The 144,179-nt window shown below is 39.3% G+C and overlaps 2 protein-coding genes across 3 annotated transcripts; one reads left to right on the forward strand and one right to left on the reverse strand.

The window, feature by feature from the left end:
- The first annotated feature begins 419 nt into the window (after window positions 1-419).
- LMO3 (LIM domain only 3) lies at window positions 420-55,808 on the forward strand. The gene is made up of 4 exons (XM_068401931.1): window positions 420-444; window positions 6,945-7,158; window positions 46,559-46,684; window positions 55,703-55,808. Exons 1-4 carry the CDS (start codon window positions 420-422, stop codon window positions 55,806-55,808), a joined length of 471 nt encoding a protein of 156 aa, XP_068258032.1.
- Window positions 55,809-124,754: 68,946 nt separating this feature from the next.
- Window positions 124,755-133,004, reverse strand: MGST1 (microsomal glutathione S-transferase 1). 2 transcript variants are annotated; one of them, XM_068401485.1, is made up of 4 exons: window positions 132,888-132,970; window positions 130,200-130,350; window positions 128,000-128,094; window positions 124,755-125,625 (listed from the first exon to the last, which is right to left on the reverse strand). In XM_068401485.1, the coding sequence occupies exons 2-4, from the start codon at window positions 130,326-130,328 to the stop codon at window positions 125,379-125,381; spliced, it is 471 nt and encodes a 156-aa protein (XP_068257586.1). In that variant the 5' UTR covers window positions 130,329-130,350; window positions 132,888-132,970; the 3' UTR covers window positions 124,755-125,378. The 2 variants fall into 2 exon arrangements, with proteins under 2 accessions (XP_068257586.1, XP_068257585.1); XM_068401484.1 differs by having other exon boundaries at window positions 124,757-125,625; window positions 132,922-133,004.
- Between the last annotated feature and the right edge of the window lie 11,175 nt (window positions 133,005-144,179).

Here is a 144,179-nt window from a genome sequence, read left to right on the forward strand (position 1 = left end):
TGAAATAGTACTCCTGTCTACGATCCTTTCTTTTTTTCCCCCCTCTTTTTTTCACCCCCCGCCGCCCCCTTCTCCCTCCATACCGAGCACGATACGGTATGCTAACGCCGCATGTGACAGTTTAATCAAACCCATTTGTTACAACAAAGCTAAGAGCCCGCTGGGATTACAGGCTGACGGGCAGAGTTAGGGGAGCATGTGGCTTTGTCGCTCGCCATCGCCGTGCGGGGCCGGCGGCTCGGGGTGTGCCGCCCCCCCCCCGCCTCGCCCCGCCGCCCCCCGCCTCCGCGCCCGCCGGGCTGCGGCGCGCCCGCCGCGCTCCCGCTCACTTGACCCGAGCCGGGGGAAGCACTTGCTACTTTTGCCGGGATTCGGTGCTTCAATGAGAAGGAGCTCTCCAGGCGCCCGTAAATCAACTCATGCAGAAAAAGGAGAAAAGTTTTGGTAAGGCGGCGGTCTCCCGTCTCCGTGCGCACCGAGCAGGAGCGGTGCGCTTTAAGGTAGTGATGGGGGGAGCGAGGGGGGGAGACGACGGGAGTGTTTCTCTCGCCTCTCCGATCCTGAACGCGTTGCTGTAGCGAGCGTCTGTGTTTGCGTGTGCTCTGAAGGGACCCAAAATACTGCTTTCCTAGGACAGCTTTGTAGGACCGCTGTTTGAACCAGCTAAGCTTGCTAGGTGCAACAAATATCGTTACATGCTTTCCCGACGCCTCCCTCTCCCCCCTGCTCCCCATCGCCCCATCCCTGTGATGCTTGAAAAGGAATTAGCACAAAAAGGCTTGAGCGTCCAACTCCAAAAGGGATTCTTTGTTGTAGAGTGTATGTTTCTTATTTATTTTTTTATTTTGCATGTGAGCTGCATCAAAATTGAACTCAGTCTTGCAAATCTCTTGTTGGCCTTTGCCAAGCACTAGCACTTTGCTGCCATGGTAACTGTAATTAAACTGATAAGAGTGGAAAAATGTCAGTATCTCTGAGCCTTGCAGCTGCATTGGAGAAAAAGGGAATCAAATTGGTTCCCAGCACCACTGCTCTAAAAAAGGAGGGGGGGGGGCTGGGGGGAGAGAGGTGGGGGGGGACACGACAGGGGTAGGAACATAGCTGAGCAGCTCCCGTCCCTGAGATCTGGGTACATCTATTTGCTGTGCTGTCCCTTAGGGGGCTGCAGCCTGCAGGGATGCTCTGGGCCAGTGAACAGAGAGAAACAAGCTTTTAGGCCCAATCTAGCTTTCAAAAAGAGAAGGGGAAAGAAGAAGAGAAATCTTTTGTTTGGTGTCTCTTGGCAATCGACTAACCATGGTGGCCAAATTCTTTTAATCTGTATCACTGCTCCCAGCTGTGGGACTACATTCCCATTTTTAGTTTTTACCTAACCTCCTCTTTTCTTTTTCTTTTTTTTTTTCCGATTCCCAACCCACCTCCTTTATTAAAAATTATCAAAAATAATAAAGAAAAAATCAGATTCCTCTGTAGAAGAAAGGACAGAAGGTGAAGTTTAGTTATATACCATGGAAAAATAACTCAAAAGTATACAGAAGAGACTATATTGAGAGTACTGAAGTCCTTACTTTTATTTTTTAAAAAACCCCTGAGTGTTATGGAGTTGCGGTTACTTTGTTGTGTTAACTACAGAAGCTGAGACTGTGCGGATGAATGGCACAGAACAAGAGAGCATAATGGAGGCAATCAACCGTTAGGCTGGTTCACAATGCAATCCAGGCAATTAAAAGCTCACCAGAGTTTAAATGAAATGGTTCTACTTATTTCTGTGCACCACACTGCACAGGCTATTATTTATGTCTCTTTTTTTAATTATGATTTCCCTTAAACTGTCAAATAACTCAGAATAGCAGAGTCTCAGAGGCAATAAGAATTTTCCACAGAACAATTTACATGCCAATCTAAAACTAGTTACGACTCCTGATGTGCTACATGCGAGTTCTAAAATGTTTCTTAGCTTCTGAAACCTTAACTTTTTTTTTAAAGTCTGTGTGTGTATTGTCCTGAATAATTGGAGCTCTGAATGCTTTTAGGATGAAGCTACAAAGTGGGAAAGCATCGGAAAAGTATGCTTTTTATCTTCTACTAGATCTCTAACTCTCTTGTTGATTGCATATTGTCTGTCAGTTTGCTGTCTTTTAAAGACCGGTGCACTGATACTTAATTTGCTCCAAACTGATTTTTGTTTAAGTAGAGGCAAGTTTTCCCTTTCTTGCTGTACATACTGCTGGCCTTGGTAGAACTGTGTGCGTGCCTCCACGAAGGAGGGGGGGCGAGAGTGGTCTTTAAAAGTTTTTAAGTGATCCAGTGAATAATAATATCCAACTCTTCCTCTCTTAACATGCCCTTCAAAGACTGTCTGTACCACAAATCAGAAACTGAGTTCTGTGGGTCTTGTGCCACACTCAGAACCATCAGGGACCAATCCTGCTTACAGATGCTACTACCTCGCTAACAAAATACAGTTCATTATGTCAAATCTTCATTCCCTTTGATTTTTGAGAAGGGTGATGATTGGAGTGAAATGGATTTTTATTTCTTTGCCTTCCTCCAGGAGCCTAATTTTGCTTTCTCCAGCAATCTTTCCTCTTTATCCTGAAATCATAGTTACAAATCAGTTAACAGTGTTTCATCACACAGTAATAACAATAACCAGGGATGGGAGTCAGTTGCATCGAACCTGTTCTGAGAGACCAAGGAAATTTCAAAAACCTGCAAATCAGGCTATTAAGTTCTCCCTTCAAAATCCTAAAGGTGGTAGATAGTGATGAAGAAGTCTTATTCCTGACACAGCTCAGCAGTTTATGTGCAGTATCTTGGGGACTGGGAGTGGAGGGAGGGAATGGAGGGAAGGATAGAGGAAGCCCTTGAAAGCATATTGGGATGAAATAAAAAGGGTTCGTTTGACAGTGACAGACTAGGCGCTGAAATTTCTCGGTTCTGAGAACAGATCTGCTCTGTGATGCAGAGCATGGGTAGGACTCTGCAGAACTGAAGGGAAAGCTGGGTTTGAATTTTTTTTTTTTTTTTTTTTTTTTTTTTTACAGCCTGGGTATAGCACTTATGGCATGGTATGGTTTTTTGGAAGTGGTCCATAAGCTCTGCTTTCCTGAGAGAGGTGGAGAGGAGGGCAGCCAGGCAGCAGTGCTGTGTGCTACTACCTGATATTTCAGCGGCAAGCAGTTTGGATGGTTTTGTGGGTGCTGTCAGCCGCTGTAAGGGTCCTTCCTCTGTCCTAAGAAATAAATGGGTACTTAAACCGCAGCCTGTGAAAAGCTGGCTGACAGTAAGGTGCAGGTATTCTTACTGCCAAATTAAGAGAGCTCTAAAATACACGCGTGCGTATCTGAAAAGTGTAACTGCACTGGAGATCTTGTGGGAACATTAAAGGGAAGAGAGATGGTCTGTGAAGTGATCTGCATTAAGGTGGCTCATATGATACAGAAAAAAGTAATAAAATGTTCTGTTTTCAGAATTAAGTGATTTAATCCAGGGCATGTGAAGAAAAGTGCATGTGCAAAGAATTTGGTGATATGTAAAACACTTCTTGGAGCGCTGTTTTGTGCTTTGTTTCGTTTCGAACCTTTCAACACTATAAAAAAAAGTTACTCTTTTTTTGAAGAAGCAGTAGTTTGGGATTTTTTTTAACTTTCATTAAACAGAAGCAGCTTCATTGCAAGTAAAGTGTGAAAAGATCAGATCTATCGGAGAAAAAAAGCATTCCTTCCCTCCAAAAGCTGCTGCAGATGAATCCCTAATCTGAAGATGCTGCTGGTGGGATGTCAGCACCACCTTCTCTCTCTGCCTCAGGAAAATAGACGTGCAGGGTTGCTAATGCTACTTCCATGGGGTGTCTGGCCTTTTTCACTCGTCTCTACAAGGAGGGTTTGGGCTAACCAATATGAATGACAGTGCTCTGTCTACTTTCCTCATGTAGCAAACGTCTCAAAAACTGTGCGGGGGTATGTGCAAGATCGTGCAAGCTGCGTGTTTATTTGTGATACAATAACCTCGTGTTTGCAGCATATACCTCAGGAATTATCAGGCTTGATTCTTGCAATTTGCTCAGATATTCACTTGTTCAGCCTTGTTTCTGTGGCACCTTGTTCCCTTCAGACTGCGCAGGACAGTAGATCAGCCTGGATCAGAGGCTGTCAGCCTCTGCTCTCTAACCCGCTTCCTTATCAGGCGACAGAATTTTTACATTAAGATTTTTTTTCTGTAAAGCCTTTAACTGCGTTAGCTCCTAGTTTATCCTGGTTTCCCTCGAGCTAAAGATTGAAGTCCTAGAACAGCCCTTCATGCTTCTGAACTTTTTTACTGAGTTACAAGAAGTTGGTACAAATTGTGACCGATTTTATGCATTTGTCCTCTGCGTGGCCGAAGAGAGGGGCTGGGGATAAGCCTGCTTTTGGCACTTAGCAGATATTTATACTCTACTGTGATACGCAACTTTACAGATTACGATGACGTGAAGGTATTAGAGTTCCAGCAGGACTTCCATTTACAGTCTAGTATAGGTTCTTTACTAAAAATCTCTGATATTTTCACTGCTTTTAGCCATTTATTTGTAGCCATATTATTTTGCTTCTTCATGTATATACCCTGGATTCAGGGGAGTCAGTTGGCAATTTAAAATACTGTAAAGGCTCAGCCTTTGTCTCATGGTGCTTGCTCAAGACGAGATGTGCGTGTTCGTTCCCAGATCTGCCACAGACTTACTGTGCAGCCCTGTGCAGGTCGCTGGATCACATCCTCCCTGTTGTGAATGAGAAACAGATCTTACGAATCTAAGTAGTGCGGGAGCTATGAGAGTAGCATTGATTGGGGAGTAATGGGAAGGCAGCAATGCCATTTTTTTATACTTATTGATAGAAAAATACAGACCTTACACTTTTGTTATGAGCTTTAGATGTTACGCAGCAGTACTGCGGTACTTTGGGGTGCCCACTAGGAGAACTCTCGGCATATAACTGAATGGCTAATTTAACAGATAAATATATTGCTCCGAAATGTGTAATAGAGTATATTGCAAAGAGGGGATCAAAGCTGTTGTGCTCATATGTCACATAAGAATTACTATTTCTAATTCAGTGATCAGCTTCACGGGTGAAACTTGGGAGTTCAGCTTGGTAACCCTGAAAAGTCACTTAACTGGCTCTACAGTCGCTGCGGTCCACATAAATTCAATGTGTTCCACGTACATACGTGCGTAGAGATCCCTGGGACGCCTCAGCCGGCGTAGCATTTAGCCTCTTGTCTTTGTAGCGCTAATATCCATAAAGGCACACTGTACCATTGCTTCAAATGTTACACTGATTTTCGTGTTTTCCTTATGAGAGCTTTAAAAAAAAAAAAGAAAAAACACAAACCAAACAAAAACCCAAACCCTGACTTGTTCATGTTGTAGCTCCCTGAGCCTGCCTGTCTGTAGTGGTGTGTTACAGCACCAACTGAGATCTGCTGATAGAAGCTGGAACTGTAAAGATTTCTTAACAGTAGGTAGTAGAGCATTCTTGATGAGGAGCTCTTGAATTAGCTTTTCTTTGTTACAAGACTCTATTTGACCTTTCCCGGTCTCTGCATAATAACAGGGTGCCAAACCATGAATTTTGGGGTAGGATTTGCTTGTTGGCAACAGCATTCATTTCCCAGTCTTGACAAATTCTCATTGTAATATTCAGATGCACTCCAATGGGTAGCATTTTTTTAAGTTACGTCTCTGATTGTCTTTACAGTGAGATAACCTAACAATTGAACTGCGTGTCAGTTCTCTCTTTTTCTCTGGTGGCTGTTTGATGTCCAACAAAGCATCCACAGGGCTGCGATTTTGCTTATTCTAAGAAATGTCTTTCAGAGAATTAGTCTGAGTGTAATGGGATGGCAGTTCGTGTGATTAACCAGGAGAGACCAGTCTGTAAGCGCTTTGGGGCAGTGACCTTCTCTCCCCATTTACTGTAAAACTGAGGGCAATTGATTTTTGTATGGATCTCTGGAAGCTGGCTGCAGTGCTCTGTGTACCATCGCTCAACTGTGTTCCACTTTCACCAGTTCCCTCCCTTAAACAGTGGTTCAGGCATTTGAATTGTTATTTAAATGCTCTCTCCTGTTACATCAAAAGGTATATATACTTAATGGATACTTCTGTATTCCTTGTCCTGAACTAGCTGTTGGCTAAAATTGGGATTGGAAAGTGGGGCAGAGGTGTTTTTATGCATTATTTTTTTTTCCTTGACAAACTAGCGACTCTCCAACCTTGTGCAGATTATTTAAAATCAGATTTTTCAGAATGTCCTTCCACTTCAGGCTGTAACTAGAGATGCTGGTACTGCAGTCTCTGAAAATCTGATTGCTTCATTCATGTATCTAAGGAGAATTGAAATCTTAAAAAACAAAACAACACCACCCTCCCCCCAGCACCAAAATGTCTATGTCAAACCTTCCTGAAACTCTGGCCCTGTGCCTCTAATAGCTTCAGTCTTTTTTTCTTTAGAATCGGGAGTGCTTTTATATTTTATAAAGATGCAAATGGGTCCGAATATGTAGATTTAGCTGTGTTTGCTGTCATAGATACGCTGTTTATTTAAATTTTTGGTTGCTAAATATTGAATACTTTGGGCGAAAGTGGATGACTTTTCAACGGAACAGTTTTAGTTTTTCATTTTAATTTTTTAATCCTATTTCTTTTCAGCAAAGAGACCAGGCAAATGAGGTGTTAAAGAGAAGCTGTGGAACTTAGAGAAGTGGAAGTTTCCGCTCTCAAATTTATCTTAACATTGTTTTCAGCTTGCTATGGACTGTCTAGGTTATTTCATCCTATCTACACAATTGCCTTTTTAATGAACTGGGTGTGGGGGGAGTGGCGAGGTGGAGGAAGAAAAGGGCAAGACTTGCACTCAAGAGAATATCTGTTTTCACTCTTCTCTTGTCTTGTTGTGTTTCAGGTATACAAATGCTCTCAGTCCAGCCAGACACCAAGCCGAAAGGTTGTGCTGGCTGCAACCGTAAGATTAAAGACCGATACCTTCTAAAGGCCCTGGACAAATATTGGCATGAAGACTGCCTGAAATGTGCCTGCTGTGACTGTCGCCTGGGGGAGGTGGGCTCTACCTTGTACACCAAAGCCAACCTTATCCTTTGTCGCAGAGACTATCTGAGGTAAGCCATGTCCGTCTTATGTTCACTGACAAACTTGCTAAATCTGTTCAGCCCTTCCTGTGTAATCACTAGGGCACAAGCGGTACTTGAGGGCTGCAAGGCCAAGTGTATGTTGAGGATGAGAAAACAAATACCACAGCATGGAAATAAAACTAAAATCTGAATCAATAACCACACGTAACCAGGCCATGCGGGCGGTTGCCAATTTTCTGATGCTAATACTAGGCTCCAGTGCCCAGAGGAGGAAGAGAACAGAGTAAACCCTCCACGTTCCCCACAGCACCACGCTCCCCGGGAGCTGGCGGTCTCCTCCTGCTCCTCCTTGCAGCACAGTGGTGGCCAGGCGTAGTGGCCTGAATCTGCGCGTCTGGTTTTCACCAGCTCCAGTGCAGGGTTTGAGCTCTGTAAGTGAGGAGTGCTTCACTCGTCTTCGCTTACCCACTTCAGTACTCCTCATTTGCCAGAGGGATTTAATTTGTGACACTGGAAGTTATTATGAATGTTGGCATTTAGCTGTTAGAAGCTGGACCAAAGAGGCTGACTGTCTTCCCCATGCTAAATAACCATGTAGCTGGTAGGCTCAAATCCACTCTGGTCCTGATTTAATTCAGTGTCCTGAGTGGGATGCTGGGTAATCTATTGCCACTTCTCAGATAGCAAATCATCACCTTATTTTCTACTTCTTGTTTGCTTGTGAACCTATGTTCTCAAAAGTATTTGACATATAACACATAGCAAAGTACTGATGAGCAGCACCAGGCTAGTTTATCTGCAGATTGTATGTGAATAAATAGGGCTGCTTTGCAGGAGCTAAGTTTAATCAGGACGTTTAGTCTCCCCAGGCTCTCAATAGTAAATAGAGAGAAAAGGCTCCTCTGGGGTGATTCAGAGCACCTATTTGCTGTAGGAGCACCTTTCCTTCATTCCCTGTAGAGGGGGCCTAATGAGACTAGCTGCTCCAGGCTAATGTGAACTTCTGGGAATATTTCCCCTGCCCCTGTAGTGAAGCCTTTTCCTTTTAAAGGGACATTCAAGTCAGTAATACATTGGGGAAAAATTAAAATTATCTTTGAACACGTTAACTTACAAGTTCAGTTTAAGCACAGGTACCAAATAGGAGGTTCCCACACACTGATCGGTTCCCAAATTCTACAGCGTGGGTAGGTTGGAACAGAAATCAAGACTAAAGTGTTATTAATAACTGTTGGTACTCTGGCTCTCCATGTTGCAACCTGTTTTTCCTAGAGTGGAACAAAAACCTTCGCAAACACGTTGTGCGTTTGTTGAACTGGGGCTGCAAGGCAGATCAGGGTTCTCAGGTGTGTGCTTGGACTACTGAGTGGTAAAAGTGCTCTGCTACCCATCAAAACTCTGAACTGAACGCAAGATAGTGCTGGGAATTTAGCATAGAGTCTGCATTTTAAAGCCATTGTATTAAAGCTGCTAAAGAAGTAGGTAACAAAACCTTACTTTTAAAAACTGGCAGGAAACTGTTTGAATAGAAGGGAATTATTGTATGTGAACCTAGGTCACTTGTGATCTTGGACCGTGTGTCTATAGAGAGGGGTTGGAACAGCTTCTGGGGGAAAGGTAACACTTATCCTAATTTTTAAAACCCATTTTAAGAATCTTTCTACAACAAGTGCCTGCAAGAGTGAGAAAACTGCGCTATGGCTCTTTGATCTGAGTTCCAAATTTACTGGAGACTTTGAACTTGCTGAATCTCTCAAGTGCTAGTGCAGCAGACCCAGTGTTTTAAAATCAGATGTTTAAAATCAAAACCAAAAGTGATCTACTAGTAGAGATATCAGCAAAGCATTTCCCCAGCACATATGCACACACAGACACTGGTCTTTGAAGGTCTAACAGGAATAAATATTTTGCTAATAGATTGTTAAAATTCATACAAAGTGATTGAGAGAAAGGAGACTGTGTTTTTTTTATCTGTCATGACCACATTCAAAACTGGTATTTCAGTTATTTGTTCATACACAATATTTTGCATGAGTGAAACCAGCATACATGAGAAATCCTGTAATCAGTTTTAAGATGTTTCTGATTTTTGTCTCTGGATTTATCAACTCTTAATGAAGCTATCTTGTCATGAGCCTTTTTTTAGTGATTCTTGTGAGTGCATAGATTTAAACTTGGTATTTACACTAAACTTCAAACTGATGCACTTAAGGTAATTGCAGATAGTCATTTGCCTCATCGTGTCTTATCTACTTAGTTACGCAGTGAACCTATAAAAGTGATCTTTTTAATGCTAATGTAGAAACTAGTTAAATGTTCTCTAGCTTTGTAGTCAAATAAGATTTCATATTTAGCAACCCACTTGATATGCATTTAAAGAACGAATTACTTTGTATTAATGATCAGATTAGGGTTCGATTACAGTTTCAAACTAACCTCTCAATTTTTTTTCTTTTTTAACCATAAAGGGAGTCTTTGCTACATATAAAAGTGCTCCAGCTTCCTATTAATTTATGTGGTGCCCTCTAGAGGATATGTGGCTTGCACAATACTATAAAGAGTAAAATTGCTTATTAACTCGTCTCTCTGTGTTCATTATGTCTTTCAATAAGACAGCCATTCTACAGATGCTATAAGCAATAATGTAGCCAGTTTGGGTGCTTTAACTTTCATGGTTAAATTCGCAAACTGTGTGATTGTGTCTTTGGCTGTTTCAAAGATACTTCCAGTATCTGTCATTCAGAGATGCCTGCCAAAAAAACTAAACGCTCCCTCAACCCCGATGCACGCTCACATTCTGCATTTGAGCCCTCAGGTACCCGCTTTGGTGAGCTTTCTATAAATACTTTGTATCTTCAAACTTCAAAACTTGCTTTGATTTATCTCTCTCCTTTGGTAAAATTAGTTAATTTCCTTATATTAAAACTTTTTTTCTCCAGATTTGGGAGGGGTTGAGGGGATGGAAGAAATCTTTAGTGATGTAATGAGCTTGGAAGATGCTTTGGGTACAAGAGGCTTTACCCTGGAATCTGATTCACGTAAGTCGCTCAGGTGGTTTCAGAGGTGGCTTACAACACTGAGGATATTAGGGTGTCCGCAGCAGGAATGAGCTCTGTTTTGTTAACGAGGATGAGAACTGACTTGAGTAAAGAAAGGACTCAATGTTAGAAATAACACACTCAGTGAAAATGATATGCAGAGTATAATTCCCCTGCAGGCTTCTGTCTCCTGCTTATACACTCTTGGGTTAGAAAGTGAAGACTTAATTTAAGGAACTTAGGTTTACGCCAATATTTCAAGTCCATTTACAGGAAGTGAAATATGCAAGAAGTGGGGTTTTTTTCCCCCCTTCTTTTTTCCCTCCAGAGCTGTACGGTGACATCTTAATGTATCCACCTACCCTCCTCTGTCCTCTCTTCTAACTGGCAGCGTGTCCATTTACAAGCATAATATTCCTTTTGAAACCTGTCATTACTGCCATTAATGACCAGTCGTTATGTTAACAGCCCTTGGGCTGTTAATATGTCAAACTGGTTGTTAACTGGAATGTTATTACTTATTTAAACCGCAGGTATGAGTTGTGTGAAATGTGCTTTGGTTGCGCGTTCTGGGCTGCTTCTGCTCAAAACAATAGGGAAACAGCAGAGTGTTTGCCTTTGGGGTGCCAAGGGATTTGCTTTCTGTTCCATCTGCTCATTTGATTTCTGCATATTTGTGAGGTCCTCCTACCCCTGGGCAGCCTCCTAATTTCAGGTGCAACTATATGCAATCCCATTTCTCTCAGCCTTGTGTGCAAATGGGCAGCCACAGATATTTCCAGATGCACAGTAATGCCTGCCGCACATTTGAGATTAATATCTGGCCCCTAAAAGTGTAAAATGAAAGACTGACAATTACATGTAACTCAGTTGTATTAAATAATGAACTTCCTCGGATGCAGCGAAAATATGAAAGTACAGCTGTGCTAAGCTAGTAGCAATGTAGGTCAATCACCCTTTTCACTTAGGTTTTTAACTACGCAAACCCTGCTGAGCAACCAATGACTACAAAGTGCTGTTTCATTCCTATTTAATTTTGGCAGCATTTTACTGAAGAGCAGGCATTCATGCAGCTAAATTATCTTCACCGTTTCTGGTTTTAACTCCAGCTCCACGACACTAAATGTTGGAGTGTGTATCTCTTAGTAAACACAAAGAATATGGTTTCTGATTTTTTTTTTTCCAAATCCATCTCTTAACATGGAAATTGAATTAGAACTTTTATTACTTTTTGCATAATTTCCCTAGCCAGGCAAACAGATCATAGGAAAAGGATTAACAAAACTAATACATTTGGGTGGAATTTTTGCCCTTAAGCACATCTAGAATCTTATCAGGGATGGGGAGGATGGTGACACTAAAGTCTACCCCCTGCCACCGCCCAACCTTGGTATTGATTTTAAAAGTGTCGCTGAATAGCTATGAAGATAAGTAGATAACTATTCCTGAAGAAAGGAGCAGATCGTGTTATTTTTTTTTCTTCCCCACTTGCTGGTTCAAAGACCTGAGACAAGCCAAGCTTTTAAAACACATATATTGGATGAGATCTTGTAAATATGAGACATGACTACAGAAAGTATTCAACTATAAGCACCATAAAGATGAGCTTAGGAAGCAACCTTTTCCTGTACAACTGCTAGCACTCTAAAGGCAATTATTATTTTAAAAAATCATTACGTAGGAGTACTTAGAGCGACTTAAAACGTCTTGTGGCCTGGTACTGATTAGCAGATCCTATTTCTCTCTCTCGTGTTGTGGAAAGTGCACATTAAGTATTGCAAACACCTAACTCTCTTAAATGCATGTATAAATGCATGTATAAATACTCTATATGGATATTATATATAGTTATATATGGATATATATATAACTATATGGATATTATATATAGTTATATTATATGGATATTATATATATAATGCATGTATAAATACTCTGTATGAATATTTTCACAGGTAGTGGGTTATAAGGTGTTTTCAAAATGACACCTCAGTATGCTTCTTGCCCAGCTTGATTAAATAAGGGTAGATCTTTAAAGACTTAAGCACCCTGAGTTTTCAGGAATATTGAGGTATTTATAAAGTGAGGCTTAAGAGATGTCTGCTTTCTTTGCTAAAGCTTTGTAGAACTGAACCCTTATTTATACACTAATATCCCTGTTGCAATGCATTGAAGTATTCAAGGGAGTACTAGTTTGCAGAAATAAGCCCTTAAAATATTTTAAAAAATATATAAAAATGGTAGGTGTAACGGTCTACTTGTTCTAATTTTGCTGTGTATGTGAGATGAATGTTCTCCTAAATTTGCATTAATTGTATCCTTTAGCATGTCTTAAAAAAAAAGGCAAGAATACTCTGGTACTAATTACCAAAGGTTTTGAATCCCTCCAAACACCTTAAGAGTTGTTGAAGGGATAAGGGTGTACAAGGAGAGTAATGCACGTACACACAGTTAATCCACCAAACTTGCAAAGAATAAGCTTTTGATTTAGTTACACTCTGGCTAGTTTAGCTTGTTCTTATTTTAGTTTATCTATCTGTGATAGCTTTTAATAAGAAACATTCAATTAAGCTGTTAAAATTGGTGTTTAAGTCATGTTGAAATGCCGTAAAATGTGTGTACTCAAGTTTGACGCTCTTCAGTAGTTCCATGTGTTTCCTCATATCTGCTGGTATTTTTCTTCAGAGCTGCCAAATTTTTAATAATTGTGTTATTTTTAGTGGCTTAAAATACACAGTTTAATTTCCAAGAATGTGAATGTTCCCTCTTACAAGGCTTCTTGAAAACCAGATGCTTTTCGTGTGTTGTCAAAATACCTCATTAATCCCCTGGAAACGTTCAAAGAATTTCAGGAGACTTTTCAGATGAAAGTACAGTGCCTCTTAAAGCCTGTCCTACAGCTCTTCATTACCTTTCTACAGTACGGTGTATTTTGATGGAAAATTATTTTGCTACAAAGATTTTGTCAATTTATAGCTGCTCAATAAAGCTTAATAAAAGTGGCGATTTTGAGGCAGCCTAGGTAAGTCTGCAGTGCCAGAGGATGTGATAACGTTCTTGGTGAAAGAACATTCTATAGGTCTGCTTAGTATTTTTCTATAACCTCTTTTAAAAGAAATGCAACTTTCTTGATTTCTTCCTTGCTGAATTTTTCCTCAGAAGTGGCTTTGTGACTAGTGTTTTTATGAAATATGTTTAAAATAATACCCATATTAAAGGGATTTACTTCAGGAATAAATATTATCAACTTATGAAATGTGATTTGATGACCAAGGTTTAATTGGAAACTTTCTGCGTTTTAGACAGAAGCATATATGAAACAATGCATCGATGTATAATGCAGTAGAGGAATATTTAGCTCTTATTGCCTAGCACAGAGATGCCTTTAAGAAGTTCTATTTCTGCTACGTATCTGTTCCTTAAAAAAAAAAAAATTTAATTTGTTTGAAACTGTAACTATTTTTTGTGGATATTTTACCCAAAAGTGAAAACCAAGTCTCTACTATGTAACAAAAAAAAAAAGTTTCTTGCTGAATTTTGTTATGTTGTAATTGCTACATTATTCAAATGTTCCAGATAATATATAGCATTCCTTCTTGATGTGAACGTTTGAATAATATCTAACAAGCATAGCTATTTTTCCTAAAAGTATAGTCATAAGCAAAGTGAAAACTTCAAATACAGCTCACTTGGAAAAAGAAATTTCATGTAACATTTCCTAATAGATAATTGAGACTTGGCCATCAAAATGCACAGCACTGTTACACGGTTTCAACCCTCACGACTTTAGGAATTGCTTTCTCTTTTAACTTCTCACAGAAGCTAAATATGTTCATGATGGATTTGGAAACCCAAATATACAGTATGCAATACTCAAATGATTTCTAAATGAAATTGGTCTTAACTGTCACTGTCCTTAAGAATCCATATTTTAGGTATACGTTACTAAATGCATTGGTTTTTTTGATGGCTAACTTCCCAATGGATTTCTTAGGATGATAATGGATGACCTTTTAAATAAATCTAAGTAATAGTCACAGGCTTATTTTTTTTTTTCTGGTCCAAATATTCTTGAATTTTTGAAGTTTTTCAGACACAAATATCTGAAGTAATGAGTCTACATTGTCAAAAAGCTTTACATGTTTTACACCTACTTCCCTGTAATGTATTTCTGGAACTATTGTTTTATACCTTCCTGAGGTTGCTGCTTGCATATTTTGAATTAATTAGCCTTTAGACACTTGACTCTCTCATTGTATGTAATGGGTATTTTTTTAAATGGCTATGGATATCAGTAGAATCACATTTTGAAAGAGAAAAAGCTGTTTAAGTCATCTCTAGAATGTGCTGCTTTTTTAGATGTATGTATGAATCTATCAAGTCATCTTCCTGAAAAAGGATGGATGGAAGAGCTAGCTGTACCTGATCAGGCTAAAAAAAACCCCTTCTGTAACAGGCTAGAAAAAACCTGAAATTTGAATTTACAGAAACTGCTGGTTCTGCTTCTTTGTAATATTTAGAAAAGTATTAAAACAACAAACAAACAAAAACGCTGAAACATACCCTGGTTCAAAAATTCACAGAAGTAGTATTAGTGAAAATATAAATTGCTCAAACAACAAGATAAATAGTTCAGCCAAACTGATCATTAGCAAGCCATGTATCAAAATGAAACAATATACAGCTAAGATACCTTGCAAGCTCTCCATGCTCGTGTGCTCTCTGCACATCCGCTTTGTATGGTATTTATGCATATATTTATGTGGAAATAATGGTGGAATTCTGCACCCCCACGTTATACAGATACTCACAATATGATCATGGTCCTGTTTTCTCTAAAACCGGTTAAGACAGACTTTAAATGTATGCTAACAATTAAGCATCTTGATAGCCCCATGGCAGTCAGTGAGGTTAGTTGCAGGCTTAATTTAAGCATGTGCTACGGTGTCATGATGGAGTGCCAGCATAATGTATTCACAGTTCAGTCGGTCTCCCTGCTTCACACCAGAACTGCAGCTACCAGTAACTGGAGAGTATTTAGCACCTATTTTTCAGAGAGCACAATGGCCTCAATTATTAACTACAAAATATTTTCCTTTGGGATTAGAGTGAACCATATTTATCTATTTTATAAGAAAACACAACACAAGGGAACTTTTCACTAGTAGAAAATTGTTACTTTTTTAAAAGAGAAGAGCACGTTCAGCTCTGGAATGATGTTCCTTGGGAAATTCTCCTGCAGGTCTTGAGTGAAGTGGCATTCTGCAGTACTGGAATTTAAGTTTTTCATCTTTTCTTTGGCAAAAATAATAATGTCTTATGTTGGCATTTAGTGGATGAAGGTGAGAATTGCACAACATGCAAAAATAAAATTATTTTCGGGAGGGGGTGGGAGCAGAGAACATCAGGGATTTTATTGCACCTTTTCTACATTTAGGGGAGGTGAGAGTGAGTGAGTAAGTGAGAATAAGTCAAGTTATACATTTGGATATACTGTAAGTGATGATATATTGGACTAATTGGGAAGACACTATACTACACCAGGTAGCAAATGTCCCCTTGCTCTTGTGTAGCTGCTTTCAAATCGCACGTTTGTTTTGAACAAAGCTTGAACCTTTGGACTTTATGTACGGGAGTTATCACTTTTCTCTCTTGATACTAAAATGTGTAAAATGCTTGTGAATCAAACCTGATTTTTGTTCAAGACAAGCTTCCAAGCCATAAGTATCAGCATCCACGGAGCCTCAGGTTCTAGCTTAGTGAATACTATTACTTTTGTATTGTAATCCTGCATTGAACAGTATTATTGTTCCACCATGGGACAAAATGAATGTTAATTTTATTTTATAATGTTATTTATTTGCAGATATCTTAGAGAGAAATATGTATTAGAGAAAAGTTGATGCAAATACAGATTTAATAATTAACCTCCCTTTAAATAAATCTGCTCTAAGAAACAGAGGAATTTATTATTGCTTATCAACTTCTGCAAATAGTTCCAGTAACAATCACTGAACTTGACTTTGTCTTTTAGATAAATTTTCAGAAAGGATTTATAGGTAGTGATAGTTTAAGTGAGTTACAGGCTACGGATTAGGGATGGTAATAACAATTGCAGTCACTGGGAATTATTGTCTTAAAGTGCTCATCTTCTGTCATTATGGTTGCTTCTACATAAATCTTGTTTTTCTGAAGTCAGGACTGTTATCTTCAGAGCTACTACTCTTTCTCAAAATTTGCATTAAAAAGTAAGATTTTTTTGTTCTCTTGCTTTAGATAGTGGAAAACTTAAAAATTAGTCTTCCCATAAAGAGACAAATTGCATTTCTCCACTTTCTAATTTGTGTTAAGCAAATTTTACACAGAATTCAGAAGTTTATAGGATTTGAGATTTGGGTTTACAAAAAAATCCCTCAAACTTTTCAAAGAAATCGTTATAAGCCTAGTGTGTCTGCCTTATACAAAGTGTCAAGAAGTAGGAGGGCAGTCTCAATAAGGAGCTGTTCAGCAGTAGATTTTGTTGGCTTCCTTATTTAATTTGTAATCTGATACATTTAAGAACACTTTATACTAAAATAACTTTAATACTAGTGCTACAAATGTATACTACATGCTTGACTTGATGTTCCCTGAATAATCCTATTGAAAGCTATAGGGCCTATTAATTTAGAAACATGCCTTAGTAAAGCCAAATATTTAAAATTGGAATGGCTTTGCCTGCAAACCTATCTTGAATTTCTGTGTCCTCATTTTTAGTGTGCTACAAATTGTATAGCAATTACGCCTACCCACAGCACAACGTCCCTCTCTGGCTCCCCTGTCCAGGAAAAGCTCAAGCCCACAGCTCTGCTCCTGGCTGGGCACCTTGCTGCCATGTCTAGGATGTCAATCAAAGTTTTGACACCTTGCCCTGTTTCTCTCTGATGGAAAGGATGGTTATTTGTATGCTAATCCTACACACCACCACCCCCAAATCAAACTGCTGGTGGATGATTTAAGGGTCTAATTTGAGGCTTGTCTATACAACCCATTGGCAGCTTATGGGCTCGGCTCTCCACAGTTTTCCTGAGAGACAGCGAGAGGTAGGAGGTGGGACAGAACTTTATGTAAAAACCCTGGGATTTTGTGTTGATGTTTGTTAATCTTGGGTTCTCAATTCACTTCATGCTCCAAATTTGCGCTAATGAACCTGTCCTGTGTACTTAACAGCTTTGGGCTTCTAGAAGGATGTGTTCATTTTTATTAAGATATTAAATTCACGCATTTTTATGCTCTGTATAGTATTAAAAAAAAACTAGCATGACATTGAATACTTCTAAGAGGGAGCACTAAAAAGTAAATTAAAATATATTCTTTCTGCTCGGAATTTTGCTTATTAAACCAATCTTAAAACCTAGAGGAAATGCTGCAAACATTGTAGCAAATGTGCTGGTTTTAATGAGCCTAGCCAGAGCCTGAAGTTAGCCAAGAGGGCTTCCCCCAGCACCTCCTTACCTAATTCAGTCATAATGCGGAGTGAACTGCTGGTAAAAAGAGTCAGCGAGCAAAACAAAGAGAAATGACTACTTCACAAGCACACATCCATCGATGGGTGTCTTCTGTGCTCTTCTGAGCCTTTTCATTACGATCCCTGATGTGTCCCTGTCAGGGTCCCAATTACTCTCTGTCTCCAGGTGCAGCACAGCCTGAGTGTTTTCCTGTAATAGCCATAACAGCATCTTACTTCTTCTCCCTATTCCTTGTGTCTTTTAAGTAGGTTCTCATCTGATAATTATAGGTAAAATATCTGTATATATTTTATAAGAGCACACCTGAAATGCATAGGGTAGGTGGTAGCACCCATTGCAAGTTCCTTAAAAATTTGGCCATGGAATAGTTTGAAGATGAGCACAAGAAGTACAAATTCTTCCTACTATGGTAAGCAGATGATTGTTTTCATCCAGTTCTTTTCCCTCCTTATACAAATATACCTTCTCTACTCAAAGACCCCCGAGCTTTACTCTGAATAAAAGCTAGTATATATTTGCAAAATTTACTGTAATTTGTCAGATTATCAGTCTTGATAGGAATGTTCTTTGTCTGAACAAATAACTCTGAAACTAACTATCCTAAATAATCTTCTTATTAATCACATAGTTTTACTATATTGGCAGATAAACAGTTTTCCTCATTGCCTGTTGAAAAGTAATTTTTATCTAATTTATATATGTGTGTGTATAAATATGTGTAAGATGTACAACCACTTTATAATTTTTTTGTCTGATGCTTTCATTTTAACCATCACGAATCCTTTTTTTTCTGAAGTCTAGCTCTTTCTCTTCATAAGCTATTCCTTCTGGTTTTAAGGTGTGCTTTTTGGACAAGTTAGTTCTTGCCACCTACTCCTACATGCCTCATGTTTGGTTTATTTGTGCAATACTATCAATATTATATAAGTATAGTGTTGCTTTTAGCAGAGCTTCAAAAAGCTGGTATGGGGACAAGTATTCCTTTTTCACCCCCCCCAAAAAAAAGAAGAACAACAGGAAATTGGAATGGGGAGGAGAACAAATTTAGAAAATTATTGCAAGCATATTTAGTTTCCCGGAAAATCTTGCCTGAGTGGAAAGACGTGATTTTTGTCAGTGTAAACCTGGAAACCACTAGCCCTTCAAGGCACTCCAGAACCAACCTTCTTACCTCTCAAACTTTTAAGAACTTTTTTGTGCATGCTTTTAAGCACTGCTGCTTTGAATCTTTAAACTCTAGCTGACCTCATGTGGAACCAAATCTAACCTAGACCCGGTGTGCTTGTCTGTTGAGAAAAGGCATTGAAAAGCACAATTCCATAGCCCATGCACTATATCAGCTTCCAGCAGTGCCTTGCTTTCCAGAGTGGGTGGTGACATCCAAAGATGCTATCTTCTTGATAGGAGGAATAGACCAGATATTACCAGTGTATTTGCTGTCTGCCTTCTAGTTTCTCACAGGAAAAAAACCCCAAACAACCCAACATTCAGCAGTTACTGCTAATTCAGCCTCACTGCACTGTTGCTTGTTGAAGGCACTACTGCTGACGGGCAGAGGATACACTGCGAAGTTCTTGTGTCTGATCCTGCTTCAGTGGTATGTGTCTGTTGAGCACTGTGGTTCCCTTCTTCCTTCTGCTGTGTATGAGAGGCAGAAATGGGTACGGCTCTAGTTTTTATACGAAGAAGCTAGAGAAGTAAAAGGGTTAACAGCTGCACCTTTTTCTCTGCTTTCCTTGAAATTTCCGAATGCCAAAGATGACAGAAATGTGATGCTGGTGTAGGCAACTGTCCTTCCTCATCAGTAATATTTGGGGAGGAAAAATTATTAAATTTCAAATGTAAGAAAACTTGTCAAGAGAAGACAACATCAGTTGTCGTTAGATGGGACCCCTGCTTTCCGTTCCTAAAACGGAATGCAGCCACCAAGACAGCTGCATCTGGGCAGATCACTCTTCCATAGATTTCCACTCTTGCTGTCAATTTTCTATCCTCCTTGTGCTCAAAGGGAACACCATCAAACTGGTCAACCCCCCCACTTTTTAGCAATTGGGAAAGAGTGACAGTTCGTGTGCTCCAAACTGAGCCATTTTGCTGCAAGATTAATTCTGGAGATCCTCTGTCATTCTGCATGTGGGGGCTGTGTGAACAGAGGCTGCCCATCGCATGCAGAAGTTTTGGTAAGGAAGAAATCCCTGTTGGGAGTAGCCCAACTTTTCTCTGTGTTCTGCATCGCTGTTGCCAAAACTCTGACCCTCCCAAAAAACACCCCACAAGAAGAAATTCCTATCACATTCTGCTAGCTCCTCCATAATAAGTGTATGAAAAATATTAACAGGAGCTCACTAGAAAACAGATGAAAGCAGCACATGCAGCAAGCCAGAAGATGGCTAAATTATGGCAGCAAGCATTTGGCTCTGCCGGATTTAAAAGGTCAACACCAAAAGGCAGGCTGGGAAAAAGGTTACAGTAAAGGGGCGAGAAAGAATAAAGGCTTGAAGTCAAAGCATGTTGCTATATTTGTCCCAACATAAATGATATCTAGTCACACACATGATATTTATGTCAAATGTTTCTTCTCATGGTCCTAACTATATTGAGCATGCTGTTTTTGCTTCCTTAATGCAATCTCCAAAGGTCAATCAAGTTAAAGAGTCAGACTGATGAGATTAGGTATTGCTTTAAAAAAATGACCAAAAAAATGTGTTTGGAGAGAGGCCTGAACATGTCTCCAATATAATTCTGTCTGGTTTGCTCTGGGTTCCTGTATCTTTTCCTGGAAACACTGTGTGAACTGAACCGATCTACTTTAGTTCCAAGTGTGCTTTCTCGTTCTCTGGTGATAGCTGAGGTATCTGCATGTTCTTGGGGAGAGATGAGGGAGTCTTCTGGGCACAGGACAAAAATAAAATGACACATTTAAGTGCTTTTTTTAATGCTCCAGGGAGATTTTACTATCTGAATTGTGTGCAGTGAGCAGGGATTTTTCATTTCATACATCATTCACGACTTGCTGCAGTGATTCCAAAAAGTCACACAAGCTGATTTGCTGCTTGCACCAAAGCACAGAATGTTTAGTTTGTGAGTTTTAACAATGGATGTCGGAGCTTTATTAAGGCTTCACCCAAAATTTGCAGTGGGGAGACATGGTGTCAGGTGTAGAGAAAAAGAGTAATGTGTCTGAGGGCACTGAAGGATACACAGTAACGATTATGGCAAGATCCAACATGTTTTTTCCTTCTCCTCCTTGTTCTCCCATTGCTGTTAGCTTGATGCACAAGGAAGGTGAGCAGGTCCCCAGCTTTGTCTTTAGTATACATATAAAAGTCTTGTGGTAGCACTAGTCGAGGACTTTGTTTCACATTAGGCTGTTGCACTAATACAGAGCTGTGAGCAGCATGTGAAGTTTGTCTCTGTTTTTACCCTTGCATGCGTTTATTTAGGATTAGTCAACAAATTTTCCAGCAGTTGTGAAGTGTCTGGGATGATATACTAAAGGTGAGGTGATTTAAATCTAGTTTTATGAGTATTTTTCATCTGCTTTAGAGGCTTTGTAACAAATGTGTGAATCTTTAATTGCTATAGTGAAAAAACAGGGGGTGGGGGGAAAACCTTTTCTATCAACGTCACCTGTGGCTGCTGAAGTTAGACTGGCCTTCCATGTCTGTCAGCAGAGTTGAAGTGAACGGACACACAAGACTCTGGACAGGTGGGTGAGCATCTTGTTTTACAAAGTTACGTAGCAGTTACTGTCCATGTGCCCACCACAGGCTTTCTGGCTTTTCCTGTAGTCTCAAGGAAGCAAGTAACCTAATTACCTGGCAGCTCTTACGGATCAGCTGTGTTAAAGACAGAGTTGTTACTGATGCCCTGACATTGCATTCTGTAGAAATGGAGGAATGCAAATGGGTCAGATTTTTACCTTTCTTTTTTTTTTTTTTTTTTTTTTTTAAATGACGGAAAGCGCTGCATTCTAGTTTTGAGAGACTTTTCCTGGACAGCATAACACCCACCCTCCAAAGACAGGCTGCACAGGAGAAGGCAAGCCTTCTGCAGGACATGGGCCAACCATCCCCTGTTCAAGGAAGTGCCATTTCAATGCAAAGGGGGAAGCTAGATACAGTCTCAACATCCCTGGTAGGACCACTCTGTATAAATAACCTGGGCTTTCATTATTTTTTTTTTCTTTTATGCAGAGAGCAGAGCAGCTAAATGCTGCACCTCATGTTGTGAGGGGGTGGGAGAGGTCATGCTGCAGAGCTGATACGTAATGGTCATGACGGGCAAAGACAAGCTCTGCACATGGAAGGCTCTGTGCAGTAGCTCTCTGAGCAATGTTGGTTGATGTGACAGTGCAGCAGATTCTTCTTCGGCCTCTGCAGTGTTTTTTATTGATGGCCTCTTGTAGCCCTGTACTGTTCTGCTCTGTGTCCTTTCTGTTCATTCGCAGCCTAGGTTTTCCAGTTATATGGTTCCTTTGTGTCAGGGTGAGGGAAGCCCTGGTGGGAACCTCCCCAGAGAGGTCCTACTGGAGGCTGGACAGACTACTTGGGAAAGAGTTAAAAGGCCAGTAAACTGCAATCCCATCCAGTGCCAAAATTTCAACCTATGATTCTTGAAGTTATTTTTGTACCCTTACAGCCCTGCGCTGCTTCAGCTGCCAAAGGAGCTCAGCATAATGTTGACAGGTCTATCCAAGACATCTGCTATGAACCCTCCTTTGGCTCTGCCAAAGCAGAATTTGTAGGATGGGCCCTCGGAAGGGAGTTGATGGTCGCGTTCCCCCAGTCTCATGGCAGTTCCGCCTCGGTTGGATGCAGGGCCTGCAGAGCCATTTATCCTGTTCCAGCCCCTTCATCTGGCACTCAGCACCTACAGGAGGGCAGGAATCTGAAAACAGGCTTTGTTATGACAGAGATCTCCAGATCTTGTAGCAGATGTTGCTGGTGAGAAGCAATTTTGTTCCAGCCAAACCTTCTTCAGCTCTGCTGAGGAGATGTATAGAGAATCTCATAAGGCTACAGGCTTTGGCAAGGAAACTCAGCATTTACCAATGCCAGCTAGTCTCTATATTTCTTTTTGAAGGCTATGTAGAGCGAATTATCTCTTCTCTGTCTCTGTGAAACAGCTGTAAATTTCTCTTCCTTTAAAACCCCCACCTACTAAACAACCCTGACAACAGCCAACAGTTACCAGATGCAAAATGAACTCTGTGCCTAGGATAAAGAGTCGTGTATCTGCATCTCCTGATCGATCCGCTGGACGTTTTGTATGCCAGTGCTTTAATTTAAAATATTCCCGGGAAGTAGAAATCCTTGGTAATTTCCATAACAGCCTTTTAAGAAGTCTTGTCACTTTTTAAAAAGATATTTTCTTCCCCTTTTCTCTCTGTCCCTGCCCAGCTCCATCGTTGTTTTCTTTAAGCTTATCCTCTGTATACAGCCTGCTGCTTTATCGTTTGCTGCTTTGGGGCCAGAAGAATCTAACCAAGATATTTTCAGCTTACTTTAAATCAGTGTTTGTGATAATCCCTTTCCAATATTTCGCAGGAGCTAAAAAGCCTTTCCTCATTTTAAGGGAGGAAGTTTTGCCTTAAATTTGGACCTGGGACTGCATTATTTCTATCTTGCTGCCCAAGGTGTCTGTTCCCTTGAGGCTGGCACTGCTCTGGTTTTTATAGTAGAGACAACTAAGATCTTGGGAGTGATTTGCCTACCACAGAGGTGTTTTTGTGGAGCAGTGAATTTACCCAAACTCTCTAAAAAATTAAGTCAATCCTGCTTGTTTCCTTTTCTGACCAGGATGATTCTACCCCAAAGGGGAAAAAAAGTCATATTTCTTTAAAGGAGCAATTAACAAGTAAATAATGTATCCTTTTTACATCTGAGTAATTCTGTATACTTTGATTGATTTTATTCTAATTCTCTGCACGTTACCCGTTTATGGTGCTTGTAGTTTAGGGTGCTGGATGAAAGTCACGTTCAAGTTCAGCAAAGCCGGTGAGGTTTCTGAAAGTGCTCCATGCTCCTGCTGATTTTTTATATCGGAGGAGAATAGTGCTAGTGTTGAGCTGTTTATAAATCCACTCCCAACCTACCGATTCACAAAAAGAGGTGTTGACCCCACTGCAGATGGCTCGCACGAGGTCGTATACACCCACATAATGTATGGCAAAGATGTCAGGGAAGAGAGAATCTCAGGGGTGGTCCCTTGCAGCTAAAGGGCACTTCATGTGTATCAGCACCGGAAAACTTGTTTTTCCAAGTAACTAGGAGTATAATAGTCTGATTAACTATTGAACTCCAGCCCCTATGTAAATTTATTGTGAATTTTGGAACTGCTGCCATTGCAGTCCTTGTGCTGTAAAATCGCAGGGTTGGGTGCTTTTCACACAGAAAAATTGCCATTTTTCTTCTCCTCTTGCCAGGACCCTATTATTTTAAGTGCAAAACATCGTTATTTCCTAAAGTTCTTGTTCCTGCTTGTTTTGGGGAGAGGGGGCTTGTTTTAAGAAAAAAAAATTTGCTTACAAGATTGTTAGTTAAGCAGCTCAGTAAAAGGCTTGTTATTTTGTTTTTACTATTAAAATATCCCCTAATCCACCTTGCTGGGTTTCTACCGTTCTTGTAATATTCAATCAAGCCCTTGTTTTGTGAGAAATGTGACAGTGCATTGTTGGCACTTTACAAACCTACAGCCCTCGGCAATAGTTAATGAGAGGCAGGGTTTTTTCCCCGTGCAGGACACAATGAAATTTTAGACAGATGAATGCTAAGAGAACCCTATGTACCAAAGGCAATGTTTACTGCATGTAATACATATCATTGTTTGTCTCCTGTAGTGAAAAATACTTGTGTCATGCTGTTAAAATGTACTCCTGACAGAACAGAGCTTGCTATTATAGGGTCCATTGCTTAAAAAAAAATGATGTACTGACAGAAATACAATTTAAGAAAATTTAACACCAAGGGTAGTCGACCATGTAGGCTGCTATTAAGGGGCCAAAACTCAAGGCCATGGTTTTATTAAAAAAAGAGAGATAGTTTATTTGCTAGTAGTAGGTAAAGTTTTAAAAAAAATAGGAGGGAGAAAAGATAAAAGAAAAAATCAAACTTGCATCCTGTGATCTCCAGTGTGTAAAAAAATAATAAAAGCAACAGTTCAATAAGATTTTATTGCAGAAATGTTTAAGTGAAACATTTTAGGAATGCTTCAGATTTTTAAACAGTTACTTATGCTGTGGAGCGCTGTAACACTACGGTGCATAACAAATTGTTGCTTTTGGATGCAAGGCACGCCCAGTGCTTTTCATAACATGAATAGTGAGACCTGGTTAATTTCAATCAGTTTGTGCATTCCTCCCTATTTTTCTTGGTTTTAGAAGCATATTGATATTAACAGTTTACTGATGTGAACAAATACTGTATTGTATTTGGCTGGCTAACCTTGTACTGTTAAGTCATTGGATGCTTGCTTTAAATTAACAGTGGTCAAATTATTAGTCACTAATTTTGATCTGGAATTTATTTCCTCATTCCCATTTCTTTACTGAAAATTTCTAATTGCAAAATGCTAATTCATGATGTGCTTCAGTCTATAGGGCACTGACAAACCCTTTTTTTGTATCTGCATTGTGCAATTACCAAAATTTAATCTGCCATTTCTGGTGAAGAAACTTTAATGTCTCAAACACTAAAAGGTAAATGGAAAATACTTGGCTTGTGCAGAAGATAAACGGTGTTACATTGGTAACCGATAGATTCAGTAAAGTGTACAAATGTGCATGTCCGAGCCCTTGGAGCTTGAAAGAGCGCTCCCCGGCAGGCTTTGGGTTGTGCGTGGTGATGTTGGAGTACACAGACGGTCTAGTAAAGGCGGCAGCACAGTCGATATCCTGGCTGTACAAATGTGGATTTAGGATTGAGTAAACACTATTAATGCACACAGAGCTTTCAGATTTAACAGGCAGCATGCTTTGGGGCCAGCTCCTTATTTGGAGACTTTTTGAAAATCTGGCTAGCTCTCTTGAAGATATGGCCACTTGTTTTTACACTTAAAATAGGAGATAGGGTCTTTCGCAGGGCTGCTCTTTATTCCTGCAGAATGTCATGCTATTTCTGTGTTCATCCAACGAAAATCTTCCCCAGAGATGAGAAGAATTGAAGGGTTGAAATGAAAGAGCAATCGCACATGTATGTTAAGTCATTTTTTAAAAAGTGAACAGTTACTCAGATGCTCCTTATTTTAGATGGAAAACCATGAGGAAAATTCTCTGATATCACCTAGGAAAATAACTATTTTTCATTCACTGTTTGATCATCAGGTACAAGTAAATCACAATGAATAGTCATAATAGTGCAGGGAAAAAGTAACTTTTTTCCCATCAAAGTAATGATGGTTTAATTTTTTTTGTTGTTCTTCACTTATTCCCCTTCCCCCGTATAATAGCCTTATTTCAGCTACTAAAAGAACATTTTACCACGCTGATAGTAAGACTAATGTATTAACCACAATGAAAAAAACCTGAAATAATTATCCAGTAACACAGACGTATTCCTGAAGGTTGACAATTATATAACACTTGCTGTTGGTACGAATTAATGGTTTACCTCCCCCCCACGAAAATGTTTCAAGCCTGTATGTACCCTTTAAGGCACATACAGAAGTTGTCCTTTGAAGTCTTCTGAATTCTGAACCTGGAAATGGTTCTACATATATAATTGTACTAAGTGATGGCAATGGGTGGGCATCACTCATATTTTTGTGCTATTAAGGCCTCAATACTTGTTAAACCTTCATGTTAATAAATCATTATTGAGGCTAAATATTCATTTTACACAAGATTTCAACAGGGTTTGAAGGAGGTGGTGCCAAATTTAAGTTGTACTGCACACTGCAAAGAAGTATTTCTGTTGCAAGTGATTTATTCATTACAAACATAAGTCTCAAATCCAGTTTTCTTTTGCTATTAATACTTTTCCTCTTTGTTTGCTTTTTACATTTTTCACAAATTAGGGCGATAAAAGTCAACAAAGCCAATTTTGGTTTTGTAGTCAATTTTATTTGCAGGTTCTGAATTCTGCAATGTGTGGGTGTTCCACTCTGCATTATAATTATTCACTATTTCAATATAATTTTTAACTGCAGGGTTTTTTTTATTCTCTGTCTCACAGACTGTGCAAACAGTGAATTTTTAGATTTTTACAAAAACTTTTATTTAAAAAAAATATATACACATTTTTGGATGAATAGTCCTTTTATGAAGAACTTCCTTTTACAGTAGGGATCACTGATGGTGAAGTACTGGTTCAAGTATAATCGCAAAATACAAGCGTTTTTGGATAAAACCTCAAATAAAGAGGAATTAGATAGAACTACAGATTTGAACATGCATAATGTTCTTCTAAATGTAAAAGGGACAGGTTTTGAGCTCAGCTGACAATAATGTGATGAAGATAAAATGCCCAAATTACATATTAAACCAGTTTGGTTTGGCCTTCTTTTTTCTCCCAGTGACCAGTTTCAGAATGAGCTTGCTCTGGGCTGAAATAATCTTTAAAACAACAGATGACAGGCTGATGGCAACCTCCTCTTCCTTGAACTGGCAAGGGGCTGCCCATCTGACTTAAAATAGCTGCCCCTTCCCTAAAAGTAGCAATTAAACTTTCTAGCAATCTCACATCTGGCCAGCTGTTGAACCACTCTGCCACAGGGGAAGGTTGCCAGTGAGCGTTGAAAAACAGCCCAAATAAGTACTGAGGGAAAAAAAGATAGTAAACGGATTCATTGTGAAACTGGACATACACTTGAAACCAGCAGCCAAAGAAAGCATGTGAACATAGATTTCTGACATATTTCAACATCTTTAATTTCCAGAGACTGAGGAGCTGCTGGGAAGGGTGAAAATGGAGAGGTTAAGAACCACCATAGAAAATAGCTGTAGAAACCCCACTACAACTTACATATAATTAAAGTGCTGGTGCACTGTGCGTACTGCTTACCACTCCATTCAGAAGAATTCTTTATTTTTAATCACTTTCTTGTGCTTTCCCTATTTTGTCTTGATTTCACCTGTTGATCATCCTGTGCCTTGATTTCGAATTCTCAGCAATGATGCTGTGCGTGAATAGGGCCAGGCGCATTGCTGAGACCTGCGTGGGGCTCTTACCGTGACTCCACAGGAGAGGCAGCAAATGATGGTAGTGTCTGAAGTAGTGTAGGAACTGCAAAAAGCCACACAGCTGCTTCTATGGTTATGCCAGAGAAGTCACTGGAGAAGACCCACGGTTATAATAACATGAACAGCACTGGTGGAAGATCTGTTGTGCAGTCACCAAAAAAAAAATTTTAAAATGTTTTAGATGTGTTTTTATGTTTTCTCTTGATCAGCTTCTTTCCTATAATGTAGATATATTCCTCTTCTACGCACACATGTGCAAACGAAAAAGAGAGAGGATTATGACTATTGTTCATTTGGTGCCAGTCCTGCAAATCTTCCTAGTACAAGTGAACCTACTGGGCTCAATAAGAGTATTTGCTTGATTAAAAATTTATACAACTTATTGGAGAAATGCTTATGATGTAGTGATATGATATAGCAATACAAGCTTTTTCCCTCATAAAACAGGGAGCTCTTACTGTGAATCTATTTTATATACTAGATAGTACTTGTGTGGAGGTGATACTGCTGAGGAAGGTGTGTGTTTCCATCAGTGCTGTAGTTGTGGCACCGCGGGAAACGCTTCCACCAACTCATTAGTGCACGAGGCTCGTGCAACACTTCTGCACAAGGAGCCAGAATTTTGCCTAACTTTAAATGTTATACTCTCTCACTGAAACTTTATGATGTTGCAGATGCTGTGGGGGAAAAAAATCACCCTAGTAACAGAACTGGGTTTTTTTTTCCTGCTATTCAAATCAGAAGGTTTTAGATCACCTTCTATAGAAGCAATAAGTACGCTAATCATAAACTTGATCTGTGAGTCTCCTTCTTCCCTTTCTTTTTCCGATGTTCTTAGTAGATGATGAATTTGACAGAAAACTCAGATATGTTCCAGGTCCTATTCTATGTACAATTAGTTGATTAGGTATGAGAAATCACAATTTTAAATTTAATTCTTTTGTCCAACCTAAAATAATACTTTGTAATTTGTGGTTGGTTTGTTTGTTTGTTTTTTTTAAATCAAGATGATCTGATAGTGGTAGCTATAGTTTTCCATGCATAAGCTTAGTTCTTGGTAGAAAAAACACCATCATTCTAAGGATAGTGTGCAATATTTAATTTCAACCAATGTCTGTGCCAGGAAGCATTTCACTTGAGCTGTCTGCAAATATTCAATTATTATAAAACAGCCATTTGCACCATTGAAACAAATTCAGTTGCAAATGTGAATTTCTGTCCTGCACATTCTGAAGTATTCACTGATCCTTGAATTTTAAGTCTGCTCATGGGTGCCATGATTATGTAAACAAACAAAAATATTTTTTGGTCTCATATGAAACCCTTCTTTGTTGGACAACCATTTGGAATCAAAATAAGATAAAAAAAGCATCCATTTTGGAAATAAATAGAAAATATGGAAGACTGTGGAACTGTAAAGCAAAGCAATGATCTAGGAAGTGTCTGTAACTGCAATATGCTGCATATTATTACTCCAAACCACGGGTTTGTTTCTTCCTACATTTTATACTCTATGAATTAAGATATCCTAGATAATTAACATACCCTTTAATTATTTTTAAGAGTAGTGGAATTTAAAAGGCCTGTGGGAACACTCTAAATAAAAATAAAAAGTGCTAAGAAAAGGCTAGTTAACAAGTAGGCTTTTTCATTAGGAAAAAACACTTCTCCTTGGTATCAGACATTTGTTACATTTTTGCAGGTTGTTTTTTTTTTCTAGACAAACTCTTACAGTGTGGTAACACATGGTCCGATCCAGGAAATCAATGTGGATATGATTTATCCCTTTGAAGTCTGCAATATTTTCTTCATAAAACTAAGGAATATTCAACACACTGAAAACTTGCACATCCAGGAATATTGACATACAATATTGGCAAAATACTCCTAATAGGAATATACTGTATCAGTATAATAAAACAGTCTCCCATGAGCAGAAACCCCATATTTGTACGAACATGGGTTTTAGAAATATTACTGTCTTTATGCTAGCAGGTTTTTTGGTTGGCTCAGAAACAGCACCTCTTACCCGTATGGGTTTGCTGGCAGATATGTGGGGTATACATTGCAGAATTTGTGGCCATTATCTGTATGAGTAATCCTTCAATAATTTCAGGTCAATTTAACACTTGTAAATGAATAGTGGGAAAATCCCTTAATGGAACTTTTGGGCAGAGTCACAGAGAAAAAGTGGCCTTTGCTTGTGTGGGGCAGGAGGTGACAAAATCCCTGCTGAGCAGTGGTTGCATACAGGCAGCATCTCCCTGTACCCTGCTAGTGGAAGCAGACCCTATGCTGGGCCTAGCAGGGTAGACAGCTTGTGAGTGCTATTGCCACAGCATTCGTTTGCACGACTTGCCGTCTGTCCTGCCGTGCAGAGCTGGCCCTGGGTGTACTTCATATCTGGTGCTGTAACTGATTGTTCTGAAACATCTCCCTGCCCTCTGATTAATACTTCTCCAGTTTCAATTAAAATGTAGCATGAAGGGCTTTGGCCTTATTATTTTTCCCTTTACGTGCACGTCTGTAAGGAGGATAATTTTCATCTTTTTTAATCAAAATCAACTCAAGTTACCCTCTCATACTAAAATGAGCCATATCAAACTGAAGAGCTTGGAGCTAGATTTCCAAAGAATTTGGACATGGGAAACCTCTGAGAATTTTGGCTGGCAGTTTCTCAAAATTCAGAGTAATACCCCAAAAGTCCTAAGGTCAACTTACCTGACAGTTTTTTAGTCAAGAGTTGAGGAAGAACCGACTCTATGTGGCATATGCACTGCTGCAGCTCAGGCCTCCTCTAGTTGGTTGCGTACTGCCTAGGTCTACATGTATACTGGGTCCGGTAGGGTAGCTAGTTACAACAGTAATTATAAACAGTAATATTTCTTGTAAACATTCTTACTGCATTCACGAGTAAGCTTTTGGTGGGCTCCTTTCTCAGGGGTTCTGTCCTCATCCCCTCCCTTACAGTTCTTACAACCAGTAGCTGGCTAAAAAGAGAGGGAAAGACTCCTCCCCTGTTTCATCTACCATTGCTTTGTCCTTAGTGGGGACTTTAAACTCACCTCTTAAGCTACCGAGAAGCTACTGGGATAGCAGCATCGTTTTCTGTTGTCTTGCTGTAGGTAGCAGATGGAGGGAGTGAGTTAGTTATCAACTACTGCTGCTGCTAATGAGGGGTTGCATGTTCTTCCCTGTTAGCCCTGCCCAGAGACACTCTCTCTGATGCTGTGATAATCCAGCCATCTGTATGGTTGTCTTGTCTGGATCATGGAGGCATTTACCCGCAACTGAGGTACATTTACATTTGTGGGAAAATTCTTCCAATCTGACTTCATGGGTAATGGGAAAGGCAGGGTAGACCAAGTATCAGTGGAAGATGCCCTAAAGTTGCCGTGGTGCTCATGCTAAGTATTGAAATTCTCAGTAATGGCGGTAACTAGCTGACTGGAAACATTGGCAACCCCTCAATACAGTTTACAAAAAGTTTCATTTCTGAAATGTAAAGGGAGGTAGAAGAAAAATGAAGTCAGATGAGACTTGAAACCTGGGTGGAACAGTGAATATGGGTCAAGGTCTACACAAAAATATATCAAGTGAGAGCGAGTAAGGATATACAGCAAGGAATAGACCTGGCAGAAACGGAAAAGCCTGAGGTAGTAGAGAAAGGTAACAATAAAAGAAATAGCAATAAGAATGAGGGAAAATGAACAGAATGAGGTAGAAACAGAGGACAACAAAGGGATGAACAGTTATAAAGAGGAAGAAACAAAAGATCTGCAATCCAGGTTAGCATTTTATCTAATGGCCTGTGTTTTGCTGGTAGAAACAAGATGGAAAAGGCTGAGGTGAGCATCTCTCTTATTTTTACTACTTTCTGTTTTTCTAGATGCTTTATTTTGGAACTTGTAGTTTATGATATTGGAATAGGGATATAGAAGATGTGATGATCCTCTGCTTAACAGTGCTTTGGTGTAGTCAGCAGCGATGGCATGGAGCAGTAGTAGCTCCTTCTTGGTTTGGCATCATCAAAAATCTTCTCTGCACCAACACAAAGGGCTTCAAAAGGTGCAAGAAAATAGAAGATACTCCCACAGTGTTGCCAGACTTTTCTCCCTGTAAGGGTATGAGTGAGTGTGGGTGGGTGTCTGTCAAATATTTTTCAGATACTTTTTTGGAGCAACAGCAGCTGGTACAGGTGCTGGGACAGATCTGACTGGGCTCTGCTGCTCGGGCAGCAGAGAATGCTTCCCCAGGGGAAGCATATCCCCCTACAAATGCCTACAACCAACCATGTCTCTCCTCCCAAAGGTACTGTCTCCCACATTGCTCACTTTTTTGTTTATATTTGAGCAGCACTTTAGTTTTTAAAAATGAACCCCCCGCAGCTTGCAAGGCAGAGTGTACTTTCTTCCAGAAACCCATGCGGAGATGTATGCACTAGCCACGTATACGCAGTGCAACAGGGAGAGCAAAGGGGCTGCTGTGCTGGGCAGAGCACATTAAATACTGTGACCGATTCAGAACTACCTCTTCCCTTTCCCTGAAACAGTTTGCAGTAACACACCTCCTTAACTTCATCAGTCTCTTGTTATTTTGCATCACTCCCTAAAGCAAGGCAGCCCTGGAATATCACAGAAATAGTCCAGAGCAGGATAAATTTACCTGCTCCCACGCCTAGGTGGAACAGGATCGCTTCATTCACACTTTTCCGCAGTCTTATCGCTCCCCATCACTTAAGCTTGTCTGTGCTTGCAGCCGTGCCTGCCGCGCTGTCTGCTGCTGACCGCTGCAACAGGCAGGCAAGGGATAAGCTGTAGTATCAGCTCATCTTCAGTAGCTCAGAGTCATAACGGTGGTAGAAACCAAACAAAATTCCCATTTTCTCTTCTCCGGAGTGATACCTGGGAACACTGGATTTGTCATACTGTTTTAATCCGACAAATCTGGTATCCAGCCACAGGCATGGGGGAACCAGTTTCAGAGGGAGGGCGGCAAAACAGAGCAAGCCAACTTTTGCCAAGCCTCAAGATTTGCTGGCATTAGGGATATTGCAGGTAAAGGAGGATTTCATCCTGATCGCTGAGGTTATCTGTTGTCATGCCAGAGATGTAACTTGATGACCCCCGTTGAAAAATACATGATAGTCGGTATGTAATACAGTATATACAGTATATGTGACCTACAGCTAGATGCCATTTCTCTTGTAATAATTTTTATGGATGCTTTTGAGATATTTTCCCTACTGTTCTCTCTTTATACTTTTATCAAAAAAAAACATATTAAAGACTCAGGTATTTTTCACAGAAGGTTCCCTAAGTTTCAGGAGAAAAAAGGAGTTCATGCAAAGAAGTGGCAAACATGGGTTTTGGTGGTATTTTTTTTTCTTTCTGAAAAACGAAAGCTACCTCAGTTTTTTTTAGTGCAATTTCAAAGTAAATATGGAAATATTATCCATATAATGCCTTGTAGTCTCTCTCCAATGGTTTTTCCTCTAAATCATGTTATCATGCTATGCCCTGACTTTGTGCAGTCCTTTTTTTAGATCTAAATAAGTAGTATATGAAGAGATATAAAGTCTGGATTTGGCAGTCCTACTATAGGGTGTGCTCTCGTATCATTGTATAATAACGTACACTGTTTATGAAAAAATTTACTCGTGCTTTTAAATGTCCTCCTAAGTATTTGACTGTGACTGTGTGAATTTCAGAGGCTGACTGCTCCCATCCTGCTATATTTCCCCCTCAGCTTAAATTTTACCTCGGTACAGTTCAGGAGGGCCCCCCCCGTTCTACATAAATAACAGATAAATTGACAAGGCAACCTTGACCACATCGTGGTTGCCTCTCCTGACGGTACAGGAAAATAAGAACTGCCCTCTTTTAAAGTAGATGCAGGCTGAGGACCGTGAGGCAGGAACTGTTGAGTTGTAATCATCTTAGATGGGATTAAATCCTGGACTCTCTCTGTCACCTTGATCAAACTGCTGATGAGGGGGATTTTCAGGGGTGTAAGAGACACTTAGGCATCCCTTTGTGGTTGAAAAACCAGGGAGTTCACCATTTGATGGCCCTTTGTGCTCCAAGTCCCCCTGCCTCAGTTTCCCTCACTCTCAGGCGAAGGCTCGTGCCTCCCCGTCCCGCAGGACAGCCGGCAGCGCTTGGGAGTTGATGGCTGGTGGCCAAAGCAACACTAAAGCTCCCCCTGTTATGAAGGCTTTGGATGATGGCACCTAGCCCTGAACAGCTCTTCTTTCCAGAACAGTTTTGTGCGTGCCCATTCAGCACGGAATAAAGAATTAATTCTTAATTAATTGAGAACTTGAACCGAGCGAGGAGCACACGTCTGATTTTTTGGAGGGAGAGGAAGGTGGGCTGTGTAACGGGAGCCGGCAACGCGTGCCTCCGACACCCGTGCACATGTGCTGCTTTTCGGAAAGCTGGGGAGCAGCAATTAGCCGGCGTGGGCAGCGCTCTTAAGGGGCGCGGGCTCCGCTCCTGTAATACATCCCTTTCTTAATGCGACTTGATGTAGATAGAGCGGGGGGCCCATCAGGTGTGAAAAGCCCTGCTGCTCCTGGCTTGGAGTGGCCTCCAGACAGCGATTTGGCGGCGTCAATCTAGTCATGCTTGATTTGGACACTTAACGCGGTAAAGCAGGATCCCTCTCCCCCCGATCAACTCCTCAATTAGCAAGCTGCCTCCTGTAACGGCCTTGTTTCACAATCCCTCCGGGCCGCTTCAGGGGTCATTAGGGTGAGAAAACTCTAGCGCGAGCTCCGGCTCCAGTGAAGATGAGGAGGGGAGCTAAGAGGTTTCCTAAATACATATAACCCTTTTTCAAGTTGTTTGCTTTCATGGGATTGATTCGTGGCACATTAAGAAGCTTAAGGCTTTGGTATCTTCTTTAAACTGCCCACCTTATCGCCTTTACAGCTGACAGTTTCCTGACAGCTGGCGTGTAAGCAGAGATAACTAGTAGGTTAGTACACACATATATATAAAATATATGAATATTATATACACCGCCTGGTATTTTCTGCTTAAAAAGGGGACGGGGGGAGCTTTTCGTTTGCAGTCTCTGTGGTTTTGGTTGAAGAGCAGCCACTGTGAGCAGGCAGTAATTTTAACGGCAGATCTGGAGAGGTGTACAGGGGGTGCCGATACCCAGCTGCAGTCAGCGTAAAATAATAAATAGGCAAATTTATGTCCTCGTCTCCCAAATTTCTTTCCTCTCTTTATTAGGGAGCAAACTATTGTTACATTAAATATTCAAACTACACAAAATCTCAAGGGCTTTCCTTTCCCACAACGTGTTACCAGTATTCATGCATATGAAGAACAGTAACCCATATACAAACGGCACCTTTTTTAATGAGCAATATATGTCAACATGACACCTTCTTATGAAATGCAGCTTTTTAGGTTCTGCCTTTGTGGATGTAATAATTGAGATGTTTCTAATATATGCAGTTACATTACCTGCTCATTGTTTGCGATTTTGTTCCTCTCCTAACTTTATTCTGTTTGTAATGCTTCTAGCATTTGCCTCAATTCATGCTCAGTTTTATTTAATTAGAAATATAATTTTCTGCTACATTAATTATAAATTTGAGTGAGACATTGGCACAGAATTTCCTCAAGCATTCTTTCTAGAAGAGGAACAAAAATCACAGGGAGTGGGGAAGAAACTATAAAACCAGATGCGGGTGTAAAAACATTGATACCTTAAAAAGTAAACAATTTAATAAATACATGAGAGAAAAAAATCAATCATTGGTAATTATTTAATTAATGCATCTTCTTATTTTAGTGCAATATTTATCAAAACAACTGGGTTAATGCCAGAAAAATGTCATGGCGATTTGTCTCAGAATCTGACATATTTTGAAAACATACTTCTAGAACCAGCCCTAAATATGCTGAAATCTGACTTTTGAAAACTATATTATTTTTAAATCATCATTTTAATGTTTATATTTTGCTTGAAATATTTTTTCCCAATGCAGTAACATTTTTGTGAACGTGTCAATGATATATAGGTATCAGCAATGCATATGCATGCAGAATGCGATGTATATAGTGTATGTGCTTCTTCAAAGTACCCTGATGCTTTGATTTGTAACTGTTTAAGGTTTTACTTAAAATTCTGAACACTGCGCAGAGCATAGCCATTTCAATGGAATACTTCAAATAGTAAGTCCTAAAGGTGACACAACAAAGGATATACCTTAGATACTGCGGCTTTTATTTATAAAGGAAATGCTCACACAGTCCAATGAAGGAAAACTTCACCTGTTTCCATTTCTATAGGAAGAGCAGTTCTATTAAACCATCCCTTTGTTGCATGAATTTGCAAGCGCATCATATGATTTGTATGAGCAGAATGAAATATTTGCATGCCACCTAACGGACTGACGCACATCCTTTTTCCTAATTTCTAAGCATTTTGCTTATTGCAAACATTAAAAAAAATCTTCTTACTCACCGTGCAGCACTCATCTTACAGTGGTTTTTAGAAAGGAAACATTCCAAATACAGGACAAGAAATTATTGTGTTGTATAGTGAGGAAAACATGACCCATTATTCTCTTCTGTGGAACTATTTTGCTATTTTATTTTACACACACGCTTACACACATGCACACACATGCACATTCAGTTTAGCTCTGCGAGCAATTTTCCAAAAAGTAGGTGTCTGGTAGTGTGAGTACCACATATCTGAATGTCATTCTTGGTCAAATGCTTATGTCAGTGAGTAGCTGCTATAAATACATTTATATTTTTCATAGTAGCTATCATTCGGGTCTCTTAAGGGACTTTTGCACACCAAGCTTCCTGTTGTCCTTTTAATGCAAAGTAAAGATGGGAAAATTGAGGGGCAAAGGGAGGGTATTTGCACAAGGCCACTTAGCAAGGTAGTGCAGGGGTCAGGGATGGAGACTTCTTTTCCCTGCTCTAAACATTGACTCATACTCCCTACCGACTTCCATCATGAACCTCTTAATGTAAAAAAAAATGACCGTACCTCAGCATTCCTAGTAGCCCCTTTGATAACTTCTGGGCACAGCTCACCTCCTCAACTCGAGGGGTGAGGGGAACCAGGCTGACACGAGGGGCCAGGACTCTGCAGAGGTACAGCAATACACCTGCTCAGGAAACGTTGCCGGTTTGGGGCTCACGATGCCACGGATCATCTTCTGTCTGTTATATGTATGCTCTTTTACAGCTCGCACCATAGCTCTCATTCTCTGCCAAAATCTCCAGGGTGATTCCCACGGGCACTGAGGTTTCTGGGCTGGGGTTCACCACCTCGGAAAAAGTAATTCTTCCCGCACATTTGTTGTATTCCTGCATATATAACTCCTAGCAAAACAAGACGTGGAAACACGATGAGAACCTTGTGGTTGTACTTCCTACCTAAGCACGTCTTTGCCTACAGCATTGTGGCATGAAAGAGCCTGCTAATGATTGTTAAACGTTCGTTACTGTAGATCTTCTCCCAGAATATACTTCTCACCTTGAATGACCCATGTGTTGAATTTTAACTAAGGGAACCCATGATAGTAAGTCTGTCATGATGCTGGCTTTTTTTTCCTCTCCAACTCTTAAAAGCCTTTTATTATAGGACTGCTTAAGGCATTCTTCAATTAGCATGTGCTGTATTGTGGCTGGAACAGCTGTTTACCATTTAATAAAGCATGGCATAATTTATTTTCAGAGTCTAGCAACCGTCTTTGCTATTACACCAGGGGAGAAACACAGTAACTGCATTGTTCGCAGCGCTGATGAAAGAACTATAGACTTTATTATATGACCTCATAGAACTATTAACTTACCCCCCCACTTCTATTTCAATATGTATTTACCCGACAGTTTGTGCATTGATTTCTTATGCAGAGGTTCTACATTCTCAGTCACCTCTGGGGCAAAATGAAAAATGTCTATGTTTTATGCCCCTTACATTAGGCAGCTAATTATATATTTCTACCTTAATTTCCTTCCCTTCCCCCATCTCCGGGGGCAAACTCTGCATGCACTACTTAGACCTTTCCTCCTTAGTCATTGGAGAAACAATAGAGTTGTTGGGAAATGGTAGGAGCTTGGCCACTGCTCATCAGGGGGCTTTCTGTTCATTTAGGTCCTTGTCTTCCTAGATGCCTCCTTCCTTGTTTAGCTCTTTGCGTGTGTGTGTGTGTGAATCTGAAATACACCTTAGAAGCATCTCTGTTGGATTCTGCTTCCTCTGCAGCAATGTGGAGTTATATGCAGTTGTAGGTCAAGCGACCAACTCCCCACATCCATGTTGCAGGTGACACTGATTCCCTCCTAGGAGGGACTGCAGGTCATCTGCACCACCTGACATCAGCTGCATGGCATTACCACAAGGAGAGATGGATACTGCATGGAGCAGCATCCATGTGGTAGGTGAGCATGACTCTTCCATAGGCACCCTAGTGAAGGTCATCCCCAAGGGTCCCTCACCTCCAGCCTGTTCCTGGCAATCTTGTTATCGCTGACCCGTCTTTGAGATCATTCCTTCAGGTAAGAAGAAGGGAGGGCAGGTGGCAAATGGAGCTCAGCAACGCTTAGTCGCAGCCCAAAGGTACAGGTACAGCCTTGAGTGATATCCATATCATGCAGTACATGGCACAAAGCCCTAAACTAGCTTTCAGATCTGGAAACAGTGTAGATGCATCTTAAGTGGCAATGCAAGCAGCTAGTTAGCTGGGACTTGAACCTAATACACAGTCACAGTCGCAGCATTTTGCCGACCCTGAATGGTACCACTATGCTGTGCCAGTTAGACCTACCCCCAGGCTGGGAACCAGCTTGGGATATTGCATTCTTATTATTATTTGAGTTGAGGCATTAAATTTGTTTTTAAGTTGCTTGAGTTTGACAATGGAAATATGTCAGCTGAGTATCTGCAAATTTTTAGATTCAGCCTGTGCATGTAGATGGATTTATATGCATGATTTAAGGTAAAGCATGTGTAGAAAGATGAAGTTTATATGGTTTCTTTGTAGAAATGGATGTAATATTGATGTTGACTTTACTGGTAGAAGTTTAAGGATGTCACGACGCATGAGTGGTGGTGCAAAGCAGAGCCCTGAGTGCATTGGGAGGTCATTTTTAACTTGATTTATTTCCACAATATCAGGCATAGATCATTGTGCACTGTGCACAATCATCCTCGCTTTTCATGAGTCAATCAGGGTGGTTAAAGAAAATTTAAAATGAAACAAAATTGTACTTGATTAAAAGTAGATATTAAATTAGGCCAGAATACTCCTTAAAATTGCATTTTAGCTTTAAACTGAAAGTTTGATGATCTGACTTCATGACTGAAGGGACAGGGTAGCAGACTGTGACATAAACAATGTAGCTATATTTGCTCCTAAAATAAACAAGAGTTTTTTAAAGTTGTGTGATTTAGGCTTCAGAGTTAACACTCCATTGACCAAACAAAAAAATTCCCACCTCCCAGAGCTTTTTCAAACTATAGATTTAGAAAAGTGGTATTACATCAATAATGTCTGGTCATGCTTCAAATTTTTTGAGCCAAAAGTAAGGCTGGTAATACTTACTTGAAATGAAAGCTTAGATTGTTTCACAGAACACAAACAACCTAATTAAGGAAGGATATAGAAGTAAATCTATATTTTGTTTTGAATGTCTGGTTTGGAGGTGTTTGAAAATGGAATTCATCCATGTTAACTTTACATAAAGAATTCTTTCATGCAGTCTGCAGAGAAAAAAAGGCTCAGTTTCATGAACTTGAGCAGGCGCGGGACAGAGTTTGGCAAATAGTTTGCTCCTCGCAGATGGAACAAACTGGAAGTCTGTGCTGAGGGGAACAGCTCACCTATGTTAAATTACAATCCACAGTGATGAGGGCAGTACATAAACCCTGGGTGCAAAAAGACAAAAAAAAACCCCTGCATTAACTATTGGACTTCAGCTTACATACAATTATTTTCTTCTATGATAGCTGTGTACAGTAGAACTGTGTGAGAAATAGCAGCTTCACCTGAGAGAGGTTTGCACCTCCTGTCTTCAGCATGCGGATCATGCTGCAGATACACAAGTGCTAAATGTCGCACACAGCCCAACCGAAGCCAGATGGGATTACTCGCGTACCCAGGTTAGCTAAACATGAAAGCAAAACACACTCAGACAAGTAGCGTGTCGCTGTGCTGCGAGGCTACAGCCCTGCTTTAGTGTCGCATTTCCATCTGCCTGCGATCCAGCTACCGACTTAAATTTTTAGCAGCAAAGGCCCCAGAGATGTACCGCAGCTCGCCCTCTGTGAAGTGGAGCTGCGTTTCCAGGTGGCACACGCTGGGTATCCTTACAAACAGTGTTAGGAATATCAGCATACTTCCAACGTCAAGTTAATTCTTCAGTGTCTGAGTTTGCTTTGAAAATAAAACGAAGGGTACCGAGGTGAAAAGGTTTCTCTGCTCTAGTTTGGCAAAACTAACCCTCTTTTCACAGCATTACCAAACAAGGCAAACACTGAATCAGCCTTTGATTTTAGTAAACGTTTAAGCATGCTTCAGCAATTGTGTTTGAATGCCTTCCTTAACGTGCTTAAACTAACTAGACTGTTTTGTTTGACTTTTCTTTTTCTCCATCTTTTTTGCAGTATGTAAAATCGGGGACAAGGTTTTAAGCTAATTTGAATAGGCATCTAAACCATATTATCTAACTGCTCCCATGTTATGACACTTGTGATCTTATATTTTCTAAAATAATTCAGCACCCAGAGAGCTGAGCTCTCGTGGAATCTGGCTGCCTCACCTGCTGCTGGAGAGTGCTGGAAATCTAGTGCTTCCATCTATTGAGCATCCTGGTTTGCAACTTCATAGCGTTCCCCTCTTTTGACACCCAAGTTTTGTCAAGAAAAATTTTGAAAGAGAAGGACGTATAAGCAGCAATGAGGATACAAGGGAGAATCCAGAACTGTTTCAAAAGTGGCCATTTTTTCCTGCAGTCAGTTTGTTCCTCACCTTTTTGCTTTCTTTCTAAGGACTCTGTTTTACTGGCCCCTGCTGATTACTGAACCAGAGCTAATTCAAGCAGAGACACCAGAAATCTTTTACTGGATATCAGTGAGTGCAGTCAGGAGGTCTGTGTATGAGCAGGGTGCATGGGAACTCTCTGCTCTTGTTTGTCCTGTCCTTGTGTGGTTTAACAGAGGTAGACAAAGTGGGGCAGCTTCTCCTCTCCCCTTGGCTGGAAGCATGTTTCATTTTCAGTGAGCATTTAGAAAGCTGTTCCAGGGAATGGAGGATGGGTGGGAGTGAAATAAGTTTTCCAGACATTCATAAAAATGCATGTGGGACAAATTTACCCGCTTCCTTTTCTCTACAATTTGACAGGGAGGATATTCAAAAATATTTTGTGGGAGGTAAGAGAATATAGACTATTTAAAGCCAGTAGTACTTGTGTCCCTAAGTCACTTAGAAACGTCTAAGAAATCTCCATCTAATAATCTAAATAATAGTCAGCATGTAAAAATTGCATGTTCTCTAAAAGCATGCTTTTCAATGTGCTTTGTAATCTAGGTCCTTAGATAATTTTTTCTCTCTCTCATTAACTTTTAGATTCTTTTATGTGGTTTTATGCTTCTCCAAATAGCATCTTATGCTCTCTGAAATATTTGCTAAGGGCCAAATTCTGCCTTTCAGTGCATGCAGCTTGAATTGAAATCCTGAATAATACACAAACCTACTAGGAAAAAAAAAAAGCTGATTGTCTATTTCAGTAAATGTCTGATTACATTTAAAACAGTGTGTGTGTATTATTTTGATCCCTCATGCACTGTGAAGAACAGAGGTTTGAAAGTAGCATTTCAATTTTTTATAGAAACAGTGTAGCAGGGATATTACAATGGGAAGATTAAGTCTCACCTCCTTGTAATGAATAAATTGAGACCAAAATTAAGTGAGTTGCCAGGGTCACCTACGCAGTGGTGAAGGCAGGTTTAGAACTCAGCTCCCATATATATTTTTTCCCTAATGAACCTAGTTAACCCAGTAGTGAGAATGAGGAGAAAAAAAAATTTGAAACCATGTGAAACTATCCATAACTATTCTGCCACAGGAGAAATTCCATTTAATGTCTGCTTTGTCATTCCTGAATCTCAAGATGTTTTTCTCCTTTGTTTTCCATTGTGCAAACAGATATTTTGTACTCCTACTGGAAACCCAGACGTCTTATCCAAATCATGCAACATTTTAATATAAAATCAAAGTAGGCAAAAAAGTACTGTTGGTAGCAAATCAATGGATCTTACAGAGGACAGTTGTCAAACAAGAAAGGCAAAAAGGAGGAAGCTTGTGGGAGCAGCTGTAACCAGCAACGTTAGATCCTAAATCTCGTGAAAGTCCCACGTAACGTGACAGGGAATTATGGCCCAAATCAGTTTCATCTTAGTGCGTACGCGGTTCTTCCTAACGGTGCAGTTGTGTGATGCGACATTTCTAAACTAATGATGAGAACCAGGTGCCCCCTCCTTACTCAAGGCCTCACTCAAAATCTGTAGGAGTGGATGGAAATTGGTGTCAATGTGGTTAAACTGGGTCCCTCTAGAAAGTACATGCCTCATAAGTATAGTGTAGTTTAGTCAGCGTCTTGGCACTTCTGCATCTCTGTCCACTCTTCCTTTCCTCTCTTTTTCCTGTCTTTCCCCTCCCAACTTTTTCCCTGATCTCATCTCTAAGTACTTAACCTTCAGGTTTCTGTTTAGCAAATGTACCAACCTAGAATCAATAGACTGGTGCTTAATCACACTTTTTGCTGCTCAAAATGTCAGGTTTGGGTTTGTTTGTAGAAGGGTTTCTGCATGTCTTTAATTTTTTAGTTCTGTGCAGGAGGTTCTGTACCAGTCAAATCCATTAAGAATTAAAGCTTTTGTTGTGGCTGATTGTTCTAATCTTTGTTGTTGTATATATGGTACAAATATAAAATTTCAGATGTTCATTCCGAGTATCAAGAGAAGAGATCTGTCCTGGTGCTTTTAATTTTTCTCATCTTTCTTCCTGCATGAAATCAGTAAGGAACAGTTTTCTAATCTGCTGAGGTACCTCGGGCATAGTCTAACTACCTGTAAGTAGATGTGAAAGGAGTGAGTTTAAGCATTCTCATACCACAGAGAAAATGGGAAATAAAGCACAGAATGGTACCAGGCAGTTGTATTATGTAGAAATGAAATCTTTGCTGCTTTTTTGGTAAAATAGACAAAGAAAGAGACCGTAGCTCAGTGCATCGGCTCCAGCTAAGACCCTGCCAAGAAACTATTTTTCCTCTCCAGTAGTAAAATTCATATGTTTTGGAGACTTGTTTGTGTAACAGGTTTGAAAAGGGGAGGAATGCAAAATGGCATATGGAGAGTCAAGTGCACATACTTCTGTGCAAAGGAGTACATGAAGGTGGCTCCTGGCTGATCTCTTGATCCTTGGACAAAACTGAGGAGAAAGTCTAACTAATGCATCGTTTTGCAGTAAATTAGATCAGATTTCCGCATCTCCGCACTCAGTCTGTGAGCTGACAGTTCAGTAAAATGTTCCCTTGTAAGGTTCGCCCTCTTAGGAAAAGGGGCAATAATTCATCATTAGAATTTCAGAGTCCAGGTGTAGATGAAAACTGATGGAGCCTCCAGCGAGGCAGGGAAAGTGCACAGAAGAAGAAAATTTTATCTGAAGCCTAATTCCCTGGTTACAGCAGAGAATAATTAAGATAATATTGCTTCAAGAGTTCTTTAATGATTAAAAATCACATATGCAGAATCCATAAATTGGAGGGCAACAAATTGGAAGGATACAGCGTCGGAGATCTGTTTTGTGCACGTTGTAGCGGGAAGCACACCGGTGGCACAACAGCAGCCCGGGCAGCCACAGGAGACCAGGCCCGTTCCAAGGACTTTGTTTAGATGCAACAAATCATTTGTCTGTTATTAACCCAGAGCTTGTAATTATGCAGATTGCCATAGATTTTCCTGGGCCTGGAAGTGAGATTGAGGGTTGTTCACACTATAGCAGGCAGCTCAGGGCTGGCCATGCATTACTGAACTTGCCACATTTATCATGTTGACTGATGGCAGCAGAAGCAGGTCTCAGGTCCCAGTGGTTAATGTAGTGGGTAATTAACTGTCATTTGCCTAGTAATAGGCTGATGATCAATGGTTTGTGTGGAAACAAATTCTAATCAGGTAGCTGATAAATGCTCAGGGAGCGAGAGCAATTGAAATTGGGGGAAACTATGTCCAGAATTTCAAAATGGCATTGTGGGGTTTTTATTATTATTATTAATGGGAGAAAACTATGTTCTTCATATAAACAGCTTTATCCAAAATTAACAATAGCTAGTATAAATCTCACATGTTTGTTTGTATGTGGTGGGGAAGAATTAACAGCGAGGAAGGCCTCCTTCCCTTTATGTAATTGAAAAATTTTAATATATCTGGTGCCTAGCTGATGCAGCTTCTGTGGGGGTCTCTTATTTTAGGTCTGTGGAAATCTGCACATAGTGGACTATGGTGCAGTAAATCTCCATCCTTTGCAGGGCCAAACGACAATCCCAAATTGTTTCACTACTCTGCAACATGCAAACTGCGATTCTAGCTGTAATGGATTTCCACTTTCTCACGCACACAGACACATCTCTGCAAAGAGGATGTGGCTGAGGAAGGTGACACAGCCTGCCCCTAGCACCCTCTCCAGCAAGGGGCCTGAGCAGCATCTCAAGTATTCAGCTGTTGCACCCAAACTACCTAAGCACTGAGGTGCTGTCTGATCTCTGCATGCTGAGCTTGGAGGTGGTGGGACTGTTCTTGTGTTTAAATGTTGCTGTTGTAGACCCTTCAAGTCAGGCTTTCCTTTTACTGTAACCATATAGAATAACAGTACTATGTACCTATAGTCCTCACTCAGTACCTTTTGCAGCCTGATCTGCTTTCCTCATACAACTAAACTACCATCATCTTCTACATAGACGTGAAGCAAACCAGAGCTGGGCCTTTGGACAGTGGGTTTAGTGTTTTCTAATGCAAAGCCAGCCAATGACTGTGGAAGGCAGCTAAATCTTGTGTCCTTAGAGATGAGGAATGAAAGTCTGAGTGAGATTTAGATAACCTCAGCGAAACCCATGCATGATGGAGATAGAACTGGAACAGAATGTTTTACAAAGGCAATATCTATAATTTGTTTCAAAATCTATAATTTCAGTAATCAAACTTAACAGAACTGGAGGTTGACTCGAGTCATTCTAAGAAGAGCTGATGAGGGTGGCCTTGTCCCAGCACTTCTCCCTGTGATCACAGTAACCAGCATCTCAGACAGCAGAAAAAGGGTCACAACTTGAAAAAAAACAGGCACGTATTATGTAGGCAGCACACCTTAAGTAGAAGCAGAAGGTAAAAGGATTTGGAATTAAGTAGGTTCGTTGGTAACTCATGAAATCCAGTAAAATGGAGGGATGTGATTAAAAAACTGCATTCATTTTTATGTTACCAAACTGAATTTTCTACAGAGCACCTTTGAATTCATTAGTTTAGAACTGCTTTTAATTTGGTGTTTCCCTTGAGAGCCATTATATTTTTCTGCTGTCAGCCTGATGTTGAGGAAAAAAAGAAAACTGGCAGATGTGGCGTTTTCATCTAGTGTGCTTCATAGTTAAAACCAGCATTAACTGCTATGCACAAGCAGAGCATTACTTTTAATAATCCATCACAACTATTAAGTAGTTTAAATAAACTTAGTTTCAAAGATTGCTGCCATGTAGAGCTAACGTATTTTTTCTTGTTCATTATAATCCTTCTATGTTACAAAAGGATGCATATGTATGATTTTTTTTTTTTGTAATACACCCACTTGAAAAGTATTGAAAAATCTTTAACAAAGAGAATTTAAAAAAAAAATTTATATAGATGTCTGGCAAAAACAGCATTTCCTATTGTTCTTACAGTATTTTATACTTCTACTCCTGATGTGACTATATATAGTTTACAGCCTCATTTACTTTAATGTGCTACCTGAATAACATAATCATAGCAATAACTATGGTATAGGGTTGTAAGGTGCATGAACCGCTAATGCTTTCTGACGATTTAAATGACTTGTTCATAAAATGTTCTTTTAATAATAGTGGTAAAGCTTTTAGCACTAGATGTCAAAAATGCGAAGAATATTGGCTTTTTCAAGTGTTATTTCTTTTCTAGCTAAAGTGTGCTTTAATAATAAATAGCACCAAAAGCCAAGGTTATGGGGCTCTCGTCTGTATGGCGGGATCCAAGCAGAAGACTCTGCCCGCGTATGCAAACAGCTTGACCTCTGTCTGTGCAGTTATGCAACATCCCTAATGTGTTTACTATTTCTTTGTTTAGTTTAACAAGATGTTTCTTTTATCAAGAAAGGTCAGTATAACCTGCAGAAAAAAAAATAACATCACAATAGGTGCAATATTAGTCTGTCACTGCTTCATAAAGCTTTCTCTGGCAAAAAGGACTATGTCTTTGTGTTGTATGGGCTGACTTGTACCACCAAAGACCAGCCTTCCCAAAGGGAGGTGTGCTGGGAAGTCAATCAAAGGCCAGGCAACTGCTGGGGGTGGGGGGGAAAGATTAAAAAAAAAAGGAGGAGTGGTTTTCTTTTCAGTTAAGCATCTTCAGGAATATATTTCTTTCTGCGCTTCCAGGTTATTTGGCGTTACAGGAAACTGTGCTGCCTGCAGTAAGCTCATACCTGCTTTTGAGATGGTGATGAGAGCAAAGGACAATGTTTATCACCTGGATTGTTTTGCATGTCAACTTTGTAATCAGAGGTAAGAGAATTTCTTGGGTCTGTTCCATAAGCTAAGTGCTAATTCGGCACCAGTGCAGGCATACATTCAAGTGAAGAGGAAACATCTATCAGTAGTGGAAACCCAAGACTGAGAGTAAGACCTGGATACTTTTCCTGGGACTGATACAGAACATCTTTGATGACCTTGGCCAGAAAACTTTTTGTGCCTCAAATCACACATCAATAAAAAAGAATAACGTTACTTCTCTCCTTCAAAAGGCTGTCTGTCAAGTTTAATTAATTAATATTTATAAAGGACTTTGAGATCCTTTTCTGCAGAAGAGCATAGCGGTACCATTTGTCATTATTACATTAATTTTACTTTAATTCTTCATTTTTATCACATGTATTTCTTTTAAAGTACATGATGTTTCTTCCTGTTGCCAGAACTGTAATAATTTAAAAAGTTGTTCCCACCATTTTCTCTGTAGCAGCATTGGACTTCTTATGCCATATTTTTATTTCCATACCCTAACTGTGGGTTATAAAAATCCCAACGATCCAAACCTGACACTTTGTTCTGAAGCATCACCCATATGGTACAGTTGCAGAACGAATGTCAAAAATTTTAAAATTGTAACAACTGAATTTTTCAGAGGCGAATACAGCCGAACTTATAGCAACTACATTCAGAGTGGTGGCCAAATCCTGTCAGAGATCTCATCGAGAGCTCTATTTCTGACTCCATGAGTGCTGCTAGCAGCTTTGCCAGTGACTTCTATGAGGTCTAGGAAATGAGAGAACCAATTATGTCCGCTCCGTAATGTACCTATTATGTTTTTTCCAGTTATTACATGACCCTATTTAGAGTTTTATAGTGTTCATATTTTTTTTCGTTTTCAGGTGGGAAGAAACACAAGATGTACATTTCTAGGGAAGTAAAAAATTAGGAAGACAGTAGTCTAACACGCCAAAGTTAGGTACAGCTCTAAATAAGCTTTGCTAACTCACCTTGTCCTACAGTGTATTATATTGTAACACTGTAGTCATTTAAAAATCAAACCTCCCTAAAGAACCATAAAATGTACAGCTGCTAATAAGTGTAGCACACTACAATTACGCTCTTTAAAAAAAGCCAAATTGACCTTTTTCATCATGTTGCATGGGAAATTAAAATACCAGGCAAGTAATAACCACTGCTTAAACTATATAATAATGCAAGGTAATTATAGGTTCTAATGCTATTTAAAGTCCTATATCAATTTTGTCTTGCCACAGAACTAAGAGGCTGTATTCTGGGTAAGGCAGGCAGAGCCTTCGGTAGTACCCGCTTAAGCAAGATACACGCGTATTCCTAGGTTTCGTTTTTTAAACCCTTCACATCCCTGTTTTTTTCAGACCATGATTCTACTATCATTATTAAAGTGCCTAATATATTTCTGCTGTTCGCTTCATTTATTACATGCCATAATGGGGCTGCATATCTTTAGTGTTGGTTATGCACAATTAGCACTTAGTTATTGTCTTGTCACTTCAGCCCATACAAGACAAACTTCTTTAATGTAAGAAGTCAGCTAATCTTCATCAGTCAAGCAGAGCAGACAATGTTTGTTACCCTGAGTGCAGAAGATTTTCATCATAGTTAGCACTCTTGGATCTGAGGAAGTGAACTTTTTTTCTTCGCCCCTAAAAGCGAAGCTGTTGTGATTATTTTTAATATTCCTCTTTTGCCATCACAAGCGTGAACTAATGTACAATTCCACTTTGCAGCTAATATACATCACACTATGCCCTAGGGCCACTAATCCCCCTGGAAAAGTGCTGTTAGGTGCTTCTGAAACAGAGCTTTCCTGGAATATTTAATAATTCTTAGCCTTGTCATTCCTGAGCCTTCAATCTAGACTCTTATTTGATTTTTACTTTGCATGTAGTTTGGGCAAAGGATTGCTGAAATAGTCTTACAGGAGTCTTAGGCTGAGAACAAAAGAATTGATTTACCTGAAATACAGTCTAGTTCGTCTAGTCAAAACAGGGAGCAGTTCCAGATGTTTCAAAGAATTTCAGAAATTCTCAAAAGTGGCTCTAATCCTGATTAGATTGCAATAGCTCTCATGGAGCCTAATAAAACAGACTGCCTGTAGGGTATCTTTCTTCCTCACAATTTGGGGCTAGTGGCACTCTGAAGAATTAATTTTGTTGTTTTTTATAATAAATCCTATTTCATGGATGCTCCAGCTTAGCTCTTCTGTGGTTCCTATGGCAAAGCATCCCACTGACTACATTCTCTCATTAATAAATAGCTTTAAATCTTTTGTTTTTCATTACTTGTATAACAATAAAAAAAAGAAAAGCTAGACATCTGACCCATCCACCAGTTTTGGAGTTTTTTATATCTGCTATGAAACCTCTTTTTCTTTTCTTTAAAACTGAATAATCTTGTCAGTCACCATGCCATTAATAATTTCTGTTGCCCTTCTCAGGAACCTTTTTTCTTCCTTTAGTTAAGCTAATCAAAACGAAACAGCAGATTTCGAGTGAGGATGAGGTTATAAGATAGCAGTTTAATTTTCTTGCTTTATTCCACACTGCCCCTTTGCAAGCAAAATAATGTTCTTGAGCTTTTTTAGATCTGTTCTTCTTTTTCACTCCGGCCACTATCCCTAATGTGGAATTTATTTACTGAAGAGAATATTTTTATTTACAAACACATCAGAGAGATCCAAAAATCACCAACAGAGGTAGCAAGGCTCACCAGCTAGTGTAAGACATGTATGTTTGACCTTATTCCCCATCTCCACATTCTCTTCCCCCCTTAAATTTAAAATCCTTTGGGTCATTCTTTATGCTGGTACAAGAACAACATAGCTGGAGTACTACCAGAGAGTATATAATGCTCTCTGTTTGTTTCCATATTTCAGATTTTCAGTTATTGTCTACCATTTAGGTTTTTTCCTAACAGAATATATGCAACGTTCATGAGTAGACTAAAATGTTTCTTCAGTTTTCATTACTTTATCTTTGCCAACACTGAATTTCTTCTGACATTTTGTGCCTGGTTGCGCCTTCCAATGCCTTTTGCCTTCCAAGCTAGCTAATAATTATATTAACTCGCATCACACCGATCCTTGGGGCAGCCCATTCTTTGGGCTTGCTGTTGCATGGCCCTCATGTTCCTGCCCTTTAAATAGTTGATACTGGCCCAGGTGAGGGGGGCCTGCCTGTTTTTGCCTACTGCTTTTTGTGAAAGATTTGGTGATTTTTTTCTGCTTTTAGGTACAACTTAACTGTTTACTTTATTATTTTTGAGTATCTATAACTCACCATCCAGCTCAAGTCTCAGTGTGCATGGTAGTTAGACTCCCTTGATTTCAGGGGGCTTTTGTTCAGGCCATAAACTCCATCTCTGAACTAACTCATAATGTGCCTGTCCCCTTTTATTGGCCTCCTGAAGGCTAGGTTTTCAGAGTCAGAAGAAAAACACATTGTCTCACATACTGTGTTCTAGGAAGACAGATTGTAGACAGGACTGTAGACATAGACAAGACTGAAAGAGGTCTCCTGAGCTACAGACCCTAGTCCCCTCGTGTCAAATACGCACTGTCTCGTATTTTTCCTTTCATAAAGCTATTCAGCTCTAGGATCTAATTGCTCCATCCAGCCAGTTTTTGACATATTTTCCCCATTTTTTCTTGATACTGATGCTTAAAGCTGTAGGGATTTTGTGAATAATAAGCTCTGCTCCTAGCCTAAAGGTTTTAGCATCCCCTGATCTTTCATGTCTCTGTCCAGCTTACTCTTAATTTGAAGTTTTTCCATCTCCTAAATACCTGCAGAGCTTAGTGACAGTCATCTTAATGGTGTGAGTGCTCCCCTTTCTTCTCTGTAAACATATTAAACTTCTCCTCAGAAGCACTTCACTTCACACTGGCAGTAGCCCCAATATAGTTGATTTCTGCAGAAAATTTAAAGGGAAAAAAATGGAAACCACTGGAAAAATAAACTTGTAAACAGACACTGCCTTTCACACTTTGTCAGGTTGCATGTGTGTGACTAGCAAAATGGAGTGGAAAATCTTGCAAGTGGGCTCAGCTGTATCTTTGCTTGACACTTTTGACTACAGCGATAATCTCAGTCTGCCTTCAGCTTTCCCACTTTCCGCAGTTTCAGTGTCCTTCCTTTCACTCTCTGTTGGCTGCTTTAGCAGCTTGTTCCTTACTTCTGTGGCATTTTCTCTCTGCTGTCTGAAGTTGGGGTAAGGTTTAAAACCCCCATCTGCTGTCACTGAGGGGTGTTTAAATCCACTGTTCTATCCTTCTATCCAAAACAGCCTTTATTTTAATGGGAACTGAACTGAAAATGGTCACATACTCATTCAAATTGCTGACCTGATGTAGCTGTAAAAACTTACCTCCAGTATAAACTGTAAAATGCCCACACAATGCTGCCTTTGTTCTCTGTCAAGCGGGGGGAGGGAGTGCAATGCCAGGGACATCCTTATTCCAAACACCAACATTAGATTTTTGCATGAGTGATCATTTTATAAATTTGGAAGAGCTGAATACTGCTTATTTTCGTTGAGTGTCTCTAAATTTAGAATAAAATTTAATACATTTTCCATACCTGCTTTTAAAAAAATAGTAAATGAAAAGTACGCCAAGTTGAGATTTGTCATTATAAGTTGAACTAGGATTCTGTGTGTATATATACTACATTGTACTGGTAAAAATGTATGAATCCAGGCACAGCTCCCACTTTCCAGCCTTTGATAATAAATGGACATTTTGACAGAACCCTAGAATTAGTAAACCATAGGTGTGGACTGATGAACTGTCATGTAAAGAAGTGGCTTTGTTCTCTTAGTGATGCATATAGATTAACATTAATTTGAGTTATACTGAAAACTTAAGAGAGCTTTAAAAAAAAAAGAGTAAAGGATGAAGTGACATCACTGAGTGCACAAAGCAGAGTAGAAGGGTGCGGGTGGGGTAAATCTGAGCTGTCTTTATCGTAGAAGAAATCAATTAAATGCTTCCAGATTTTGTTTCTTTCTACAACAACAAAGATCTGGCATTACCAGAGGAGGCACTTCACACACAGCCATCTTGTTCACAGCAATATTTCTCTTCCTTTCTTAAGAAGTCTTCGATACCTTGACACACGTCCTGTACATCAGAAAAGATGACAGACAGCAGTGAGATCTCCTTAAATATCTGTTCTGAACAATGAAACAGCTATTTCTCAAAATGGAAGTTTTATACTTCTTGTGATTAGTCTAGGCACACCTTCCCCTTCCAAACAAGGTGATAACAGAGGACATTTTGTAATATAAATGGCCTTCCTTTTGCCATTGTAAAATATGACAGGAGTTCTAGGATGTAGGTTAATTATAATGGTCATTCTACTAATGTCACAGTTGTGTCAAAAGCAGTATTATCAATTTATGGTGGTAAGTCCAATCTGGCATGTTAATGCAGCCTATTGTATATTTTTCCCTGTTCATCTTGCATGCCTATTAAATAAATTGGGTGAAGGTTTTAGGGAAGGCTGAAGACTACCATCTGCCTGCTAGAAGAGTAAAGGTCTTGCCTCATTATATTCTCCTAACCCAGTGGCATCTCAATATGCTCCTTGACTCCATTTGATATATGTGCCCAAATTGTGCCCTGATTTACATTCTGTGCCAATTCCATGAAAAAAACACTTGCCGGAGGTGGAAGGCTAGGCTTGAATTTACCCTTCCGTTTTAAAGCTGAGGCAGGTTTACACCCTAGAGTGTGCAAAACCAATCTGAAGTAGTTGCAAGATTTAGCTCTTTGACTTCAGAAGAGGCTAAATCTGCTTTTGAGAGTCAAATAAGGTTGAAAGTGTGGATGGACAGTATTTGTCATATTTCAGCCATCTAATTGCCTGGTCTTATTGTACTTAGGAGCTAGCATGCCACCTTTAAATGTTTTTCACATAGTGCTTACCTCTTGTCACTTAATGAGTGCATAATTCACACATTTAATACCCAGGGGCACACATAAGCCTCACCGTCAGTCTTTGCCAACGTGTTTCATTCACTGAACTTGCACAGTAAAAAAACAGTTGCAAAATTTGGACCATAAGTATCGCAAGTAACAGGTTTCCCCCAAGGCACAGAGGATCACCCCCCAGCCTGCAAACACAGCCCCAGATAAACCCAGAGGGTGTCTTACCATGCAGACAGACCCCCACCCCACAGGTTATCGCACAGCCAGGCGTGTCTAGACAGGCCACTGGCAGCCTCTCCGCAAGACAGCTGTACACTTGGAAGGTAAATGATTTGTGGAACTGTGTATGTTTAAAGCCACTCATGCATAAAGCTGTCAAATGCCATGTAGACAGAGGTAGAGCATTTCTGGCTTGACATATTAACATAGCAAAAGCAAAAGGCATTGACACTTTTTATTGGGAAAGGAATTCTGACTCCCTCGTGTAGCTGTTGTAGTTTAATTCAAACCGTGGCACTTCTCTGAGGGCTGAGAAACAAAATCCTTCAGCCAGGATTTTGATGCAAGAAATACTGCAAGAAGTCATATATGAAAGTATTGCCATGCACGTGACTTGCACTTCAGCAGTGTATGTTTCATTTACTAAATATTTTAAACAAATTAGTCTGCTAAATTCTGTGTTACGTAGCTGAATAACATTCACAGTTCAGAGTTAGTGCTTTCTGCTGGGCAAGCAGAGGTGGTTGTGTCTCCCACTGGTGCCTGACCCGCAGGGAGAGCCGCCTTGCTGTGCAGTAACCTTCTGATGTGGTGGGCATTGCTGGCTGGACATCCTCTGCTCAGTCCTCATCAATAATCCTTGGGCTAACTATAACGGAGTGACTGATTTGTCACAATACCTAATTTCCCTGCTTTAGTCCACATTAATCTATATGTTCCTTTAAGAGAAACTGAGAGACTTTTTTTTTTTAATGTGACTTCCTTGGGAAAAACACTTCTACACTTTTACATATTAGCACTAATTAAGACTCCTTCACCTAATCTGGTAATATGCACAAAAGAATTTTTGTCAGCACTGTTGTCAACGGACAAAAATACAAAGGATGGAAACTAGAGAAACTGCCAAATAATTTGTTTGCTTCAAGAATTCTGCACTTCAACACACCTATTCAAAATACTTTTGTGTTGTTAGTAGCCTAATATACCAGGATTGGTGTGGGAAGGATAGCAGGAACCTGTAAATTCTATAGAAGAATCTTGACCATAAATAACTTAAAGATTTTGGGATCATTCCATAATCTCTATTTTCAGTCATCATCATCAGGCAGTAATCCTACAGAAAAAAAAAAGTTCACAAATAAACAAACCAATTTTCCTTTAAGAGCAGAGCTAATTCTTTTCAATCCACTTTTTTATTACACTATTTTCCCTCTATCTATTTAGCCAGCATAAGGATAAATTTCCAAAGCTACCCAGTTGGAAAATAAATGGGTTCACTGTTTGTCTAGCATTCCAATCTTCACAAATGTAAATCAGTCCAACTGCTACTCATTTAAACCTCCAACTTCACAAAACATTAAAGGACTGCTTTCAATACACAATTTAATCTGTGACAATTCACCAAGATTTCTGCTTGAACATCGTCAGAAATTGACTATCTGATAAAGAGACACCACTATCAGAGGTCAGGCGGGTCAACCTGTGTCTTTTACATAGTTTTACTGGGTCAACTACAGCAGGCACCACTATTTGAAGGTTAAATTGTTACAATTAAATACATATACAGCTATTCCCATAGCTACTCTGTTGTTAAATCTACCGTAAACAACACAAGCATTTATATCTGACCCTAATTGTGTCCAAGATGTCACCATTTGAAAATCATACAAAAAAGGACATTATAATCTGTTACACATTAAACAATACTTTATGTAGTGAGATCCATAATTAGCTGGTAGAAACTGGTTTCATTTATTCACATCAGTGTTAAGGGGTTCATTTAGGTTATTTTCTTTCATTTTAATTGGAATAATGTGAGCAGTGCCTCCCAATATATTTTATAGCTGGAGAGTTCACTATAAACAAAGGCACATAACCCTGCCAAGGCAGTCACTAGGGAAACTCTTTTTTCTATGCATTGGCCCTATTCACTTGCTCCCTAAGTATCTTCAAGAAGATTGGCTTTGACGTGGGGGAAGGGTTGAGGGGGGTGTCGGTGAAGAGCCTTCTTATATTCAACCACACTGCTTAGCTGGGAAATTCTACTTTACTCAGAGTTTGAAGCTAGCCAGCCAGGTGCGTTAATGTTATGTGATTTTCCTACTCATCAGAGAAAATCAAATGAAATATCTCAGTAGCGTTTTGAAGCAATCAAATCATTCTGATGCACACAATAGTGTAACAAGGCAGGTATGCTGATACCACAAGAGAGAGAGTAGTTAGCTGAGTAACTAAATTTATAATCAGCTCCTACAGGAAAAAGGTTTCTCTGCATACCTGCCTGTGTGTCTCTAGTTTGCACCACACTATATGTAGAGTTGTGTGTATGCTAGGAAAGGTTCTCAGAATCACTGGTTTAAATCAGTTCTAGTAAAATATCTAACTGGAGTATAACAAGAAATTCTTGCCGGTATGTCTGCACAAGACAAATGCAACATATCTCAGATGAGTTTCCTACTGCATACGATCATTTTGTTTTCCTTCAGATTTGCATGAAAGCAGGACATTTACTTTTCACTCAACTTAGTAGCCTGGTTTATTCTGTTTTATCTGTGCTAGTGACCTGATCCAAGACTCGCACAGTCTTTGGTGGACTTTGAATGAAGTCTTTGGCTGGGGAAGCAAAAGTGCTTGAATGCACCAGATTTTGTTGAAAGCACAGGATTAATTCTGATACCAGAGCAATTCCTCCGCTGGGCTTTCACACACGTGCACGTGCGTCTGTGTGTGCTGCAACAGACACCAGAGCTGTGCGGTCGGTACAACAAAATCATGAGCACTTGTTGTACAATCCGTACGTGTAAGATCATATCACATCATTCCTCCTGAAACTATGTTTTTTTTCCCCTTTATTATTGTAATTTCAGATTTTGCGTTGGAGACAAATTTTTCCTGAAGAACAACATGATTCTGTGCCAGACAGACTATGAGGAGGGTTTAATGAAAGAAGGTTATGCACCCCAGGTTCGCTGATCTGATGCCACATCATTAAGAACACAAAGCACTACGTTCTTTTATCTTTTTTGCTCAACATGTATATAAGAAGTGACACAGGAACCTACTGAATAGCATAGATATAGGGAGACAGAATGGTTGCGTGAATAAAAGGCGGACTGCATCTGTATGTAGTGAAAATTGCTCCGGTTCAGAGTTGAATGTTAATTAAAAAGGTACTGTACATACAGCTGGATTCTTTTTGCTTGCTCTTGAGGTTTTTGGTTTGTTTGGTTTTTTGTTTCTTTTTGTGTCATTTGGCATGAGATGTTTATTTTGGACTATTGTATATAATGTATTGTAATATTTGAAGCACAAATGTAATACAGTTTTATTGTGTTACCATTTGTGTTCCTGTTTGCTTCTTTGTATTGTTGCATTTAGTACAATCAGTGTCTAAACTTACTGTATATTTATGCTCTCTGTATTTACCAGCTATTTTAAATGAACTGTATCTTTCTAGTAAAAAGAATTAAAGAGCAAATCCCAACCATTATGCTACACTTAGAGCTTAAGAATACTGTTTACATTAAAACTATTTAGAAAACTAATAACTCTAGCAGCACCTGCTGCTAATGATGCTATGGTTAAGGGTCTATCAGCACTTCTATTATAAGCCTCTATTTTTCAGGGGTTAAGCATCTGCTGTTTAATTGCATAGATTTTTCTCAAAGAGCACTTTTATTTTACTACAAAATTTTGAAAAACAAATCTGACTGGTTTGGGATATATTATAAAAAGTGCAAAAGTTAATGATTTTGGGTGCTGCTTTTGTGCCCCTTAGGCATTCAAAATGCCTGGATTTGATTTTTAATTTAGCTGGAAATTAAGCCCTAATGCAAACCAGTGCCTCTGGGTATCTTATTTTATATATATATATTAAAAAATATACGTTATTTTTCTGAAATCATTTAATTTTGGGGGAGGAGGAAAGGGAGAGGACTTCTGTTTATATACATTTTAAAAATTTCTTAACATTTGAGGGCTCTCTCTCTCTCTCCTTTTTCTTTTTTTGTTAATCAGGGCTTAACTCTAAAGTTTTTGGGGCTGTGTCCTCAGCAAACCCTGGAAAAAAGTGAAAGTAGAAGGCACTGTAAAGAGCCGCCTCTGAGGGTCTATTTACATTAAGGAAATGACCCCAAGCTGACACCAGGAGAGTGACTGGTTACTAATGACAGACCTCAGTGAATGCTGAAGGTAATTTAAATGCTGATGTAGATGGGACAAAACTTTGAAATACCAATACAGAAAGTGAGAACTATCACACTCGACTACACAGGTCCTTTGCTGTCCATGACAACATCCTACAGGTTTGTCCCATCAATACCGGCAATTAAAATCCTTTTGACAGAGGGGGAGTCACTGCTGACAGCTACTGTTGGCAATCAGTCCATTTACTAGGAGAGGTGGACCTCTTTTTTTAAAGCCATGAAGCTATTGCATCAGCAGCCTGTCCCTAAGTGCTCATGCCCCTGACAGAGCTTACAGGTGTTTGGCAAAGGAAAGCAGGATGAATGTTTAAAAGGTTGTTAAATGCATATTTAATTCTTTTCTCTTTGCCACTGTAATCTAGCTCACTGGGAAAACAGCCTGCATTTAAAAAAGCAACATTAAGGGGAAAAAAAAAGAAAAAAAGGAAAAAAAAGAAAGAAAAGAAACCCACTATACCCTATGTTGCTATGAAGCTGAGCTCTTGTTTTTATTTAGACTAAGAACCCCCACCTCTGCTCAAGTTGAGTGCTGTCCTTCCCTGCTCTTCCTGTCCTGTTGCGCAGTTTCAACATGTTTTTCCTGGGGATGGGGAACAAAACTTTGTAATGCAATGGGGTAATTCCTCTAGTGTATGGTTTGGAGTACACTGCACAGTGGCTTGATTTAGAAATGGATATTTAGTTCTAATGACTATTGTTACAGTGTGGTTTTGTTTCTGGCTGTGAACCCTTTTGAAAATAAGCATGGCTCACAAAACTTGACTTTGACTCATACAGGACCAGTAAGAAATGCAACGACTCCTCAGGCTGTTCTTGCTAATTAGAAGAAATAGCTCCACATAGTTTTTCAAATGAAATCTAGCCGTATTTTGTGGACTGCCTTCCTTCCTAACACACAGAGCACAAGCCTCTCTTCCACTCCCTTCCACAGTCCCTTAATGTCTTTCGGATAATGAAGCAGTTGATGTCAGAGGTACTATTAGGCTCTTCCAGGTCTACTTCAAGTGCAATAAACAAGTCGTCCTTTCCACAAAGGTGAGGATGGCCAGAAAGGGAAGAATCATATTATCTTATTTTGATTCCAATTCCAGTTTTCTCCTCCAGCCTCTGTTGTGTCTTTCAGTTAGAAGCCAGAAAGATCTCTCTTCTGCTTTCCACTAGTAGCCTACAGACTGGATAGAAATCCCTACTTCAGAAACAAGGCTGAGGAACAGGAAAGAAGGGACCTTGGTTCTGTCTTTGACTTGCTGTAAGCTTGGGCAAGTCACTCAACTTCTCTGTGCCTCGGTTGCCCCCGTCTGCCAAATGGGGCTAATGCATGCACTGCTTTTGTAAAGCATTTTTCCTCTTCAGAAAACCAAGAGCTATGCATGCAAATGTTACTAGTAGCATTAGGACATTCTGGGAGAAGCAGAGCATTTGTATGTGCAGTAGGTAACCACAGATCTGAGGTAGGACAGCACAAAAACCAGCTAAGCCTGTGGAAGGCTTTTTTGGGGATGAAGGCGACTACACACTAATAGTGCTATAAATGCTAAAGCGCTCATTACCACAAAGTGCCACTGCTCAGCTCTCTATGGGGTAAATGAAGACAGTGGAATGGGAAAATAGTGGCTTATGGTTACATGCCATGTTACTCATATGTGCATGGGCATGTTTTGTGACATATGCTCAAAATGGGGAAGAGGAAGGTGGTCCTGCTATGGAGAACAAATAGCCTCACCATTCTATCAACCTTAATTGATGTAAGAATAAAGAAATGTTGATATGCTTGTTTGAAGTGCTGCAATGATTTGGCATTGCTTTGAGCACTTTAATCTCATACATCTTATTCACATACGTATCTAAAATATGTGTGTAGAGGATACAGTATAAACTTAGATTTGAGGGAGGTCAAAGATCGATTACACATTTTCCTGTATTTCAAATTTCCATCTTGCCTGGCTGTTAAAATAATAACTGGGAGCTGAAATATTTAATGGAAACATTTACAATTCCAATAAAGTATAATATCATAAGACAATATTGAAGAGAGATTATCTGCCAGGCTGCTTTATTGATCTTTTTGACAGAGGGAGGCCTAGACCATTCCTTTAGGTTGCTTTTAGTTATCTACCTTAGGTTTCCTTCTCCATCACTGTGTGTGTCAACATGCTCTGTCTGCATACAGCAAAATGTTCTGCTAGTGACCATTGCTCAGTGTATGTTCATTTGCCAGGCAGGAATTCTTCCACTTGTATCATCTCCTATCTTTAGGGTATTTCATCTCTATCATCTGTACAAATCTCTAACTTTAGCCAGACAAAAATAATAACAACAATAATTTAGAAAATCTATTATTCTTGGGTTGCTGTTTTTTAAGCCACATGCAAAAGTACAAACTATCAAACCTTGATTTTCAGCTGTAGAAAGCTCCTCTGCCAACCATAACCTGCTGTGTCTGTTATCTGCCATGACTGCTGATGAATCTAGACAGCCTGGATTCTGCAGAAGCAGTGACCAGGGCTAAAAGTTGATCTGTTTCATTATTGTATTTTTATCTTGCTTAACAAATTTTCTTCATTCTTTTTTTTTTAAGCACACCTTCTTGCCTCTTCCTACCCTCGCAAAATGCTCAAATTTATGCTCATGTAATGTAAATAAAGAAAAATCATCCAGCAACCCCTCAAATGTTCCTAATTGCCTACATATAAAATGACTTGAAGAAAATAGATTGAAAAGTGGTCAGTGAGAAGGGAGACTGTGGGGAAAAGAAACAAACAAACAGGGACTGTGGCAAGGTTTCAACTGTACAGACAAAGTACTTTAAAGGCTTTTTTTCAACGTAATATACAGCAGCTTCTTATAATTTTCTCAGCAGTAGGTAGTTTACAGTCATCTGTACCTAGAACAAATCTTGTCAAAAATGAAGGTCTGTAGTGATTGCTGGGTATAATTTTACACATTTAGCTGATTCTTCTGAAAGCTTCCACTGTGCTGCTGTTGTCAGACTAAATTACCAATTTAGCCATTTGTTGTTTAATGAATAAAAACTCCTATGGCATTGGAGATGTTGTGTTTTCAATAAAGCAAAAGCTTTAACAACTCGAACTACAGAAAGCAAAGTGTGTACTGTATATAAGAGCAGTGTTTTTATTCTTTTAAATACCACTTTAGATAAAAAAGCCAATTGCATATTCACTTAATACATTTCTCCTACTTCAGTCCAATGATGCAGACCAAACCTGTTTACTGTTCACTTCAGTACCTTGCAAGAGGAAACCAAAATACAATAGGTGGAAGGTAATAGGCCATTAGCACAAACACGCTCACAGTAAAAATCTTTTGTGTAGGCACCCTTTCTAGAAGCTGCCAATTGTGGGTGATAGCAGTATTATAAAGGAAGTTCTTTTAATACTATTTAAGGCATTAAAAGCCAAAAAGTATCTGTTTAAAGCCTTAAAGTAGGGGTTGTATGTATCTAATACCTTTTAAAATGCCCTTCTGCTGATTTATATTCATCCTGAACCTGCTAATAATGAGTATACATAAGCAAATACCATCTTCCACCTATTCAGCATGTCATTGGTATGAAAGCCCCAGAAAATATCTCACGTAATCAGTGTGTTCAGAGAGTTATCTAGCACAAATTACTCATTAACTCAATAGCACATAATAAAAAAGAACATCAATTAATTAATGAGTCACCCTCAGATCACTTTGATTACAACACAGCTCTGTTGAAACAGCAGTTATAAATGGAGCTGCCTCTCTTTATTCATTGTTTGCAATTGGCCCATTATTTTGCAGAGACCAGTGTCATATTTAACACATGCCTGCAGGTAATTGTGCGATTAGTTTCATAAATGAAGATGCAGAGGGAGAACACAGAGTGTCTTGCTCTGCAGTCGAGTCTGAAAGATGCAGGAATCCACCGTACCTCCTGCAACCTGCCATGCTGGCAGACCTCTGCCGTGCCCACGAGGCCAGCCTGCCTCTGGGCTGCAAGGTCTTAGTGACAGGACAACACTCAGAAATAGGCATACTGTCCTCTACTTTAATCTGAAGATCTCAAAGCCCTGGGCAAACACCTTTGACTTAGGCCTCCCAACAGGCCACGTTGCTGATACTTCACGGGGAAAAATACAGAGGTAGAGAGATTAAGTGGGCTGCCCAAGATCATTCAGCAAGTCTGCATTCCTCCAATGCCACTTATTAGCACGACTTGTAAGACCTCACACAACCGCCTCATCCTGGGCCTTGCCAAGACAGGCTCCAGTGTTATACTTGGAGAAACACATGCAAACTCTTCCTAGATGTTCAGGGATGGACCGAGGAGCAAGGAGAGGCTGAACATCCAAAACTTCATTATTGTGGTGAATTGTGTTTGGTGAATATGAGCTGAGGAGGCAAGAGAGGAGGGCTCATTTTTTTAAAAAAAAAAAGTTTTTTAGTGGAAAGATGAATAAAAGAACACAAAGTCACCACCTAAAGTTCCTAAACTATCTTGGTTAAATGCCATTCCAATAAGCTTATAGTGTAATTATAACAGTTCCCTTAGGTAAGTAAGAAACATCTGTTAGTAACACATAGCAGGTGTTAGCAATTACACATACTGATTTTTTTAAAGTGTTTTTAATTAAAAAGAATTCTGTTTTCTGAAAAGGAAAGCAGGGTAAGTCCAAACAAGCTTTTGTTTGTGTGGCTCTAGATCATGTAATATGCAAAACGATAAAGGTAAAATCAACTTAAATTAGCAAGGGTTTGCACATTTGACTCCAGATTACTGCAATCAAAACCAAATTGGGATTCACTGCATTATTGTAAAGCACGTAACGTTAGTATTCTCAGCAAAGGCTCATCTAACATATGAAACCCATACAGTTCATGTAATCACTGAATACATCTAAGTAGAGCGTTTGAACCTAGGAAGATTGCTATAGTTAAGCAAAATATGATAGGTATTGTAAGAAAGGAGCAAATTGCAAGGAATGCTGTGTAATAGTTTCTTCACATTCCCCTCGTCCCACTACTGGGAAACAGTTTCTAGATTATGTTAGAGCAAAATCAAACTATGTTGTCAAATTACTTTGAAAAACTAGCCAAGAACAATTTACATTTAGCAATGTGATATGACGTGCCATTGAGAAATAACAAGAAAGAGTCACATTGGAAGGCCAACTGTTTAGAGGTGGTTTTAATCCAAATTAAAAGATAATGAGATGACAAATTTGTTTCCCTGTCCTGACTCTCTCTCTCCATAGATGCCAAGATGAGGATATCAGGATTTAAATCTTGCCATAAACTTTGACTTTACTTTTATATAAAATACATAAGCAAACTAGTTGGCAGGGAAATGAGGAAGAAGCACCAACATCAGTATGATCTATGGATTTGTCTTTGTATCCAGCTGGGATCCATGTTGGCTTGTTTGCCATATACAAGTCTGTAGTTCCTTTCACAAAAGTGTCTCTAAACTCCAATGCAGAAAAGTAGTCTTTCTACCTACAGTCTACAGCAATATATATGAGACTATTTTTCTTTATGTTCTTCCCAATGGTGTGTTTTTTATGAGGAGATACATATCTAAAATAATAGGTATGGAAAACCCTATCAGTAGATTTTTACACCAAAGGAAAAAATGCATACATATTTTATTCTTCTAACTGAATGCATAGATCTGGAAAGAAAGACCAGATTTGTAACATTTTTCTGCTTTCAGGAAACTTGGATTTTATCCTATGTTATCCATAAGTATTTCTAAGCATCTTTATCTCTTATTCAAAACATATAACATTTGTTTAAGTGTTTCTTTATATCAAGGTCATTAAAACTTCTATCACTTGCATCCAACCAATACACTGCTAGTATTGTAACAAGCTTTCTGAATGAACAGAATAAGAAAAAACAATATAGACCTTTTAACTCTTACAGTTACATTAGTAAGAACTTTCAGGTACTTACCAGATAACTTTATTAGCCATTCATGATTGCAGTATAACATCCAGGTCTCCAAACCAGATGCCACACAGTCAACCAAACATATGAGCTATGAACAATAATCATGTAGCAATAGCTATAAAAGTATTTTGATGTTTTTTTGTTGAAGCTGAGCATTTCAGTACTCATTGTACAAAATGCCTTTCTGGAGTACAGTAGCCTTGTGACAATGAGTGCACATTAATTAAAAAAAAAAAATATAAAGCAAGATAAATGCCTAACAAATGTCTTTGATTTAGAATGACAGCCTCACATTTGTTCCTACAGTCTCTCAATCATCATGTAAGTGATAAAATATCACTGCTAAGACTGTAGCAGTAAGGAAAATTTCTGCTTTGGACTCTCATCTCAGTTTATTTTGAGAGCATTATAATAGACCTTTTCACTCTCTTCCCCTCAAAGTCCTCTTAAAAAAAGGGAATCACCTTTGCTATGTTTTGTATGGTCAGCTGGAAGATCTACCTGGAGGTAAGGTTCCCAAGCTATGAAGCTCAAAGTGGAGACAGGGATGTAAGCTTATGAAATGAGCTGGCTGCAAGACACATCTCTCTTCAAAGTCAAGCTTAGTACCATCTACTCACTAAGGGCACATGTTAACCCTGGAGCCAAGCACTTGAAGGTTAGACATTGTCATATCAGCAGCGCACATCTGGATCCACCAGTATGGACTTCATGCTTGATATCTTTCTGTCCATTTAGAAAACAGTGCTAAGGCCCTTGCTACATCTTGGAAGTGGTATGAAGATAAACAAATTAGTGATTTTGAGATGCTAACATAATAGCGATAGAGAGGGCCACAAGTTAACTAAGCTGGACAGAGCATTGAGAACTTTCCACAGACAGAGTAGCAAGACTGTGCCAAGGCAATGGAGTCTAAGTGATAAAAGATGCCTCCTGCATATTGCCTACTATCAGCTTAGGCCTCCTGGCATATATATTCTCCCATCTATCCGAAGTCCTTCTAACCTACAAGTTACTTATTTTAGTAGTATCATGTCATTGTGTCACGAGCTATTGACATTTTCAACAACCTGAAAATCCCTTTAAACAATCTGCAAATTTCTGATGAACATCCCTCACATCCATACACCTTTCCTTCTTTAATTAGGGGCACCTGATCTTGGAGTCTGAAAGTCATCTGGAAGCAACTCTGTGTAATTGAAGTCATACTATATAGGATCGTGTTGCTGGCATTTATTGGGAAAGTGAAGCAACACAGAACTATCATAAAATTTCAGGGCTGCAGTCACCCTTGTCTCATCATGTAGTATTGTAATAGGAAGTTTATAGAGAGGTTGGATTTTTAAGGACAGGCTGGGTAGCAATTTGTTCGAAAGTTTTTATTGTGCTAATGAACTGTAACAGCTCTAATCTATTTTTAGATGGTGGCATTTCAAGTCTCTCTGCTCCTCAGTTCAAAATCCATAATGTGGAGATAATATACCACTTTTCTACCTCACAGGATCCGTGAGGGTAGTAATTGTGGGATTTTGCAACAATGCCATCTAAGCATACAAAACACCTAAGCAGGACAACAGCAATATATACAAATTCTAGCTTAGGAATTCTCTAAAGCACTAATTGCTGGATACTAGAGAAGCACTGGGAAAAAGATTGCTCTACCTTTACTTTTTCTTATTACAGTTTCAAACCACCTTTTAATACTCCCTGTCAAAGACAGGCACTTGGCTAGAAGAGAACTTTGGTCTGACCCAGAATGGCCGTCTTATATTCTCCCCCGAGGTACTACAAGAACTAATATGGTGCAAAAGAATGAAAGGCAAGGAAAACAATTACAATCTATACAATTTATATTCACATTCTTGATTATTCTTTTACAAAGTGTATGCCAATTATCCCTGCCTGCTTCTCAAGCCGTTATTAATTGGTTGATTACACAAAGCAGAAGCAGATGAGATGTGATCTGAAAGATCTGAAAGGGAGAGTGAATAAGATCCTCAAGGCTAAATTCACAGAAGAAGAAAATGTTGCAGCTGTCATTTAAAAAAGATGGTACCTTCAGACCTGCTACGGCTGTGTTTCCTTATGGTCCCTAGCAAAAAGAAAACCAAATAAAATTGAGCCTGTACTACATCCTCAGTGAGTCCTCTGTGTCTGACCTCCTACGGACAAAGAGCACTGGAAACAAACATGTCTTGGCTCTGTTGGAGTACCTAACAGTAGCCAGTAAAGCAAATCTTTCTCTTTCACCTGCTCTCTCACCCAGCTCTACCTTCCCCAAAGAGATGATTTAGTTCTGTTAGAACAGTATTGCCCACTATGTAGCATTGCCTATAGAAGCAACTTCTGCTATCTCCCTGAAAAAACTAAAGCCTGTTTAAATTCAATTTTTCCTCCTGTATCCACACCTCATTCTCACCCCAGCCCCAAGCTGCAAAATCTGAACTTTGACATTTCCTCTTTCTTTTGTTATTATTCACAATTAGTTAACTAATTCAGATAGACCAAAAATCAGTTAGAGAGACTTAATTTGGACGCATCTCTGATCATAATACACAAGGCCCATATAAATCAGATACTTTTTCACTAAAATCAAAAGAAGTGCTGCTGGTGACAGCAGCAGAGATAGCATTTTACCTCCGGGAAGAATAACGGATAGCAGGAGGCAGCCCTCTGCCATTCTACATCAATTGCTTGCACAGCCCTGGCTAATCTTTTTAGCTAGTCAAAGCATACGGCATGTTACAGAAGGTCTCTGAACAACTCAATTGGAAGCCAGCTCAAGCCATGGCAAACTGACTTTTCACTCAACACCTTAGCCAAAATTTGAATGTAGATTTTTAGAGTTGAAAACTTACTCTGATAAGTTATCATGCCTCCTGATCTTTCTTAAAGACACTGAAAAATGGTCTTCCTCGAGGCTTCTCTCCTCTATGCACGTATCTCCCTCTCCAATTAGACTTCAGTCCATTAGGTATTACTAATCCACACACATCTGTGAACTGCAAAATAACCTATTTCTACAAGCAGCAAAGCAACCCAGCAAGAACTCACATACAAAAATTGAGCACAATCAGATTAACACAAAAATAGGAAATTTGACTTTTAGTAGTGTTAGAGCACCTTAACGCTTTAAGCAAGCAAGTCAGTGAAAATAAGGACTTTCAAAACCAACCTCTGACAGACTGCTGTAGCAGTTCAAGATTTTTTCTGTCCCTAGCAATCTCCTCCAGATTTTTTCTGTCCCTAGCAATCTCCTCTGCCTTTGTCCCTCAGTCCTCTACCCCCAGGACACAACAGACAGCCCATTTGCTTAAGCCATCAGTTAAGATAGGTTTACTGTAAGATACTGCAGCATGAGTGGGGCTACTGAGAGGCAGGCACATACCTGTCCCCTACTGTGATATTCAGCCCTTGTGGTAACATGAGGCAGAGATGAGGGGCAGGCTGCTGGGGAGAAAGGGGTAAAATGCAGTACTATGTCCAGCCTTGCTCATCTGTCAGAGGCCCCTTATATGCCTCATGGGTTTTCGGATCGGGTTTTGACCCTTGCAGCCCAGACAGGCACACTAAGTACATCTCACGATTTCATTCACAAGAATTGAAAATGCTGGGAGACAGGTATTTGTCACTGGTGCAAATTCGGAGACTTGTAATTGTTCTGTTTTTTTACCTCTGAATATTCATTTGGACCCTTCCCCCGAAAATGCAGGTTTGCACCTCTGCTTCCTTCTACCCGTTATCACCCTTTCTGATGTCTCTTCCTAGCCAAGCCCACAATTCTGCCAGCACGCCATTAAAATGCTTTGTCAATGGCAGTGGCTGCTTAAAATGTAAAGGGATAGAAATGATTAGCGCTATCAAACTTTTTATTTTAGTGGAAGCTAGACAAGCCCCAGGCATATTTGCACCTGCATTCGCTTTCTCCTTCCACTGTTGCGCCCCATAGATCTGCGTGTTTCAATTGACCCTGAGGCAGTAACCCTCAGAATGTATCCATATCTTTCTCTGCTTTGTGCTGACACATTTTCAAATCACAGGTTTAATGGTCATAATTTTCACATTTAAAAACCCAGCCTGTGCAGTCCAGTCCTGTATTTATTTCCAGACAGAAAACCAAAGCCTTGTATTGTCCAAATTACCTAAAGATGCAGCTAAATTAGCTAAAGGGGTGTGTGAGGTTGTTTGGGTTTTTTCCCAGACTTTAATGTTTCTACTATTTACTAGTAGCAATAGGATTTACATACGCAGAGGACCCGCACAAAAGTGGATCTTTGTGTTTTTCAGTCACGAGTAAAAAAGTTCCAGGCACAAAGAGTTAACAGAAGAAAGAGTAGGGAGGAAAAGTGAGGGAGGAATCATCATCATCAAGGAGGTGAAATGGTTTCCCCCAAATCACGTAAGTCAATACCCATAAAGACCTAACTCCTGGGAATCCCTTATCACAGACTGTGGTGAAGGTCCTGCTTCTCCCAGGGTCAGATTGTACAGAATTGTCCTCAAACGTACAGGATTATCCAACAACCTATCATTAAAGAAGTAAATTCCCCCACAGCGGGATCATATACAATAATTATTTGCAAGGCATATCTTCAGTCTAGCATTGAAATTAGTGCTACTCTGTGAAAAATAGGAGTCAGTGAAAGCCCCTGACTGATTGTTTTCTGCCTGCCTCGAAGGAGTCTGCTGTACAGATGTTTCAACCTTGAAATCCCCTTTCCACTCCTTTTTTTGCAGCTTTGCTTCACTACCATATATGAAACCTCACCTCTTGGTCAGAATTGCTCCAGCTGAAGAGGACGAGGGATGACTCTGCCCCTCTGGAGCCAGTTAAGAGATATCTTGACTGGAGCATCTTGTAGTACCTTTTTTTTTTTTTTTTTTTAAGAGTGGCTCTGCATTATTGATTTTGGGTTTTATATGTTACAATATAGAAAGGAAGAAAGGATATTTTTTAAATGCCAAAAAGATCATAATGTTTTTTAGTTTGTTTTTCCTTTGCCAGAGGGACTAAGTGCATGTTCACTTCTTCAGTTCCCCGTGTTACAATCTGTTATGTTGTTACTGAAGGCTCAGAAGTTCCTGTTTGCATTTCCTTAATTAGCCTTTAACTTTTAGTGAAAGCAGAGAGAAAAGATTTCAACAAGTTTTAAAGACTGCTATTTCTGTGGCAACAGCCATAAACAGGGATTTCATAGGTGACAGTAGACCCTCTGAACAGATGTGTCCTTTGGGAAAATAAGTAATGGTTATAGTGGCAGAAACCATTAGCTGCAGATTTGGGGAGGGGCGTCTTTCTATTGCGGAACGAAAAATCCCTCTGCTGCAACTACCCTGCCCTTTACCCATATCTTCAAAGGGGACTGTATTTGAATGCAACTGATTAATAGATAGGCATTTTATGGAACTTTCTTTTTCAGAGAAGGCTGTCTCAGAGCCTAATGACAGGAACATCCTAATTTGCTTTATAATCAAATAACCAATTCTTATTGTGGATACCATGAATATGTTCATTTAGGCCATAAAGCAGCAGGGTATACAAGCTCATAATTGACTTTAATATGTGAAAAGTAACATTAGCTAGAGTTTCACAGGTTTGATAACATCAAAGTAATGTATGAATTGATATGACTGGCACAAATCGGAATATTGCAACTCACCATGTTGGGTCAGATTTCCTCTCTGCTCAGTATTGTCCCCTTTCCAGCTACTATCAGATCCTTTACAGCAGTCTTTCTCATACTGGCAGTCACAAATCCAAAGGTCAAGAAGGATTAGAAAAATCTTGCAAAAAAAAATTTAAATAATTATAAAACTGAATTGTGAAAAGAAAAGAAAAGGATAAAACTTAAGAAAGTTTATTGCTGGCAGTAGGTCAGTCCTCACGGGTGGTGGAATGAAAAGTAGTTGTAATTATCAGCTCTGCATGTTTGTAGTCATTAGGGATTGCTAACTACCTTTAATCATGGCTATGGTTCAGTTCCCCGAGGGCAAGGGAGCAAGCATTTACACCTGCAGCCAGTAATTACAGCTACTTTCACTCCCCTGCCATGAAGGGACGGAGCTGCTGCTGGCAGCGAGCAGTTGGTAAAGGTGGCGTTCCAGAGGCTGCGCGTACAGTCAGGCCCGAAAGACGGATGCTTTGCAAAACAGTTGGGATGCACCACTTTAAAACAGGGGAATAATATAGGCACTCAAAAGAGAGATAAAACATACCTCACCTTAAGTCTTGTCTAGACCTCTAAAAGTTAAAGACTTGCTAAAGCCATGATGTTTGGTATCGTTTTAAACCATGATACGCTAATTTCCAAATACAATGTTCTTAAAAAGAAAAAAGGCTAAATTCTTGCCCTGGAACATATCATCCCCTACAGGGTGTTTTATACTTGTGTATACACAGCCCTTCTCTGAGGCATAAAATATTAATATATTAAAAGACCTTTGCAAACTAATAATTTATTTTTCACCAAAAAAATAACATTTATATTACATCTATGAGATTTTCAATTTAACATTATATCAATTAAATTAGCATTTTTGGTTTTCATCACCATTTCATTGTTATATGGAAAAAACATGCCCAAGTCAACCCTGTGTCTTAAATTTTTAAGTGCCTTGAAGTAAGGAAATGTCAGTTGTAAAAAATGAAAGTATATTGAAAACTTTTCTCACACAAATTGCCCAATATATTTTCTACTCAAACTTCAAGCAGTGTGAGTTGAGGTTTTCGCCTTTCAAAGGTGAAATGGCTAGTCTTCTGCCCAAAAGATGAAAACTTTTGGAAGTTATATGAATTAAAATGGGCAGAAGGAATCAGCTAGAACAAACAGGCCAGAAGACCTTATTTAAGGTATAAGGACCATTATGAATATGTATAATAGGTATGTGTGTATATATATATTTATTAATGTATACACATATAGTCTTTAGTAGTAAGATCAGTAATTCTTTGGGTACCCAGCCCCTGAGCTGGAAGACAGGGATGGGGAGAAGAATGAAGCCCCCATAATCCAAGGGGAAATGGTTAGCCACCTGCTACACCACTTAGACACACACAAGTCTATGGGGCCAGATGGGATCCACCCAAGGGTACTGAGGGAGCTGGTGGAAGTGCTCACCAAGCCACTTTCCATCATTTATCAGCAGTTCTGGCTAACGAGGGAGGTCCTAGTTGACTAGAGGTTAGTAAACGTAATGCCCATATACAAGAAGGGCCAGAAGGAGGATCCAGGGAACTACAGGCCTGTCAGTCTGACCTCAGTGCCAGGGAAGGTTATGGAGCAGGTCATCTTGAGTGCCATCACGTGACACGTACAGGACAACCAGGTGATCAGGCCCAGTCAGCATGGGTTTATGAAAGGCAGGTCCTGCTTGACTAACCTGATCTCCTTCTGTGACAAGGTGATCTGCTTAGTGGATGAGGGAAAGGCTGTGGATGTTGTCTACCTAGACATTAGTAAAGCCTTTGACACCATTTGCCACAGCATTCTCCTGGAGAAACTGGCGGCTCTTGGCTTAGATGGGTGTACGCTTCGCTGGGTGAAAATCTGGCTGGGTGGCTGGGCCCAAAGAGTTGTTACGAATGGAGTTAAATCCAGTTGGCGGCCGGTCACAAGTGGCGTTCCGCAGGGCTCAGTACTGGGGCCAGTTCTGTTCAATACTTTTATCAATGATCTGGATGAGGGGATCGAGTGCACCCTCAGTAAGTTCACAGACGACACCAAGTTAGGCAGGAGTGGTGATCTGCTTGAGGGTAATGTCCTGGTTTGGCCTAAACCAGGCCGATTTTCCTTTCAGTGATTTTTACTTTCAGCTAAGTCTCCTCTAAGTAACTGCACTTTCTGAAACTAACTGCATGTTTGCAGACAGTGTCTGCTTCCAGGACTGATAACGCTCAAAGTTTGTAGTTATCACTGAGGCACCAGTAGGGATGTTGTGCAGTAAGGCTCTTGCTGTACTTATTCTTAGAGAAACCAAGGTCACTGCTGAATTCCTCACTGCTTACAAGTGAAGAGCCGAAGGGGGGTCACAGCTGCAGGGGGGAGCGGACAGGGCAGGTGACCCAAAATTGACCAATGAGGGTATTCCATCCCATACACGTCATTCTCGGTATAAAGGGGGGGGGATCACGAGGGTCTCGCTCTCTTTCTGCTATGGCCGGTGTCCAAGGAGGACTCCGTCTGTTTTCCTGCTGCCCCCGATCCCGATCCGTGCATCCCTGAATCCAGCTCTCGACCGTTGCTAGGCCCAGCCTGGGCCTTCCCGGAGCCTGCCCTGCAGTGCCGGTGGCGACGTGGCTGACTTCAGGGGAGCTCAATCTTGGTTTTGTATATATATATTTGTATATATTTGATTATTTCTATTATTATTATTATTATACTCTTTTTCATTATTATAGTTTATTAAAACTGTTTTAACTTTCCAACCCGGAAGTCTCTCTCCCTTTTCCCTTTCCCTTTCCCTTTGGGGGGAGCGGGGGGATAACAGAGGGCATCTGCCACAGGTTTAATAGCTGGCCCAGCTTTAAAACCGTGACACTGTCTGCAAACATGCAGTTAGTTTCAGAAAGTGCAGTTACTTAGAGGAGACTTAGCTGAAAGTAAAAATCACTGAAAGGAAAATCAGCCTGGTTTAGGCCAAACCAGGACAGGTAGGAAGGCTCTGCAGAGGGATCTAGGCAGTCTGGATCGATGGGCCAAGGCCAACTGTATGAGGTTCAACAAGGCCAAGTGTGGGGTCCTGCACTTGAGTCCCAACAACTTCATGCACCGCTACAGGCTTGGGGAAGAGTGGCTGGCAAGCTGCCTGGCGGAAAAGGACCTGGGCGTGTTGGTCGATGGCCGGATGAATATGAGCCAGCAGTGTGGCCAGGTGGCCAAGAAGGCCAACAGCATCCTGGCTTGTATCAGAAACAGTGTGGCCAGCAGGACTAGGGAAGTGATGGTCCCCCTGTACTTGGCCCTGGTGAGGCTGCACCTGGAACACTGTGTGCAGTTTTGGGCCCCTCACTACAAAGAAGACATTGAGATGCTGGAGCGGTTCCAAAGAAGAGCAACAAAGCTGATGAAGGGTCTAGAGCACAAGTCTTATGAGGAGCAGCTGAGGGAACTGGGGTTGTTTAGTCTGGAGAAAAGGAGGCTCAGGGGAGACCTTATCACTGTCTACAACTACCTGAAAGGAGGTTGTAGCAAGGTGAGTGTTGGTCTCCTCTCCCAAGTAACACATGATGGGATGAGAGTAAATGGCCTCAAGCTGCACCAGGGGAGGTTTAGATTGGATATTAGGAAAAATTTCTTCATGGAAAGGGTTATCAAGCAGTGGAACGGGCTGCCCAGGGAAGTGGTAGAGTCACCATCCCTGGAGGCATTTAAAAGACATGTAGATGTGGTGCTTAGGGATATGGTTTAGTGGTGGACTTGGCAGTGCTGGGTTTACAGTTGGACTTGATGATCTTAAAGGTCCTTTCCAACCAAAATGATTCTATGATTCTATACACGTTGTTATGCATGCAAATACATACCAATAGTGCCTATGGCGTCTCTTTGCCCATGACACAACTGTCATGATTCCATTTGGTTGCTGGTGGCTGGGCTGTGTACCAAGTGGCAAGCACACTTCCCTGTCTGCCAGAGATGGACTCCTGCTGCTGCTTTGATGGAGTCACTACTATGAAGAAGTAAAGGACCAGAATGGATCAAAGGGAAGGATCAAAAGGCCAGATGAAGATGCTGAGCACTATGACCCTTCCCTTTTTACAGGCAAAGGAACTGGTGAGGCAACAGATCAATGACATGACTGGGAGTTAAACTCCCTTCTCCTCCAAGTCTGTTGTGGGTTAGATTAGCAGGGCTGTAAGCAAAATTAGGCATACATGACAGTTGGTACGTTTCTTCAGGAGCTAAGATTTCCAGAAGACCTCTGAATTGCAACACTTATCACTGAGATAGCACTCATGTACCCCTACAGTATATTTACAACTTGAGGGTTGTGGTGGTGTGTTGCCTTAGCAGAACCCAGCGGGTATGCTGCAAGCTGAAATGTTATGTCATTTCCTGGGTGATCTGGGCAGAAATAACAACTAGTGTGACTCAACCCTTTGCTTCCTATAGAATTCATAGGAGTGCTGTGACTGTGATTGATAGGAAGGAAAGCACCGATCACTTTGATTTTCTGAACAACAGGAACAGACTCCTCATAATGTCTCTCTGAGCCATCATATAGTACACAAACTAGCCCTTCCTGGCCTTGAGTCTAAGATAATGGCAATATAAGATGAAAATATTTCTGATTATTACAAATGGGCTATTCAAAGTCAGTGTGATGTATAATAGTTTATCAACTTCTCATGAAATGATAACTTATTGCTTCCTTTTGCTTCCTATTGCTTCCCTTGCTACCTTTTACTGGTAACCACAGTATACAAATATTTATAATTATATGCATATATGTTGAGTCAGTAAAAATTAATAATTGCAGGAATATTTCATAGACTGTTCAGCAATGGGCCAAGGTTAGAAGATTCCCCTTGAAATGTAAAGCAATAATGTATAACCCTTTAGCAAAGGTTAAGTAAAGCCAATTTTCATTTGAGTGAAAGCATTTTATTTATGATTAACAATATATTTGGCAAAATGTTCACTCTGCTACTAAAACAAAAGCAAGGGGAAAAAGACTCCAGCCTCCCCAAGAAAAAAGCTTTACAGGCAAGTCCAGAGTGCTGTTATTATGAGCTGTTCCAAAAGCTAAACTCATAGATCACAACTTATTGAGGAAGGGAACAAAAAATGATCCAGCCTGAGCAATGAAGGGGTTAATTATTAGACCTGAGTTAAAGGTGTCCTCACAAGTAGGCACTTCATCAAGCAATGGAGTCAGGAAACAAGGGAGAATAGATGAAGGTGCTAGGGATAATAATGATGGCAAGTAATGATTTCCCTAGAGATGATCTGATCTATGGCCACAAGCAAAGAAAAAAGGCTAGAAAGTACTATAACATTACCTTGGAGTACTTAACAGACTCGAAAGCAGTAACCTGATGTCAAAAAAGGCCCATCACCCTGCTCATTTTAGGTAAAAGAGTTATGCCAAAGTACAAGAGGGGAATGCAAAATTCACATCTGAAATTAAACAGCTGAAAGGTATGATTTAACAATGTTCGAAACTCAATAAGCCAAAGATAAACAGCAAATTAGATGACTCAATGTCAGGAGGAAAAAACATCTTCCATCGATCCCATCGTCAAAAATTAATCTGCCTGAGAATGCCCTCTGCTCCAATCCCAGAACTGATGAAGAGTGGAGGAATAGAGTAAAACCTATGTACTAGTGCTTCACCTTCAGGCTAGACCCTGATTACAATCTCCTGTGAGACATTTCAGCATGAAGCGCCTCTCATGTTGGGACTGCAAAATTAAATTGCGATCAATACTTTACAAAAATAATTGGGGAAAAATGTTCAGAAGTCAGAGCTGTGCTGTGTGGCCAACAAACATATGAAAGTTGGGGGTTTTCTTCTGTTTCTTTTTTCCCTTCCCTTCCTCCTCACCTTATTTTTCTGGGGGTTATTCTTCAGGATAGATCAGTTCAAAAGTGTCTCTTGATAATAGTGTTCTTAGAATAGTTTCACTCACCTTGTTAGGGAATTTCAGAAGCAGCAAAGCATTTACAGTGTACTAAGTGCATTATACTAATGCCACGTTTTGAATCTCTCCCTTGCCCTTTATTTCTTTGCTGTTGTTTCAGTCTAAATTTGTATGCTTTTAATTACTTTTTAAATGATTGACTATTTTTGTGGAAAACCATTTCTTATTTTTAACTGATAGCGTTAAAAAGAATTACATTCATGCAGAAGCAGGGATGCATAAGAAAACATTGAATGCACCTTGTGCTTCAGTAAAATCTTTCTGGAGATGTTAACACTTTCATAAGCCTAAATGTCAAGATCCAGAGTTAAATTTAGAGTAAAATATGTGTAAATAAAACCATCCAAGTCTTCAGCAGCTCCTACTACAGATTCTGCTACTTATCCCATTTTGAAGTGTCCCTATCTTTGGTTATAGTGATTCCTGAAATCTACTCACATACAAACTGGAACAAAGCAGTCATTTTTAATTTCTGACTCTCACAATTAACAGAGATGGAGAGTATGAGCAGAATAAGATGCTGTTCAAATCACTGTAGGATTTTGTGTGTATGCACAGTTCGCAACTGTTCTAGAGCTTATTGTCAGGTTTAGAAATGTACTTAGGATAAGCTAAGCAACGTTAAGTGTTAAGATGTGGTACAGGATGTATCAAAAAAGGAAGTGCTCATAATATGTTTCAATAATGTTTCTGTACAGCAAAACACATCAAGAGGGGAAGGGGAAGGGGAAAGGGAAAGGGAAAGGGGAAGGGGAAGGGGAAGGGGAAGGGAAAGGGGAAGGGGAAGGGGAAGGGGAAGGGGAAGGGGAAGGGAAAGGGAAAGGGAAAGGGAAAGGGAAAGGGAAAGGGAAAGGGAAAGGGAAAGGGAAAGGGAAAGGGAAAGGGAAAGGGAAAGGGAAAGGGTCAACACACCTCATTAATTCATGTTGGTGAAGGGAGCGCAGCCTGGGGTGGATGCTCAGGAAATATTTTGAGATAGTCATCAGCCACTTGTTTGTTCTTGGCAGTGAGACCTGCTTCAAAAATAAGAGTAAAACCCCTTTGTTTTTTTTAAATGCACAACACAATGAAACAAAATAACTCAATGTAAATAATATCTGTACATTATAATCACAAAACCTGCATTTTTCAAGTCATAAAACACAGCAGGAGGTGTGGTTATCTTAAGGAGGAGGGAAAGGGGGAATCAATCCTGAGGGATTTTATGAATCATAGCCAGATGCCTATAATCCCCCAGAGGTGTGATTATCTCATGACAGCCACTTTCATTGGAGTTGCCTTATTGCAAACACCAAAAAGAAAGGAAAAAAAAAAAAAGCTTCATTTTAAGGGAGAGGGAGAATTTCCTGCTGGGGAGGGGAGGAAGGAGAAAATAGAAAAAAATGGCAAATTTGAATACTTCTTCAGCCCAGTTTCTTCTGTCCTCACATAATCATTTCCCTCTTTTTGATCTTTGACTACAACAGTCAAAATTTTCCCTAAATCTAGCTGGATTTATTTGTTTCTCAGACAAAAATGTAAGTAAGTAAAAGTGTCACAATTATCCTGGGCCTGATTTTCAGCCATTTTCCTGTGTCAGAGTAACTGGCACTCAGACTTATCAACTCCTCTAGTTTCATCTAGCAGAGGTCACAACTGAAATAAAGTTTAGTAGTATTAGTGTCTTGTGGACACAGCTCAGCAATGGAGGTGGGTGATTATTTCACCTAAAATATAAACCCAAAGAAATGTGTCTACTCATCAATTTTGTTAGAAGCTCAAAATTTGTCAGAAGGCTTGCAAATCTTTTGAGAGCATCTGGACTTGACTTTTCTTGACTTTTCTGTTTTTGTAGGATACCACAAGAAACAGAAAGACCTTCATAGTCCTGAGCTATCCAATGCTAAAAAAATACTATGTTCAAGAAATGTTATTTACCCAGAATTTGGGTATGTGTCTCTTTGGAAAAAACACAACTGATTATCCCCAACAGATTTCAGTGACTTATCTTCTCTTTGCCAATACAGAATGTACAAGATTCTACAAATTTAAATGCAGTTGTCTATAGACATCAAAACAAAAGTACTGCCTTTCTTCTGATCCCATTATTGGTCAAATTTGTTGAGTAGAATCAGATACCCAGAGATTTTGCAGACTGGCTTCTCAGAAGAATAACATCTGTGGGGAAAATCTGGGTGTTTTACACCTATGCACTAATCCTGCAACAAAATTACTAAAGAGCATGCAGGAAAATAATTATTTATTCATTTGTTTACCTACAGGGTTCATTTTAATAGGATCAGAAACACACACCCAATGCTCAACAGCCCTCCAGAAGCAATTCTGCCTTAAGAATCCATTCTAGTCAAGAACAAAGCTGACTGTAGAGCTTCCTGCTACTCAGAGGACATTGCACATACAGTCTTCTACACAAAGCAAAAGTTCTGCAGATGTCTGAAACAGAATCTTCTTCTGTACATTAAGAATAAATTTTTAGAAGTCTAAGGAGACAAGACCATTTGGCAACACCTACCATAACATAATTATTTCATGGATATTCTATAGCAGTTCATAGAGGCCCTAAATGATATCTGAGCTTCTCTGTGGTAGGTGTTATACATACTAAGAGATGATCACTGCCCCCAGAAAGTTTATAAACTAAAAAAATAGGACAAAGATCAAGCCAAGAGGAGCGTTATTATCTTTAGTTTACATATAGAGGACAGAAACACAAAGAGATAAAAATCTGGAAGTCCCACAGCAAGCCTGTGGCAAAGTAAAGTTCTCCTAAATCCTAATCTGTTGCTAGCTCCTTTCTCTCAACCACGTCCTTTGCAAAATAAGGAGCTGCTTGAATTCTACATGCAAAGCAAAGCTTGGGCAGTGAGTGACAGAAAGAAACAACAATTTATAACTGACTTAAGTCCTTTTCAACCACAGATCTCAAAGAGCATTACAAAGACAGGTAATTCTCTTCTTTTCACAGAGTGGATTGCTCAGGCAGAGGAAATCACCTGTAGCTTCACAGGAGAATTTGAAAGCATAATATAGTTGAAGTCTACTGTCCTCTGAACCTAACTAGATAGTAATGATTTTCCTCATCTTGCAGAGCCTCATAGCAATAAAACGGTTTAGCCACGGTGACTCCTGTAATACCTTCATCTGTCAGAAGATGCAGTACAGGACTAAGGAAGAGGGACCAGAGAAAGTAATTTTTTACACCTGCTTGACACTAAGTCCATGTCTTTCCCCATTGCGGTATAAATTAACACACCTCAGAAAGGCTTCTCTAATTTACAGTGGCTTTGAATGTCTTGTGATCAGCCAGAATAGTGGAGTGCTCTACCCCCTCCCTCTGTCCCAATCAAGGGAATAGTGTGGGGTCATTGTGCCAAACATATGCTACATCCTTCTTCTGAGGTGTATTCCACACATCATGATCAATGTAACCCTGTGGCTCCTTACCAGCAGCTGAGCCAGCACAAAGAGAGCTACACCAGAGACCAAAATTGAGTACATTGTCTCTCATTGTGGCCAACTTCTGGCCGAAGGGACATGACAAACTTCTAGATTTTCTGTCTTCATTACACAGGGGCCTGATCTCATCTGTCTTGAACAGTCTGTCTTTTAAGTTCACTATATCCTTGGTATGGCTAGAGGCAGAAACAGTAGCGGCCATTTTATTTACTATAGTAGGGACAAATTAGAAAAAAACCTACAACTTTGTATTTAGAATACTGGGTACAATTGCATGTGGGTCATCATTTTTTGAAGAAGTCACTGCTGTATGTATATATGTTTATATGAGGTAGAGTTATCAGATTGGAGATGTCATCTCTTGGTTTATTTTATTTTCCTTTTATTTTCCTAGTAAAGAACTTTTATGTTCTGTGTAAGATGAGATCAGAAAAAAAGGAGAATGAGAAAAAAATCAGGAAATAATAGCAGCATCACTCCATATTCTTTCATCAAAATTAGCTCTAAGTCACACATTAGCCATTAACTTCTTTGACCTCTTCCTCTTTGAAAGATAGGTTTCACTGTAGGTTTCAACCTAAGACTTCAGTACCTTCAGCACTGACATAATCTTAATTGTTTTTATATATTTCTAAAAAGACATAAATGGGAGTTAGAAAGTAGATTATAGAAAAAATACATTTTCAAAGTAAGCCAAACGATCATAAAATCAGCTCTTGAAAACCCCTAGAAGTAAAATAGCACTCGGTAGCAGCAATAGTAATGATCTGAAACATTTAAATTAAATATATGCACTCAAGACATCACTGTATCATGTGCTTAAAGTGTTGGGTTCAAATGCTAATTGGAGTATAAGATGAGAAATCCAAACACAAGTCAATTTTGCTAAGAATGTGAATGCATTTATCAAAAAGATTTCAAAATGTTGATGTGAAGCCTCCTGAGATTGTTACGGATACACAGAAGATATGAACGTAAAAACATAATTCATCCGTTCAACTTCCAATTCCATTCTGTTTCTTTCAAGATGCAACAAATTTCTGCTCCTTCCCACTCTTTTTTCATTTTTTTTCAATGATGAGCAGTATCTACTTTTTAACTGACCCACATAGACTTTCTGAGTCCTACCTCAATGAATTATAGTAAGAAAACAATCAGGTAAATGTACGAGAAATAGAGGATCACTCCTCTGATGGAAAGGTTATGGAAATAAGACATATTTGCAGTTGCTACCCAGTGTTGCAATCACAGAGGGTAGAGTTTGGTCACCTCCCAAGCTCTTGCCTCCAGGAGAGGCGCAGCTCACAGCTCCTGCTGGGTTTGGGAGTCCTGCAATAGCATGAGCTCCAGCAAAGAGCTTGCACTGACTTTTATGCTGCCAGTATCGAGACTGCTACTGTGCATAAACTGGTAGTGACTCCAGAGTAGTTACACCCAAACAAAATCCTTCATGAGATGAAGCTTTCTTTTGGGCCCTACTGCAACCCTTCTACACAGAGCTGCTTAAAAATGGATTTACCATACTCAATGGTATTTTACAACTCCAGAATATATTTTTCTCTCAGAATGGGACAAAGTACCAAAATGGCTACACTCTTCACAGAACCAAGGACATCCCAGATTATTTAAGTGTGGATGCTAACTAATGTAGTGCATCACAAAGATCATCTCTACCTGAAGAGGTCAGCATACAGTGATGAATCCTAAAAGGTATATGATGGTTGTGCAAAGGCAGAGAACTTTTACCTCAGTTGGAATGAAAAGTTTACCTGAGATTTTCCTAGTGGAAAATTGAATTGAAAGAATATTTTTTTCCTGTAGTAGCTACCTCTCCATTGAATAAAAGAGGACATGGTATATATGACACATCTTTAGGACATGGATCAATGCCATCATAAGAATATTCATACTCATTCGGTGGCTACTATACATCATATCCAGTGAATGAGGGAGAGCTTCCATGCAAAAACTGATGTGATCAAGCCCATAAAGACCATATCTTTGCAATATCTGTCTATTAGAGAAATTATGACTGCATGAATTTTCACAGAGTCCAAACACAGAGCACGTGATCTTGTATCTTTAAAGTTCTTTCATGCAGGGTTATTTTTTTTTTTCATCAGTGAATATGTATATATAGTTTTCACAGGGAATACAGGATATAATGGACAGTAAGTATGCTTCAGCATATGGTGAAACCATATGGTTGACTGCTTTTCTGCCAATACCACTTATTTATTTATTTTAAATTATGTGATTCACATTATTAGTTGAGACCTCTTTAATCTACATGGCTATAAATATGATATATTAATTATGCTTAATTCTTAAAATATTATTTATTATTATTTGGGGTTAAGGAGTGTGCACAGAACAGGGAAAAAAATCGGCTAAATTTCCTACTGATGTAAATGAACAAAGCAATATCAGTACTTCAGATCAAAGAATGACAATTTCTATCGTGCAGAAATCTTTGAATTGTCATGCAGATTCTGAATCTGGATTCCACCTAACGTATTCTGCAGGAGTCAAAAAACAGGAAGCAATGAACATAGAGGTGTGGGAAATCTTAACTTCTCGGTTCCTTGTCCAGTAATTCACCAAAGAGTGAAGAAGCCCAGAAACCCTGTCCGTGTGCTGCTGAGGAGCCTGGAGAGGGAGATAGGAGGAAAAGGTAAAATGTAATTCCAGTGGGACCAACTTGTTTCTATTTAATTGGCATGTCTTGATCTAAAACATTCCCATCATAAGCTGTGAGCACAGTGATGCAGCAGAAATTTTCCCCTAATTTTCAAGCTATTTAAAATTCAATTAGAAATACACTCCAAAACAAGGAATAGTCACATGGCAAAGAATTAAAAAAAATTATGCTATGTGTCATTATTCACTATTCTATAACAAATAAGCTTGTTAGATCACAGTCCAGTTCCCAACACACTGGTGTTAGCCACCTCAAACTACTCACTCTGTCTTGATTCTGTTTTTTTTCATTGTTTCTCTCCTGAAGAGCCAGGGACTTGATCGAACTGGGAAATCTCCCACGCTTTTTGATCAGAGACTTTCTGGCTGTCATTGCCTTTTCTGTAGGAGAGAGGTGACAGTTCCCATTTGGATTGCTACCTAAGGAGATCAGATGCCTGGTCTGAAATCCCTACTTCAGCACAGACTTCTAATGTGAGCTTAAATATGTCACTTTGCCTTTTTGCACCTCAGTTCCTTAACAGCAGCAAAGGAATCAGAGTACTTCCCCACCCCTGAGGGCTAGACTGTGGGGTGCTCCAAGGCCGTGGGGACATGTAAGTAGCTCAGCCAGGTGTAGGACTTTGATCTCCAGAGTTACCAATCCAGCATTTCAAAAGCACTTAATTCACAATGAGAGATTTAATATTTTCAAGAAACTGTTCATTTTTATTTAATAGAAGTTTTATCATTAATTCTTTAAACAGCTTACATAATCCTACATACAAGTTTCAGGACTTGATCTTATTATCTGCCTTTTACTGTAAACTCTCTGTTTTGGTGCAACATGAAGTTTGACCAAGAGGCATTACATCTATGCTGGCAGCAAGTCTGTGGATGTTGATATGCCAGGCAGGAGGTAGGTGATTTTTCTGGAGACATCACTCACTTTCTCTAAAGGAAAATATGAAGTAAAAAAGTATAGAATGACCTTGCACTAATAAGCCTCTGCCTCCAGACAATGATTAAACCTGGTAGCGCAAGGGTTGGTTTATGAGTAATATCAGCTAAGGCACTAATGAAAGTATCCCATTAAAAAAATGTATAACTTAGGGACTTGTCTGCACTGAGAAATTTGGTCACTGCTGTTGCTGCATTAATGTGGTCTGAAGTACAAACAGGAAGGTATATCCAGATATTGCAGCTGGTTCCTGTTTCTAATAAAGCTAATCAGCCAGAGGTCCTGCATACTTTAACAGGAGTGAAATCTGTATGTGAAATCTGCACTTCAAACCTAGTTCTAGTTCAAGGCCCTTATTGTCCAAAGTTTTCTCATCACCGAGGTAGCTGCAATGCTACTGCCAAGTACTGCATCTTGTTTACTATGACTTGAACTGGTTTGTCCTGGACAAGTGTCAATGCACTCATTCAAAATGTTATACTTATACTCAGCAGTATCATAGGAAAGGATCCATTTGAAAACGTGTGCACCAGCCTGGGTCAGAAATTAAGTTGTTTCTTTGTTTTTTTCATTAAGGTTATTCTGAAAGCAAATTAATTTTCCCCATTTAATTTGAAAATTTCCATAGAAAAATAGACTTGGCTACTTTTTGTAATGATTATTACATACCCACAGATCTGTTGTGCACATGCTGCAGGTGTGATGGGTCCAGGCCATGCCAGGGTTACTGTGCAATGTGCAAATCAGCTGCTGTGCACATGTACTGTAGCTCTGACACATCCAGTATCAAAGCTACTACCTCTAAATTGGGAAATTCTGCCAGCTTGTGGGTAACCAGCAAGACAACTGTAACATCAGTCGGGCTGCAGAGAAATTACTTGAATGGCAACATATTCGTACATGAGAATAAGACCTCAAGACATGTGAAGTACTGTTCCTTTGAGATTCAGTGGCACCATTTTTAATTGTAGCATTTCAGTTGCCCACTTAAATCTTTCAGTGCATGACTGAAAAAAGCCCAAGAAAAATATAAATCTATTTTCATATGTCCAGAAAATTAGGAGTATTTTACCTGGGAAACTACTTCTTTTTGTGATTTTAATATTTTTGAAAAATTTTTCTTTAATCAGAAAAATTTTGGTGGGAAATTTCAAGCAGCTGCAACATAGTCCCTTGTCTAGAACAAAGTTTGGCCAGTGCCTCTAAAAATTGCTATACACCAAACAAAAAAGAAATAAAATAAACCCAATAAAAGTACCAGTGGTCTGTGACATAATTTACGTCATGGATGTTCTAACCTGTTTCTTCTCCATTGCAAATGTTTAAAAGGATTGCTATAACCACCAAATAACTCTTTATTTTCCAAGCTATATTAACAATTGGACACCAATGAAGGACGGTTACTGAGTGGTTATTTCCCACCCCTTGAAGATTTAACCATAAGCATGTTAAAACTATGTTTGGAGGAGGCGGGTAAGAAAACAAACACATTGGTTGCAGGAAAAAAAGATGCATTAAGCTATTTTTTAAGAAACTTGATTTTCTATACAGTAGGGTTCATATATTAATTCCTTTTATCAGGGAAAAAATTGATGTTATCTATCCTTTCCTACAAATATTAAAGCCATTTTTAAAGTGACCTGAGACACAGCAGAGTGGAAAGACTTCTATCTGAAAAAGCAAATGAAAAGCAAAGAAGAGTTCTCTGTATAATTCTGACTCTTACCAATCACTTGGACATATCTTTTCAAACTGAAATGAAAGAATCTGCAGTTTCTGAGATTTTCTACATTCAGTTGTAGTACCTGAAAAAAAATTGCTATAAGTAGAAGAGTATCTAAAAGGAAAGAAGATTAAATTTATTTTTCTGACACAAGGACTTTTTTTTGCTATTGGCCATAAAAGGTAAAGGAAAGCTTCAACAAAATATCAAAAGGAGACACAAACAGCTGCTATATTTCAGGTCAATCTTACAAACTCAAATCAGCTATTTTCCTACAACAATGTAAACCAAACTCCATAATGTGGATTTTCTGTGTTCAGATTTGATTTGCAGACACTTCCTCATGTTCTTCTACTTGCACAGGGAATAAACTTTAACTCCCCTTTTTTAACAGAGTCCTCCAAAAGGTATGACTTCACGTTTTTATTTCAACAAATCAAGAGAGAAATTATCAGATAAATGGATTAGTCAGCACTCTGTAGATATGCCCCTAGGTCACTATGAAATGTATCTTTCTACCATGAAATGCTTATTCATTTACCAGCCACTGTGAACACACCAAATCATACTCTTGGGGTCACTGAACTAACAGGATCTGTACCTTGGAGGACAGGCAGATTATTGGGGTTGTGTCATAGTTTCACCTTTATATTCTGCTCAGCCCTATTGGTGATTGGCAAATCAGTGGTGATTGGTGATCAGTGGGACCAAAGTGGGTAAGGGCAGAGCAAAACACTCTGGAGGCTCAATGCCAAAGCTGAGCCTCCAGATTTCCAAACAGAAATCAAATGCCACTGACTTCGAACAGTTTCAGCTGCTGCTGGCTCCTGGTGGGCTGCTCCAGGGGCACCCACATCTCTCCACAAACTTGGCTTTTACACATAGCCCTAAGCACTATAAGAAAAGGAGTTTCACAGCCCAGTATGGGCTGCCTGCTCAGAAATCCCAGCCAGGTAACCTGGAACAATAGGAATGAGACAAGTCACTCTGGCTGCCAGCTGAGGGGTAGAAAGGTGCAGGCAGACAGAAAGGAGCAGTGGTGACAAAACCCCGGGGTATGGCACCGCAGGGATGCAGAGCTGCGGCCGTTGTTCACTGTATCTCTGTCGTCCTCATGGCCTGCTGCAGGGAGCAGTCCCATTCTTCTGGCCAGACAGCACAGTGTGGCCCACACACTGTTCATGGCTAGTGCCATTTACAGTGCTCTGCCCACATGTACATTTGAAGGGATCTCTGGCTAGATACTTACCACAAAGATCTTTGTACCTACTTACTCTCAGGTCTCTCTAGCAGACTACTTGTGCTGTGCTCAACAGTTGTCCACGTATTGTTTGCCACATGGTTATGGCCTTCATATTCCCACCATGGACCTTTATCTAGGCTGCTTTCATTTCTTTTTATTTCTAGCAGCATACAAGACTGTGCTCCAACTTCTCAGCATGCAGAAGACCATCCCTACAGATGTCCAGGGAAATTTCTGCAGCTGTAAATACTCTTCCCATGCCTATACACTGTCACAAGGGCCCAACTCTTCTGGCTCCATGTGGCCATCCTTTTGGCCTAGGACCCATAAGAAATAATATTTCCATATAAAATGACCATGACAATGAGAGAGCTCTTTTGCAATCCAACAACCTTGTTTTTGGACATCTCAGTCCTAGGAGTTACTGTCATGAAGTAAAGAGCCCTCAGGATATCAGGGTGTGAGATGGTGTCAGGGGTGTTGGGACACTGCTGAAAGGCTAGGCTGGGTAAAAGGAGTAAGACTTGGTGCTGTCACATCCATACTGCATATTGGCTCAGTCCCTAAATTCATGTAACTGCCAATCCATTCCCAGATTTTCTCTGTAGGGAGATCTAGTTGATCCAGAAGGGATCTCAGAAGCAATCTAATTTAATATGTACATGATGTGGACAATCAGGGGAACAGGTTTAGAGTAAAACAGTGTTACTTAAACTGGCGGCATAAACATACTCTTCTGCTGTGATCAAGACCTGAACAGTAGTCAGCTAATAATGTAATACCCTGGTAGTATGCTACTGGAAAGAGGAATTATATGTCTCCTCCTTCCTAAATCTTTTGACTGCATCTGCACATGGCTGTTCTACTTGAAAGTAGTGGGACTTGTTTCAGCAGCTCAGTGAGAGTCAAGGAACAACTAAATCAAGCCCACAGCAAATAGAACTGGGAAAGAATATATACACCATGCAGAAATCTCACTGACGGCATGTGCTCTGCTTCAACGGAGCTGCATCCCGTTGTAGAACTTAATATGAAAACCCCAAAAGATAATTGTTTGATAAGGCAACAAATAACAAAAATATCAATTAGGAATTTTCAACCTGTGATTGAGACCCTGGAAATCTGTGTACTAACAAAACACACCTAAGCCCAGCAGGTTATCAGTCTTTGTACAAGAATCTACAGCTCCATCAGATAATTCTTAGGGATACACAAATTATCAATATCTGAAAACCACTGACTAAGTATGATTTGAGAAGCCAAACATTTTGAAACTCTTCTCACTACACTGCAGTTAAATACAACAAATTTTAAAACTTTAAAATATACCCTTCCACAGATAAAACCTTTGGAGTTACTGGTGTAAACAGCAGAATTCCTTCTTGTCTTCAGGAGACAAAATTACAGCCTTACAGTTTCTGGCATCCTTCAGGATGCTTCAGGTTTTCCATTTTTTGAGGGCTTGTCTTTGTTGTGTTTTGAATACATGAACATCTCTAAGAGGATGCATATGCGGTAGGTATGTGTACATGTTGGAAGGTGGTGGCAGATACATTGTTTCAGGGATTTTTTCTCATGTCTTCCGTGGGCTTCTTGTTTTGGTTTATAGTTTATTGTCTATTTAGCTAACAGGCCTAGAGGCCTCTGAGTCTTCAATACTACTAATATAAAATTACGGTATATTTTAAATGCTTTTCCATTTTGATAGTTCAGTATATCAGAGACACTGGTGAAGAATGATTCATTACCGAGAACAGTAAACTCCAGCCTTGCACAAGGTTCAGCCAGCACTTTATTGAGACTCCCATTTGGGCAGAAAAGTTGCTGAGACCTTGCCTAAGGAGTATAATTCCATGTAATGAAATCAATTCTGTTAACAACCACAGCAATTATTTTTGTATTTGAAAACATGAAACACTGTAGCCTCACTGTTAACTGAACTGCAGCCACTTCTGCAGAAGGAATATTTTTTGTTTCAAAAGAAGGAAAACTGCGAAAGGGAATGCAGAACTATGATCACTTATTATTTTGTTGCACCCAAAATGAAAATGCTATGTGCAGGCAGAAGTAAGTGACAGCCCCCATTCTCAAACCCCAAATTTCTGTCTTAATGGTACACAACAGGTTAAAACAGTATGGAGAAAATACTGTATTATTCAATCTTGTAATAAAATTTCTGCAGGCAATATTCAGTAGCTCAGTTCAACCACTGGCCCCACTGGAGAGTTTTAGTGCTCTGTAGATTAAGATTAAATTCAGAAATAGCAAAGCCAAATTTTCTAGTTTTTCCAAGGGGCAGAGGGATTATATATCCCTCTTATATGTACAAAATAAGTTTCCATTATTTAAGAGTTGTTCCATAGATCAGTCACAAAGACAAGTGTGCTTTTTCTGCAGTAAGCACAAACACTACCTTCATGACACAATGAGGTTTTGATAAACAGAAGGCTTTTAAGTAACATTATATAAGTAACCATTTTTCCTTCATACCTTTTCAAATGGGGCACTGGCATTTTCAAAATGGCACACACGAATTACATACCAATCTAATGATCATACAGCACATTGGAAATTTACTCCTAAATGGCTTCTATTGTAAAAAGGTAGTCAATTTGCATGTCAGAGTAAGGAGGTCTGAAGAGAAGGAAAGCCTGAATATCCTCACTTACACCAGTTTAATTCCACAGACTTCATTGACATTATTCCTGATTTGTGCTGCTGGAAATGAAAAGGGAATCAGATATGAAGCATTGAAATGAATTATAATGTATTGGTGATCAAAGTAGAGTAGCCTTCCTTCAAAGAATGGTGTGCATTACCAAGCTCATTTTGTTGTACTAAATGACTTAATTCTCAGAAGAGGAATAGTCCCAAGCTGGAGAGCCAAAATCAGTTCAAAAGTACACAAAATATGAACATATACAGAAGAAAAATGAAAAAACAGAGAATAAAGAGTTGGTATTTTTCTCTCTCTATCTAAAGGTCTCAACACAATTTACCATCTTGAATTATATCAGCCTCAACACATTCCTTTAAGGAAAGTGTTATATCAATTTGGAGATAATGAGAAGGCAAGATTAAGGACAGAATTTTCAGAATCACATCAATTATTTGGGAGCCTCAGTTCCTAAAACAAATTGAAAGAACTGTAACTTCAAAGGAGCATTACATCCAAAAAAATTTCCAGCAAATTAACGAGAAGAATGAATGTGCGTAGTTTCTGAAAAATCTAGCTAACAATTCCCCTAACTGTGCACTGTGAACTTCAGTGGATACTTCTGGAAACATTAATCAGATCCAACAAGCTGCGTCAGAACTAGGATGAGGGACTGGATCTTTTGATTCAGTCTTGCATTTTCATCACAAGATCTTTTATCATTCTTGTTCTAGTTCAGGGATTTAAATAGGGCCATCTTATAATTTGATGGACAGTTATCACATGGGTACAAACCTTCTCAGCAAGGATAGTTGCATCAGTAAATGATAAACCAGCTAGACATTTTTCTAGTTAGCTATTGTCTCTTTTACTTTTTGTATTACAGATAAGTTCATGATAAGCTCATGATATCAGCACATACTAGTCACTTACCATAACAAGCAAAACTTCCTACTGTGCAGAAATTCATGACTGGACAAAGCCTCTATTCAGGCAGTGCCAGTAACAACTGTGGAACTTGTTTGCCTCACATTTCACTCACTCACCTGTAAACTCTGCTGCCTCAAACATCACACAGTTCTCAAGTAGACTCCAGAAGTACATGACACTATGCGGTTAATGGACTCAGTTGCCAAGATTCAACAGCCAAATAGAGATGGGTGTCAGATCTCTATATATAATCTCCCGTACATCCGGAGCTGGGAAATGGAATCTGTGCAAATGAGAGAGAGATAAAACTTAACCAAGTATGCCCTTAATGTTAAGAGCCTTAATCAAGACAATAATACCTCCATTTTGTAACTACAGGTTTTGCTTTACTTTAGCACCTGTTTATTAAACTCCTTGCTTCTCACATTCTGAAATGGAAATAAGTCAATTTCTGAAAGTGGTTGCAAAGGGTTTTTCATCACTGAGGGGCTCTAGGTGTGGATGAAGAGAACTATGCTGATTATACAGCTTACATTTTCACTTTGTATTTTTATGTGCTAATTGTACTGCTCTTTCCTGTTCTTGAATGGTATAGGTGCTTTGGATATGTTTGATCCCAGTACCACCGAGTATTAGGCCGTGAAACGCTGCCACCTCTCTCACTTTAAGTTATCAAGATGTAAAAAAATAAAACTTATATCTGACAGGGAAATAGAAAAATCCTAATTTTTGAGTCTTTCAAAATTACACTGGACAACACACTAGAAAAGATTACAATGAACAGGATTAATTCTTTGCTGGCAGGGAGATGGACTAGGTAAATGAATCAGTCTTTTCTGTATCTAATTTCTATGATGGCAAGGCATGAACATTCTGACCAAGCAATTTACACTGATTTACAAGTATAATTTATAAATCTGTGGGTTCATACATCAGGATTTCATATCAGCTTATATAATGTGTATAAATACATTTTCACTTTATTTGTTAATGTATTGCAAATGAGGATATAAATCTGACATGAACACAAGTTTACCTAATTTTATTCATTTAAAATGACAATTACTCCATACAAATGGGTAGCAGAGGACTACAGCGCAGGCTTTGCTCTGTTCTTTAGCCCAGGGTTAAACTTGCAAACTAAATTTGCATCATTTACTTGTCTTCTGAGATATTTCCTCTTGACTGCTTTCTTACCCTAAGAAATACATGCATTTTGAGGGGCAGATCCTCAGCTATAATGCAACTAGAGCATCCTTCAGCTTACTTCATCATCTTCAATAAAGTTATGCTAGTTTTCAACATTTGAGGATTTGAGGTAAAATCTTCGTTCCAATTAAATCAGTAAGAGTTTTCCTACTGAATTCAAGGATTTCATCCTTGGCCTTTCTATGTACACACATTTTTTTAAAGACTAAAGTGATATACAACAGCTCTGTCTAATATGCATGTAGCAGATCCTTTTATGGAAAGAGTAGAAAGCTCCTCAGACAGTGCACATCCTGTTTCTTTGCGAACAGTTTCTGAATGTTTATAAAATAAAATATAGGATGAGTTATGTTGAAGATTCATATAAATTTTCACCATTTATAAATATTGTGGACATATTTTGGACATAAATTAACATTAAAAATTTCTTTAAGCATATCGAGCCAGCCAAAGTCTAGTTCTATATCAGCTAGCAAACAGAAAACTTGTGTATTTTAAGAGTCTTCTTGTCTGTGATCATATTTTTGAACGAAGGGTTTCACATAAAACCAAAATGACAGTGGACATTTAACAGGAAAGGACTGAAGCAATAAATGTCCAAAGAGCAGCTGGATCCTGTTTCAGCCTGCATGAGCTGTACCAAATAACTGACAGTCTTATTGCCTTTCCATTTCACATAAAACTACAGTAAAAAAGTGGTATCTTCTGGAAGCTATTCCATGTGGAATGTAACTCATATTCTGGGCAGAGCAATGGAGCAATGCTTTATTTGAGCAGCAGATAGTGGATCCATAGGCGTATATTTCGAAAGAAATCTAGTTGTGGAAATTAAAGACAGAAAAATTACATGTAGGACCCAGCTCCACTTAAACCCATAACAGTCTTTCCATCTACTTCCATGGGAGTTGGAACAGGCCCGCTGGAGAAAAAAATCCTGGTTCCTTTTAGCTACTTTTAGCAAAAAATCTCCTGTACTCACAAGCATGACACAGTCATGGAGACAGTTAAAAAGAGACAGTGATGTGTATTTAATTGTCTATCAGGTAGTATTAAGTTGAAGTTGTTTTTTAATGTATAAAATTTCTTGTTTAATACCTTGTATATTTTATCAATTTTATATCAATTTTTCTAATTGCAATGTGCTTTTCTCCCCTCCTCTTCTCCTGCTCATATTTCTAAAGGATGTAATGTAGCAAGAGTAAGGACTTGATCCTGTATGATCAAACACATGGAAGTCTCGCCTGAAATCAGTGGGTGTTTAAGACCTATAAACATTTACTCATGCTAGCACCTCCATAGATTTAAACAACCTCGCTCTCTCCCTAAGTTCAACACCTGGCAGAATCAAAGCAAGCTGGAGAGAAACGGGCCCCACAAATTTTCACCTTTGAGCTTCTGCTTATATTTTATTACTTCTGCTAATTTTGCTGCAAAGCATAAAGTAAACTCTGCATTCCAATGTAATATAAATGACATAATTTAATGTGACTAAGAGATACACAGATGGCATTGCATTTCCTCCGCAGTGTGGAGAGGTCAGACGGCAATTGGCTATAACACAAACTAAGCTAATACAGAGCTACAAGCTGCCAGATCTTGGTCCCGCTTACTAACAGCCTATACTATGTGAAGTAATTGAGCATGTAGCAACTTTCTCAACTGTACTTAACCAAGGGACAATGTTGAAAAAATGTCAGTGCTCCAACTTAACAAATCTTCACATAAATAGGAAATATTTTAAAAGATTTTCATGATGAAAGATTCAGAAGAACAATCTTTTTTTAAGTGTGCCTAGATCTACAGCTCATATGTTACAGCAGTTTAGTCTTACCTCCTTTAGGAATACTGCAAAAATAAATCTTGAAATTAAAAATAAGCCACTTCTATTGTTCACTTTGATACACAAAAAAAGTTAACAACAATTTATGATTACGGTTTCTCTAGTTTTTGTATACTTTTAAGTGTCCAAAATACAACCAGTAACACTTACAAAATTTTCTACTTTCTAATATACAGTTCCTTCTTTAAACCTGATTCTAAGGAAAGCGGATTTAATAATTTTGTATAGACTTTTTGCATTGAAAAGTCGACTATGACTCCATTTACAAGGGATCCTGACTAGTTTGTTTCACTTCAGAAATGTAAAAATAGGCTTTAAAGCTGTCCCGTCCATGTAGCCAAGGGAAATTCTACCTCACAACAAGCTGTCGAACAAGGTGAGTGCAAGTAGAGGGAAGGAAGAGAGTCAGAAAATACAGATGACCAAACTGTACTGCTCTCTGAAGATCCTTAGCACTATAATACGCTAGGATGTCCTTAGGAGATGCTACAAAATACAATAATAAACAAACATTTCCCTTAGCAATATAATCAGCAGAGCAAGCCCCCTTATTCCCAGGCAAGCTGCAAAGGCATTTTTGTCCCTACAGATATGGGCAGCTAGATTATTTGATATTTGTGAACCAGCTATTCAAATCTAAAATAACTTGGTTACCTATCTTCTACTGATTAATTATTAGTAATCGCTTTCTGATCAGTAAAATCCACAAATATAAAAGCATGTAAAGAGTGAAACCATCCTCTACATACACTGAGCTCCAAGCATCCCTCTGAAGATGTGCTGGAAAAGACATCTGGGTTTGCAGCTGTGAATGAGTCTCAATCCACATGAGATTAATTTCTGGATCCAGTTTGGAAATGAATTGTCCTTCTAACATGCCTATACTTCAGCAGAAGACTTCCAAAGAGTACGTGCCTAATTATAGCAGCTCGCTGAGATATGATAACTTACAATGTTAACTGTCATCACATACAGTTGTGTTCTCCATTACTATTCAGGCACCTGAACCCTATGGAGGCATGGAGTGACAACCTGAATACTGTTGCCAATACTTGAATTTTTTGCATGAATCTTGGAACACTTAATATGTTTCTTAAACCTCCAAAACCCCAAATCAAAAGATTATTAGAGAACATAAACTGTTATTAAAAAAACAATGGTATTTCTAGACCCAGTTGCCTCAGAGAAAAGCATAAAATTTTGCATAAAACAGAAGACAGTAAAGAGCATCCAAATAAATTAATAATTTTAATGGAATCTAATGATTTCCTGAGGCCAGATCCATGCTTTTCAAATATCTGGAGCTGTCGAAATTAAAACTGACTGGAGGAAGATCTCACAGTACTAAATGACGGTACAATAAAATGGTAGATGAAATTAAAAGTTGATAAACACAAAATAATGCACAAAGTAAAAATAATGGTAACTATGCGTACTACAAAGACAAGTTCTAAACTAGCTATTACCATTCCTGTGTTTGCTCAGCAATGTCAGTTTAGTGATCAATGCTGGTCAAAAACGCAAATTGAACATCAGGAATGACTGAGAAAGGAATAAAGATTAAAATGGAAAATATCATAATCTAGACCCAGTGCAACCACATCTTGATTACTGCTTGCAATTTTGTTTCCTGCCATGTCACACAGTAGGATCAGATAAGACACAAGGAAGGACACCCATCATTCCTGGAGTTATGAAACAGCTAATTTGCAAGATTAAGTGAGGTTGAATAAATACCAGGTGAAATTAAAATGTTTTCTGAAAAAGTTAGATGGATTCACAGTCACATTTGCAACTTCTTACATACAATTTTGTAAACATTGACAAACACATACGGTAGCTACAAAGTTTTTGATAAACACTGTCAAAGACTTCCTTAATACTTACCCAAAACACGTTCTAGTTATGTACAATTTACTCATGCCAGGAGTACTTTTCATGCTCCTTTTATAAAAGAGAAGCTCTTCTGCATGATTTTCCTGACCCATCATAGCTTAGATAGTTCCAACTTTGAGTAACAGTTGGAAATAAAAATATATTTTACAAGTCATTCAGGCAAGACGTGTGGGCAGTGTTACGCTCCTGAAGAGTGGGTGGCAGATGAAATTCACAAGTGGAACATATGCTGCTTTCTCTAAAAGCAATGCATACTGCCTGCTTTAGCGTGCCAGACCAAAGTCCTTTTGGCACTTGGGCTACCAAATGCGTTAACAAATGCCTTTCAAAGATACAGCTGTTAACAAAGCAGCACCTCAGTCAGCCCAGCAGACACCAATAGTTACACATCTATTATGAATCTAAGGGCCAGATTTTATCCTTGCCTTTCCCTAATCCTATTCACTGCCCAAACTCTCATTCAGTACATACCAAGTAGCAAATTTGGCTGTTAGTTCTCTTTTTTCCCTTCGATCTTGTTGGTCATTTAATGCCAGACATCAAGCCTCTGCCCCTTCCAAGGTTTCATTTTGCTACTCTGATCCCCTGGTGCAGCAGTTTCATCTTAAACCAGAAGCCACTCAAGCTAAATGCCAGTCTTCAATGTTTCAAATTTAAAATCTTTTTGAGGTGCTTGCTCTCAGAGTGCATTAGCTGGCTGCACTGCTTGATTAGCAATGTTCTTTCTGAGTGGTATATTTACTCCCAGGAGCACTTTATCATTTACCATATTTATGTTCATTTCACTCGTATTCCAATTGTGGCAGCTTTCATGTAAAATGTTAAAAAAAAAGAAAAAGAAAACAAGATTAATAGCTATTTATTATACCTGTAACACCACCTTTAATGCACATACGCACACACACTTCAGAGACAAACGTGTTCTGCAGCTTCTTTATGTTTGGCTTTTTAATTAAGAAAATTAAAAAGAGTTATCTGAACGTAAATACTAGGTAGAGCTGTGAGAAAATATAAACCAATATAGAAATCTGCATATCACTAGAGAGCTAAGAGGAACAATGGAACTTCAGGCCAACCATCTGGTCGAACACAATGCTCCATTTCAAAAGGTATCTCTTCAAGAATCCTGCTACTGAAGTATAACATGATTTTGGGTCACAGTCATTCTGACATCCCTGTTGCAGAGATTGCCTCTGTACAGTTGGGTCAGATCTCTGGAATGTAATCTAACTCAGACAGACATTTTCTTTTAATCTTTTGTCTTACAGGAACAATTGACACCATCTGTTTTCATAAGAGAGTGCTTTAGCAGGCCTTCCATAGGTGGCATGGTCCTCAAGGGTGCAGCTGGAAGTGAGAGGAACTAAATTTGTTTCATGTTACAAGACACAGGAATCACAAAGCTACTTAAGCATCACAGAAGACAACTGAGGAGAGGTACCTCTTCATACAAATGAGTATTTTAAAGGGTAGGTTGGAAGAAAGTAATAATATTAATTTCTCAGAAATTCTCCTAACAAAAAGAAAACAACACACATTACCTAGAGGAAGTTTCTGTTTCACTCTCCTGAGTCCCTAAGAGAAACTTTAAATTTTAATTTAGAAACTTCCCATGGAGTAAATTCTTGAGCTTACATATTATTTCAAATCTGAGCTTTCCAGGGTCTTCTTTTCTTGTGCTCCAGGCTAGCAAGTTGTTGGAGTACTATAAGAATGAACTGTCCTTCATTTACAGTGGTCTAATTATGTAAGTCACCAAGTTATATTTCAGATTCCTGACTTAATACAACTAGCTTCAACACAAACTGCGTATCCTACTATCTAAAACAATATTGTGAAAAAGTATTTTTTATATATAAGAGAAACAGAACAAGCACTCAGCAAATGGAAGGGAGATGCCTATAAAACAGTTATTTTAGGTCTGTGTTTAACTCTGTTAGGTTATGTGTTCTGTCACATAAAGGGCTAAACTAATCAAAGTAGACTGAAAAAACTTGCCATAGAAGGGCAGCCAGAGCCCATAAAAGAGCAGTTCTGTGGTTGTAATAATCACTACAGTGTTCCGGCAACCATTGGCAAAGCAGTGTTTCAGAGTGAACTTGGCTAAAGCATTTACCCTTTTCTGTTTAATTCCAGCTGTTTCAGAAGTTGTTGAGGAACTTCATCAGAAAAGAGATTTTAAAAAGCAGTTAAGACAAGTGTCACAAAGTTTCCTCTTCAAAGGACTGCTGTTATACAAAAGGACAGCAAATAGGATATTAGGCCCATTTCATGGGCCCCCAAAATTACATTCCATATTGTCAAAGGGCAGAAATCATCACAATTCCATGCAAAATCCATCACAGTGTGTACACCAGTTATACCCCTTCAAGTCAGTGGAAAATCATAACTAATATCTCTACTAAGATATGATCTGCACTATGGAAGAAATTGTATTTTCATTCTACTTCATCATCCTCTTCCTCTTTCTTTTAGACATTGTCATATCCTCTCCAATCAACTGCTCTCCAAAGTTTGCTTGGCTCGTTTATTTTCCATCCTCCTGATCTTTCTTCCAGCCCTGAGGACTACCTTGTGGTATATTATAGTGACGAAAACATAGGAGGAAATGACATAGGGACCCCCACTAACGCTAGCAATTTCACCTTCAGAAGACATAGCCCCTGTGGTTTCCTAAACTCAGAGGATAAAGTCGAGGCATGTATACGGGGAAGCCTGAGTGGCTGCTGAGTGAACTGTGCGGTCTGGCACTGGAGGATAAATACACAGGTGGGCAGTCATCCTCATGGCACCTTCCAAATGCTTTTGTTGGGTTCCCCAGCCTGCTACCGAACAGAAAGCACCAAAATGTGGATACTGAGCCATACAGAGAAGTTACTCAAGAACACCCATGACAACTTACACCAGCTGAAAGGTTTTGGCTTTTTAAAAATACACTCAGACTTTCAAGTTCTGAATTTGATATATCTACTAATGATCTAATAGGTCATAAATGATTAATAATATACCTAATAAATGTTTAGGTGCTTGTATGTAAGGTTATTCACAGTTATTTTTATACATGCACAAGATTGTTATGCCGCATAAAGCGCACTGTTTTAGGAATTATGTATCTTAATTTTTCCAGGCATAAACCAGACACTATGTAGCAGTATAATAGAAGATAACACAACAAGGTCACAAAAATATTTAGAAACTTTTGCCTGGTAGGAATGAAACAAAAAAAAAAGAATGGATATTTCTGCTCCCAGAAACATTTAACTTCATAAAATTTAAGTCACTGCAGCAAAAAATGACCATCCTAAATTTAAAAAAGAAATATTTTTATATTTTTCTAATAGCAGGAAAAAAACACTCTGATCTCTGATTATTTAAATCTGTTAAATTCTGAGACATCAAATACAGTTCAAGAATTTACATCATAATGGTTTGCTCAAGGGAATGAGACAAGGACTGTGGGTCATACTAAAATGAAAATTAAAAGGGAATCTGCTATGCAAAATTCAGCATACCTGGGCTTGATCACTCCATATTTACAATCACAGTGCTTTGGATTACTTACTTAGATACATAATTTTGTTCTGCCTATTATGAAAAAAGCAAATAATCCCCATTTGGCTTCAGATTTACAACATTGTCGCAACAAAACACAAGTAAGAGACTGAGGCATAAAGGTTAACTTAGATCGATAGGAACCAAACACTGAAATGTGTCTGAAAATGTGGGCCAGAAGGATGCACATAAGAGCTTATGGGAATTTTAAAAATCATCCCAGTAGCTTAACTGACATTGCAGTGGCTAAATTTGAACATTTAAAAATGTAACCTTAACTGATTGATCTCTGTAGTAAAAGTAGTAGTAGAGCTGAGAACTAAACCTGAATTTCCAAAAGCCTATACACAAAAATCTGGACCTTACTTTTCTCCAAAATTAGTACAAAACTTGGCTTTTGCTTGGCCTGCCTCCAATATCTATTGATGACTCAAACAAAAAAATTATTAACTTAGTTAAATTTGACAATGGTTCAATTTAAAATGATTGTTAGTTGTGGGAAATTTCAGTTCTGACTCTAAAGGGAAAGTAAAGAGGAGATGAAGCTTGGCAAGCTGACAGTTGCTGGCCAAAAGGAATATACGTTCACACACTGATGGTCTATGAATGCGGTCCTTGGACAACAGATATTGTTGAAACCTTTGAGGAAGATGCTGGGGAATTGATTTGAATGCCATAATGAGTATATCTGCCCAGTTCCCACAACAGTTAAAAATAAAGTTAGAAGAGAAAGCAATCAAGAAACTTTAATAATAATATAAGACAATGGTTTACATTCAGTTTCGTTTTTGTCAGAGTTGGAAACAAAAAGAATAAAATAGGACAAACTATGGTAGCTGAACATAAAATGAATCCTCTATTTAAACATCATTTCTCTTTTCCTCAGATATATTTCTTACTCAGAATCATTTTCTCAACAATTCTGACAAATCTTGATCTCTAGATTACCCACAGTATGTTATGCACACTAAAAATGGTAAGTCAGAGGATACAGAGGCCAGATTTTTGACGAAAGTTTTCATGTCACCAACTTCACAATTTGATATTGAAGAATATTTTCTATTATTTACCCTGTTTTGCTGTTTCCATGAAATTTCTGGTCAGCAAATGAATGGAGCCACACTGATATTTATTGAATGCTAGCACAGACAAAGTGAAGTTTAAAAAACCTAATTAAAAAGTCGGGGAAGGATGATTAAGGTATCCAAAATTCACAAGATTACAATGCATAAATCAGCCTCTTCACTCTCCCTCCTCCCTCAATACTCAGAAGGACTTTTAGGACCACTTGGAATCTAAGAGCCATCGAAATGAATTGGACATAAAATACTGTTTTTCAGTCATACTCAGCTGTTGAAAATTACTGGCACAAGAATCAAGTGTTATTGCTGCATTTAAAGGAATGTTCGATGATTTTTTATTTGCTAATAGTGCACTCAGAGCTTTTTGTAAATTTTCTTGACTCTAGCTATTTTTATGGTCTTAGTTCTGCATTAAGTTCATATGGGCCTAATAGACTCAGCAAGAATTACGCAGGTTGAACTGTTCAGATGAGGTCATTTGCTCAAGATGTTTCAAATTTTGCAAGAACAGATGATCTTGAGAGATGATTCCATTACAGAGGTCAAAAGTCTCATGAGAAGGACAATAGGAAATATCTTTCTTTCCTTGTCCCTAAAATGCCATGCAAAAAGTATGCAATAACGTGAGGGAAGCCAAGGCACAGAAAAGATAAGCAGAACTTGTCTTACCTTTAATTTCTCCCCCCACCTCTTATTTAACACTGCTGCAATTTCTCAATGGAAAGGCTTCATGTTTCTTTATAAATTGCTTTGGAATTCTGGTGGCATTAAAAAAATACACAAGGAGTCTGTACAGGACGGAGCATATGGAACAGGGCGGATTGCAACTCATGGGAAAGAGGTTCCATGTGTACATGGTGCTTTTCAGAGAACAACATGGAACTTGTTTTGATTTTGTGGATGAGTTCAAAACTGAATACAGTCAGCTCTCAGATCTGGGGTTTCCAGCATTATCTACAGAGGGAAAAAGAAAAATTTTTTGCCCATGTTAATAAATCAATCAATTCATGTATTACATATATATGTGTAGAAAAGAGGAGGAAGGCATTTTATTTTCTTCTGATTGATTAAAGTGTTGGCCAATGTTATGGCTGGAGGCCAAACTAGACTGAAGAGGGTTTGCTCCACTATGCCTACTGCTGTATTCTTATCTTGGAATGACAGCAATTACTCTATGTATTTTTAACTGTATTCTTCCATTATGGCAATAAATGGTTATTTAAATGCCATCAGTTTCAAATTACTCCACTGGAAAATACATCAGGGAAAAGTATCAAAGACAAAGAACTTTTACATAAATCTCATCTCCCCACCTGCCATATGAAGCAATTTCTATGCCAGGTGGCAGATGTTTATGATGGTGCTTAAAACAAGTAAAATTAAATGGATCTCAAAACTTAATTGTTTTTAGTGTAAAGGGCTCTCAATTAAAGGGAATTTTATTTTCTTTTTTTGGTTAGAGATCCTATCAGAAATGACCTGAAAACCCAAAGCTCTTTAACATAAAAGATGATAGAGAGATCAGAAACTCAAGCATTAAAAGAGTATCTTCTTTCCTCAATGTAATTTGATATATAATATCTCATAATCAGGCTATCATGACAGAGAACTCTTCATTCCTTCAATATAACACTTAGACAGTACATGTGGAATTTTCTTGATGCATGACAGTTCATATAGGATATAGATCAATCAGACATGCTATTCTCAGATATTCTGCAAGAAATACATTAGGAGTAGAACACCGTATTCAAAAATCCCTTTTGAAAACTGAGTATGTATCTGATTACCAATTCTACAAGTGATCTTATAGTTTATAAAATACTTAAGTCCTTAATTTTTTATCTGAAGAACTGTAATTTCAACAAGACAGTTTTCACTGAAGATTTTTCTTGCTGATGTTTCATATATAAAGATCAGCTATGTCTTTTTTTAGGGTGTGTTATCAATTGTAAACATGTTGCTATACTTGAAAATGACCATTCACATCAAGCCCTTCATGAATCAATGCTGTATCTTACATTGGTCTGTGCCTGCTTTACGTCAGAAGCTGGTATGGAAATTATCTGTAAGTAGCATGTATTTTTGTTCTACATGACTTCCCCAGGATAACACACTGCCTCAGCTGAAGGAATGACAAAGAGTTTATGTGCTCTTCTTTCTTCCATCCTCTGCATGAGTTTCTATAAAGTAGATGTGGGCCTGAGTAGGAAACTCACATAAACTGTACCAGTAGAACTGCTGAATGACAGAGGAATTCTAAGAGATGGATCACAGTACAATTGCATTAATTTGAATCCTTGAGAAATCAAGATCTAGGAAAAAATAGTTTACCATCTCAATGAGGATGTGGCATATAATGGCAGAAACCTGGAGAAAATAAATTTCTGAGAAGGCAGCAAAAATATTGTGAAGTACTTTTACACCTGTAGGACAAAATAAAATATTTGTTTGTGTTGCTATAGCTGCAAAGTACTGGTTGAACTGTCCTACACTAAAAACCAGCTCCTATCAAAATTCAGGAGTATATGTCTAGAAAAGGACTGTGCGTGCTCTTCACTGTAGGACACCTGCACCCTTTAGGATATCCAGTCTCACTGATTTGAAGTATATGTCCTAGACCACAAAAGCTGATCTACTGCTAAATTTTAAGGAATAAGTTGTGACAAACATAGTTGTGACAGTTCTGCATAGATATATGTTAGGCATTTGGCTGTGGAGTGTTTATAAGACCACAAATTCTGTAGTACTGAGGTGCTGAAATTATAGTTTGTGTTCTGCGAGGGCTATTCAAGTCAAGGAGTATGTAAGGGTGGTTGGTAATCCAGCACTGCTGCTCGCAATGCTGCTATCTAACATCATGGCCATAAGTTGATGGCATTACCCCTCTTCAAAAACATGTGAAACCTTTCACTAGGAGAGAGATCTTTTGCTCCTGAAGAGTAAATATTTCTGATGGTAATAGTTTTCACCAGTGTCTAAACTAGGCCCAGTACACCGCTAGTGGCTTTCGTTTCTTCGTGAATGACTTGTCAGTAGGATTGTCTGGGATGGTATGAAATCAACAGCTCCTTAGGTAGTAAAGAGGTATAAATGTAAATAATTTATGAACATAAAATGCTATCATTATGGCTCTTCTACTATAATTTTGATGAATACAGAGATGGCACTTCCCCAAATCCAAGTTTACTCAATTAGAACTACTCAATTAGCACAATACCACTGCCAATCATGTCAAAAAATACTGGTTCATTGCTCATTTAAAACCTAGTATGGAGGGAAGGGAGACAGGCTGTACTGTAGCTAGGGCTTCGAGGTACTAGAGTAAAGAAGATTGCAATGAGTTTAAGTCATTACAAACTAAGATAGCAGATATAGTGAAAGCAGAGATAAAGCACAACAGGATACACGAGAGATTTAGTCAAAGGTATTTCTGTGTTTCCAGTTATGCTATACTTCAAACGGTCCAGTTTGTGCATCTTCTTTCCAAAATTTAGTTCATTTTTGAGTCACAGGAAAAAACTGTTTCACACAATCCAGACAGGTCTATTACCCATCTTACTAACCCCTTCTGTGTTGTTTCTACTGTCTATTTTATGTAGGAACAGCCATACTCTGGTCACTGTTCTAATCTCTTTAGCAATGCCACAGAGGTGCAGGAAACTCGGAGGGGGGGTGAGTGTTTAGGAGGTTGACCACTAAGCTCCACTTGGAAGTTCCAAATATATATAAATTACAAGCTCACTATGTGTCTGTATTCTTGTTTGAGACATGACCTTTTGTCTGAAACCCACTAATAGTGAACATATGTCACAGTAGAAAACTCTTTGGTGCCCAAGTTATTTCAGTGCATCACAGTTAACAAATTGTAATTCCACTTACATAGTTCCTCTGTTCATAATAAAGCAAATCTGTCACAGAAAAAAATAATCTTTCTTTCCCATAAAAAGACTCATAGTTAAAGCATATGAGACTATCATTATGCAAGCTCATTAGGCGTACACAAGCTATACTTTTCCCTGTACAACTGAAATTCATTGATAAAACAATGAAGTGAACTAACACCCCTCCTAAATAAAGTTTCACCAGAAGCACTGTATGTTAATGGAGCTATTTCATTGTTAATGTGACTGACTGCTTATTGATTCTTGCAGTAATCCAGCAAGGGCTTCGGAGTACAATTTAGTTTGGAGAGCTACGGGTCCAACATCTATGCTCAATTACAACTTTCAGAAGGGTAGATCAATAAAATTTAAATTGCTTATGGTAATCACAACTTCAAATCATTGCGATCAGCATAAGCAATCTGCTGACCCCAGCCAAGCTCCTAAATTGAAACTTGTAATGAGTGGTCATTTAGTTTGGGTCCATTCATATTATTTTGGAGGCAGGTGATGAACAATTAAAGATCAGTCAGCACCTTCCCTACCCAGCATTCCCATCTGAATTCCCAAAGTACTAATATGTAGTAACCCTAGGGTATAGGCCTTTGCACTTCTTTAATGGGTATTCTGTATGAATAAGCAATTATATTTTCTATTAAACAATTTCAGTGTAATTGAATTAGCAGTTATAATATTGCTCGGGCATGCAGAAGCTTTCCTAGGGAAAAATTAAGTGATATTGGGTAATTCAAATTAATTTATAAGCCTGAAAAATGTAACCATTAAACAGAATTGTTCACCCTCCCAAAAAAATTACAATTAATGAGCATATTGTTTCAATGCATAAGTTTCCTAACAATTTGTTTTTTGGTCATAATAGCTTTTTCCCAGTTCATTATAAAAACCTGTCTATTATAATGAAAATTTCATAGGCTGTTTTCTTTGACAAAGCGGGTTGCAAGTTTAAACAAAGATAGCCTGCAGATTACTTTCACGATAAGGAGTCACCTTAGAATTACATTTTAATAAATCATTGACAATAAATCTTCTGCATTACAGCACCAGGGTTTAGAGAAGGAGGAAAAAGGCAAATACAGAGGAAACGATCAATGAAAATCCCCTTCTGCCAATATGAGAATAGATTGACCAACTCTAATGCAAAGTTTGCTACACACAAAAATAAAAGCTCTAAAAGCTTTATTTTAAAAAGATGCAAAGCAAACAGCAATGAAGTCTGTACACAGATGCAGATTTAATTAACATATTAATTTGTTAATACTCACCTAACAGCTTTTTGCAAATGGTCTGTATTCAGGGTAGAAGTCACTGAATACTTAAATAAGGTAACAGACACTGATTTGGGAATATTTTCATTAATAAAATGCCAAACACACATGATTCTAGTTCATGAGATTACATATTATTCACAAGTATTTGAAAAACTGATGAGCATTTCCGTTTGAGATTCACAAAACGTTACATGGGTTTTAGCACAAACAGTGCTTTGCCTCAAGACTGTTTAAACTGGTTTAGTCATCCAACCAGAGACAAATAACAATTCCCATATTTTTACTTAGAACAAGAGGTCTTAAGGTCAGGAGCTACATTTAAGCTACATAAAATATCTCTTGCCATATTAACCAACAGCGCAAAATACACCTTAGTTATGCCAGTTTTTGCACAGCTATGCAGACAAAAATTTCAGTGGCTCATATTTTGGCAGGGGTGAGGAGAAGAAATCTAAGATAAACCACACAGACAAAAGACTTCTCTATGTGTTATGCAACACTTGGATGGTTTTCTGGGACAAATTTGGACCAAAAAAATTCTTCTGATCACAGAAGAAGTCTAGTAATGTCCTTCACTAGCTTTCAAAATCACCGTACCATGAAAGTAGAAGGCAAAAACTAGAAGTGGTAAATTCAGAGTTCTTGATTAAGCAGAATCCAGAATAAAAACTATGCCTTTGCCTATCAATCTGTGGGTTACTTACACTGGAGAGGGCTTCTCCCCTCCGCCTGGCCTGTCGTTTTATATGTAATGTACTGCTTCTTAAGAATATCAATCCTAAAAAGTATACCGATGTTTTACAGCCGCTCCTTTTTGCAATACAAATGATATAATTACTTATTTCTCGCTGGAGGGGGTCCAGTTCTTTTAGTTCATTTTTTAAATGCAAATCTTATTAAGCATTTTATCCTAAAATGGCTACTGCAAGGAGGGCAGTATGATCTGAGGCGAAGATGGACAACACACCTCCGAAAATAAATACTAGGCAAGGAATGAAACCTGAATTAAAGCAGCATACCAAAAATTGAATTGATTACTTACTGAAATATGTTAACATGATGTAATGGGCAACTACTAAAATGAGATGTACAGTAATATTCCATGAATCACTGCTAGCTAGCCCACAACGAACAAAGACATAATAAAGAGCTCTATTCACCAAAAATCTCAAATTTTATAATAGCTCTGAAATGTTCTGTTCATATAGTACAACAAATTTCTCACCACCTACAACCTCACATTTGTTACTGTGGACAGACTGCAAACTTTCTCACAGTGGTGAGCCAAGCATTAACTCATTCCTGTGAGTAACCCGCTCACTCGTTTGAGCTCACTAAAGACACCCTACTCTTGAGCTGGAGACCACAACCACTCAGAAATTCCTGGCAGCAACTGAGCTTGAAATTAGATTCTCCTGACCCAAAAGCACAAGTTCTTACTATTTAGCTTAAAGCAGATTCGCCAAGAGTTGTGCCCTATGAGACATGACAAATGACTGAACAGTTCTGATTCCATCCATTAGAGGTCAGTGGTACTTGTAAGCTAGCCAACTCATTACAGAACTGCAGAAAAGGGATTAATTAGTGTCCTAGCTTAGCTTCAATTATGGAACAATCCATATTCAAATTGTCTGTTAAATATGGTGGCCACTGCATGAGAATTCTGGAAATTTAAAGATAATGACAGCATTGCATTTAGGAAAAAAAAATGCAGTCCAATCACATTGCCAATGTAGGGACTGACATCCATCCTGTGTCCCTCACATAAACACTTTCAGGTCAGGAAGATGTCCATATCCTCTCCAGGTAGGTTTATCCCTCTGTGCAAGACAACTGGACCAGGGCCCTGTTTGTTCCAGCACATGAAGTGCTCTCTCTGCAGTCCTGGGAATGTTGAAAGGAGAAAGTCCTTTCCCCCTTACTTCTCCTAACATGGGGAAGAGTACAGTGACCAACAGAGATATGAGTAGGTAATAGAAGATTCATATATAGACAGGTCTGTCCAAAATGGATCTAAAAGGCAGAATTTTCTGCCTATATAATTAGCTCATAAATTAGTCTATAATTATCTGGGGCTTATTGTCACCACACTAACAAATTCCTAACCTGCAAATTTTCTTCGATTTTTTAAGACCTTCAGAAATCACAGCTGTCTTTTTCTTCCAGTAATTAGTAATTTTAAATATTTAAAGTCAAGATATATAGGAAAGTCACAAATAATATGCATCCTTTCCCTAGGTAGATCTTCAAGACATTTTAAAACATAAAAGCAATATGACATCTTAAAAGTTTGTGAATTTCTTGAGAGAAAGCTGCAAATTGGCCTGACAAATCCTTAATCCGTTTATCCATAGAGTGAAAATGTAACATTTCTATTTGAAAAAAAAATAGCAGAAATTATCAATTCCCTATGTGAGCAGAGTGGGGAAACAAATGGAATATTCAAGGCTAGGTTCTGATCGAAGTTGCGTAGCTATATATCTGGGGTAGACTAATTTTAACAGTAATTTCAGATTTTCTGTAAAGAAAATTTTGATGAGAGCTTTATGCCTCCTATCAGTACTGTGTCTAAAAGGATCAATTTTCATGATATTTTTTATTTGCATACTTCATTGTACTTTTTCACTTGTCAGGAATTCTGTAGTAACATCAGCTTAACAGAATTCTTGAAGCAATTACCTATGATTTGAAAGCCCTACATCATAATTAAAGACAGTGCACCTAAACCAGGTCTTAATCAACCAAGTTAAAAGGACAGTGTCATTACAAAAGTGTAAAAGAACATCTTTTGTTGTATTTAGGGAACATCTAACAGTGAAAGATACAACTTGTGGATTTGGCGCTATTGCAAAAATAAATATGCAATAGGATCGGCAGCTTATTAGAAACTCCTCTGGTTTGAATTAGAATGTCAGAAGAATGTGGGCCTATTGACACTGTATTCTGTTGTCCTATAAAGGTGGAAGAACATGAAGGAAAGCAATAGATGAACCAAGGGACAGAATTTGGCCCCCACTGTAAGGCTTAACCCTGAATTACGTTATTACTTTTAGCATGAATGAGCTGACCCCCAATAGCTGTGAATTTGCATGTTCTTGACCTGTGCAAAACTCAGAGAAGTATTATTTATCTTAAAATTCCCTCACTGAAATGTAAACATTATCACAGTACTTTACATTTTCTTATAAGACAAATTTACTCCAAAATATAACTAGCAGGTACAACTGAAAACAGTAACCCTCTAAGAATGCAAGACTTGGATTGAATGGTTTAGCCTTAACATTCTCCTTTTTACAAAGCTCTTCATTTCAACAGAAACTTATAGATAATACAAGAAACGGTGAACAAAGAACTACCAACTGACTGCCATAGAACAGGAACATTTCTAATCATACTTCAATATCACAGGACTAAGTGGTACCTGCTAAATCCCCTGCATCATGCAGCCTACTCCTATGACATTGTCTTGCAGTTTTTGGTACTTAGTGTTATACATTAAAACATCTTGGAGTCATCTGCGTAAATAACAAAAAATTAAAAGGGAGGATCTTGTGCTTTTAGTTATAGAGAATAACTTGAAAGGGCTGAAAAACTGGAGGAAAAATATCCCGTGCTGTGGCCTTCATTTTTTTTCTCTTTAAAGAAGTATGATACTGAAAATATCATGAGTCTTTGGGTCATGCAAGTTTTTTGCGGACAGAGGCTGGATTTCAGCCTCAAGACACTGCATCTGATAGCCCATCCCCTTGTATCTGCTCTATTAAAAACTACCCCATGCACAAATCATGATCCTAAGAGTTAGTTAAAAGTAACCTCAAACCTTTTACCCTTTTTGTACTCACAAAGTAATCTAAACCTAGCACATTAAGAGAGACATCAAAGAGTCCCCACTGGTTTTTGTAGGTGCAACTTCTGAGTCTCTCACTTCTTACTTTAGAGATAAGCCATGCGAAGACTTCATTCTGGCCTTTTGCCCCCAAAAGAGTTTTTACTGAAATGTGTGTTGCAGTAGAAAGATAAACAGTCAGAGTTACAGAAATCAATACAGCAAAATTCAATAAATAACAACAAACATCTACTGGACAAAACCTAAACTTTTACTATTAAAGTTATTTTACTGTCCTACGCTTGTACAATACAGACACTTCTTTTGTACATTCACATTCATAAAGAATATAACATCTTTCTGATTTTAAAGACTCTGGCAAAATGTGAGGCATACATTCCATTGCCTTATTCAGAAGCTTCTCAGATCACTGTCTAAGAGCTCTTTGGAACCAGAACCAGAAACTCAGATGATATTAAACTGCATCACACATATAAATTTAGATCTCAAATTCACTTTAAACTATAGATGCAAGCTACAAAATACAGATCCAGATCTCATTAGCCTCAAGGTCTGCAGCTATCTGAATCTGACATTTTGACTTGGAGCCGTTTCTACTAGAAGTCAGAAAAAAATTTTCTCGTTTTCCATTTAGTCATTCCCAGCATGTTTTGCTTATGATTTTTTTCACTCTATCCCTGCACTAAGAAGCCATTGAACCATCTGTAGTATTCAGATAATAATTTTCTTAGCTATAACTATATAATTCCACTAATGAGGGCTACTAGAGAGTCTGCTATCTTCCATTTCCAAAGACATTATTATATTTGATCTTTTGCCTATGCAGGCATCACTCCACCTTATAGATGTAGTTAAATGTGTAAGAGACCATTTCTTAAAGAAACACCATACTGAAGCAATGTATATAAATATCAAATGGTATAACTACCAAGAAATACCATTTTAGAGAGAGTCTGAAACTGTTTACCAGATGGACAGAATTCAGACAGCAGTTTTGGCTATAAGAAAATCATTAAAAAATACTCTGGAAAAGTCAAAAAATATTTTGTTTTAAAATTTTTCAACCTATTGTTTAAAAACTATGCTTTCACTTTAAAATCCACTAACATTTATTATTTCTTATAAGAACTGAAGGAGTTAAATTCCATTTTAAAAAAAATTACAGGTTACATGTCTCTCTAATTTTTCCTTTGTAGTAGGAAACCCCAAATAAAATTCCCTTTGGCAATTAATGAACATTTGTTTCCAGTTTCCAACTGAGATTGTGACCCAGAAGACCACCTTTAGACCACACCCATCCAAAAAGGCAGCATTACTAATCGCACCAATAGATCAGACTCTCCAAAGGGCCAGACCTCAGACTTAGTTTATGGAAGCACCTGAGAACTTAATATGATCTCGGGTCACAAGATCAAGATAATTATTCAGCTAGGAGCTGGACAATCTTCAGACGTAGTCTTCACAGTGGCCTCTTCAGGATTTGCACAGTGCTCCGTCTGCAGAAAGAAGGTGATGCAGGATCCACTTTGTAACCTTCGCACAAGGGTCCTTGTGCCAGCATTCTACACTGAGTTCATGCTCACCATCTTCTCAAATAAAAATTATATGTTATATGCAAGAGATTCCTGATAACTCTTCATAATATGACCTGTCTGTGCCCTTTGTAAGCACGCAGCCTTCGCAGGCAGCTCTGCTGACACAATAGCCTCCCCATTCAGGTCTGGAGTCCTCCAGCACAGAAGTGCCTTCTTAAATGGAAAGAGCATTTTGAAAATGCATTCCTCAGTTCGATGATGAAAAATGAATATAAGAATAAAAGAATTCCTGTCGTTTGCTTGCATACAAGACTCTCCTTGCAAAAATCAATCTGTGCCATTTTGGAATAGTATCACTAATGAAATTACCATAATCAAGAACTGCAAAGGCATCGATTACTAAACACAAAGCTAATAACAGCCTTGAACAAGATTCTGATGCCACTGAAGGCTTACAGAATCTGGCCAGGATTTCTCTCTCTATCATCAAATAATCCCACTGGAAAGCTAAACATCTCTAACTATAAGCAGGTGATAAATCCAAGGTCATGGTTCTACAAGACAATAGCCCCTAATAACATAACAAAAATGCTATGCTCTCCAGGCTCAAAATGAACTTATCTTGCCAGTTCAGATTCATTCAAAAAATTGTCCCAGTGTACTTCCTGCCAGATCATTTATCCTCGACCCTACAACCGGCATGAAGCACAAAGCTGACAGCTCTCATTATCTTAACAGAAATAGCACTAATCATAGCTTTGTGATGGATCCAGACCAAATCTTTAAAGACAGATGATTCAAAGATGCACACAGCCAGTATGGATGAAGCTGGAACTATGACCTCATCGACTTCACTGAGATGATGTGTGTGATTAAGTAAACCACACAAAATCTTACTTGGATTATGCCCAAACTACTTTGTAACTTCATCCATGGAGGAACATGAATCAATGAGCCTTCTAAGCAGTTCAGTCATGCAATTTTGTGTGTGGATAAATTTGTACTTAATTTTCATATGCAACTCCTAGATTCACCTGTCAGGTGCCTGATATCTTACATTGTACTGTGTCAGTAAATTTGCGTGTAATTATACATGCAATGTTTTTGCCCAGCACACTTAAAAACTTCACAGATTCGACTTGTTTCACTGTTCTTGGAAATTTCAGAGGTCCAAATTGTCTAATTAAGCATTCCTTACTTTTCACCTATTTTCATTCTGTGAACCCATAATGATTTGCACAGCTGAGGCCCCTCAGCCCCACATGTCACGGCCATACAGTAAGAGCTGTACCCCAGTTACCCTGATTTAAAGCCAATCCATGTCCAATGTATGTGGATGCACTTGAAGGACCAGGACCAGATTGGGCAAAGCAAATAAAATGGAGTAATTAATTAAGAGAAGGATGTATCAAATGAGACCCTACAGGTATTTTCCATCTCCAACAGCTAAGAGTCACTCTCTTTTTTCCCCCAATAAGATCTGCGGCAATAAAAAGCCTCCAAAGACCTTGCTCTTTCGCTAATGTCCAAAATGGTCTTTGTTTGCGTAGAAACAACGTAGAAAGATATAAAAATAGGCTTAAATTAGCATATTGCCAAATTGGTCTACTGTAACAAGTGCTTTGAAGTCTGGCGTGCTGACTGATTCCCCACAGGAAGTTGAGTACTCTGAAAACAATTAAGAACAAAAAAGGGGCGGGGGGAGGAGAGAGGGAGCAGGCGAGTACAGTAGTTAAATTAAGCAAAGTGAGCCTTGGAATAGTCAAGGGGCTAAACAAGCCATCAAATCACTTAATAACAGCACTTTTTTAGCAGCAGAGATAGAAAACACCAACTGGATTTTTAGAAACTGAGACATTAAGGTTTGAAAAAGCAGAATGACAGAAGTTTAAATTAAATAAATGAAAATTACTTCAGAATATAATAGAAGGTAATAAGGCACCAAAACTGCCAGTAGTTATAGTAGCTAATCCTGTGTTCTAAAATTGATCCTAATGTAAAAGCATTGTGCAATTTAAGAGTAATAAACATAATAATCCCTGCCATTTTACATAATAAATAAATCTTAACTACGTTTCCCGTTTGTATAAAGCCTTGTGAAATTATGGTTTTGGTTGTTAAAAAAATCCAAATGTTTGTTTCAAAAGAATATTATAGTGATGCAGTGGAATGTATTTTCAGGGGTAAGGTTAAAATATATTTTATAGGCAGTACTGAGTAAACTTAACTATATCTGAAAAACGACACACACCACACAAAGACAGACCTTTCAGATTATACAATAAACATTCTACACTGTGGAATACCTTCTCCATAACATTTTGTCTACACTTAAATGCATAATCGCATACTGAAAGATGGTCACTATTATTATTATTAATGTTATGGTAGCATGCAGGGGAGCTACTGTATAATTAGGAACAGTATCTGTCCCATAGTTCCTGTGATGTAGATGATAAGCAAAACAGGTAAAGGTTTCACCATCTGTGTTTTACCAAATAGGAATGAGATGCAGGGAAGATTAAAGGCTTACTCCAATTAAGTAGTGAATCTCCAGGTAACTGATGGTTTCCGGATCAGGTCCCAAATTACCGGTCTACGGGAACAGAAGGCTGTGATTCAGCTGGGACCTGAACCTACATCCTTGTCTTCCCTACACATGGTTTAGCACAAACTCATCAGAAATTAATTCTGTTCCTTTGGACCCTCTCTTTACAAGCCTCCCCTATGGCCATTCCCGTACCTCCATGATGTGGCATCTAAGAGGCATTACAAGGAATGTAGCTCTCTATCTCACAGCCGTACATCCTAAATGTGCAAGATAGATAGGGCCTTAAGCCTCAAGAACTTCACTGGCTTTTCCCCCTGCCACCTTCTGCCCCCTCCTTTATCCATGCACAGCGGTGCCTCTCTATTTTGGTCATCCCCACTACAAGTGTTAGGACACGGTATACTATTTTTTAAAAACTTTGGTAACTAACTTTTGACAACAAGACTTCAGTAACTAACCTTTCTGGTTGCCAAGAAGTGTTGTGGAATCTCCACCCTTGGAGGTGTTCAAGACTGTCACGGTTTAAAGCTGGGCCGGCTATTAAACCTGTGGCAGATGCTCTCTGTTAACCCTCCCCCCCCCCCCCGAAGGGAAAGGGAAAAGGGAGAGAAACTTCCGGGCTGGAAAGTTAAAACAGTTTTAATAAACTATAATAATGAAAAAGAGTATAATAATAATAATAGAAATAATCAAATCTATACAAATATATACAAATATATATACAAAACCAAGATCGAGCTCCCCTGAAGTCAGCTACATCACCACCGGCACTGCAGGGCAGGCTCCGGGAAGGCCCAGGCTGGGTCTAGTGACGGTCAAGAGCTGGATTCAGGGATGCACGGATCGGGATCGGGAGCAGCAGGAAAACAGACAGAGTCCTCTTCGGACACCGGCCATAGCAGAAAGAGAGCGAGACCCTCGTGATCCCCACACTTTATACTGAGGATGATGTGTATGGGATGGAATACCTTTGTTGGTCAATTTTGGGTCACCTGTCCTGTCCGCTCCTCCCTGCAGGTGCGACCCCCCTTCAGCTCTTCACTCGTAATCAGTGAGGAATTTAGCAGTGACCTTGGTTTCTCTAAGACTAAGTACAGCAAGAGCCTTTCTACATAACATCCCTACCGGTGCCTCAGTGATAACTACAAACTTCGAGCGTTATCAGTCCTAGAAGCAGACACTGTCTGCAAAACATGCAGTTAGCTTCAGAAAGTGCAGTTACTTAGAAGAGACTTAGCTGACAGTAAAAATCACTGAAAGGAAAATTGGCCTGGTTTAGGCCAAACCAGGACATAGACTCAGATGGACAAGGCCCTGAGCTAGCTGACCTAATTGGACCTGCTTTGAGCAGAGATGATCTCCAGAGGTCCCTTCCAGCTTAAATTACTTTATAATTCTATGTTATGTATTTTTACTTCAGGTGTCTTCCTTGACATGCTATTGCTAAAAAATTCATTTCTTTCAAATCCCCACCCAACATTCCATATCTTACAGAAAATAGTCCACATGTCCTTCAAGGTACAGAGTAGTACTATAAAAATGAACCAAATATTTCTACAAAGCATGTCCGCTGACAACGTGTAAGTCCCATACCCCTTTCTAAGTCTTTCTGAAGTCCTAAAGAGAAAGACACGCATTTATCCTTTGTTCTCTTGCAACTCAAAGCCTGTACAGCATGTGAGAACTTTAAACACCGAGGTTGTAGAACAAGCCAGGAGACCCATGCTGACCTCAACAGCCTAAAGAATCACCTTTATTTTACGGTAACTGTTCTTTGAGAATGTGTTATTACGATGCCACTATAGAAGATCAGTAAGCATTATCCTGTCAGAATAGCAGCTATGAGAAAATCCAGCTGCCTTGAATACAGATTTATGTTACTGCATTCCCAAATTCAGTGCCCAGGGAAAAGCTGGAGAGCTTGATACTGACATTCACACTTCTGGATGAAGTAACATGTATCAGAAAGAACAATTTGAAGGGGGAGATCTACAGAACTCTCTCGGAAGGGACTTCTGCACAAGTCTTACCATGTTTCAGTTCCTCTCTGGACTATCTAACCACTACATAGACTTTAAAACAGCAATATGATAACACAAAAGAAAACTAAGTAGTACTTCTCTGTAAGTAAAAAAACACAGTCTAGAAAAGCTAAGTGAGAGGGAAACCTGTTTGAGATGAGCCAAACTTTTCTTGGCTGCCTGTATCAAGAACCTTCTTCATTTTGAAAAGTATCTTCTAACTTCCATATCTTATTTCAAGACTTCCTGGTCATCTCGGAACAATGCTTTTGTAAAGTACTCATGTTTTTATCACAGACAACTATCAATCAGGTGAGGAGAAAGGTGCAGGGTGTGATCTAGCCATGGCTCTGTGAGGTTTGGTGGAAGAGACCTGAAAACAGCGTAAGTATCTAACAGACTTGCACTACTTAGTTCAAAAGCCACCATATGAATGTCACCATACCCCCTTCAAGCTTAAAAATCACCTCTTCTGGAACTCTCCTTAGACAGTATGAAACATCAGCATTTGTTTGCTACCATTCTTCTGATTGTTCTCAACTTTTTATTATTTCCTCTTCTTTCTTTAATATTATGTATTAATATTACAGTACCACCTATAGAAACAAATTAAAATTGCAGCTTCCATCAGAAACATGGTCCTGTTACGCTAGATCCTGTACCAATCTCACTGGTAATAAGATTCTGTCACCTTTATTTTTGCCACTTTGAGCAAGGGACTGTAACAAAATCAAAGCAAAAAGAGGTGGCCAAGCTCATGTCACATGTCAACAGTAGAACAGGTTTCCTAATTCCAAGTTCAAGGTACTACATTGCTTTACATTTTTCTTTGGCACTTTGCGTTTTGTCTTTATATGTCATCTTCTTTTACCTTACAGCTGAGCTTTTATGCCCGAGAGAGTGTGTGCGTGATCGACAACTCAGCCAACTTGTATACAGGCAATTTCAGTAGCTAGTATTTGTTTAAGCTTCATTTTTTTTATTAATAGAAGCTTGGAGACTGGAAACAGAAGTACAGAGATACTACCTGACTTGGTCAAAAACAAGATCGGGATAGAATACAGGCCTTTTGGTGCTCCAGTTATAAAACTCTTAGGTTTTTATGAGCAGAAGCAAACAACTGCTACTCTTGGTCAGAGCTATCTGTAACCAGATTCTCCCAATATCACCCTGCTAATAAACCTATCTGCCAGCATTTGGTGCCTCCCTAATATGACTACATAAACCAGGCCCATGAGTGGGCCAAATGAGCCCACATGCCTGCAAGCAAACATCAAGTCCCCATTGGATAAGGCTTCTTCATTCACTAAGGTCAGTTACTGTGCTGCTAGGGGAAAAAAAAATAAATCAAGAGTTTCACTTTGTATGCATTCCTGGTCAGCACTAAACACCTTTCTGGGTAGCAAGTGAGAATATAGGAGATTTTAAATGCTTTCTTTGAAAGTAGAAAAATATATCTTTTAAGCAATCAAGTGTTAACTGTGAGAATTAAAAATATCGGTTCCATATGTTCAAGTTCCAAGTAAAGTAATATTAAGTATGTACAAGAATGTTCAGGTAGGAAGAGCAAATGATTAAAATAAAAGTCCCTTGGGTCAAAATGCAAGAGTAGTGGACATAGATAAAGTACCAGGGAAAGGAGATGAAATACAAACAGGGTGTGCTGTGGTGTCCAAATGAGACACATTACTAAAAAAGGTGTTGCATCATTAACCACTCCATCAACTGGCTCTGCCAGGGCTGCAATGGACTTTCTATTGCCAACACCAAGTCCACTGACAGCACAGAGACCCTGGAGAATATGAGGATCTCAAATTACTCTCTAGTATGTTTGCTAGTCTCACTTTAATACTTCAAAACAGAAGAGGGAGACAATTCATAATCAAACTTTAAAAGAAACAGCAGTTATACTAGCAGCTGAAAAACAATTTCAGTTGTGTGATGGGCCTCTCAATATATGACTGAGATCAGTATCTTCTGTGTTGGTATCTCAATGGTCATTTAGTCCCTGGTCTTCAGTGGATGTGATATGTGTTGTTCACAAGTTGCATTGCTTTTGTCGCTGGTAGCTCTCTAGAAGTCATCTAGTGCACAGAAAACATCCCAAGAATCTTTCAATATCCCAAATCAATAGTTCTGACCCGAACCCATACACTCAAAGTGCTGAATGCCACCAATTCGCATTGCAGTCCATCTTCAATGCCTCTAGAATCAGTCCCCTAATGATGAGCCCTGTGTGGCCTCCACGGCATTCCCCAGTACACAGCTCACTATGACCAAACACAGATCTTCTTGAGCAGCTCCAGACTCCAATTTTAAGCACTGTTGGAACTATTAATTCAGAGGGGGGCGGTTCTAGATAAAAGAAGTTTGTATAAGCATAGTTAAATGTTATCTGTAGGTAACTGCATAGAAAATCTATTCCGTCCATTGTAAAAATAATTAATTGTAGTGTTTTACAAAACAAAATATTTTTATTTCTCCAATAAGAGCAATTTTTACTTTTTTTTTTTTTCAGTTTGTTTCAAAAATTATTTTAAAAATGTTTATTCATATCTAACAAACTGTTAGAGTGAAAGGAAAAACACCTTTTATTCTCACTTTGTGAAATACACAAAGCAAATGTGGATTACTTACTTTGTGTGTTTCAGATTTAGTCATATTCACTCTTCCATTTCTATGTAAGGGAAGAAGCCAGTATCTCCTTTAGCATGGTTTATATTTCCACACACACACAAAGCAAGCCACCAACAAGAATGAGAAAAACATGGCTAAAAATAGGATCTTCCTGATTGCAATCCCATAGAAACTGGCAAAAGGACTTGGAGACATGAAGCTCCTGTTAGCCTGTTTGTTTTTAATTGACTAGATTTCAAGTTGACAGTGGCCCTTTTAGCAGTGTACAGAACAAAACAGCACCACATGGCCAGCAGGATCCATTTTAAAGTGGTGCTGTCTTATGTCCCCTGCTGAGGATTGCACCATATGAGCCATCAGTAACACCAAGTCAAAGGCCAACCATCAATAAAGCTCTTGCTGTGATCAAGAATAGGTAAACAATGGACCAGCCACTTCTAGTGGTAGTTATAGCAGAGTTAAAGCTGAAGTAGGGTGGCACCCACCTGGCAGGTTTTTTTCCCTGAAATTTTACAAAATATAATATTTTATCTGGACACTGCTGCTTGCAGTAAATATTTTAGTGCAGACTGTATTCTGCACATAATTAAATGAATTGACTATGGCAGAGACTACTTGTCTAGACACAAAGTCTGTGAAAGTCAGTGGGAACTGAATTAGGTCTATAGTAAATACATTGTAACCCAGATATCATAGTAATGAGAACTAAATAACTAACATACATATGTGTCCTCTCTCATTACGTACATTCTTAAAAGTACACTTTTATTTAGTACAGTTGAACACATCTGGGCTAAGCATCTCTTCATAGATGTACATGTGTCTGGAGTTAAAAATTCCTACAATGGAAGTTCACTGAGAACAGGTTATTCATTCAGAATCTGCAAAAGACCCACAGAAATTAATAGGGATTGTTGCTTTTCTTCATCCTTCTTGCATTCCTGCTATAGGACGGATTAAGCTTTCTGTGGGAAGGATTTACTTCTATATATCCTGGAATAGTTTCCCTAAATCCTGTTAACTTCATTTTGCAGGGTGGTTTCTCCATAATTGTACCTATAACTGGACAAATTAAGAAAATCATATAAACCCACTTGCAAGGACATACTTTTTCTGACCTTAACCAACTCTTTGTTGCCATCCGTTCCTGTACATGACTCATCCCATTCTGTCACATTACCATTGACAAGGACATATGAAGCCGTAAAAGAAGTCGATGGACACCCGCTCCAGAGCATTAGCTACCTTGCTCCATGCTCCTGAGATCTGACTGTGCCTTTTGACAGCTCTCCAAGTACATTTCCCCATTTCTAGAATGAAACTGAACCTTTGCACTTTATTATTATTATTATTATTGTTCTCTTTCAGCAAAAAGGTAATTGGGCATGAAAAGTTCAAATCCATTAAATAAAAACTCAATTTAAAATATTTTCCATCCACCAAGCAAGGTCCTATTCATTATGCTGACACTGTACTCCACCTCCGTGCCAAGTGGATCACTCAAAGATGCCCCCCACCACTTTCCTGGCATTTCATGTGACAAGTAAATCTGCTGTGCACACATTGCTTTATAGGGCATTCCAGTTTTGTATAAATACAAGCAACATTTTTTTTATAGCACCTTTAAATTCCCAAGTTGAATCCTGTAACTATTGAGATACTTTCAAGTAAACTGTTTACACTGAGTCTCTCCTCTGGATATCATGGCAGACACAGCTTCTGAGTTTTATTTCTGCTTCTTTACTCACCTCAAGTTTTTGAATGGCCTCAGTCCCATTCAGATTACCCTATTGCTAAATACAAATCATAAAATGTATTTACTTATCAAAAAACAATAGCAGACAATTAAAACATAGTTCTCTAGGAACCTCTGTAGAAGAATTCAGATGTTGCAGTTACCTGGTGCCTTATTAATTTCAAAAAGCAAAACAAAAGAAAACATTCTAACGCTTCAGCCACAGGTTAAATATTCTGTTTTCACAAAGGTCACTTTTTCCATAAAGTTTTCTTTAGTACAAGTTTACTGTACAGAGACACTGTTTTGCCTTAATATCCATTATAAATTTCTTCTTTAAAGCTAGCAAAATATTTTCCCCCTACAACTCAATCTGCCAGAGATACAGAGCACAGCTACTTCATTCTTCACAGGCCAAGTATTCTTCACAGTTCCTGAAACCTAATAAAAGAAGCCGAAGACGGACACCTAGTGGTACCACGCACAAAACTAAGAGCGAGCACAGGGAGGAAAAAACCTACTGCCATGCCTATGGATGTGAGAGAATCCCTCGCTTCTCACCAGAAATGAAGAAAGGCTGAAGGGAAGACCAAAATTAAAGAAAGGAAAAAGCCTGCCCATTTTATTATTTTCTAACGCACAGACACTTACGTTGGTACTATACTTAACACTAAACTCCATTTGGGCAAAGCAGAAAGACGAAGCAAAACCAAAGGAGAGCTAACAGTCGTTCTTTTAAGTAAGTCAGTTTTGTTTGAAATAAGTCAGATTCCTCAAAATGAATTGAATCTAAATGAAAAAGCCATAAACAAACAACACTGACGCAGAACTCCAAACACAAAGAAGGAAACTGCACCCCAGCTTTCACTTGCAGAACAATCCCGAGGAAACCCAAGGACTCACAGAACTAATTTCACTTACCTTGAAAGTACACAGGTGTATCAAACTCCAATCAGGTGCTGAGCATCAACAGAAACTAAATTCCTGTTTGACAAAACTTTCAAAAACTCACCCAGTGAGCAAACGCTAAGATTTAGTGCTTATCATTTATATTAGCAGTGAACATTTTCATCATAATCATCATTAAGTGCTCACGAAATATTAGCGGCATAAGCCATCTGTCAGCGAACAAGGCAGATCAGTAGCACTGGACCCTTCTCCCAGCTGAAGACAAGGAGAGATAAACAGCAAACTCCACATTACTGGAGAGACAACAGAAGAGTAAGTAGCAGGAGCTACACTGTCCCAGCTAACTTTAGTACCAAAGAGTATCTGTATTTGTAACAAACTGGGTCTTTCTTATGAAAACACTCCTTTAAGAGTACAGAAGCAACACCCACAGAAGAGTACGTGAGTTGTCAGCCCTGCTCTCTGAGAAATACAGCCTGTGAGATGGACCGCACCTGCTCACGGGTTTGATGTGAAAATCCCATAGTAAACAACTTTGTGTCCTATAGCTACCCAGTATGAAATAAATGAGGCAGTCATGCACGCTAGAACGTAACTACAGGCTTGTTAAGGAAAACTGAGTTTTTAGTGTCACTTTCTACCAGAAGAGGAAGCAGATGAAATTCTACCTTTATAGCAATTATATAGAGGTCTCTTAGACACCTAGAGATTAAGAATTTTAACCTACCTTGAGCACTTCTGTAGCAATTCCACGTACACTGATCCCTACAGCTCCTCTCTAAAGTGCAAGTTAAAGAGATGAAGCTCAGAAATTCTTCCAAGAAATGTGGGGCAACCTACAGAGCTGAACCCTTTCTGCCCAACTCCCAGACAAACTCACCCTTGCTCTGAAGGTCACAGAATCAATCAGGTTGGAAGAGACCTCTGGGATTATCAAGTCCAACCATTGCCCTGACACCACAGTGCCATGGTCTAGTTGACATGAAGTGCCATGTCCAGTCTTTTCTTAAACACATCCAGAGATGGTGACTCCACCACCTCCCTGGGCAGCCTGTTCCAATGTCTAATGACCCTTTCTGAAAAGAAATGCTTCCTAATGTCTAACCTGAACCTCCCCTGGCAAAGCTTGAGGCTGTGTCCTCTTGTCCTATTGCTAGTTGCCTGGAAGAAGAGGCCTACTCCCACTCTGCTACAACCTCCCTTCAGGTAGTTGTAGACTGCAATAAGGTCACCTCAGAGCCTCCTCTTCTCCAGGCTAAACAACCCCAGCTCCCTCAGCCGCTCCTCATAGGTCAGACCCTCCAGACCCTTCACCAGCTTGGTCTCCCTCCTCTGGACTCGCTCCAACACCTCAACATCTTTCTTGAAGTGCGGGTCCTTTCTGACTTCCATGAATGTGTTGCAGTGAAAAGTGATACTTTTTCATAAATTCAGAAACAAGTGTCATATATGACTTTGCATACAAAAAAAATTAACCATCATCTCCAATGCTGTAGGTGTGATGTCATTTTGAGGCAGTTTCACAGGCTATTCTTCACAGTCACACAATGCCAACTCCTACTTCCCACAGCAGCGGTCTGTGTGCCACAGGTGCCTTAAGAGGCAACTGATTAAACAGAATTAGCTACCAAGTTGACCCAGCCCATGGGTCATCTCCATTCTGATTTGAGGTATTTATAATCCTTCTTGTAGACATTTAATGACTGGATGCACAAGGGAAAACATTCTTAAAAATGAATTTATTTTAAATAGAGATAGTAAAGTGGGTTTATAAAATAAAACTACAGAGGCAGAAAGCTACCTGCCTCTCTTATAATGCTTCATGTACTAGTCTTCAACCAGTTTGCTGCTCAATGCTGTGCTAACCTATCATTAAAGTATTTCCCTCCTTTCAGTCCTCCTTTTTTTTTCCCCTCCTTATTGTTTCTGCAGGACTGACACTACCTTCTGAATTTATTCCCCCTCACTGGACAAGCAGTACTCATGAGACAAACACTCTTCTTTTTTTCTTTCTTTTTTTTTAAAGACTGGTTTCTTGGAACTTCCTTTCTTAAGATATCTCAAAAGTCCACCAGCACATATAAGACATAGAATAATAGAAAGATGCTCTCAGTGGTGATGCACACTGGTATCCACCAGGAAAAAACTAGATATAAAAGCATTCAATTGTGGAGATTATGTGGCCACTGCTAAAATAATGTCCTTTAATGCATAAAAATAAATTACTTTTAAATGTGTTTCCACAGCAAAAGCTGCCACCTGGCATGCAGGTCAGTACTGGGAAATGCTGTGTCAAGGAATGGAGGCTGACTAGTTAATAGAAATCATCCACCATTCCCCTGCCCATATTACAACTCACTAGGCTTTGAAGAAAGTTTGCTGGAGATGTCATTTTTCCACTCTTTTATAAGCATTCACTTCAAGATGCTTCACTCCAGGCTAGCAAGGGATGCCCTACATCCCTGGAGTATTACTTACAGAATTTATGACATCGGCTCATGGTTACAACTTCATACATTGCAAGCAGTTGTGCAGAATACAGTCCCATGTGTGCATATTCACCATAACATATATGCCTAAGAATGCTTAATTAGCACTATTATACAGAAAAAAACTTCAGGCATTATACCTCACATTTCTCATGCCTACTTTTAAAACAGAAGACTAGTATTCTTTTTACATGAGGAAAGGGGCTCTAAATTTTTGTTTTTTTCCAAGAGTGTACAGGAGTAAAGAGCAGAGTGCTTTGTTGGAGGAAATCACGTTTAAAATATTTCATATTCCTTAAAATATTTCATGTTCCTCCTTGCACTGCAATAATTTAATAACTGCCTTAATTAAAAAAAACAAACAACAAACAAAGCCCACAAAAAGAATCTATGCTGTTTTTAAAGACTAAGTTTAGTGTGCATATATTCCAGAGAGAAACAGTATCATAGAAAAGAGTGAATCAATGCCTGTCTCCCAAAGTCTCTGAAGGAAGATCACACACCTTTCTGGAAGTCATGCTGGGATTAAACTAACCTCAGCAGAAGGGGAGCCATTCCATGGCAGATTTTCCACCAGAGGTCAGGCTGAAGGAGCTGAAGATCTATTTCGGCCTTCAAAATCTGTGAGTGGGAGTTACTAACCAAGATTTTGAAATTTGAAAATCTGTGTGTAATTAATACTGCTTTGCTTCACTTAAAGTGAATCGCAAAGATGTATTTTTTTAAGTGTCCAACAGCTGGAGGTATTTAATCATGAGAGTATTTTAACGTATATCAATACAACCTTTCACAGAGCACTCAATGTGCCATCTCAGTCAGCAGGATGAGGTTTGGAAAAGAGAAAAGGTCTTCCTGAACTTCAGCCTTGAAATGAAAAACATGTTAGTTTGAATAATAACAGACAACATTTCAGTTACTTTTAAAAGGGTATTCTTAAAGTTTTGCTTTTAATTTTTGCTTTTAGAAAGGACACACATTACAAGCATTTTCCACCAAAAATCTAGATTGAATTTGTTTCTGTAAATAATTAGGAAGAGACATAGCTAAGCATGGAGTAATGTCCATAACAGGCTTCAGGTGACTAGAAATTTTTTCAAACTCCCAAACTGATTTCAATTAGGAGCCTAAGCTTTTCTTTTCCTTTATTTTGGTGACTTACGCAATTCCATCCCTTTCAGAAACATTGACCCAGCTTCTTGAAATAAATACCTTGAAGGCAGTGAAGTTCAGATACACACTGGCTTCTGAAAATTCAAGGAAACATTTAATGTATCATCTATAGTTTTAAACACCTGTTTTGTTGTGACAGGACGCGAAGTCATGCTCAAATGTCGTGTCCTAGCTCAGAGGTCTTTGCCAGTCACCAGCCCTCTCAACAACTCACTGTCTTCAGCACATCTGTCTGCAGCCATGAAAATCAGGACAAAGTAACTTTGGCCAAAGCCACATAAGCATTTACCCAAAGTCAAAAACTAAATTGAGGAATTGCTCACATTTACACTTCTGAAAATGAAGCAGCCCATGAAATTCACTTGGAGATAAAGTCACCTATCTAGGTCAAGCTATGTCAGCTAGCATTTAAAGTACCTCGTGGTCAACTATTAGAGCCACTTCAAAGATACAAGAAGTACTGTGGAGAAGTTAGACTACAAAATGCCAGGAATAATTGTAAAGAGAAGAAAACTTGCAGTTTGTCCAGTTGCCTAAGATTAGTGGTGGGAATAACAAGCGCAAGGAACAGAAATGAAGCCTAGAAGATGTTGGTTTGACCTGTTTTTGTATGTCTGCCACGGATTAGCCTCTTCTGTACTGTCACTAGGTCAAAAGCAGCATACCTGCTGGTAACAGCCAGTCGTTTCGTCAGTTACAGATTATTTTAATGATTTTGTAACAGAACCTGATAATAGCAGTCCAAAATCCACATATGCATGTTTTAAAAGGTGAAAATTCAATTTAGCTCAGTAATACGTTCAACTAATGCACTCTTTTTCCTTTACTAGTTATCCTGAAAATAAGGTAACCTTTTAAAATTTACAGCTGTACAACCGGAACAGCATACCTCTCTAAGGCATGGCCTGGAGAAACGCGAGAGCCCTTTGACATGGACCACTCCAACACACTTCCACAGAGCTGGCAGTAGGAGTTTGACTGAAGCTGGTAAGGCAGATGTCCCAGATTGAGCACATCCCCCACCCAGATGCACAGATGGTATTTGTGGGAGCAAAGGAAAATAAAATAGAGGTTTAAAATAAATGCAAGAGAAACACAGAATAATATTGAATCATTCTAGGTATTTCTAAGGGTTTCCGTTTATCTTTTCTACTTCTCAGCACATAGCGAGTGTATGTTCAGGGCTTTGAAACCACTGAGCAAATGGAAGGGATTTAAAACTAGTTTTGTTTCAAATGTAAGATCACAGAAATAAAAACAAGCTTCAGGTATTTCTCTTCAGAATGCGATTTCTGTACAGAAGTTTGATGCAAAAGGAGTTAAAAATGCTGTTCCTGCATATGTCTGGCAATGACAACTAGGCTTGTCAGAAAAGCCTTTCTAATGCTGAAGGAAAGGACTCGCTCTGCTGCTGAATTTCAGACAGGTCCCTCTGCATGGTGGCTGCTTTCCCATTGTTTTAAATGGATGGAAAGACACACAGATGGAAAGAGGCGGCAAAGAAGTGAGGGAAACAGAGCTTTAGATGCTGGTATCACGATATAAGGAGGCAAGAGTAGCCATAGACTTATCAATCTGAGTTGGCAGGTTGACTCTGACAACAATTGGTTTGGGGTCCAGCTCAAGGCCCCAGTTTGGCCACTTCTCCCTCCATCACTAGTCCTTCTCACGCTAGGAAGAGCTGATGGCCAATCTTACCTTGTTACAATGATACCGTCCAAAGTAGCTGGTCTCAAGGTCCCAGGAAAAGCTAGCAGAGAAAGAAGGAATAGGAGGAAAACAGCACAGGTAGGAAGCGGTGAATAAAGATGTGAGAAGAAACACGAAAGCCCATTTTTTCCTTTGGGACACCCTGGTAACCCAGAGGTGTAGACGTGTGCTTACTCTACCAAGTCAGGAACTGAAGCTCCACAATGTTCTACTTTTAATTCTCCTCTCTTAAGCATCCTCATTCTAGAGGATCCAGCTCTTAGTGATTTCACTCGTTAGTTAATTTCTGTTAAATCAATGTTAACTTCTTGATTTCAAGTCCCACCCTTCTCCTGTTTAGAAGATATGACTTAAACACTATCCTCAACAAAAATCTCCCTTCTTTGGATTAAAGCAGCCTGTCTGTACCCCTCCTGACTCCTCCTGCTACCCTTCTCAGTTACAGCCTAATGTAACACTGCATGGACTTCCACTGGTTCATCTCAGAACTGTGAGTAGATAGCCAGGCCCTCCTGTGACATGCCTTGTGGTACCATGTCCACTTCTGCCAAGCAAAGAGAAAAGCAAACCCTTTGACATACGGAGGCAGCAGAGAGAACCCTCCAGCCCCTCTCTGGGCTATCCCTTCGCAGCGCAGCTTCTGGGGTAGGCAAGTAAACCAAACGCTGCGCTCTGACTTCCGTCGTTTAAAACTTATCAATGACCAGCACACTGGATATAAAGACTTTTCTGGGTCACTGTTATACTTGAAATCTTGTGCTATTATTTAAGCCACAGCTACAAAAATGAACAAACAAACCAAAAAAGACCAGGAAGAATCTTTAAAGAAAATATTTCAAAAGAACACATCATAGAAAGATACAAGCGAAGAACAAAATTCTTCTATCAGCAACATTTATGACAGTATGACATGCAAACTAATTATATATTCACATCTGAATTACTTGACATATCCATTTGCAAGTGTCACTCATTTTATGCTGAATTTATTAAAAAATGAAAAACAAATCTTCTACAAAGGATCTACACTTTATTCAGTCACAAAACCTATGTTTGGAGTAACTTCAACAAATAGAATTACTTCAAATTTTCACCAGTGTCACTAAACAGAGTTTAACCCAAATACTTTTTTCTTTTTAATCTATTCAACTGAGAGAAATGGAGCTGCAACGGTCTGGTTCTTTTAATCCCAAAGTGGATTATACAAACAACAATTTCATCAAAGATTTTTTACAACAACCTAGCATTATTGGTTATATCTTATTATTAATGTAAGCATTCTTCAAAGAACTGTATGATTGGAATCTCTTCCTGATACACAGTGACATGCTATTTGCTGGCTGCAGTGAAAAGAGTCAAAATGAAAACAAAAATACAAACACACTTTTTTTTTTCCTCTTGTCTTTATTGATTTAGACTTCAGAACTACAGCCAAAAATAGTGCATCTGTAGAAGATTACCACACATGCTATCAATACAGCATCATTGCACGTTTGGAATCGTAAGCACTTGACAAATTGCAAAGGGAACATTCAATCTAAGATTTCGGCAATGCAACCCATGAACAGGGAACATAGGGAAAAGGATTTTTTTTCTCCAAAATGAAATATTTCTGAACAGGAATGAAAAGCCTCTGTTAAAACATGAACTCCAGTCAACAAGAAAAACTCATTCTGGCTCATTCAAGACATCAACATACACTGCTGGAAACTTTGTATGCAATGTGGAATGGTACACAGAAACTACGACTCTGCTACAGGTACAACGTCGTCTTCAGCACTTTGTACGCCATCAAGATGGTCACTACATACCCAGCTGCCCAAGACAAACCTCTGCTGGGCTGGGGAAGAGGGATCAAGTAGGCGAAAGTGTGAAGGATCCTAGCCCCAGCGAAGATCCTGAAATGCAGCAAGGCTGTGGACAGCTCAGGGCCACTAAGAGCATACAGCAGCCCAATGCCAAGAAATGGGACAATATTTTCAAGGTCATTCAGGTGGCCCCTGGGGAAAGAAGCAAAGTTGTTTTACAGTGTTACATTCTGTTGAATAAACCACTTCAAGCCTCAATGTTTTTCAGCATCTTCAAAGTATGCTACTGTTAAGGCCCTAACACAACCATTGGCTTCCTCTGCAGTGGGGACTTGATTCAGCTACTGAAATGGCTTCGGCACACTCACCTGACATCACTCCGGTCTCTCTTGCCACACCCCACATTTTTAAGCTACTGATCTTCTGCATGAGAGTTCTTAGTTTTTCCCCAGGATCTTGGTAAACATTAGGGACTTACGTGAGGTATATGAGTGCACCTTGGTGTGCGGGAATGCAAGGAAAGGCAGGGAAGTAGACAAATAGCTGGAATTTTCTTGTAGCCTCTCTCAACTGAACATCAATTAACTGGATGACTGTGACTGCAACTACTAGACTTCATGGCCCAGATGGTCTATTCCAATCCCATAAACTCAGTTTGTAGTATCCATAAAGAAAATATGAAATATCCTATATATGAAACATTCTATCAAATCTTCATGAAGTTCAATCATCTTGAAGAATGTTATTTTTGAGCATCTAACAGGTGTGACAGTTATGCTTTTGGTTCATTTTCTTCACTACTAAGCACTGAAATAGCTGAAAAATGTTTGAAATTTTGAAATCATAACATAATTTACTAAAAATGTGTTGAGACTGAAATCCACATCTTGAAGTATTCTTTCACACCTCTTCCTAAACCTTCCTTGCTCCCTTTACCTCTTTAGATAAATTATACTTTACTGATTGGAACAACCTCTAAGCCTTACTGATTATGTCAAATTTCACAGCCAACTAGAATCAGAACATGGTGCTGCTTTGCAGCTGCTTTCTGAACTCATTATCATTATAAGGAAACATATCCTCCAGCTTTTTTTTTTTCAAGATGTGCACTGAAGAAAGTAATGTCTTTGCAAAAGAAAATATAGTAGACTTCCATTAATAACCATTGCTGGGATGAAAAAATGGATGCTGCAACACCATTGTAACTAGAACCAAGCTTACTTACTAGGTCTGGGGAAGTCTGAACAACTCTGCAAAATAGCAACACAGGATTCGATAACACAGCGTTTTAAAAATCTGATCTGTGTAAACGACTCTGTGAGGTGGTTGCCATTTCTCTAACACAACAATTTGAGTTAAAAGGGCACCTGGTCATAAAGTTGGTATTGACTTAGTCATCCTCTTAGAATTTACAAACAGAAAGGGATTACTCCTCACCAAAAAGTGCCCATTTTTATATAGCAACCAGCAAATTAAACAACTAACCATTCTGTGAACCACTCACAGGGAGAAAAGTAAAGTTCAGAGCATCTTTACAGCCCACTGAGTTTAGACTCTTCTGAGATTTTAATCCAGAAGAGACATACAGAAATACACCAGCCTTCATGGAACCACAGTCACCTACATTTGCAAGGATGCACTGTTCTGAAATCAGAGCCGATACTTATTTTCAAGATCTTCCCTAATGGTGGTTTAAATGAGAACAGTTCATTCACTTTCAAGTTTTTGGTATAAAAATATATGTAGCAAATAAACTGTTAGCTTCATTAAGGAATAATGATATGGAAAGCATTCCATTAAAGATTCCCTTGTTAGCACAAGTGTATCACACAGCATCTCAAAAGTTATGATTTTGCCACCAGCTAAATAAAATTAAATAAGCTGCCACATTTAGCCCCCTGAAATACAGCTTACATTCTGCCACAAATCTTGCAAAACAAAATACATACACTGCAGGTTGCACACTGCCATACTATTAATAGCATTCTTCCAGAGGGCCAGTCAACTTTTCTGTACAATTGACACATCAGTGAGTAACCTTGATTCAATCCAGCAAAAAGAGCACAGGCTCTGACTCCCACTCTGTACAATTTGCCAGATTAACGCTCTCATTACAGCTCTGGAGTTCCATGACTTTAACATAGTTTTACTCCATTTCCCCCTGTTATTTCCTTCACACTTTAGGAAAAGATGCAACTGTTGAAACTGGTCTTCAAATTATATAGAAAGCTGATTTACACTTAATGGACACTGTCTCATACTAAATCAACTCACAGTCATATTTTACAATCTTCTCAGCACTTCCCCCATGCATACAGGATACTATCCAAAAGTTAGCTATTATGACCAGACAATGACTTGTTATTTTTAGTATGCATGCTGACCATTTGAATGTAGAATGTTTTGTTCGTTTAAACAAATTTATGTATTAGATTACTACATAATCTAACGTAGTAAGTAACACAAAACACACACAGGCTTGCCAAAGAGAACGGGGTGAAATTAATTCCTGGATTTAGTATTATTCTGCTATTTAAAACAATTTTTAAAGACTCCTATGTACTACCTGCGTACACGTTCAACATCTGCATCAGTCCGCAGATATTTTTTAGCACTCTCGCCTTTTCCAAATGATGCTGTATCTTCTGGGTTGGCAAATGCCTATTTCAAACATAAACACACAAAAGACATTAGAAGCCAGAATGTTTCTTCTAGTCAAGGCAGCTTGCTATAAAGGTCACTCTTTTTACTAATGCCTCTATAACCTCACATAACTTACCTGAAGTTAAATGCCCATATATTGTTCACTGCATTACTGTTTTCTTGAGCCTAGCCTGTATGTAGCTTACGCACTGACAAATTAATGTAATGTACTCCATGCATGTAGATAAAGCCTTCTTTTAAGATGGACAAGTATGGCGTAGGACTGATACTCAGCCTGAAGTAATGCCAGTGGGTTGAAGGAACACAGGGACCTGGAAGGTAGAACTACCGTCTGTCTGTACTTCCTAAGTCTCTTTTTCACTATTCCTGACAAATTATCTGAAAGCCCTTTTGGATCCCCTCCTTCTTCCGTAGTCTACACAGCAATAAATAGCATCGAAGAGACTTACTCCCATCTTCATTTATGACCAAGTATGTTTCTCCCTTTCCCCTTAGGTACAAATTTTTCAACTTATATGACCCATTATTACCTCCAAATACTGTAAGACACTACTTGAAAACAACATTTAATTCAGTTAGCGCAGACCGCAGTAGATCTCTCCTTGCTGACAGATGTAGCAACACATGCATTCTGTGGACTGTTCATGCTATGTAGGCATTAAGTCAAGAAAACCTTTTGATTTCAGGAGAGCTACACGATTGCTTTCTGAGGCAGCCTTGATCCCGTTCTGTGAAATATCCCTGGCCTCAAAATTCTGGACATATGTTAACGGTATCAGCATCAGCAAGATTTTACCTTCTCTTGTTCCACTAACTGCTTTCCTCTATTTCTTCTTAACATTTTACAAACTTTTTAATATTAAGTAGGAAATGACTTTACTAATTTGTCTGTTTGTAATACTACGTTCGTCATAAGAAAATCCAGTACTCCAAATTAATGAAGGCCCTATAGTCATCTGCATACATATGGATCATAACACAGCATGAGCATTAACACAGGACTCCACTGGATCTGCATATAGGACCAGTACAAGTGGCTTGCTTCCGCAAGAGCAAAAGGAAGAAAGGTTACGACACAGATACCTGGGTCCTATTTTGAACGTACAGGACAGGCTGTGCACTCTACTATACTCAATCTTCAGCCGTGCCAAAGACCTAGAGAGCTATCAGAAACCAGAAGTAGCTCAAATGCTGTGCTATTAAGGCCTCATGAACAACTGAACAGTTCAGCTGGGTTCTCTTGCACCCAGCAGGAACATAAAACAGCAATTCAACAAAAGGACTGCAACAAAATCCTTGAAACACACACCATCTGGCAGAAGCAGATCTCACACAAATGGCCATATGGGGCAAACTCAAGGCTCTTTCAGCCCAAGACCAAGTGTTTCCAACAGTGGCCATGAGCAGATGCCTAGAGGAGACCAAGAACAGGGCAAACACAACACAATGCTTCCCATAAGCACCCTCTCCTAAGCTAGATGCATCTTCTGCTTATTTAGTAAACCTCAGTGGATCTTTCATATACTTATCTAGCCTACACATCAATCCACGTAAATTTTCAGCCTGCCTCTCATTCTAGGAAAAAAAAAAAACCACAACAGTATTTTTTTAGATAATGACCTACCTGCAATGGAAAGGCTAAACCAGTTAGGGAATGTAAAGAGCTTTCGAATTTCTGGATGAAAGGGCTATAGATGCATAAAAATCCACTTCATACCCCCTCTTCTGACCCTGCTAGTTGGCTATTCATGTAACATGGCTCCATATCATACTTTATTTGCTTTATAAATTGGGTACCCTGTTATTACCTAAATAAGAACTCTTACTTAAAAATAACAGAGATGTTTTAGAAGAGTAGAGTAAGTCAAATGCAACTGTAAGATACAGTCTCATAATTATCTCATAATTAGGTTAAAGATGCCGTCCATTTGAGACCAACAAAGCACCAGCATGCCAAACTCAGAATATCATTAGAGAAGGGAGGAGGAAGAAAAAAAGAAGAGCACGAGTATCTGAAAGCTGAAAAGAAAAGAAACACCTGTGATATCTCTGTATTTCAATACAAATTTCAATCTTACCAGACAGTATTCTCAATTTCTTACCTTTCTTGTGATTCTGAAGTATGCTGTTATAAGACTCATTAGCATCATTTTTAGTAGAACAATAGTTGTATAGGTAGCATAAGCCCAGAAGACTTCATTGTCAATTAACTGAGTCAACTTAGTAGCCATTTCTCCACTTCTCACTGACGACCTTTAAAAAACATAAAAGTTAAGCTAACACTGTAGCAATCCAAAGTTCTAACAAGACTGTCAGAATAGCCTTTTTTTTTGCATCAGTGCAATGACAGCACAATTTTGCCACCATGAAAAGTTTATTTTCAAACAAATTTATTTTCCTCAGTTTATTTTCACAATGGCATAATGTAATACTTTAAGATGAGAAATTGTATTATCATTTAATATTTTGTTTCCATTACATCTGCTTATTAAACTGTCAAAATATAAACCACCAAAATATTTAATGTAACTGAAGAAACAAATTTTAGTCACAGAAATTAGTATACTTCTGAAATAACACAAGGAGTTAGACCAATTTTAGATCAATTGATTTGAACTAGTGAATTTCCCTAAGCAGTCACCAGGATAGAAAGAGTGCGCTGACATACTATACATACTGTAGTGTTTAAAGAGGAAAATTAGTATTGCCTATCTTTTTTCTTGGTAAAATGACACAATTATAACTGCACTTCAGCTTTCAAACTAACCAGTCTCTTCCCACCCAGCAAAAGTTGTGATCAAACTGAGTTAAACACGAATTTTTCTCCTTTGAGACCTTGTTCTTACAAATTGCTTTTAGCATGATTCACAGGCAAAAATTAAGTTGTAATGACAAAAAGAAGAGAACTATTTATGGTTTCATCATGGGAGGTTTAAGCTAATGTAGTCTCTTTCCAATGAGACCATACCAAACCCACAATCCGACGGAGGTGGTACCTTCTATCAACACCATAAAGTTAAGAATATGATGAGGACTGAATGCACGTAAAACAAAAAGCATGTCCCCTTGCACATTCAATTTGTGCTCTGCATGAAGCAAGGCTTTTGCCTCACCGAGTGCTTCAATTATACACTTATTGAGTAGGAATCCATAAAACTAGTATGTCTTAGCTTCACTCGAGACCAAAATAAATGTACTTTTTGTTACAGTTAACTTCATTATTTCCTATTATATCATTTTAACAATAGTAATAAAAAAGTTAATATTATTATTAACTAGATTACAGCTCTAACAATCTCTCATCTTGCTTTCAGCACAGTCACTGCCAGCTATAGCCAAACAAGGGGAACTGGACCACCCGAGAGCAATAGAAGACTCCTGCTCTGAACGCACATTCCTGGTGGGGAGGTGGGCAGGATGGAGGTCAGCAGCTGTTCACTCAGTGAAACAAATCTAGCCTTGCCTGGACCTGTCTGGCTGTGGTGATGGGATTTTGCTCCCTCTTTTATCCTTTCCAAAACAGTGCTTGAGTCACCAGGCCAAGCACTGGGTCTAGGGATTACGAGGAATTCAGTATAACTTTCCTTCCTTTCTTTTCATAGTACAGCAGTTCTCAAGATAATCAGCGATTCTGGAAAGATTCTTCTCAGCAGTTTCTACAGAAACTGCATAGCTTCACACAACGAAAAAAAAGTAAATCTGTGGCTTCAGAGTGTTTTTCCTTACAGGATTTTGAAGCTATGCTTTAAAGACACAGAATCACAGAATCAATCAGGTTGGAAGAGACCTCTGGGATCATCGAGTCCAACCACTGCCCTGACACCACCATGTCAACTAGACCATGGCACTAAGTGCCATGTCCAGTCTTTTCTTAAACACATCCAGAGACGGTGACTCCACCACCTCCCTGGACAGCCCGTTCCAAGGTCTAATGACCCTTTCTGAGAAGAAAGGCATCCAAGAACTATGCAAAGTCAGGAGAAACTGTTCACCAACATCTCTGTGTTCCTCCCGCTGGAACTACACCGCATTTATCTATCTTCCCTAGCTGTAGGGTTGGCCCCTCTGAACTCTGATAAAGCGCAGGCCTTGCCCTCACTACGAAAAGCAAGTGCACTGAAGAATGCAGTTCTCCATGCTGCAAATGCAAAACTAAGGCCTGGTTCAGTGCACAAGTGCAGAGCCCACGTAAAGGCTCTGAAAAGCCGGTGGGTAAAGATAAAGCTGCTGTTCCCTCGGCGGGAGCACAACCACGCCCCGTTCCCGTCACGCGTGACCGTGTCCCAGCGCTGGCCGCCTGCGCAGCTCTGATCAGCAACATCACGTTGCTTGTTCGTTAAACCGCGACTTTCCAAAGCGCGCTCAAAGCACGCTTAGAGTTGCCGTTACTCGCCCGCCGAGGCCCTGCGCCCACCTACAAACTGCTTCGCAACCTGCCGGTCCCGCCGCAGAGCGCGGCCGCCGGCGCCGCTCCCTCGCCCAGGCCCCTGCGCCGACGAACGCAGCGCGGCCGCCGCGCACGCTGCCTTCGCCCCGTGCTTCCCCGGGGGGCGGGCGGCCCCGCGCGACACGAAAGCCCCGGCTCAGGCCGGGTACCGGGCCACGCCCCGCGCCCCCGCCCCGCGGGGCGACAGGCTTCAGCGGCCCCTGAGGAAAAACCCCGCCGCGTTCTGCGAGTGGCCCCCGCGCTCCCCGCAGAGGGTTTCGCGGCGGGGGGCCAGAGGGCAGGGCAGGGGGACCTTCCACTCCCGCCCGGCAGCGGGAGCCGCCATCGCGCAGCGCCCGCGCACCTCGCCCGCGTCCCCTCGGAGAGCGCCCGCGCACCTCGCCCGCGACCCCTCGGAAAGCGCCCACACCGCGGCGAGCCCCGCTGCTCCCAGCCGGCCACTGCGCCTCCGCCCGCCCCGCGGCCCGGCCCGGCCCGGCCCTGCCCCGCCCCGCTCCGCCTCGCCCCTCGGGCGCGGGGGCGGGTCCTGGCCCGGCTCCCTGCGAGGCCTGTGGGCCGCTGCCCGACTTGGGGAAGTTCTGCCCGCCGTGGGCAGCCGCGGCCTGGGGAGCCGGTGTCGTGGCGGGCAGAGCGCCGGTTCGTCGGCGGTGGCTCACCCAGGAAGGGCAGCGCTCAGGCCCGGACCCCAGCAAGCGTTACGTGGGAGGAAAAGAAAGAAAACCAGGAAAAGCAAAGAAGGAAAAGCCCTCCGGCCTGCACAGCCTTGGACTTTGAGACTGTTAAAATACTGGAGGGAAACCAAAGATCGTGACTCAGCCAGGCTGCGTTAGAGACATGCCACGTCCAGCGATTGCACAAACTCCCAAGCGGGCTCAAAGCGTACCTGAAAAACTATGTAAAGCACCTAAAGTCTCAGTACTATGGGACTCTACATTGTTTTGGTGGACCCGAACTTTCACCAAAGGAAGAAAATCCAGAAATGCTTGTATTGCCAAGCCATCAGCGCTGTTCCAGTCAATACGCATCATGTTGCTTTGCAAAGCGTAACAAAATAAAGCAATTTAAGGGCTGGTCACAGACTTCTCCTGCCGGCACACTAGGGTGTGATGGAAGGAGGAAACCTGGTTTCTGAGCTTCCCGCTGCTTCTTCAGAGGAAATTATGCAATTGCCCTGGCACTTCTCCTCATAACCAGAGGAATGCTTGTGACTAAGCAGCTCATGATGAACAAGACTGAAGAAAACTGAGATAAATGTGCTCAGGTGCCCAGTAAAGATTTCAGAAATAACCCTGAAGATACGTACAAAGTCAGAAAGGGATATAATTTGTAAAGCTGCATCATTATGGAAAAACTAGTCTTAGGTAGATATATTCAGCGTTCATTGACGTTACTTCTGTGCTTCACGTCATGTTAAATACCCGTGTGTGCAGACTGTTCTCGCTTTTCTTATTAATCATCAAACACAGCAAAACTCATTTGAGCAAGGACTGTAGTATCAGAACTGTTTTTAAACAACGGTAGAAGTGGGCTTCAACAACCTTTGTTCTCACTAAGGACATAGCAAATAGTATTTCCACTGGAGTCAACAAAACAACTCACATGAGCACGGATCCATCCCAGGGAATGGATTTATTTTAAAAAAAAAAAAAAAAAAAGGAAGCATTTCTGCAACTCATGACTTACTTCAAGGCAGGAGTTGTATCTTCATAAATTTTTGTACACCACCTAACACATAATATGTCCCAATCACATAGTGTAATTAGTGCTGTTGCAATAAAACTATAATTATTTTCTATTACCACTTTTTTTTTTGTTTGGCATTCTAATCCTTATCCAAAGCCAGCTTAAAAAGAAGGTAAACCTATTAAATTAACAGAGTTAAACTAAAGCCACATTATTATACTTGAGAAGAAAAGCTGGTAATTGATTTATACTTAGTTCTCAGAACTAGACCTAGAAATACCAGAAAACCAGGCCATTTTCATTAGTTGTAGTTAGGATATAAAGCAGAAATGCAGCTAGAAATTCTACAAAAATCACCGTTTCCTTTAGGTTTCACATTCCTGTTTTACAGGTTCTGGAAATTTAGATTGATTTACGTGACCTTAAAAAATGCTTCTGAAATTGGGGAAGCTTGTATTTTCCCAGTCTTTCAATTTGAGGCCAACAACTTATTAACTTTTTCCTACCATCATTGAATTCCCCTTATTCTAAGGAAGGTACAAAAAGAAGATATGAGGAAGGCGGGAGGACAAGAAAGGAGGGAAAAGAGGAGGGAAGAAAAAAAAGAAAAAGAAAAAGAAAAAAGAAAAAAAGAGGAAAAGAGAAAAAAGATAAAAATGAAAAAGATAAAAAGAAAAAATAGAAGAAAAAGAAAAAAAAAAAAAATAAAAATGAAAAAAGCAAAGAAGAGGAAAGGGATGGGGCTGGGGAAGGGAAAGGATAAGGGAACAGAAGGGAAGAGAAGGGAAAGGAGAAAAAAAAGAAAAAATAAAAGGAAAAAAGGGAAGAAAATAAGGGAAAAGAGAAGAAAAGATGAAAAAGGAACTAAGATAAAAAGAAAAAAGAAAAGGAGAAAAGAGAAAAGAAAAAAGGAAAGACAGAAAGAAAGAATTGAAAGAAAGAGAAAGAAAAAGGGAAAGAAAAAGAAACAAGAAGAGAAGCTACTATTTCTTGAGGGCCCTGAACCACTTAAGAATGGGGAGGAGTCTAAATAGAGTGCAAAACCAGGACCAGCGTCAGTAAAGCAGAAGTGAATTTGTGCTCAAGGTCTATTTTCTTATCAAAGTTCAGTCGCAGCATAAAGTGCCTGTACAACGTTTGAAAACTGCTGTGATCTAAGTGAGGTTAGATACATAACTGTGGTGATAGTTGCTCCTGAGGGGCCCATTCTCACAGTCCTTACTCATGTGAATTGTCCCTTTGATGCTAATAGGATGGCTCTTGTAAATCAGGGATGCCATATCAGCCCGATGCCCAGGGTTATACTGATCATGAAGGGCTTGATCTTGCAAACCTCATTCATGTGAGCAACCCTTTTTCATGACAATTTTCCCATTGACTTGAAGAACTATCCACATAGCCAGAGACAGTAGAATCAGGACACAAATTTAGGGTCAGCATAAAAGTAGAAATACAAGAGTTTTTCATTTAACCTCCAGCAAGGAATAGATACTCCCCAAGAAGGCCAGATAAGTGCAATCATTCTCTTTTGACTGCAGGGAAAGCAAGGGAGAGGCATATATTGATCAGCCTTGTTCCATCCTGTCTCTTTCTCTGGTTCCATTTATTCACCATAATTGGAGTGGTAAAGAAGGTACCAACAGTACATTTTCACCACACCTGAAGCTTCTGTTCACCACCCCCTTGCTAACATAAATTAGTTGTTTCCTCAAATAGCTTTTCTGTAAAATTGACAAATTATGCCTCCTGCATTAAATCAACCAATGATTTACAGAGTAAAAAAAAAAATGAACACTAAGATTCAGACGATATTTTAACTTAAAATCTGAAATACTCTTTAAATGCCAAAAGGAAAGTGTTACAAAAATGTTTAGTATAATGGACTAGAGTCAGTTTTTGTGCTACTCCATTAAAACCTACACCCTCTGGTTAGAAAGCACTTTTGCTATATCGAATGCTGACACCTATGTTATTTCACCGTGATTCACATGCTTCTGCTTCACAAGATCTCAAACTGCTGTCTGGTTTCTCTGGGGAACTGCTTCAAAAACAGCAAGAAAGGATCTTTCTTCAGTTAGGAATGCTTCCTGCTGGATATAGCTTAGTGAAGGCTTTCCTGGCATGAGCTGCCTTTTGGTGGATCTTCTAACTCCAAAACGGCTGTGTCCATCCATCCATCTCTTTTATTCACGCCACTTTTTTTGGGAACAGCAGTTCTCAGTAGTAGAATTTGAGTGTTTTTTTTTTAAAATTCCAGTTGCTCACTTATGAGAGGGAAACAATAGTATGTAATTTAAGTTACCAGTCACGGTGGGTGGTGACTGAAAAACAGTGAGAGAAGGTGAAAGGAGACAGTCTCCCCAAAGCACAAGAATGGTCATATCTGCTGATTGTCTGCTCAGTTATACATCATTAATACTTTGTTCAAAAATCCCACAAAGTTCATTTGCTGGTCATTTAAAGAGACATGAGTAAGGTTGTCCTCTAAAGTTGCTTACTGTCTTCCATCAAGTAGCATCATTGCTACAAGGAACATGCAAGACAGGGATCAAAAGTAATGATATATCATAAGAAATAATCCAACACATTTCATGTGTAGACTGTTGCCCTACACAGCTTGATGTCCCTGTTGAGTGACAACTCGGAAAGGGATTGGCGGGCATATAGGCAAACCTTTTCAGTAGGCCTATATATAAGCACATCATGGGCCATTTTTTGCCTTGATTTCAGTGCATATGAATACTGCAGCAGTATTTTCGCTTCTGAAAATACGTCTGCAGCACAGAACTGGCTTTGCTGCTGACAGTCATGCATATGTGGTGGGGAGTTTAAAGTCCCGTGCTGTACTGAAGGGAAAAAGGCATTAACTTTAGCTTTTGTGGTGCTATTTGATCTGTACAATAGTTTTTATTAGGAAAGCAAGGTATTGTATATCATTAAAGGCCATGAGAGTGTTGATAGCATTATAATGCTCAGATGTGCCGATAAAACAGATTTTGCAGAAACCATAGTAAGTTACTTTTAAACTAATCCAGTGAGAAGAGTTATTTGTTAAGCATTATTAAATACAGCTTGCAGAACAAAATCTGATCCTTTAAAATAACACAGAAGTAGCAGAACGAGAAATATATTCATTATAAAAGCAGAAAGGTTATCAAGTTTCACTTCACAGATTGAACAGGAAGGAGACAAAGTATAGAGAGCAAAATGAGTTTTAAGGCATTGAGGTTTTAATCATTAATAGAAGAGTACAGTAAAGATAGGGTTTCCGTGTTGTTGTACTACTGCTCTGCTCTAGTGGAACAAGAAAATTACAAAGTTGGAGACCAAACTGGAAGGTTTCTTGCTACAGTGCCACTCCAAATGCACACAGAAGGCTTACAGTCAGTTTAAATGAGCTACTGAGAAGACACAGAGGTGGTAAAAAGTATCTAGCAAGAAGTTGCCAAGGTATCTCTGCAGACAAGAGATTCCTAGAAGTAAACAAGCGAAAGCGTTACAGATACTGGAGATACATACAGACCTGGTGTGTCTATAGACGAATAGGTAAAGTTAGGAAGTTAACTTTTAAAGTGCTCCCAAATTATACTGTGAGGCTTTTATACTTGTGTAGATGTAGGTATTTATGTAAAGTAGTGAAAGAGCCAGGCCCTGTGGATTGAAGCAAGCTCGTTTTTCTGTGAGGGTACTAAACTGCTCTATGATGGTCTGAACCTTTAGTCAGTGTTGATCTTAACTGGATTCATATCACAGTTGAATGTCAATAGGCTAAATGGTCCTGTCACTCATTATTAGTCATCTAAAATTGGAGTTTCTTAACACATTGTGTGTACATATATATCACTGGTGGGATATGAATCATGTTTATCTAATAGAGCAGCTTCTGCCTGACAGTTTGGAGGTGCTTATGAGAGCTGAAGGCAGGCAAGGAGAGGTGCACTCCTGCACAGGTGGTTATTTTTGAGGAGTAACCATCTGGAAGAAAGAACTTAAGTGTTGCATGTAAGCAAAATATTGATCAGCAGTAATCACTCATCCTGTCAACTGGCATTTGTCACTGATTGGTGGTAGGACTGTGGGTAGGATTCTGTAGAAGTACTAGATCAGAGATGTGGGGAGAGAAAATAAACCCCCCAGCTTCTGCGTGTCTGTTGTCCTCCTGCAGGAAACGAAGACTGAAGGTTTCTGCCTTTGGCAATTCAGCTGTCTCCAACTCACAGCTTGAAAGAAGTTGTGTAATGAATGCAGAATGACTGCATTCTGCTCCATGAGGAACAAGTGCCCAAAGTGCACTTGTCTGGGAGTTAAATTTGTGTGCGAGTTGTTCTTATGTAAGGGTTAAGAGGCAAACTGTGTAGTCAGTGTGAGCCAAACATCATTGTTTTAAACAATCAATTATCTGCAATTACAGGGCCTACTCCAACAGCGCCTTTACAGTGTGCAGAGCCTTCCCAGGTAGCACAGCCATTTTTATTAGCAGCCTCCCCTCCCCCAGCTCGCTGTACGGAGCCAAGTTTAGAGTCAGCAAAATGACTTGGAACCTGCACATTTTATCCCCAACAGGCCAACCAACCACAATTAAACTGTATTACCATACATTATGCTTTAAAGGAGTTCCTTTACTGCAGTACATAAAGGGCTGTAAGGAGAGACAGAGAGGGAAAGGAGAAGACAAACATTTCACGTGTAACGGGTTAAAGTCCTCCCCAATGTAAGTCCATTGACTTTGGTTGGCTAGGGATGAATACAGACAATTCAATATTTAACAGTCAGCAGCTTTTGCTTAGTTGGCAAGAAAAGGACCAATTTAAGGTCCAAAGCCTTCAGTGTGCTCTTTCTGTCTCCCTGAATCTTCACTCGGTTGCGGTAGCTCTCTGCTAACAGGAACGACACTCTGCAGGGTTGGCTGTTGGGTATTTTCTGCTGTGGTGCAAGATTACTCCTCGTGGTTTTATGGTGCAGCAGTAGACTTTAATAGTCACCTGAGACAATTATTCAGATACTGTATTGTGCAGTAAGATTGCTTTTGAACAGCTGCAGAAATACTTAGCGGAGACACACTCCCTAAAGCCCTGGGACGGGAAATAAAAACAAACAAACCACAGCAGCAAGACGAGAGTATGCATCTTACTCTGTCTTTTAGCTTGTAAAAAAAGGAGTTGTGTAAGTGATTTATAAGTTAATTGGGACAGGGACCATTTTTCATTTAGTAGTCCATATAACACCCAGTAATAATAGGTTACAAATTCATATTGAGTCACTACCCAAAACACAAATCCTGTTTGGGCAGAGGTGCGACCCAGTGTATGGTGCTTTGCCAGGCAATTCTCATTAAAAAGATAAAGAGGTGATAAGATGGGGAGTGCAATTATTCTCTCCAGTAGTGATGATGTTCTTTGTTGCAATCCCATTTACAAAGATCATCACAAAGTCATACGTTCCTGTGGTAGAAATGGACACTTTTCTTTCTCATAGCTTCAACCTTGCCATTCTGGTGAGTACTATGCCTTAACAAAAAAAACATTTCTCCCCGCCCCCCCAAGTCATGATAACCTGTGTTTTGCTGTTACACTCTGCTGCAACTAATTAATTTCCCTGCCATTGCAATTCTAACTAGTCTTGGTGAAAATCTTTTGGCTGATATAATAGGTTATGGCTTAGCTTCATGCTCTGTGTTGTTTTAAGTCTCACGGTACAAAGGGATATTCAGCTACACTGTCTATTTAGCTTGAATAAAGAGTGCTCATAAACACATAAAATTTTATGGAATCTCTTAATAGCTATCTGGTCATCATATCCTGTCTCCAGCTCTGGACTCAGGAGGATCTGGCAGTATAGCAGAGGGAGAGAAGTACTATTGCTTAGTTTGGTGTCTGAGAAGGATCCCTGCTTCTTTTTTTCTGCAGATGGGCAGTTGGCGGGGACTCAGTAGGCTCTGCTAACCCACTCCTCCACTGTATCATAACCACTTTTCTCTTAAGACACAGTTTGAACATTTCCTCAGCATTTTCTCCCAGGATGACCCTGCAGACAAAGTCAATCTGGGACAATGTTTTGTACTAAATACAGTGCATGATATGTTGGGAATTTAGTGGCTGAAAGACTGCTTGTTTTCTTTTTACTGATGTGTGCTTCAGTGAAGTTGCTATTGATTTATAGCTGGATAAGCAAAATCAGAATCAGACCCTTGCTGCTCATTTCTGTGGGAGCAGGACTGGGCCATACGTGCTCTTGTGCTCATTATATACCTCAGTATCGAGTCTCACAGCTTTGATTCATAGAGTTCTCTTTAATTTGGTACATGCAGGCTCCCAGACTAGATCACATAGCAGCAGGATAACAATCCTCAGGAGAGCATTTCAGTTTGAGAAATTCATGAAGAGGGTGACTTTGCTGCTTACTTTCAATGACACTTGTGGAATAGGAAAGAGAAGAAGTGAATGAAATGGAGTTGCCAGCCCGTTTCAAAATGTATTCTCTATTATACAGCAGATGACAAATAGCATCCTCAATAACATAGTTCTGGTAGCTGTGCGAGTTTTTGTTGCGTTGGTGTTTTTTCCCCGCTGTAATCTGTCTTTTCACATTTAGGGCAAGTTTTTCTTACTTGTGTGCACTGCACAGAAGAGCTCTGAAATGCTCCCTTGTGCCCTTCTGCAGAGAAGGTATCCACAGGCCTTGCCTGAGGTGGAGGTAAGCAGGAGGAACAGAGCCTCTTTCTGCCATTTGTCAGGGAAAGACCTTGAATTCACCCCTTTTCTCCTCCAATCTCCAGCACTCTGACCAAGAGTGTTGAATTCAGAGCGGGAGAGAAGTCATCACATTGTGAGATGGTACGGATCTAGGGCAGGTCACTTCCTCATGGAGCAAAACCAGGTTTCTTCCTGCTGCTTTTCTGAGCCATGAAAAATTGTATGTGCCTCCTTACACGGCAAGGATTACAAAGCAGTAACCTTGCCTTCTTTCAGCAGGAATGAGCCACTCTCCTATTGGCTAAGGCATTTTACTATATATTTGGGTATGTTGAAGCTGAGGGAAAAATGCATCCTTGACAGTAGCTGCAGTGAATCATCAGTATATGTATAAAATGACTGTAGGAGCTCCGCAGCAAAAGACGATGAGAGAGTGTTCCTAAAAGAAAAATAATGAGCTTTCCACTTTGAGGACAGGAGGTTTTTGCCCCTTTCCATGGAAGATTGGCTTCCCAGCCTGGTAGCCACACCAAGAGTACTGGGAACTGAGCTCTTGATGCTCTTCACCCCATCCTAATTTCCACACAGATGCATATTTGCAAAGGGCAATATTGGCCTCTAATGTAGCATGAACTGTCTTTGTACAAGAAAAATTACTTTCTTGTGAAGCCGAGCAACGGATTTTGATGGGATTACACGTTAAAGAGAGTTGGAGAAATGTGGTTGACTGTATCCTAAGAACAGAACAAAGTGAAGGTACCTGACATACATCCTCCTCCTAGCCCATGTCATATGGCCCCAGCAAAAGTGTCCCAGAGTATGCAGATCATGACCTAGACTTTTAGCTCTAGTGAAGTAAAGAAGCTACAAGAAGCCACAAACTGAGGATCTATATATTGTGAGGGAGCGTGGAACACAAAAAGTGAAATGAATCATAGAGACCCATGTTCTTAATGCTATTGAGAAGTGTCCTTTAAATGTAATTTGCCTTCCAAAAATCCTATTTAGAATGCAGTCAGATAAGGGATGGGATGTATGTTAAGAGAAGGGAAAATTGTAGTAATGTTGCTTCACTGCTTCTAGCGAAATTGCATGACTGCTATCACATAAACTATGTTTGGATGGATATATATTTGGGCACTGCAATCCAATAGAGACCCAGGTACTAACGCATCCTGATTTCAGATTTAGTTTATTTGCTTTGGTGGGTTTTCATTCCATCCTCAGTGCTCCTTTTAAAAGGGTTGTTTATTTTGTGATGTATTTAGTTTCAATGCCTCAAGTTTCTGTATGTGTGTGCGTTCACACTGTTAGTGTTTGTGGGATTATGCTTGAAAATTGTGCTTTTAGTAACAAAAAATAGTTATATGTGTGCATATCCAATCGTTTACTGCCTTGTCCAGGAAATTAATTTGTTTCTGTTTCATCAGATGATCTTACTGACAACAATTGTCAAAGAGTTATTCAAAAGCAGTTATATTCATGCCTTTTACGTATTTTCTTCCTGAAACTTTATAGCCCATTTGAGCTCAGAGAAATCATCTAGGAAACAGATCTCCAACAGAAATTTTTCACAGCCTTCTTTAACCCTTTTAAGGGACTTTATGTGTGTATATATTTTTATGTTTTGTGCTGTACTGTTCAGACTCAGCAAGGGATCATGAAGAATAATGATCTTGCTCATCTGTGCACAGTATGGAGCACTGTACTGAGGTCAGTTATGCAGTAGTTCATGAGATAGATACAAACAAATAGAAGTTGATTCAATAATAATAATATGGTCCATATTGGCCAAGTTCAATTTGTCATGCTTTGTACTGAGTAGAGAGTTACCTTATTAATCAGATATAACTAAATCTGAGGTGGGGCAGGCAAATGACAATATTCCTAAAGGGGCAGATAATACTTAGTGTGTTGTTCCCTGCCTCCTTATTCCAAGGACAGGAATAGAAAAGCTTGTTATACCCACCTCAACAATGACCTAAATGAACTACAAGAAGAGGTGAGAGAATAACCAGTCAATGATGACAACTCAGTTCTTGGATCCTCCTGTGAAGCCTGACAAAAATGTTGCTGCGACAGTCATATACTGTCATTTGTTGGGGAGTGAACTAAGATCATGAACTTGTTTCAACAGCCAACTGAACAATTAATTGTCAGATGATGACTTTTGGTTACTAGCCATCCTGACATTGTGATAGCAGGGATGAAGATTTGATGCTCCACTTCTACCTTGTGGGCTTCATAACTGTCTCTGTGTACAATAGCTTTTGATCTTTCAGATTGTGGTCTTAAGTCTACCAAATTCAATGAAATGACCAAGTACTTTAGACCTTATGTTCAGTAAATGTTAAATATCCTTTTCCAGAAAACTCTGTGTCTAAAGTCAGTGAAGTTCAAGTCCATGAATCATACATGGTCCTTCTAGCTGCATGTCATCTGGACTTTGGTGACCTAAAAACCAACTGCCTCACCTCAGTAGCTCTGTTGAAACCTGTTGCTGATGACCACACCTAGGTGTTCACAGAGTGGTTTTTATCAGAAGCATCTGTTATAATACTTAATCGATCCTTATTGATGGGCAGCCTTTGAAGAGAAAGCTTGAAATATTGTGCTTACTCTACGATGGAAGCCAAGTTCTGTCCTCCCTTGCAATGAAACTGGCTGTTCTTCCTAGGCAAGACTGCAGGATTTGCCCCTTAACTTCATGACAATTACGTCATTAACTTGTAACAGAGTTAAGTGACTATCCCTAGTTTGGATGTGTAGTGTTTTCCCATCCTTCTTTCATTTTTCTCAGCTGTTAGCACTGCACTGCGTGACGCACTCAGCCACTTCATTGCCTTCCCAGCCTACAGCAGTCAAAGCTTATGGCTATTCAGCAGCACAGATGAACCCCTTTATCTGCCCTGCATAAACTTATAACCCAAGGGCAGATTCTAGCCCCATATATTTAAATTATGTATATGCTCACCATTACTTTTAGTTCATGTTTTCTTTAAATCTTTCACGAATTTACTTCAGTAATTTAATTCTGAATTTTCGGGTGCAGTGTTTCATTTTTAGCCTCTAAAAAGCCTCTCTGAAATTATGCCCACTCTACTTTTGAAGCCAGTTCAGGGACTCTTACCACTGCTTTTTACCACTCTATTCTCTCTACTCTTCCCATGACAAGGCAAATAAATTATTAATGCTACATAAGGGAGGTCAAGGGCACATTACAGTGGCCTGATTTGCCTGAATGCGATCTTTCTTCTACT

Source organism: Nyctibius grandis, chromosome 5, assembly GCF_013368605.1.
Source record: "Nyctibius grandis isolate bNycGra1 chromosome 5, bNycGra1.pri, whole genome shotgun sequence".
NCBI lineage: Eukaryota > Metazoa > Chordata > Aves > Nyctibiiformes > Nyctibiidae > Nyctibius > Nyctibius grandis.

Bases quoted from the DNA above. Each gene is read 5' to 3' on its own strand.
- LMO3 (XM_068401931.1), top strand. From the start codon at position 420: ATGCAGAAAAAGGAGAAAAGTTTTG. The intron at 445-6,944 runs GTAAGGCGGCGG...GTTGTGTTTCAG, and splicing joins GAAAAAGGAGAAAAGTTTTG to GTATACAAATGCTCTCAGTC. The intron at 46,685-55,702 runs GTAAGAGAATTT...TTGTAATTTCAG, and splicing joins TGTCAACTTTGTAATCAGAG to ATTTTGCGTTGGAGACAAAT.
- MGST1 (XM_068401485.1), bottom strand. From the start codon at position 130,328: ATGGCTACTAAGTTGACTCAGTTAATTGACAATGAAGTCTTCTGGGCT. The intron at 128,095-130,199 runs GTAAGAAATTGA...TGTTTGAAATAG, and splicing joins ACTTCAGAATCACAAGAAAG to GCATTTGCCAACCCAGAAGA. The intron at 125,626-127,999 runs GTAGTACATAGG...TTCTTTCCCCAG, and splicing joins GATGTTGAACGTGTACGCAG to GGGCCACCTGAATGACCTTG.